Source organism: Pelodiscus sinensis, chromosome 2 (genome assembly GCF_049634645.1).
Source record: "Pelodiscus sinensis isolate JC-2024 chromosome 2, ASM4963464v1, whole genome shotgun sequence".
Classification (NCBI taxonomy): Eukaryota; Metazoa; Chordata; order Testudines; family Trionychidae; genus Pelodiscus; species Pelodiscus sinensis.
This window is the reverse complement of record NC_134712.1, coordinates 252,802,084-252,944,494: the sequence shown is the minus strand read 5'-3', so window position 1 is coordinate 252,944,494 and position 142,411 is coordinate 252,802,084. Positions and strand designations below refer to the sequence as shown.

Here is a 142,411-nt window from a genome sequence, read left to right as displayed (position 1 = left end):
TAGGATGGACATTAGGAAAAACTTCCTGCCTGTCAGGGTGGTTAAACACTGGAATAAATTGCCCAGGGGGGTTGTGGAATCTCCATCACTGGAGATATTTAAGAGCAGGTTAGACAGATACACCTGTCAGAGATGGTCTCGATGGTGCTTGGTTCTGCCATGAGGGCAGGGGGCTGGACTCGATGACCTCTCGAGGCCCCTGCCAGTTCTAGAATTCTATGATTGAGCTCAGCCTGCGTAAGTTCTTATGATCTGTGACCAAGACACCCCCTAACCTCTCTGTGAAGCTAAATATATCGCTCTCCTTGAGTCTGTACAGTAGCAAGTTTTGTAGCCCGTTCATCATTCCCATGTTTCTTCTCCGAACCCTCTTCAATTTAGCAACATCCTTCTTGCATTGTGGCCAGCAGAACCGGACACAGCATTCCAGCAGCGGTTGTACCAGTGCCAAACATAGACAGATTAACCTTCTGTTCCTGCTCCAGGCTCCCCTGTTTAGGCATCCTCGGGCTGTGTTCACCCGTGCAGCCACAGCATCGCATAGTAAGCTCCTATTCCGCTCATTATTCACCAGGATGCCCAAACTTTTTTCCGAGTCCCTGCTTCCCAGAATAGAGTTCCCTGCCCTGGGAATGAGGCCTCAATGCTTTGTTCCTAGACGTGTACGTTGACATGTAACCGTGGTGCTTGCGTCCTTAGCGATCACTTATCTTACCAGCTGAAAAGCAGCCACCTCTGGGATAGAAAGAAGGTGCCTCCTGATTAACAGCTCCTAGAACCACTCTCCTGGCTGTACTTTTGAAAATTCTGGGGGAAACGTGGGGGACAAAATGCAGTCATACGTATTACCTTGGAGGTAGCAGCTTTCATCCATACGTCTCAATGCTCTTTAAAACGGAGGGTCTCGGCGGGGTAGCCATGTGAGTCTGTATCGGCGAAAACGACGAAGAATCCTGGTTGTTTTTACAAGGGATGTCAGTATCATTAGCCTCCTGGTACAGAAGGGGAAATTGAGGCACGTATGTGACTGCTTGTCCAAAGTTACTCAGTGGGTTGGAAGAGTCAGGAATAATACCCAGCTGTTCCAGTCCGGGGCTCTCGACCACGCTGCCCCTCCGAATCTGAATTTGGGCCTAATGCGGGGATTACTGGATAGAATCCAGCAACCTGTGTTCGGGATGATTGTGGTCCCTCAGACGGCAGAGGGAATTCTGGGAGGCCCAATACAGCTATCCAAATTAGATCTCGGTTGGGACAATGGGGTTAACACCTCTAGTCTTGGAAAAAATAGCAGTACGTTGCCCCCCAGCCGAAGACAGGGCACTGATATGGGATGGGCAAAACCAAAAAGGCAGAAAAACAGTGTGACCTAGTGGCTAGAACAGTGGACTTGGACTCAGGACACCCTGGATCTAGGCTTCTGGTCTGCAGGATGAGCTGGGGCGAGTCATGTTGCTCCCCATGCCTCAATTTCTCCATCTGTCAGACAGGGCTAACGATAGCGATCTGCCTTGTACCACGCTTTGAGATCTGCTGGCGAGAAGAGCTAGGTGCTATTATTGCTGAAGAGCCAGCCCTGTTCTCTGCAACACCCTGGATGATCCCTAGAGGCCTGACTTCCAGCCCACTGGTGACTAGACCTGACACAGCTTTGCCTGGAGAGCACTGCTCGAGGCGCTGTGGTTATCAGCGCAAGCTGCTACTCTTGGTTTTCCTGCGCCCACGCAGACATACCAAGCCCCTTACTTTTACCTTTGTCCACCTCAGACGTGGAGTTTCCCAGCTTACGGCTTGTCGATGCATGTTTCCTCTTTCAGGCATGACTCAAGCCTCAGGTATTTCAGATTTGGTCATCGCTCGCCCAGCTACCTTCCCCACTGGAGAGACGCACAGACCCTTGTGAGACACTGAATTCAGCGCAGGCTCAAAAGGTTTTCCCCCTGGGCTACTGAGCCCGGGCCTGGCATGGGGCGGCTTTCACCAAGCTCTGAGGCACTTGGGACTGTGTTCAATGGGGCAGAGTATGGGAGGTGTTATCTGTCTGAACATGTACACATCCCAGCAACAGGACGTGGCCAGAACGGTACAACGCGCAGAGCCAAACTGGGGAGAACTGTGTCCCCTCTCTGCTCAGAACCCTCTGAAATCCTCGGGCCAGAGGGCCTAGCGAAGGGTGAAGTGCAAAGAGCTTTACACACACGAGTGAGTTGAGCCTCACGAGGTCACTCGGAAGGAAAACGGTTCGATGGGAAGAGAGAGCAGCCAGGAAGCTGAAGCCCAAAATCCAACTCCTGGTCCTCTTTGGATGCATTTAAATGCAACTGCTTGCTTTGCAGGGCCAGGGCCTCTCTGCAGAGAGGGGCCCGAGACACAAAAGATGGATCCAGATCTGAACGTTGAACCCCAAAGATGGTGGAGTGGTGGGGCCGACCCACCAGACATGAAGGGACAAGCCGAACAATTCAGCTCCAGAAACAAACCTTCCCTTCCTGGAGCTTAGAAGAGGGAGGTAGGAGCTCACTTCTATTCAATTCACACATCCAGGGTCATGATGGGAGCCAGTAATAGCACTGCAAATAGATGCCAAGACCACTAACTCCCAGCCCTTTGTTCTAACCACTGGGTGACACTACCTCGATATGGCGTTCACATACAGATCTATTCAGAGCCCCACAGAAAAGGGACACTGGAATAAGAACAGGGCTTATCTGGGTTTTTCTCCTTTGTGGAGATAACCGACATCACCAGTCACTGGCTTCCGAACTGCAAACGAAGTCTGGACTATAAATTAATCCCCATAGTTCTAGATTCACCCTCTGTGGGGAAATTACTTGATCGCTTAAAGGAAGGAAGAATGGATCAGTGGTTACAGCATGAGCTGGAGTTCTGGGTCTAAGTCCTATCTCTGTTACAAGCTATGTGACCATGAGCATGTCACCATGCCTCAGTTTCCCCCCCAGTACAATGGGGATCAGCCATGCTGATGGGTTGTGAGGATAAATACGTTAACGCTTGCGAAGTACTCTCAGATCAGCTGACGGGAAGTCTTATATAAGAAACAAGGATTACAGGACGGATGTTATCAAATACATGTTTATACTGACGGGGGCTGAATTTCATCCCTGATGCTGTGATGGAGGGGCTGCCAATGCTCAGAATAGCAGGCTATGCCTCCAGGGAGGACACTTCATTGGGATCACCATGGCTTGCATTGCAGCGGACACCCTAGGGCAGCGAGGGACAAGCTAGGCTTGCGAGTGGGCCGTACGAGTGGCCCTCCTTTGTCCACGTGGGCCCCAAGATTGTCGTCACCAAGACGGTCTCCCCGGATAGGGTCGTTTTGCTCACTGCATCTGCCTACCTCAAATTTGCTGGGCATGCCCAGAGCCCCATCGCAGCACTTTGGATGCAAAGAGATCACCTGGCTCTCCCCGGCAATGTTGCGTGCAATCAGTGCTCATCTCCCTTCTTGCGTTATATGCGGATCACTGCAGTGATATCATTGGAAAAAACTACGCGGCTGGAAACCCACAGAATCTGGCAACCGTGTCCGTGGGCAGCAGGAAACAAAACATCCCGGGGGCCGCACATAGAACCCCGGTGGGCCCCCAGTGGCTTACCGCTAGCCAGCTCTATCTGAGCCAGATTTCAGCTGACCCGAGCATCCACACACAAATAGGGTTGCCGGATGGTTTAACCAAAAATACCGAAAACCTCCCCCCCCCCCCCCCCCCCCCCGCACACACACAAAAAAAACACGGGGACAAAATTCTGTTGAGGAAAAAAAAAAGGGGAGAGTAAAATTGTTGAGAAAAAAAAGTTATTAAGCAAAAAAAAAATTAAATAAAAAAAAAAAAACCAGCACGGCCCCTTTAAGAAATGCTTTTGAGGCTTTTTGGCTATAACAGGCTGCCGGTGGCTGTCTGCCATCTTGCCTCCCTGCTCCGGGCTGGACAGCTTCCCTGTGGAACCAGGTAAGCACCCGGAATTTTCGCCTCCTGGACGGGAAAAAAAAAATCAGAAAATACCGGACATTTTAGTTGTCTGGTATTTTCGGAATTTTTTTACCGGATAGGAGGCGAAAATACTGGACTGTCTGGGTCAATACCGGACACCTGGCAACTCTACACACAAACTTGCACCAGATTAACTAAACTGATCTAAAGCACACCAGACACAAAGTCAGCACAACTCTGTGTGTAGACTGAGCCTTAGGCTTTGTCTAAGTCAATGGTTCCCAAACTTTTTGGCATCACGCCTCCTTTTTGATTTTTCAGAAAACTTCACACCCCCACGCTCCCCTCCCCTAAAAAATATAGCGGCAAAACTTGAGTCACACCCTCACCCCCCCCCCCAAAAAAAGGAACTGACTGGGGCCGAAAAACAAAATTAGCAGCAAAACTAAAAGCAGAGCAGGTATTGCCCTTTTAAGGAGGCCATTTTGAAGTCTGACCCAGACAGACTGGGCTCTTTCTTCGAGGGGGGGGATTGATGGGGAAGGGGGCTGGGTCACCTCGTGCCCCCCAGTTTGGGAACCAGTGGTCTAAGTGGACAATTGAGCAACAAAGCTTTTATCATTCACAGGTGCTTAACCCCCCCCCACCCCCATTCCCTTGTTCCCAGACAACAAAAGCTGTGCCCAGGTAATAGTGCAAACAGTGCTTTGGGGGCAGGAATACTCTCCTGCCCCCAAAGCAAACACTGCTGATAGGGGGTGACAAGTGGTGTAGTGTAGACATACCCTAAGTGTAAGGCAAGATGAAACAAATGGGTTGACCCAAGGGTGCGTCTACACAGCAGCGTTATTTCAGAATAACGGCCCTTATCCTGAAATAAGCATGCGAGGGTCTACACAGCAATCCTGTTATTTCACAATAAATTCAAAACAACTGACAGATTATTCCGATTTCTGTAAACCTCATTCCACGAGGAATAACGCCTCTTCCGAAATAGCTATTACGGAATCACGGTAGTCTGGACGCTCCACTGCTGCTATTTCAAAATAGTGCCTCCCCAGGGCCATTCAAAGTCATTACTCCCCAGTGCCTCCTGGGGCTCTAAATTGAGGTAGCGCGTCCACATTAGGGGAGCCTGCCTCAGACTCATTTCGAGGCTTCCCTGTAGCGTAGACATGCTATTTCGAAATAAACTATTTCGGAGTATTTCTTCCGAAATCAGTGTGCAGTGTAGACGCACCCCTAGCGAATAGTGAGATTAGCAGTGGGCACAGCACAGTAGCTAAATGGCTAGTAATAACCTCTGCTTTCCTCTAAGGGTCTCCAAGCCCTTTGTCAACATCACATAAGCCCCCACCCCATGAGGAAGGCAGCTAATTATGTCGCTTTCATACTGAGGCACACAGAGGTTAAGCAGCTTGCTTAATTGAGTCCGCTCTGTCTCGTGGACCAGTACAGCCCCTAGCACAACAGGACCCTGGCTCTAAGTGCAAACAATCCAACAGGGGCTTGAGTTACAGGCGGACTTTCAGCCCCCTAATGGCACTTGTGTCACCCACTTTCTGGTCTTTCCATTGTCCGCGGGGCGCTTTGGCTCAGCCGCAAAGAAAGCTGTGAGATCAGGCTATTGTTTGGGCACCCATTCAGCACAGGCTCCGGGACCATGCAGGGTGTCTGGGGCTTTGTAAATGCAGCATTGTTACTGAGACACATCTTACAGACCTGCCGGCCGGCCGGCACACCCCATATAGGACCCAGCCTACAAGTGGGGTCCCATTCACAGAACACGGGACAGCAGCAGCATCCATACACCACACTGTATTCCCCGGGGCCCTTGCTGAGCTATCAGTCCATCACCATTGGCGCATTAATCCCCAACCTTTGACCCTCCCTCATTGTGCAGAAGAGGAGAAATTCACATGTTAAGGCAACAAGGAAATGACCTGAGTCTTGATCTCCCTGATCCTTAGTCCTTTACAAGCCTCTGCCTCTGAAGTGAGAGTCTCCATCAATTGATCTCCGACTTCCCCAGCCCTTGGGCCACATGACATCTTAGCCCTAGTGCTGCTGCTGCGGACGCGTCTATTATCAACCCCAAGGAGCACCCTGGCTCGGGGATTGGGCCAAACAGCCGCTTTTTTGCTCTATAACAGTGTTTCCCAATTTTATTTGGCCACGGAACCACTAGGGTTGCCCTTAAAAAAAAAAAGGCCCCCACCACGTTTCATCAAGCAAAAAAACCCATTACGCAACCCACCGCTGCCACGATTCCTGCCGCGGCTCTGTCTCTTTAAGATGGGGGCGGGGGAGTGCCGGCTCTTCACGGAACCCTTGCTTTCGTTTTACGGAACCCCAGGGTTCCGCGGAGCACCAATTGGGAAACACTGCTCTGTAACATAGCAGGATTTTGACAACGGATTTGCCTATGACCTCTTGACAGCGGCTACGAATCTGATGGCTGCCCCCAGCTACGGCGATGAACAATCCCTGGCGCGTTCGGGAGACCCGTATTACTTAGAGCGGGGGTGGGGAATCTCTTTTAGGTGGGGGGTTGCTGAGCCATACAAAAATCAATCGGGGGGGCACACAAAAGTGAGAAGCAAAAACAAAACCCCACGTTGCCCTCCCACACCAGAACTCTACAGGCTCTGGCTAGTAGATTTTCAGGGTCTCCCTATGCTCTGGGGTGGGACCAAAAATGAGTTCAGTGTGTGGGAGGGGGCTTCTGGGAAGCAGGCTTGGAGTGTGGGGTCAGGGAGGGAAGCTGCAGGAGTCGGTTGGGGGGTGTGGGAGGGTGCAGGAGTGGAGTGGGGGTGTGGGGTCTGGGTGGGAGGGGGACTACAGGGCTGGAGTGCCAGCTCTCCAATGCTGGGGGGAGGGGAGCCCTGAGCCTCAGGAGCCAGATCCAGGCAAGCCGGGGGGCCAGATTTGGCCCCTGGCCGTAGGTTCTTCCCCTCCCCCCCAATATTTTGTATCGCTTTCATTTTTCTCTTGCCTTTTTTTAAATATCACTAGAGACATGTGCATAAAACCAGATATTCGAGCCTGGGTCTCTCACAAAGAAAAGCATGACCGGGAAGGAGCAAAAAAGCCGACAAATTCACAAGGCAAAGACATGCCAATTTCAAGCTCCAATGGGCCACAGTCATCTCCCATTGATTTCAGTCGAGTTACTGAATATCCCCCCATGACTGCTAACTACTGTATCAGTCTGAATTACAAAGGGCATCCTCATATCTAACCATCAGAAAGTTAGGGGGCCAACTACATGGGGAAGAACGAGTTAACAAAACCAGGAGACATTTTCACTCGCTCATGTCTAGGATCCGTGCTCCATCTAGTGTTGAAAACATTCCCCTTTTAGCTGATCATGGCCCGTTTAATCAGACAAACTCTGCTACCGCCAGGAGAGTGTCACTTGTTAAGGCTGGACGCATTGATTTGGGCAAAGAGAGAGCTGGCCGGATTACAGTTCCCACCCCATGATGATCCCAACCTTAGCTGAACCAAATCTGAGAACTAAAAAACAGTAAGTTAACATTTGTCCCCGCTTGGTATTCATTCTTCTGCGCCTCTGTTCCAGAAGGGACAGGAAATAGCAGCATCAGAACACTGCTGTGAAAACAGCTGTTTTTTCCATCTCTTTCATGGCTGGGAGCCGTCACAGTCTCGGGAGAAAGCTTATGATTCCTGTCAGATTCCCAGCCTCGTTTTGCAGATTCAGGCACATCAGAGAGTTTGAAACCACTGCCTATCACATTCCCCCATCTACCTGTATCCACCTGTTGTCTCTTTTCTTATGCTTAGATTGTGAGCTCTTTAGGGCTGGGCCATCTTTTCGTTGTGTTTGTACAGCATCTAGCGCAGTGGTGTCATGGTGCATGGTGCGGGCGCCGAGTCCCCATAACCTCTGAGGAGCATCCAGACTGAATTGAACCTTTGAAGGTTCTCCCATGACTCCCGACAGCCAAATTTACACCCTTTCATGTCGTCAATGGTTTTGTTTTTCCTCTTGAAGATGGAAAAACAGACTGGAGGAAATAGGCTGATAAGACTTCAGTCCACTTTGAAGAGCCAAACATTGTGACCTTTGAACCAAATAATCCTCTTTTTCTATGTTCTACAACCCAGAGGAGCCATCGTGGTATGTCTACACAATGACTAGCAGCAAGTCTCCCAGTCCAGCTTGGCAGACAGGCTCTGAAGATGCCTGGCTCTGAGATGCCTCATCCCAAGCTGCAACATCTACACAGCTATTTTAAGTACAAGCACCACTACCATGAGTCCATCAGCCCAGGCTCGGAGGTTTGCTGACACACACCACGAGGCCAGAACCGACCATAAGATACGTTCTGAATCTACCATATGCGGTCACATTCTTACTGCCATTCCTGAAGTTGTTCGTTGACATAAGGCCATCGCACACTCCCCTTCCTTTCAGTTAACGTTATCGTTTTCTGGAGAATAAATGATGCCACGTACTTGTCGACAAAGCAGGAAACAAGGGCTATTTTCTGCAGTGCATCTTCCAATAGAGGATCTTACTCTTCTTGGTCTCCAAGCATTGAATTAACACAGCCTCACAACTAGATTAGACTGAGAAATGGGCTTTTCTCTCCCCCTTCCCATCAGAAAAAAATTTATTTGAAATCCAGAAAGCGAATATTTTTTAGGAAAGCCAACACTTTCCATGAACATTTTCAGTAACTTGAAACCCCAATTTCCCACTGAAAAGACATTTTGACAAAAATGGTTGACCCTCCCTCTTCATAGCTATGTTCAGCTCTAACTTACAGATAATATTCATGCCTCAGTTTCCCTAGGGATGGAGCCAGAACTAGAATCCGGAGACCACGCCCATATTCTCATCACTTGAAAGGCATGCTGGGTAAGAGGCAACTAGTCAGCAGCGAGATGATAGAGGGTGAAGTTACCAGGAGGTTACTCATGGGAAGGGATTCATTTGTGTTATGCACACCACTGTCATTTTACACTCTATGCACCTTTCTGGGTCTGCGAACTGCACGGGCTATTAAACCTCGTCACCAGACTAAACATATCCCTTTGTAAAAGGCTTGTTACCCAGTAAGCATCTTACCAGGTGATGCTTACCAGGTAATCAGTTAACCAGCGACCTGGCTGGGCCCATTGTGTGGAGCCATAGGTGGGGGGCTGCTCCCAGTTAACTATAACACTTAACTGATAAACTTTTTAACCAACTTTTTACATCCCTGCTTTGCATATGTGATTAGAGCATTGGCATTGACTCCTGAGGAAACAGGCCTGCGTCGCCCAAGGCCAAATGAAGATCTGTCTGTCAGTCCTATACCTGCTGGGACTCAGACACCCAGCTCCCAAAGAATGGAAGCACTTTACCCTCCTTTGCGCTGGTATGAATGGACACCAGGTGCAGAGCTTTGGTACATTAGACCCCTGGAGGCTAAGTTTGGAAATGCAAAGCTGAACCAAAAATAGCATCTGGTCTGGAGACCTGAATAAGCTGCAGTGCCTAGACCCCAGGATCCGCCCAGAATCACAGACCACTAGAACTGGAAGGGACCTCGTGAGGTCATCAAATCCAGTCCCCTGCCCTCATGGCAGGACCCAGCAGCATCTAGATCATCCCTGATAGACGTCTATCCAACCTGCTCTGAAATATCCCCATCGTTTTTTTCCTACCGGGGTTACAAAAGGACACACACATCAAACCAGGGCCCGTGAAGTGAGGAGCGTGTTGACTGAACACAACACTGTGAGAGCCGGGTGCTCCCTCTGCATCCAATCCCAGCACTGGTATGGCTCAGTCTACACCCCTGCAGATTTTAAACACCCAAATACAAGTGAGCAAAACTGCCCCATCCTGGGAGACCACCTTGGTTAGGCCAATCTTGCGGCCCCCTGAGATGTAGGAGGGTCACTCATGTGGCCCGCTCGCGAGCCTACAACAACATATTCCTTACACTCTTGTGGAGGTAGAGTTATTGTATCTGTGCATATCGTTGGGAGGAAGGCTGTAGTCTCTTGGCAACCTAAGTGCATTGTGGAGACCAGCCCTGAGCTAAAACATCCATCCACACTAAGGATGTTAAATATCGACTAATTGACTAATCAAATAGTCAATGCATTTTGCATCGTCTATTCAATTAGTCGATAGGACACCTCCGCCTTTGAAGTGTAGCAACAGCCTGGGGTTGTTGCTACACTTCAAAGGTGAAAGCACTGCAAGGAGCTCGGGGTCAATGGGGGGATCCCCAGCTGATCCCCAGCTGATCCCGAGCTCCACGTGGCACTGTCATTTTGAAACACCGCGTGCAGCCTGGGGACACCCAAGCTGACCCTGAGCAGCACACAGCGTTTCAAGTGGCAGTGCCATGTGAAGCCTGGGGTCTGGCCCCAGGCTCCAAGCAGTACTGCCACTTTGAAGTACCCTCTCCACTTCCCCCCCTTGCTTCCTCTTTCTGATAGAGGCAGCATGGGGGGAAGCAACTAGTCGACTAGCCTGTGATAGCAGAAACGGCCATAGATTCATCCTCTTTGTCTTTAGCTTTGCCGTCATTTCTAGGGGACAGAATGCCCAACTGCAGGGTGGATGTATGTTACACATCGGTCAGACACGAAGGATTTTTAGCCCTGTGTCTTGTGACCCCTCTGATTGCCACCTGTGGAATGCAGATACCACATACCCTGCTGCCGTCCGTTCTGTCTGGCATATACCTGGAAGGCTATCAAGGCTCATACAATAGCAAGCTGCACGGTTTATACTTTCCTCGCACTCCCCAATGGCTCAAGTACGTTTTAAAACCCCCCAGCAGAATAGCTGCACAGAAATGATGGAAGGAATGCTTTCTGCCAGAGCAAAAATCGAAATGCTCGGTCGGAATGTCGGTTTCATCGATGTTTTCTATAGGAAATGATCAAACCATTTTGTTTTGATTTTATTGTTTCAACTATAATATTATTAAAGCCACAAAAGCAAAATGGTTATTATCTGGGGCCAAAGGGACATTGACAAGATAAATAATGTTTGAGAAGCAAAACAGCAGAGTCACTAATATTTACAGCCAACTCAAAAGTTATCCATATACTTAACACTAGTAGGATCTGGCTCCAAATTATTATTTAAATAGAAGGGTTTTAAACATCAAATTACTTTCCACTTTTGTTTAATGTGGGCCTTTTGCTTTTCCTGAACAGTGCAACTAGGCCAGTCAGCCTCTGTTTCTGGAGACAACTAATTCTTGTTTGGGTAACCCAGTAGATGTATGGGATACATAGACATGCCCTAACTACACACAACAGGCAAAAGGTGGGAGAAAAGGGGTATCAGTTCCCATTGGGCTTGTCTGCTCTATTTCGGAAGGTTGAAGTAAGATACGCAACTCGAGCTACATAAATTACATAGCTGGAGTCAATCTTACATCGCGTTTCCACACCGTCCACACAGAGGGAGGTTGACGGGCGCAAACGCTCCATTGGCTTACTTCTTGTGAGGAGCAGGAGTACCAGAGCTGTTAGGGTGCATTCTGAGTTCAATTTAGTGGGTCTATATTAGATCCGCTAAATCGAACCCCGGACGATCAACCATGGCAGCGTCAATCTTCCCCATAGTGTAGACATGCCCTTTGACAGATGGGGAACAAGGACTTGGAAAGGTTAAGTGATACTCTTTAGGCCACACGGGGAGTCTGTGTCAGAGTTGGACAACTCCTCGACTCCCACTCTGACCATATGCTCCTTACACCCAGCTGTGCTATTGGGTTCTCACACACCAGCATAATGCTGCAACTCACCGGGGAATGTTTAAATCATTCCCCCAAAGCAAATCAACTCCAAAGAAACCTCCCTGTACCACAGGTGAGAAAGTGGTGGCAGGGGCTTCAGAGCTGACCTGGAGACATCAGCTGGAGTGTGAGTAAGTTTGACCCTCCTGCTTCAGGGCTTAAACCAGCCTCTAAGCTATTGGAGGTCAGGAGGCAAAGTTCCCCTACTGGAAGTTTATCCCAGCACTGCCTCTGGTAGCATTTCTTGCCCTTGTGTCTCAGCAGGCCTGTCGGAAGGAGGATGCTGGCCTCGAGGCACCACTAGCCTGACCCGGTCTTGGAATGTCTGTGTTCCGGTGTGAGTAAAGACTGCAGAGTGGGACCGGCAATATAAAAGGCTAATCAGCTCTACAAGTGGTCTTGCATTTCCAGCTCTTTCTAGGTCCATTACACTTTGGCTGACAGGACACAACTATGGAACTAATGAGTTTTAGAGCCACTGGAACCATCAATAGAGTTAGCTTCTAAAAACTGCCCACTGCTGTGTCTGATCAGAGATGCATGCGGGGACAAGAATAGCTAAGAAAGCAGGCAGAAACCACAACATGCCACTGACAATGTGGTGGTGACGGTGGGAAAGCCACAAAGTCTTCTCTGTGTTCTCTCTTCTCCCAGTAACCACCCTCAGATGTCTGCCTCGGACCACAGGGCCTGTTGCTATTACCAGAAAGTTCTAGCGGTAAGCACTGATTAAGGTGTACAACAAAGAATGAAAGAGGCCACCAAAGAAAAATAAAACTAAGCCTCATTCCTGGCAACTACAGTCCCAATCCTACAGATAAATATTGTGCTCACTGGCATGCTCAATCCAGTGGAAAAGCATTAACCAAGCAAGTGTTCACAGGATCGGCTCCTAAGTCTTCTTTAACTGAGTCAAGTGATTTTGGTTCCAAAGTTTTCAGGCATGCCTACTGATTGTGGGTGACCAACTTGGGATGTCTTAAAAGGGCCATGGTTTTCCAATATCCAGAGCCCTCAAATAACCAGGTCCCTTTAAGGGATCTTACGTTGAGAACTCAAACACTCACATGTCCCAAACTTTCTGGTGCTCTTGAAAATTTTGACCACGATTTGTATTCTCTGTTCTGTGTCAACGGAAAAGTGGCATTTGTAGGACACGGAATGACTTTTCATAGAACACTAGAACTGGCAGGGACCTTGAGAGGTCATCAAGACCAGGCCGCTGCCCTCCCGGCAGGACCAAGCACCATCTAGATCAGTGTTTCTCAACCAGTGGTACGCATCCTTAGGGGTACACAAGAGAAGTCTGGGGGGCTGTCACAAGGCAGACTCCACCATGGCGCCTCTGGCCAGTAGCCCTGGGAATTAGCTTGTCGATTCACTGGACACCTCCCTTTAGCTGGTGTGTCCCTGTGTCCTCGCTTCCCTCTCTAGTCCAGACCCGTGTTATTCTTAAACTACGGCATCCTCTTCAGGACACTGCCCTCCGGCAGTGCCCACTCCAGTGTCTCTGAGCCCCTTTCCGGGGGCATAGGTGATTTTCCAGCTTTGCATTCCTGGCTCCTCCCCTCCCAAGCGGCACCCAGTTCTCCTCCCAGGGAACCCCAAGTTCCCCCGGACCCACCTTGCCTCAGTGACCCACTGTCAGTCTCCATCGAGCCCCTGCCTCAGCGGCTAACTGCAGTCTGTAATGGCCACTCATGACGGGCAAAGGGGTGTGGACCTGCTACCTTCCCCCACCTTGGCTGCCGTAGTGGTTTCAGGACTTGCTTCAGCCTGTGAACTAGCTTGGTCAACGCCACCTCTGCCTCCCTGGCAACCAGGTCCCTCCTCCTTTCTATTCAGAGCAGCAGTAAGTTCTCCTCGCCCCAGCGCTGGTGGGAAAAGTGTGTGGCAGCGGCTGTGGCGGCGCTGGCTCCGGGGAGACCCCGGGCAGTTCCAAGCTGGGGGGTGGAGAGAAAAAAAAATCACTTCCACAGCTGCCTCTCCTAGTTCGTTTCCTCTCTGGCAGCCTCCCCGGGGTGCTCCAGCGGGGAGGGCGGCTGAACCTGGAGACGCGCATCACCCCCCCTCCCGCCAGCAGCTCAGTCCAACGCGTCCCCATCGCCCCTTCCCCGTGGCGCTGCAGAAAGGAGCTAAAAGGCGGTGACGTGGCACAATAAGCTTTGTTCCAAAGGACACACACACACACACCCCGCATCGGTGGCGCAGCGAGGGGGGGCAGTTGCCCCCGGGCGCCACACTAGGGGAGCGCTGGGCTGAGGTGGGAGCGCACAGCCCCACCTGGTGAGCTCGACGCTGGCGGGCCACTTGCTCCCTGCAGACAAGCCGCAGGGGCAGGGCCGGGCAATGGGAGCGGGCACTTCAAAGGTAGGGTGACCACAGTCCAGTCCTGGCTCTGGGGAAAGGGAGGGGCATTGCGTTAGAGCGGGGGGGGAGCCTGGCTCTGGGGGAGGGAATTGGCCTAGAGCAGGAGGCTGGGGGGCCTGGCTCTGGGGGAGGGCATTGGGTTAGAGCAGGGGGGCTGGGGGGACCTAGCTCTGGGGGAGGGCATTGGGTTAGAGCGGGGGTGGGCTGGGGGGGGCCTGGCTCTGGGGAAGGGCATTGGGTTAGAGTGGGGTGGCTGGGGGTACTTTTTTTTGAAAAGGGGGTACTTTATAAAAAAAAAAGGTTGAGAAACATTGGTCTAGATCATCCCTGATCAATGCTTAACTATCAGGGATGATCTAGCTGGTGCTTGGTCCTGCTGTGACCTGGGAATCAGTAATAAATTAAAGAGCTTTTCATTCTTCTAGGGTATGTCTACACTACCACCTAGTTCGAACTACGGTGGTTAATGGAGGCAACCAAAGTTGCAAATGAAGCCCGGGATTTGAATTTCCCAGGCTTCATTTGCATCTTGCCAGGCACCACCATTTTTAAATCCCCTCTAGTTCGGACTCTGTGCCCGCGGCTACACATGGCACGGAGTAGGTAGTTTGGATTAGGCTTCCTATTCCGAACTACCGGTACACCTCATTCCACGAGGAGTAATGGTAGTTCGGAATAGGAAGCCTAATCCGAACTACCTACTCCGTGCCGCGTGTAGCCGCGGGCACGGAGTCCGAACTAGCGGGGATTTAAAAATGGCGGCGCCCGGCAAGATGCAAATGAAGCCCGGGAAATTCAAATCCCGGGCTTCATTTGCAACTTTGGTTGCCTACATTAACCACCCTAGTTCGAACTAGGTGGCAGTGTAGACATACCCCTAGAGACTTTTTTAATTGGAGTTCTGATGAGCTCAGTGACAAATGGAAGTCCCTAGCCCCCAAGAGGGATATAAAGGTTAACCGGTAAGGGCTGGAGCAGCTCCCCCTGATCCAACCTAGGGATGTAATAGTATAGTCGATTAACCCATTATTCGATAAGCAAAAGCTTATAGGTTAATGCTATAGATTACGCGCATTTCCCTCCCCGCCCCCCTGACAGTAAATTTTTTAGCAGGCTGGACAGCAATCCAGCTCAGTCCTGGCTTGTGACAAGTCTGGGACCTAGCCCTGCTGCGGCTCTCCATTTAAAGTGTATTAGGAGCTGGGCAGGCAGATAGCCCTGCTCAATCCTCTCTCACATTGGTTCCGGGAACTACCCCCGCGGCAACTCTGCATTTAAAGTGTATTAGGACCTGGGTGGGCAGGCAGCCCGGCTCAGTTCCAGCTCGCGCCGGGTCTGGGAGCTCAAACCCCACCTGCCCCCCAACAGGAGCTGCTGCCACCCCACGCTGCTGCCTCTCTATCATAGGCAGTAGCACAGGGCAACAGGCAGCCAGTTTGTGCGGGGAACTTGTTTTTAAACAGACTCCCCTTGGGGACCAGTTCCCGCCTCACACCCCATGCTGCTGCCTCTGATACGGAGGAAGCAGCGCAGTGTGGCAGGGGGTTCCACAGGACTGAGGTCAGAGAGCACTGGCTGCCGGCCCCGCCCCCAGTGATATTGAATAGTCAACTAACCAATAAGAATTCATGAGGTTACTTGACTATTCAATTCACTGATATTTAACATCCCTGGTCCAACCCCATAAAGAGCAGCCCTGTCCGTGGCCGGCCCAGCCTGGCCCCTCGCTGCAGGTTACACTCTGGCTCCCTCGGAGTGGGATATATATAAGCTTTATCCTGCAGCACACGGAACTGTGCAACTGCTAGGATTTTAATCAGTTACATGGTTACGTTTTTAAACAACTTTTTACATCCCTAGCACCTGATGGCTCTTTGGTGTCCTCTGTGCAATGTGTGGACGTGGTTCTGTCCTGGTGATAGGCCAGCCCTTTTGCGTAAACTGCAGCAACTGATCTATTGCAAGGCTCCTACTCGAGAACTGAGCAGCACCCAAAGGGCTTCTTCCCCAGTGATTCCTTGCCTCTACTTGAGACCTCAGTGAACCCAGCCTTCCTGCTGAGCCACCCCTCTCGGACTCAGCCCCAGGAGCATAGGTCCCTGCTTAGTCCTTTGCAGCTGCTCTGTCCAGCTCTTGCAGCCAGCCAACACCCCTGCAGTCCCAGGCTCTGCAGCTCCTTTTATATGAGCCTGCTAGCCTCTAATTGGCTGCTCCTTGCAGCCTCTTTCCTCATTGGGTAGGTCCCACACAGACACTCTAGACAGCTCGGAGGACCTCTCTACTGCCCTCTTCTGAGGTGGATTGTGGTGGGGCCGTGAGCCTCCAGCAGGGGACCTGCGGCTCTTGTCCAGCCCATCACAGCATCTAATCACAAAGTCACAACCTTTGCTCATTAAGTGCCATAGCTGAAGCGACTGACACAAGTGACTCAGGTGACAATTCACAGATATATTCAGCGCCATATCGCAAATCAGCTAAAAAAAATCTTTGACACTGAACATCACTATTATACTTAAATTTTATCATGCACTCCTCACAAAACACTCTGTTGTACAATCTGTATACAAGCTGTGCAGCACAAAGATACAGATGCTTAATTCTCTCGCCCTTACAGGCACAGTGAGCACTGTTTGGGTGCATCTACACTGTACCTGCAGCTCAGAATAAGCTACATAATTTGAGCTATGCAAATTGCATAGCTTATTTCGAGTTAATTTTGAAATAGAGCGCTATTCCAAAATGTCCCTTAATCCTCGTGGAATGAGGTTTACAGGGATGTTGGAATAGCATGCCTGTTATTTCGAAAGATATTTCGAAATAACAGGCTTGCTCAAAAGACATGGAATAGCTATTTCAGGATACCGGAAGGATCCCAAAATAGCACCGCAGTGTAGATATACCCTTTCTGAGTTGACAGTAAGAGCAGAGCAAAAGTGTACTCAGATTGGCTAGGCAGGTATTATCACACCCCCAATCTTTGTTTGCCATTTTTAGAAGGGCAGCTATCCTGAGTTTTAATTGGTGATTGACATTCACTCTCGATACCGTTTCATTTGCTGCCCCAGACACAGGAATGTCTAGGACTTGCACTATAAAAAGGAGTAAATAGCACTTTCTCTACTTTCTCTACATGATTTTATAGACTTCAAACATATTCCTCCTTAGTCATCTCTTTCGCAGCTGAAGAACCCAATCTTATTAATCGCTCTTGGAACGGAAGCCATTCCGTACCCCTCATCATTTCTGTTGGCCTTTTCTAAACCTTTTCCATTTCCAATCTATCTTTTTTTGAGATGGGGCAACCACATCCGCACACTGGATTCAAGATGTGGGCGTCACATGGATTTATATACCAGCAATAAGGCATTTTCTGTCTTATTCTCTATCACTTTCTTAATGATTCCCACTTTAGAGACTAACAGATTTATTAGGGCATAAGCATAATCTGTTAGTCTTTAAAGTGCCACAGAACTCCTTGTTGTTTTTGCAGATATAGACAAACACGACAATGCTTCCCAACAGTCTGTCTGTTTTTGTGACTGCCACTGCACATGGAGTGGATGCTTTCAGAGAAAGCCACAAAGACTCCAAGATCTCTCTCTGGAGTGGTTACAGCTACTTTAAACCCCATCGTTTTAGACATATTTGGGGCCAAGATGTGTCAGGTAACCACACATGCTGGGATAGAAGAGTGGTTGGAATAGAAACAATGGGCCCAATTTTCATATTGCCTACTCCTTTATTCCGTCAAGTCCCACGACAGCTCATGAGGCCGTTTACTCATGTTCTGTAGGACCTGACTGTGCAAAAGTGACAAAACAGGCTCGCGGTCATGGGAGATGGTAGAGGCCTCCTGCACGAGGTTGTCCCATCCAGTTCTGAACCCCTAGCTTGACATTTCTGACCCGGGATGGATCAATCTCGCCTCCCTGAATACCGTTAACACCCCTCACGCCCTGCCAAGGATTACTGGCTGCTTATCAGCATTTGCAATCCAAAGCATCAGTGAAGCAGCAGATTTCTGCTCAATGAGCAACTGGAGGGAGCAGGGTGGAGGGAGGGCTGTCTGGGTGCTGGGAGTTCTTCAAGACAAAAAAAGGCAGAGCAGAGGGAAGAAAAGAGCATCCTGTCTTTTCAGCGAGGAACAGAAGACAAACTCGGCTTTCCACTCCTCCTTTCATATTGGTTAACGTGCCTCCGAGGATTTTGTTCAGATCATATCTTAAAGACAGCGTATTCAGTCAGGCCTGTAACGCTCGGAACTGAATGTGCTTTTGGTTTCCCCATTGAATGGATCCCCCCGTAAATGAAGATTTTGAATGGGAGATTTGACCACAACATAGGATAGTCTAGCTCTAGGGTATTTATATTGGCATTACACATTATGAGGCTTTGAGACAAGAAGTTACATAGAAAAACCCTTTTGTCCAGCACCACATAATCTGTTTTTTTGTTCAAGAGACCAAGATAATTGGAATTTAGAAATACCACCTGAATGCTTTTCCAGTGGTCATGGGCTTAATTCTGAGGAGAATAACTCCCTGCAGTTATCGCTATAAAGCAATGCAACAATTCAGATAAACCTTTTCAGGCTCCGATGCCTTCAGGCCCACCCAAGCTCCAAGAGAACAAAGCTGTCCTACCACAAGCTGGGAGGGTTGGGAATCACATGATCAGAACCACATGGTCTCTTGCCAACCGCATGGGGTCAACAGCAATTGGATCATTATGGAAATATTAAGGGGGCTTCCCCCGCACCCCCGCCCATTCAGTGTTGTAGGTCGAATCCAATTAGATGAGGACAGATGCTGCTTAGGAATGCTGGGATCTTTAGCCTCATTACAGCTCACTTTCATTTTAGTGAAGTTTAAAAGAATTGAGGGCCGAGGGGTGGCTCCTTTGTTTCCTATCCAGATAAAGGAGTCAGGGAGGAAAGAACTAGGCATCAGACTATGGTTTAAAGGGAGGCAATAGCAAACATGGCTGGAGAAGAACCCCATCTTTCTGATATTCATACGGCATTTGCTTCTTCTCCGCACTGCTCTCAAAGGCGTCAGTCTTGCTATGAAGCCTACAGACTAATTTGTAGCCCAGCGCTCCCACCACATAGAGCAACCTGGGGAAATAAGTACAGCAATGTCTGGCTGAGCAGGATTCACTGGTGGACCAAAGAGCATAAATCACTTGCATCTCGCTAGCTGGGGATTCTCCCAGGCCATAGACATTCCCAATAGACATAAGAGACAGTGTAATTAACTCCTATACACTCCCACTGCAACATGAGGGCAGGCAGCAGGTGGGCAGGGCACGGCTGTTGCTGGCGTATAGCAATCCAGCTATCCAGCGCTCCTTGGGCAATTGGCAGACAGTCCTGGCAACCTCCCCTCTGCTGCACTAAGTAGATCTCAGATGCAGCAAAGAAATCTGTCCCAATATCTTCTCCCTCTCGGTCTTGTCAATTAGCACCATGAACCTTGCTGGCAAGTTGCCCTGCAAAGCTAAGGGTGGGATGGACCTGAATTACTTTCTCTCCTGTGCATTGTCAAGGAAGTGCTGGCTGCAGAATACTCATTCAGGAAAGGAAGGAGTGAGACCTACAGCAAGAAATGGACTTCAGACAAGACAGACTTCAACAAATCAAAGAACTGGCACATAAGGTCCAGTGGGAAGAAAATCCAACAGATAAGGTTGTTCAAGGAAGCTGGCAGTTTTTCAAATGAGCCAATATTAAAAGCACAACTGCAGACTACCCGGGAGCGAAGGCAGGACCACTGATGGGAAGGAGAGGGTCGGGAGGGGGCGTGGCAAAGCGGGTAGTTACATTGGGGCCCAGCAATTGAAAAGGACCTGGAGCTCCTAGTCAGGGCTGGCCTTACCATGAGGCAAACTGAGACGGCCGCCTCAGATGCCAGACTGTGGGGGGGCTCCACTAGGACCCAGAGTGTAGAAAATTTGTCAGAGTGGTCAAATATTGGAATAAATTGCCAAGGGAGGTGGTGGAATCTCCCTCTCTGGAGATATTTAAGAACAGGTTAGATAGACATCTGTCAGGGATGGTGTAGACGGAGCTTGGGCCTGCCTTGAGGGCGGGGGGCTGGACTCGATGACCTCTTGAGGTCCCTTCCAGTCCTATTATTCTATGATTCTATGAAATTGTCTGCTGCTGGTGTATATGTAGGTAGCAGAGCAGTACCATGAGAGGAGTAGAACAGGAAGAAGGCAGAATTGAGACCTTGCAAAGTTTCGGCCCAAGTGAGGGAGTACGGGGGTGTCATTTGAGCTCCCCGCTTCAGGTGCCAAAATGTTGTGGGCCGGCCCTGCTCCCAGCCCTTTAAATCACACCTGTGCAGTGTAGTCCAGGCAGCCCTGAGGGCTGGCTAGAGGTGGAATGAAGCAGTCCAGGTGGTCCTGAGAGCTGGCTGGGGGTGGAATGGTGCAGACCGGGAGATGCTAAGGGCTGGTGGGTGGTGGAACAGTACAGTCCGGGCAATGCTGAGGGCTGGTGGGGGATGGAATGGCGCAGTCCGGACAATGCTGAGGGCTGGTGGGAGGTGGAATGGCGCAGTCCGGACGATGCTGAGGGCTGGTGGGGGGTGGAATGGCGCAGTCCGGACGATGCTGAGGGCAGGTGGGAGGTGGAATGGTGCAGTCCGGACGATGCTGAGGGCTGGTGGGGGATGGAATGGCGCAGTCCGGACAATGCTGAGGGCTGGTGGGAGGTGGAATGGCGCAGTCCGGACGATGCTGAGGGCTGGTGGGGGGTGGAATGGCGCAGTCCGGACGATGCTGAGGGCTGGTGGGGAGTGGAATGGTGCAGTCCAAACGGTGCTGAGAGCGAGCAGGGGGTGGAATGGCGCAGTCCGGACGATGCTGAGGGCTGGTGGGGGGTGGAATGGTGCAGTCCAGGCGACGTTGAGGGCTGATGCGGGGATGGAATGGTGCAGTCCGGGTGGTGCTGAGGGATAAGTGGAGATGGAATGGTGTGCTCCGGGAGATGCTAATGGCTGGGTGGAGGTGGAATGACACAGTCTGGGGGATGCTATGGGCTGGCGGAGGTTGAATGGTGCAGTCCGGATGACGCTGAGGGCTGACTGGGGGTGGAATGGCACAGTCCAAGCAGGACTGAGAGCTAGCGGGGGGTGGAATGCTGCAGATTGGGCGATGCTGAGGGCTAGCGGGGGGTGGAATGGTGCAGATTGGGCGATGCTGAGGGCTAGCGGGGGGTGGAATGGCGCAGTCCGGATGATGCTGAGGGCTGGTGGGGAGGGGAATGGCACAGTCCGGGCAGCACTGAGGGCTGTCTGTCCTTTAGCTCCGCCCCTTCCAGCTGAGTCTCCCCCACATTGCCCATGGCCCATCAAAGTCTGTCGCCAGCCCTATGTGAAGAAAGGAGAAGACGATTTATAAGAGGCCTGTATGGCTCCTTTAATAACTGCAAAATGAAAAAAGAATTTTCCCTGCAGTGGTTACACATGGAGAAATTGTTAAGAAAGAAAACCAAACAGTAGCCCAAGCCTGTAGGAACACAATCAGAAAGTCTAAGGCACAAAATGAAATGCACCAGGAGAGTAAAACCAGGTTCTATAAATACATTAGGCGCAAGAGAAAGAGAAAGAAAAGTGTAGGTCCACTAGTAGGCAGGAAAGGGGATTTAATAATGGGTGACATCTAGTAAGGCTGAGGTAGTTATCACTATTTTGCTTCAGTTTTCAACAGAAAAGTAAATTGTGACCTTGTATTACCGACAGGCAGAACTGAACCTGGGCCCTCTGAAGCATCATGTATGTGTCTCCCCAGCTTAAGCTCAAAGCTAGCTGGTGTTTGGCTAATGCTGTGGTAGAGCAAACTCATTCTCTCTCTCTACGTGGTCTAAGTGCCATCACATGGGACAGGTGTATGGGTTATAACCAGATACTTAACACAGTTTATATTAAAAAGATGGAGGAAGAAACACAAGCTAAAATAGGGAAAGACCAGAATAAAACATGTAGTCAAGTTAGATGTAGTCAAGTCAGAAGGACCGGACGCTATTCACTCTACAGTACTCAAGAAACTTGCTGAACCATTAGCAATTCTTTTGGAAAACTCAGAGGATGGAAAACGCAAGAGGACCAGAAACATAATACCTAGCATAGTACATAGTCACCATAACTTCAGTACCTGGAAAGCTACTGGAATAAACTATTAATCAATCTGTAAGCACCTACAAGTTAATAGGATTATAAGACATAGCCAACACAGGAAGAACATAACATGCCAAACCAACCCAATCTCCTTCTTTGACAGGGTTACTGGCCTAGTGGATGGGGGAAGCTGTAGGCAAATTTGCAGATGACACCATGCTGAGAGGACAGGATTAGAATTCAAAACAACCTTCACAAATTGGAGAATTGGTCTGATTTCAACCAGATGAACTTCAATAAAGACAAGTGCAAAGTACTATGCAAAGGAAGGGGGGGGAAATCAAACGTGCAAATACAAAATGGGAATTAACTGGCTAGGCAGCCGTACTGCTGAAACAGTTTTCAGATATGGCAAGGGCTGTTCTAAAAAGGGTGTTCATTAATTGCTCTACCTGTCCTCTAACGGCAGGGTAAGAAGTTGGGTTTAATCTAAAGCAAGGGAGATTCAGGTTAGATGCTAAGAAAAACTTTCTAAACATTTTTCTACAGTAGATGGGGCCAACGGGTTGGGGTAGGGGACATAGGGGCTCTGGAAGGGAGTTCTGGAGAGGGGCGCAAGGCCGCTGGAAGGATTACCTGGGGGCTTGGCCTGGGGAGGCAGCAGGGGTCGACCCCCCCACTCACCACAGTGCCAGGAATTAGAGCATTCCAGCAGCCAGCTTCGCTCCGCCCCGCCCCGCCCCGCCACCCTCTGCTTTGCGGCCACTGCAGTGAGGTGGAGCTCAGCAGGCTGGGAGAGAGGCTACCAGGCCACTCTGACTCCTGGCACCGCGGTGAGTGCGGGTGAAGAGGAACCCTGCTACCGCCCCACATCAGGCTCCCCGGTTGTCCTCCGGCGCATCTTGCTCGCGGAGGAAGCTTTAGGCAAGTGGCTGGAGCAGGGGTGAGGCTTGGGGAAGGGGTGCAGTGGGGGTGGAGCAGAGGCAGGGTGGGGCCTGCAGCAAGGGTATTGCCCTGGGCCCCACACTTGGGGCACAGGGCGGGGGGGGGGAGTTGCCCCAGGCCCAGCACTGCCCTAGGGCTGCTCCTCATCACAGATATCAGACCTTCAGCCTTAGTGTCCCGCAGCGGAGAATCAGCCGGGCACTGGGGATTCGCCGTCCCACGTGGCCCTGGCTGGCCAGGAGGCAGAGTGGGCACTGCTCAGCTCCCAGACCCCAGGTTGAGGTTCAAGGCCTGGTTGTTAGGAAAGGCAGGTACTGCCCTGAGCACTAAGCAGGAAGCCAGGGGCTGGTTCCTGCGTATCCCCGGTGAAGTCGATGGGCGTTTGGTCACTGCCAGGATGCCAAACCCCTTTTCCCTCAGCCGTTTGAGAGGGGTGTGAAGAGGCAGGCAGCCCGGCTCAGTCCTGGCTCACGCCGGGTTTGGGAGCCCAGACCCCCACCCCAGAGAGGGCTGCTGCCACCTTGCACTGCTGCCTTTGTGTGAGAGGTAGCAGCACGGGTCAATAGGCTGCCGGCCCGTGAGGGGAGCCGTTTTTTAAACTGGTGCCCCTTGCAGACCAGATCCTACCTGGCACCCCACGCTGCTGCCTCTGATCCAGAGGCAACAGCGCGGGGTGACAAGGGGCTCTTCAGGAGCAGGGCTGGAGCGTGCTGGCTGCCAGCCCCACCCCCAGGGACTATAGAATAGTTGAGTAACCTATAAGAATTCATGAGGTTACTCAACTATTCAATTAACCAATATTTAACATATCCCTGGTGCTCAGAGACTATGGCGTCGGGAGTCCTCTGATAACATGAGATAGATACAGGTAGCCCAATGCACTGCATCTTGCTATTCCAATCCATTGAACCAGGGTGGGTCAAGCAGACAAAACCAGTCACTGCACATGCACTAGATTTAAGAAGGCCCCTGAGCATTTACCCCAGGACATTAGTTTTATGGAAGTTCAACTGCTGCACTTTGAGGAAGGAGTTCATAAATCAGACGTGGAAAGGAACCCTCCAGTGCTTGTAATGAAATAGACACATGACCAGACAGATTTAGGCCATACTTTGCCAAACTTGTATAGACATTACAGCCTAATCCAAACTACATCTCCATCAGGGGTCACTTACAGGATCTACCTTGTATCCTGTTTAAGTTACAGCACCTTGTAGGTCCTGATCCCCTAAGTGGACCACAGAGGCAAATCCTAATACACACTGATCCTGGAAACCACTGAGGCATGCTAGTCAGCCAATAACTTTCATGGGCTTTCAGTCCCGTGGAATTCTGGCAAAGTCAGCTGGGCTCCGTGCCCCGAGGGAATTACCCATCTGGCTTCACTGCAGCGCAAGAGGGAAACACTCTCTCTTCCGCATGGGTGCATGTATTCATGCCGGGCTTGAGAAATACTTTCTCTAACTGGTTGCTGCAAGCCCCAAAGGGTGGTGGGGAAGGGGAGGGGGAGTAATTAAATTTACAAGTTGCAGTTTGTAAATAGAACATCTTTATATTTCTGATCCAATCATCTCCACTCTGTTAAAGGGCTTATTGATACAAATGTTTCCTGAAGAGAAGCACAGTAGGAACACTGGAGGCTACTGTTTCTGCTTTGCCAGGGACATTCTCATATCGGCTCATGCTCTGACATCAGTTTGCTGCCTGACGATAACAGCAACTGTCTAGAAACTTCAATTAACTTTGTCAGAAACCAAACTGCCTGGGAGAGAACTCAAATGCCTTCAATTTGGCTGGCAACATGGGTCTCACTGCTGCAGCTGAATGTCTCCATTGTGTCAGCACAGCCTTATCTTGAAGCCAGGATGATGAACACGGAGCAGGAGACACCTGCAGCCCCAAGATCGGCCTGCAAAGCACAAGATCTGTCCGTTGGTTTGATTAAATGCTACTCGTCGGCATCTCTTCCTCCATCTCCTACAGTCAACTGCTTCTTGGTGAAAGCAAAGCTGCCTTCGATACTGTACAGAGCAGAGGCTCCCCTTTTGTAGTTAGAGGCAAGCGGGGACTGAGGAACCGGCTGGCCTCTCAGAAGATCTGGAGTCAACGCTCAGCTCTGCCACCGACTCCCTGTGTGACCTTGGGAAAGTCACTTCTACCTCTCCAACCCTCACCGAATCAATTATAGAACACTAGAACTGGAAGGGACCTCGAGAGTCCCCGACCCTCACGGCAGGACCAAGCACAGTCTATAATCATCCCTGATAGATGTCTGTCTAACCTGCTCTTAAATATCTGCAGTGATGGAGATATTTCCCCCACTGCAAACCAGGATACTACTTCACACACCTTTATCTTGCCTATGAGGGCGGCAAACCCTTTGGAGCAGGGACTGTCTCATGCCTTGTGTGTACCCTGCCTCACACTCCCTGCCCTCTTTGGGGGCGCTAGGCACAATCATAAGGCCCGCATGCACATGGGAGTCCAGCTCCGGCAGTACGGCTCTGCCCCAAGCCTTTTACTTCACCTCTCCCTGGGACTTCCCCCGGTTTCTCCTTTAGCTCCCCTCACACACGAGCCAGCGATACCTCAGCTTGACACAACACCACCGCTCCTTACCTACAGCTCCCCACCACCACCACCTTACTAGCTGCATACAGGTTTTCCCCCCACACCCCGGCCCTGCATGCCCGGACTTCCTTTTCTTTCTTCCCTCCTCCCAGCCTTTACTAGCTAATTAGGCTGGCAGCTGTTGCCAGGCGGGCACAGGGCTGTTCATCCACCCCCAGGGCTGGAGTGGCAGGTAGGGTTGCCAGGTGTCCGGTATTGAACTGGACAGTCCAGTATTTTCACCTCCTGTCTGGTAAAAAATTTCAGAAAATACCAGACACCTAAAATGTCTGGTATTTTCTGATTTTTTCCTGGCCAGGAGGGGAAAATCCCGGGTGCTTACCGAGTTCCGCAGGGGAGCTAAAAAACCCCTCAAAAGCAAAGTGTTTCTTAAAGGGGCCACACTGGTTTTTTGTTTGTTTTGTTTTGTTTTTCCTTAACAACTCTCAGGATCTCAGGGACCTTTTTTTCTTTTCTTTTTCTCAACAACTTTGGTCTCCCCCTTCTTTTGTTTTCTCAACAGAATTTTTTCCTGGTGGTTTTTGTTTTTTGGGGGGGCGGGGGGTTGTTCAGTATTTTTTGTTAAACCATCTGGCAACCCTAGTGGCAGGGGGTGGATGAAGGCCTCCTTACTCAGCACCCTGCCTCCTGACAATCTCTCCCATAGGCTCCTCCAGCTGTCTTCACAAAGCAACCCTGCCACCCCTCCCTGTTTGCTCCTTCTATGCCTCTTTACATAGCTCTGGGCCTATAGCCATGTGTTTCCCCCTGGTCCCGCAACCCTCCTGGGAACCCAACCATGTGACATGTCGGGCCTGAGGGATCAAAGTATCATAGGCAGGGAAAGGCGTTGCCTTCCTACGCTGCCCGAGGAGGCTCCACCCAAGCTCTGCCTCTAGTAGGCCGCCTCCTGCCTGCTCCCAGTGGTTGGGGCAGACAAGCTGGGGGCCACGGTGTGCCCCTGGGACCGCTCTGGCAGCCCAGTGCTGGGGCTGGACTCAGGCTGGGCTGGTGGTTCCGCAGGGGGAGGGCGTCAGTGGCTGCCAGGGGTGCCTGGGGCCACACTGCCTGCCCGGCTCTCAGATGCTCCAAGGCTGGGGCAGGGCTGCGTCACTCGCCTGGGTCTCCAGGACCAGGAAGCTGAAGCCAATGGCCACAGGCGGGGCACAAGGGCCAGTGGCCATAATACAGGGAGGAGGGCTGTAATTGGTAGACACAAGGGGAGGGGCTGAGGGGCTAGCCATAGCCTGCCGCCCCAAGCTAGGAATTCACCCACCACCCATGGCTAGAAGCCAGTAACCACCTTTTAAAGAGGCCACGTGTAAGCCATTTGGAGCACCGTAATGCCTGGATGCAAGGTGTCACTCTAGGGACCAAATTATTCTTCGGGAAGTCCATTTGTCTGTCCCAGACAAGGCACAGAGGGGAGAATCCTTATGGGCTATATCTACACTGCAGAGCTATTTCGGGATACCTGAGTATCCCAAAATAGCTATCCCGCGTCTTCACAGCAAGCCCGTTGTTTCGAAATAGAATGGGCTCGCTGTTCCGGCATCCCTGCAAACCTCATTCCACGAGGAGTAAGAGATGTTTTGTAATCGTGGGGTATTTCAAAATAAGAGCTGTGTAGACAGCGCCAAATTTCTAAATAAGCTCTTTCAAAATAAGATACACCATTTGCATAGCTCAATCTTATTTCGAGCTACTGTAACCCCCATGCCTAGTGTGGTTCACTGTCCCATGGAGTGGCACTTATACCACTTACAGCAAAAGATAAGAACAAGGGAGCTCTACAACCTAAAATGCGAGCCAGCTGGGTTTATAGCTCAAGCTGAAAGCTCCTTTACTAAGATCCAGTGGTCCCACGTTCCAATCCGCTTGGTGGTGGTTATACTATGGTGCACTGTAGATGCACCCCACGGGGCCTGAGGGAGCCAAATTCATCATCATCTCACAGCTGATCATGGGAGTTCTGCCTGAGTAAGGCCTATGGGACATGTCCGTAGCTAAAGTCAGGCCAGGCCACTTTTGAGTGATATTGGAGCTGGAAATTATCCATGGACATTGCTGCGACTTGATTAGAGGGGTAAGCTGGCTTGGGGAGTCACACAGTGGAAGGAGGCATTAAACAAAGTTGGCTACGTCTAGACTGGCATGATTTTCCGTAAATGCTTTTAACGGAAAAGTTTTTCGTTAAAAGCATTTGCGGAAAAGAGCGTCTAGATTGGCACGGACGCTTTTCCACAAAAGCACATTTTGCGGAAAAGCGTCCGTGCCAATCTAGACGTGGTTTTGCGCAAGAAAGCCCTGATCGCCATTTTCACCATCGGGGCTTTTTTGCAAAAACAGTTTTAGCTGTCTACACTGGCCCTCTTGCGCAAAAACATTTCCGGAAATGGGCTTTTGCCCGAACGGGAACGTCAAAGCATTTGCAGAAGAAGCACTGATTTCGGACAGTAGAATGTCAGTGCTTTTGCGCAAAATCAAGCGGCCAGTGTAGACAGCTGGCAAGTTTTTGCACAAAAGCAGTTGCTTTTGCGGAAAAACTTGCCAGTCTAGACACAGCTAGTGGAGTATAGCATGCCGAACAGATCATGAAATGTGGATGACAGAACATAAGTGCAGTCAAGATGGGGACAAATTGACTTCGAGTAAACCACATTCAGGGCACACAGGGCATGCTGGAAAAGCACTTTGGGTGTTTAACAGGCATTATGGCCTGGATCTTCAAAGAGGTTTAGGCTTCTAATTTCCAATGGATCTGGACCCATGTGAATACCTGAGCCACTCTGTAGTGAGAATAAGTTACCTTGCAAAGTTTCTGGCCTGTTATTCCCTTGGCAGGGCAGAAGACATGGTCTTCCCTTCCCCTTTGCCAAGGAATGAGTCTGGGTCCTGAGCCCTCAGATTCTCAGTCTCTCCCCACCTCCACCTGCCCTTTTGACCATTTCACCCATTTCTCATGCCCTGTCTGGGGCTCCTTTTTAACTGGCTGTACAGCCCCTAGCATACCAGGATCTTGCCCCTTAATAGGATTCCAAGGTGCTCCCATGGTACAAAGCATAAATCACAGGGACAATTCTGGAATAACTTTCCCATGCACGTGTCGTCCTAAAACCAGGTGCTCCGTGGCTGGCTTATTCCCTCAAGTAGGAGCGTTTGTGTCCCGGACAAAAATCTTCTCAACTGGCAATTTCTATGGAAATCTCAGTATCTCAGCAGCAAGGCCTTGTCCACATGGCAACGTAGTGCATGGGAAGCTAGTGTGTGAAATCGATAATGCCGGGCACTAAGTCGGGACACGGACTCTGCCCCCCGACTGAATGTTCCGTTGCGTGCCTGGAAATGGGAATATGTCAACGTGCACGGGAGAATTCTCATGGTACATCTACTCCTGGCCACACCTAGCCCCAATCAGCTGACACAGGCTTGCAGGGCTCGGGCTGTGGGGCTACAGAACTGCTGGATAGATATGTAGGTGGGAACTGGTGCCTGGTCTCTGGCTAAGTCTACACGGCAATTGAACACCTGGGACTCATTTGGGCAGGCAGGCTGCAGGGCTAAACAACTGGGCTGTGTCTAGACTGCATCCCTTTTCCATAAAAGGGATGCAAATTAGACATATCGCAATTGCAAATGAAGCGGGGATTTAAATCCCCCCCGCTTCATTAGCATAAAAATGGCTGCCGCTTTTTTCCGGCTTGGGGCTTTGCCGGAAAAAAGTGCCAGTCTAGACGCGGATCTTTCGGAAAATAAAGCCTTTTCCGAAAGATCCCTTATCCCTCATTTTAAGAGGGATAAGGGATCTTTCGGAAAAGGCTTTATTTTCCGAAAGATCCCCATCTAGACTGGCGCTTTTTTCCAGCAAAGTTCCGAGCCGGAAAAAAGCGGCAGCCATATTTATGCAAATGAAGCGGGGGGGGATTTAAATCCCCGCTTCATTTGCAATTGCGATATGTCTAATTTGCATCCCTTTTACGAAAAAGGGATGCAGTCTAGACACAGCCCTGCAGTATAAACGTTCCAGTGCGGGCTGTCTCCTGAGCTCTGGGACCCTCCCACCTTGCAAAGTCCTAGATCCTGAGCTCCACCCCAAGCCCGGACATCTTCACTGCCATTAAACAGCCCCTCAGACTGAGCCTGAGTCAGCTGTGATCTCTATTTGCAGTGTAGACGTAGCCAGAGCTCTGGCTCCAGCCCAAGCATGAATGTCTAAGCTGCTATTTTTAGCTCTGCAGTCCAGGCCCCGTGCCCCTGAGTCAGCTGAGCCAGGCTCTGAGACCCTGTGCCAGATTTTCCAGGGAGCACAGACATACCCAGAATGGGCAGCAGCAGGGTCTGCACGGCCAGTGGGCGCAGCCCAGCCCCCCAGTGCTGTACTCCAGCATTACAATCCCCGAGGACGCCGCAGCACAGAAAGGTGGGGCCACCTGCCCACGGCCACGTAGAATCAGAGAATACAACCCAGATCTCCTGTCTCCTATTGCTGGGAGTGCAGTACAGCTACTCACCCTTCCTCCCCTCCCATGCCAGCTCCCCTCTCCGCCCTTACACACACAGATCAGCTACCGGGCATCTGGGGAGTTTCCTCGCCCTGTTGTGGGAAGCTGGCCGGTATTTGGAGACTGTCCATGCAAAATGTTCCAGGACACCCGCTGCACATAGACGGGCCCTAAGGCTGTCTTACCCAATGCTATCAATACTCGGAGACCACTCGGCCATCCACTTACACAGTTTCTGCGTCTAGACTGGCAAGTTTTTCCACAAAAGCAGCTGCTTTTGCGGAAGAACTTGCCAGCTGTCTACACTGGCCGCTTGAATTTCCGCAAGAGCACTGACGATCTCATGTAAGATTGTCAGTGTTCTTCCTCAAATACAACGACTCTCCCGTTCGGGAAAATGCCCTCTTGCGCAAATGCTTTTGCACAAGAGGGCCAGCGTAGACAGCTGAGAACCGTTTTGCGCAAAAAAGCCCCGATGGCAAAAATGGCAATTGGCGCTTTCTTGCGCAAAACCGCATCTAGATTGGCACGGACGCTTGTCCGCAAAAAGTGCTTTTGCGCAAAAGCACCCGTGCCAATCTAGATGCTCTTTTCCACAAATGCTTTCAATGGAAAACTTTTCCGTTAAAAGCATTTGCGGAAAATCATGCCAGTCTAGTCGTAGCCAGTGAGTGGTGTTAAGGAGCCCCGCTGGCAACAGGCCAGCAGGTGCGAAGTGAAAGGCATGTGGGGACATTTGCCACCCCTCCTTCGAGCCCTTTCGAAAAAAGGTGTTCTTCCTTGTAAAATGTGGTTTACTTCTGTCGAAAAAAACGCCGCATTCTTTCGATTTAGTTCCGACAGAACGCGACGGCAGGCTAGACGCTGGTGAAGGTTTTACGAAAAAAGGCCATTTAAAAAAAAAAAACCCTGTAGTCTAGACATACCCTGAGAGTCTAGAAGAAAACAGGCCCCCGGCATGCCCTCACACTTGTGGTGTAGTGGCTGATGCATGGGACTGGTTCAGATTTTACAAGGGCTCTGTGGTGACCAAGCCTTATTACAGTGTGACAGCTGATCTCAGTCCAGGTCCTTCCTCCAGCGACTTCTGACACACAAGATCACTCCCCACAACTTGCACCAGTGTTCCCTGAAAGCTGTGCACTGGGGCAGCCACTCGGCAAAGATTCTAGTACCGCCCAGATGATTAGCAGAGCACCCACAGCTGGGTTTGTGTTTCTCCTGGTGGTGCACATTTACACATGATTGGTGCACACAACAAAATTTAGTCTGCACATGGATGGACAAATTAGCAGGACTGGCACCCTTGATCGAGGTCGCAGCTTGCCACAGCATGACCAAATGCAAAGATTGGAATACCTTCACTCTTTCAAAGGGGTTCAGGGTTAAAGTGTGTTGGTTGGGGCTTAATGAATGAAGCTGATCTGTTTGTTGCCCCTTGTGCTGTAGGTCAGAGGAACAGTCCTGTTCCCAGGGCTGTCAGTCCAGCATTCCACACACTCGTGCTTTGTCGATTTTTAAGTAGCACAAAAGCTTGGCTCTGTTTCATTAAAGCCGCTGTCAACAGGTGCTTCGGGTTCACTGATGGACCAGCTGCCATATGCCCTCTTAGTCACAACGGGCAATTATGTTACTGTACCTGCAAAACATCTGTGGCGTTCCCCTGGCGCTTTGCTTTCTTCTGAGTGGCCTGACTCCTTTACACAGCTGTGTTGACAGCTGGAACACCCCCAAGTGCTGCATTTTCAGCATAGAAAACTCATTGTTGCCCCCTGCTGGTCAGAAGGGTTATCAAACGCAAAACCTCTGCAGTGACTCAGATTTTCCGAAGAACGAAAGATCTGGTTGCGTGGTTGCCACTAAACAGTTGTTTCAATCTGCTAACTTGGACCTTGTCAGTAAAATTCATTCAGAATACAGGACACGTCTCTGGGAACGACAGCCCGCTTCTGGCTGGGTTTGTCCTTGCTAGAGCACTTCCAGAGCTGCTGAGAAGTGCAGTGGGCCCCTGCAGTCTTGATCTCGTCCCTTCCAAAGCAAAGCATCTCCTTTATTGTCATAGATCACTGAGCCCCGAGGCAAAGGACTAACACCAAACATATGGAGAGGAGAGAAATGTCTCTGCTTCTGCTTCGTTACACTCGGGACGTACTTAGAAGGTTTTCTCTGCAACCCTAACAGGTAGAGACGTTTAAAATGAAAACTGGAAGTGGAGAGGCCTGTGTGTGTCACCCTATGGTTAGTCTTTCAGCCATCCCCTCGGGCGTGCACCCTTCTCTTTGGGTGTGTCTACACTGCATCCAGAGCTCGAAAAAAGCTACGCAATTTGAGCTATCCAAATTGCGTAGCTTATTTTGAGTCAATTTCAAAAGAGCTTATTTCAAAATTTGGCGCTGTCTGCATAGTACTTATCATATATATAGTAGCGCAGTGTCTGTGCGTCTGTAATGCTGATGGACATGATCACGCCCCCTGGTCCCGTTCGGACAGCCCCACGGCCCCCCCAGATATCCTCCCCCGCCAGCGCTGCTTCCCTTCCCACTTCCTCCAGGCCCCCCCATCCTCCCCTCCAGCCCCACAGCCCCCAATCCCCCCACCAGCTCTGCTTTCCAGCCCCCTTCCGGCCAGCCCTGCCTTTCCCCTCCCTCCGTGGCACGCTGCGCCGCTCCCAGCTGAGGGAGCTGTCTGCGCGCCACGGAGGAAGGGGAAGGGGGCGGGGCTGGACAGAAGGGGGGGTGGGAAGCAGAGCTGGGGAGGGTTCGGGGCCTGTAGGGGAGGATGGGGGGGCCCGGAGGAAGGGGGGAGGGAAGCAGCGCTGGCGGGGGGGGGTGTCCGGGGGGCCGTGGGGCTGGCCGGCAGGAAAAGCGGGCGGGAAGCAGAGCTGGGGGGGATCGGGGGCCGTGGGGCTAGGTGGGAGGAGGGGGGCGGGAAGCAGACCTGGCGGGGGGGGGGGGTGCAGCCACTGGCCGCAACCGGACCCCAAACGGCCACTAGCTCCCCGGCCACGGCCCAGCTGAGTGGCGTTTGCACTGCGCCTCTCAGTTGAGCCCCGGTGGGACAGGAAGGGGGGCGGGGCAGGGATGTACACGGCCAGGGGGCGGGGCCATGTACATCACTGCACCCCCTTCCTCCTCCCACCGTGGCGCTGAGTGGTGCTCCCCTCAGCCGGGCCGCCGCGGGGGGGGTTGACATAGACAGCCCCGCCCCCTGGCCATGTACGTCACCGCCCCGCCCCTCCTCCCCCGCGGCAGCCCGGCTGAGCGCGTAACACTCAGCCGAGCCACCATGGAGGGAGGGGAAGGGGGCGGGGAGGTGACGTACACGGCCAGGGGGCGGGGCCATGTATGTCACCGCCCCCCTTCCCCTCCCGCTGTGGCACTCAGCTGAGTGCGGCACCCCTCAGCCAGGCCGCCAGGGGAGCCAGCAGCGCAAGAGGCTGTTTGAGCTCCCCCGGGGTGGGAGGGGAAGGGAGGGCGGTGACGTACATGGCCCCGCCCCCTGGCCATGTACGTCACCACCCTGCCCCCTCTCCCTCGCGGCGGCCCAGCTGAGCAGGCAGCACTCAGCCAAGTGCCATGGCGGGAGGGAAGGGAAAGGGGGGCAGGGAGAGACGGAGGGGAGAGAGAGGCAGGAGGAGGAGGAGAAGAGAAAGGGAGAGCGAGAGGCAGGAGGGGGAGAAGAGAAAGAAAGAGACGGAGAGAGAGGCAGGAGGCGGAGGAGAGCTGAGAGAGAGGTGGGGAGGCAGTAGGAAGAGAGAAAGAGAGAGAGAGACAGAGCAAGAGAGCTCAGGAGAGAAGACCTGAAAATCCCGTCTTATGATGGGCTAATTGGCTAGTTTCAAAATAAACTGCTACTCCAAAATGCCCCTTACTCCTTGTGGAATGAGATTTACAGGGACATCAGAATAGCGAGCCTGTTATATTTTGAAATAATGGGCTTGCTATGAAGACGTGGAATAGCTATTTGAGGATACCACCAGTATCCCGAAATAACACTACAGTGTAAAGGTAGCCTTCAGACTTGTGCACCAGGATGGCCAAGTGGTTAAGGTGTTGGACTTAAAATCCAATGGATGCATGTGCGTGTGGGTTTGAACCCTGCTCCTGGTAGCTGCCTTTTGGGGGCTGGATTGGGTGACCTTGTGAGGTCTCTTCCAGCCCTAGGATAGTAGCACTAGACAAGTATCAGAGGGGTGGCCATGTTAGTCTGGATGTGCAAAAGCAACAGAGTCCTGTAGCACCTTATAGTATAGACTAACAGATGTATTGGAGCATAAGCTTTCATGGGCAGATGCGTGTGATGAAGTGGGTCTTTACCCACGAAAGCGTATGCTCCAATACATCTGTTAGTCTATAGGGTGCTATGGGACTCCTTGTCGCTAATACTAGACAGACTCAGCTGTGTGTTATAAGCCCCAGCTTAGTAGGGAAGAAACTCCCTTAGTCCCTGTGGCAGGGCCCTTTGGTGCAGGTAGATGTAAGATCACCCTTGCGATGTTCTAAGCAACCTAGGAGTGCGGTCCAGCAACAGCCAAGACGTACCTGCTGCAGTTAGCCAGGGTTTACTGCCGAGGTGGCCTCACAGGTCCCTGGCTCCATCGATGACGATAACCAGGAGGCTGCTTGCAGGTGTGTGCCGTGTCGACTTGTGCACGTAGTCCCCACAGCAGACCCCAAGAGAGCCCCCAACGACAACAAATCAGATAAGGATCAAAGGTGCCCAGCCGGGTTTATTGTTAAGCAAAGACCGGTGATCGTTTCAGGAGACTCTACCGAACCACTACGCACATGCAATTCGTAACAATGGAATAACTTCATTAATGGGAAACTCCCACTGTCCCCTAGGTCATCCAAAGACTGTCCCCCCAAGACACCACGGTATAGATAGGTACAAACAAGTGACACTTCGCTGCTGACGTGTCAGGTTGCCACCCTCTGGTGTTGTCATCCTGTGACGCGTCTTCGATACCACCCTTCGCCCTGTTCCTTGTGGTTTGATTAGATCATCTCTGCCCATCATGCTGTTATTTTAGACCCTTTCCTGAACCTGGGTGAGTAGCTGTGGGAAGTGGGTACCAAGGTCTTTTTTAATGACCTGGTGGTACCATGTGCTTTCCACTTACAACCAGTACCAAGGACTGTTCTATATCTGGGCCAATGAGTGTTTTGCTCTCTTAGCCTTGTTTGTGCCAAGTTCTGTGAGCAGGAGCCTGCCTCCTGCTCCCAGCTTAGCTTCGCTTTATGTTAGCCATGTTTTGCCCATTGTTAGCTAGGCCTCAGGCCTCAAACCAGGCCTGTGCTACATGGGCTTTTGTTTTAAGCCTTCCTCTTACTACACCTGCCCTAGGGGGCCACAGATTTGTACCAACCCTTACTCACCCACTGTCTAAGAGGGGGGGATGTTCTAAGGCTCGATTCGTTAGTATTCACAAAGATCCCTGATAGCCTAGGACAAAAATTACTGTGGGAAGGGCAGGACTAATACAATATATGGAGATATACCATCTCATAGAACTAGGGTTGCCAGGTGTCTGGTTTTCTACCGGACAGTCCGATATTTGCACTCTCTGCCTGGTAGAAAAATTCAGAAAATACCAGACATGTGCCTGGCGGAGGTGGGGGAGCAACTGGGAGGAGGGGCCGTGATTGGTGCTGGGAGCGCTGTGCAAAAGCCAAGTGGAGTGGGGACAGTGGCTGGGACTCCCTGCCACTTCCCACAACCAGAGGCCCCCAGTGCCAATCATGGCCCTGCCTCCTAGCTAGGACCCTCTGGTTGCGTGCAGAGGCAGCTCCCAGCCACCCCCTACCCAGGATCAAGTGTGTCTGGTATTTTGGGGAGGTCTATCTGGTAGCCCTACATAGAACTGGAAGGGAACTTGAGAGGTCATTGAGCCTACTCCCCTGCTCTCACAGCAGGACCAAGTACCATCCCTGAGGGTATGTCTACACTACAGAGTTAGTTCGAACTAACTTAGTTCGAATTAGTTAATTCAAACTAAGCTAATTCGAACTAACGCGTCTAGAACTAAAAACTAGTTCGAATTAGCGTTTTGCTAATTCGAACTAGCAAGTCCACATTGAGTGGACTCTGAACAGGGCTTAAGGATGGCCGGAAGCAGTGCCGGCAGGGCATCAGAGGAGGACTTAGAGCGTGGAGATGCTGTCTCAGGCTAGCCGAGGGCTGCGCTTAAAGGGACCCGACCCCCACCCCGGACAGACAGTTCTCAGGGGTGCCCCGCTTGAAAACCAGTCCTGGCTTGGAGTGCCCGGAGTGCCCACACTGGGCACATCACACCACTCGGCCATCAGACCGGCTGCACTTGCCGCAGGCTCCATCTGGGGAGAGGGGGCAATTGGGGGGCTGCAGGAGAGCTTCCACCCCCAGAAGCCCGCAGAGCCAGCCCAGTCCTCTCCATCGGGGGCTCATACCCCGTTCCTCCCTCACCTCCTTCCACTTACCCTTCCCTAGCCCCCCTTCTTATTGATGTACAAAATAAAGATAACGTTTCTTCCAACATTGACTCTGTCTTTATTGAACAAAACTGGGGGAGACTGGGAAAAGGAGGTGGGAGAGGGGAAGAGAAAGGCTGGGAGAGGGGAGGGCAACTACAATGATCAGGGGTTGGGAACAGGTCCCAGATGAAGAGAGGCTACAGAGACTGGGACTGTTCAGCTTAGAAAAGAGGAGATGGAGCGGGGACAGGATAGAGGTCTCTAAAAGCAGGAGTTGGGTGGAGAGGGTGCATTCAGAAAAGTTCTTCATGAGTTCCCATAAAGAAGGACTAGAGGACACCAAAGGAAAGGAATGGGTAGCAGGCTTCAAACTAGTAAGAGAAATTTGTTCTTCTTCAGAAAGCAAATAGTTAACCTGTGGAACTCCTTGCTGCAGGAGGCTGTTAAGGCTACAACTAGAACAGAGTTTAAAGGGAAGTGAGATCAAGTCATGGAGGTTGAGTCCATGGAGTAGTCTTAGCCAGGGGGTAGGAGTGGTGTCCCTGCCCAAGGTTTGTGGAAGGCTGGAGAGGGATGGCACGAGACAAATGGCTTGGTCACTGTCTTCGGTCCATCCCCTCCAGGGTTCCTAGGGTTGGTTGCTGTCGGCAGACAGGCTACTGGGCTAGATGGACCTTTGGTCTGACCCAGGACGGCCACTGTAAACTCAGGGCTCAGGGTCGGGGGTCTCAGTGGACCCCCTTGATTTTCATGCACACCTGCTCCTGGGTGGCCAGGCTGGCAGCTCTCCTGCCCTAGACGGCCACTTTCCTGTGCCTAGTGCGGAGATCGTGGACGAGGTCCACGATGTCTGCACTAGCCCAGGAAGGTGCCCGCCTCTTGCGGTCCTGGGCAAGCTCCCGGGAGCTGCCAGCCTGGTCCCGGGAAGAGGGGGTGGGCTGGGGGACATCGGGTGGGTGGCTCTGTGCCGTGCCAGGTGCAGGGTCTGCTGGCTGGGTGCTGGCAGGCTTGCACCTGGCACAGGCACCGTAGCCAGCCCGTGCCCCTTTAAGGGCTCCAGGGCCGGGAGGGGGGCAATAGAGTTTCCCTGGTGTTGGCCAGAGTGGCCACCATGGAAAGCTGGGGAGGGCTAGCCTCCCACTAGTTCGAATTAAGGGGCTACACACTCCTTAATTCGAACTAGTAAGTTCGAACTAGGCTTAATCCTCGTAAAATGAGGTTTTCCTAGTTTGAACTAAGCGCTCTGCTAGTTCGATTTAAATTCGAACTAACGGAGCGCTAGTGTAGCAGCTATGAATGTTAGTTTGAACTAATGTCCGTTAGTTTGAACTAACATTGTAGTGTAGACATACCCTGACAGATTTGCTCCTGATCCCTAAATGCACTCCCCCAAGAGGCTGAACTTACAACCCTGGGTTTAGCAGGCCAATGCTCAAACCACCAAGCTATCTCTCCCCCCAAAGCTATGGTTTTGTTCTATGTTTGTACAGCACCTAGCACAAGATGGTCCTTGTCCATGACTCCTAGCTGCTACGCCAATAAATCAAATGAATGTGACAAGGGCAGGGAATCCATAGTGTGTGAAGCGGCAAATCTCAGGCTGTGCTGCATCGCACCGGAGCACTGGATCCTTAGCTGGGTAGCGAGGGCTCAGTGTCCTCGCGGGCCAATGTTATTGATGATTTGCACCCAGAGGAGGCGCTTGCAAACACACCACAGCCAAGCCTGCCTGACCCTGTTCCATGGGCAATCCGCACAGTGACGTCACCCGGCCCCGGTCTAGCCCCGCTAGGCAGAGCTCTCTACGGCACATCTGCAGTCTCTCCAGGTGCTGCCCATCTTGTGCTGCAGAGTAACACTAGCGCCATTGTGCCCCGAGATCTCAGGGGCAACAGATGGGAGGCTGGAAGAATTTCTCCCTCAGGCACAATAATAACTAAAAAAAAAAAATCACAAAGCAGAATTTTAAGGGCACTTTATAGTGTTCCCATCTCCATGAACTGGAGATTTGAATGCGCCTTCCACCGGGAAATGCAACCAGGTGCCATGTAGCAAAACTGCACAAGCAGAGCACAAGCCTGGGGGCAAGGACAGAGGGAGGGGATGGAAATTTCCGTCTCTCAGGTTAGGCTAATTTTGTATGGGAAGACACTTGTTTGTATTTAAATCTCTAGCAGAGAGCCAAGTTTGGAAAAGTTAGCCCCTCGCCCCTCACTCCCCCACTCCACTTACTCTTGTTTAAAGCTGTTTAAAAAATCACACCTGGAGTTAAACGAGTACAAGTCCGTCTGATGATAAGGCCTTAGGAACAGCTGTTACAACCTGCATCTCTGGCTTCCAGCCCCAGAACGGATCGCCGTCAGGATGACTATATGACTGCCTTGTGATAGTTTTATATAGATAGATATACACATATTGAGACCACTTGAAATGAGTATTTATCAGTTCCTCTTGGGTCAAGGGGCCGGAAGCTATTTCGTGTAGCCCTTCCCATTCACAGTTTCATACATACAGAACGGGAAGTGACAGTCTAGGAAGGAGCACTGCAGAAAGGGATCTAGGGGTCAAGCTAAATATGAGTCAACAAAGTGACTCTGTTGCAAAAGCAAACATGACTCTGGGAGGCATTAACAGGAGTGTTGTGAGCAAGACACGAGAAGTCATTCTTCCGCTCTACTCTGCGCTGGTTAGGCCTCAGTTGGAGTGTTGTGTCCAGTTCTGGGCATTTCAAGAAAGATGTGGAGAAATTGGAGAAGGTCCAGAAAAGAGCAACAACAACTATGAAAGGTCTAGAAAACATGAGCTACGAGAGAAGACTGAAAGAGTTGGGCTTGTTTAGTTTAGAAAAGAGCAGACTGAGAGGGGACAAGGTAGCAGTTTTCAAGTATTTAAAAGTGTATTACAAGGAGGAGGGGAAAAAATTGTTCTCTTTGGCCTCTGAGGACAGGACAAGAAGCAATGGGCTTACACTGCAGCAAGGAAGGTTTAGATTGGACATTAGGAGAAACTTCCTACCTGTCTGGGTGGTGAAACACTGGAATAAATTGCCTAGGGAGGTTGTGGAATCTCCATCCCTGGAGATATTTAAGAGCACATTAGACAGACACCTCTCAGGGACGATCTAGACGCTGCTGGGTCCTGCCGTGAGGGCAGGGGACTGGACTCGATGGCCTCTTGAGGTCCCTTCCAGTTCTAGGATTCTAACTCACCCCTGCTTTCACGCTGCCTCTATTTGTTATTGTAACCCATGTAATTGAGCCTATACTAGAGGTTTCTCTCCCTGGCCAGGCCTCAGATGATACAAGTGTGTTGCAGCCCCAGGTCGGCCAGGAATACACCAGGACTTCTTTGTTAGGATTCTACATCACAAAGCACACCGAGTGTGGACAGTGTTTATGTTGGGATGTAACAGGGTGTCCCGGTCCCACACTGGGGCAGCAGGAGTTAATATAGGGAGGGGATATAGGGAGGGGAAGGGACAGCCGGCAGGGGCGGATCTGGCTGGGGGAGCTCAGGAGGAGGGGAGAACTGGCCACCGGAAGCAGAGCTGGTGGGGGGTGCCGCGGGACTGGCCAGGGAAGATCTGGAGCAGGAACTGGCCAGCAGGACACAGAGCTGGGGGCGGGGGGAGAGGGACTGGCTGGGGAAGATCTGGAGCAGGAACCGGCCAGCAGGACACAGAGCTGGCGGCGGGGGGAGAGGGACTGGCCAGGGAAGATCTGGAGCAGGAACTGGCCAGCAGGACACAGAGCTGGGGGCGGGGGGAGAGGGACTGGCTGGGGAAGATCTGGAGCAGGAACCGGCCAGCAGGACACAGAGCTGGCGGCGGGGGGAGAGGGACTGGCTGGGGAAGATCTGGAGCAGGAACCGGCCAGCAGGACACAGAGCTGGGGGTGGAGGGAGAGGGACTGGCTGGGGAAGATCTGGAGCAGGAACCGGCCAGCAGGATGCAGAGCTGGGGGCGGGGGGAGAGGGACTGGCTGGGGAAGATCTGGAGCAGGAACCGGCCAGCAGGATGCAGAGCTGGCGGCGGGGGGAGAGGGACTGGCTGGGGAAGATCTGGAGCAGGAACCGGCCAGCAGGACACAGAGCTGGGGGCGGAGGGAGAGGGACTGGCTGGGGAAGATCTGGAGCAGGAACCGGCCAGCAGGACACAGAGCTGGGGGCGGAGGGAGAGGGACTGGCTGGGGAAGATCTGGAGCAGGAACCGGCCAGCAGGACACAGAGCTGGTGGCGGGGGGAGAGGGACTGGCTGGGGAAGATCTGGAGCAGGAACCGGCCAGCAGGATGCAGAGCTGGCGGAGGGGGCAGAAGAGCGAATCAGCCAGCGGGGAGCAGGACTGACCCGGGTTGTGCAGATCCTAGGGTGCTCCCATCCTGCGCGAGTCAGTCCGGCTGCGGCTCCACTACGTGCTTGACCAGCGCGCAGGAGTACGGACCGGGCTGCCCCTCCTCCTCACACGCAACCAGGGCTCCCAGCGCCAATCGCAGCCCGCCTCCCCGTCACTGCCCCCGCCCCCATCAGGCTTCCGTCTGACATTGCACATGTCCGGTATTTTCTGGATTTTTTTACCGGACAGAGGGCCCAAAAACCGGACTGTCGGGTAGAAAACCAGACACCTAGCTCCAGCCGGAACCGGGATATAAAAGGAAGCTGTGCAGTGCAGCTCAGTCTGAGCCAACCACTGGAGGGATGTTGCCAGCTCCTGATAAAGAAATACATGGAGGCCAAAGAGACAGAGTCGACCCAAAGCCCCCAGGATCGGGGTACCCCAGACAAAGGAGAGACCATGGGGACCCTGAGCCAGGAAGCTCTGGTGACACAGGTAGGAGGTGACCTAAGGAAACTTTGTGAGGAGTCGGTTGTAGTAGAACCAGAGACTAGCTTGGAAAGTTTCGGCAGCCCTGTCACTGACCCGGTCCTGAATAGAGAGGGAGGGCCCAGGTCTCCCTACCTTGCCTTTCACTCACTCTGGGCTGGTGGCCCAGCTCTCCAGCCCTACTGGCTCTGGCCACTAGGCTGCACAGCCCTGACCAAAAGGGCAGTTCTACTGACTCTGATTGCTAGGCCACGCAGCCCTGATAGGAAGGGCTGTTCTTTTGGTTCTACCCTATGGACTCTTGCCATTAGGTCACCCAGACCTGGGAGAAAGGAGAACCCTCAGGATGCTGGCCATTAGGCAGCACTGCCAGGCACGGACATCCAAACCAAACTACGGAGCCAGCACACTCTTCCCCCCTCAAGGAGACGAGTACGCCAGCCTCGTGACATGGCCAAACTGCACTTTTGTTAGCATAGCTTATTCCAGTCCAGTCCCTGAGCAAAATAAGCCTCAGGTCGAATCTCTCTAGTCCGGCACCCTCAGGACTGACTGGTGCCGAACCAGAAAATTTGCCAAACCACAGGAGGTCAATATTGTCCAACACTTTCACTGCTTGCTGGGCCATTTAGGGGTAAATAAGAGCTAAATCACAGCACAGAACACTGAGAGCCAGGCTGTAAACAAACTGCATGGGACTGCGAGATACTTAGCCACAGCCATGAAAAGTGGACACCCAGCTAACTAACATCATGCCGGACCACGGATGTTGCCAGACCAGAGAGTGCCGGACGAGAGAGGTTCAACTACATTGATAACTGCAGCTGCACCAGGGGCTTTCACTGGCATAGCTAAGTCCATCACAAATCCCATCGCATCATATGCTTGGCCAAGACAGCCGTGCCAGACAAAGGTTCTCACGCTGAGTCTGTTTTCTCACATGTGCTCCTATAGCTCAAGCTGTCGCAGCCCCTGGTTTTCAGCTGTGACGCTCCCGCAGTCAGGTCTGAGGGTAGTGCCCATGGTAGCAGCCAGCAGGATAGTCTAATATTACAGCCATGCCCAGAATCCTTGATCAGGATTGCGGTCCCACGGTGCTCGATGCAATGCAAACACAAAATTAGGCAGACCTTGCCCACGGCGCTGACAGTCTAGACCGGGGCGGGGAAACTTTTTCAGGCCGGGGGCCACTGACACACAGAAAAATCCGTTGGGGCCTGCACACGAGTGAGCAAGCGAGAAGCAAAACAAAACAAATCCCTCACTGAAGTGGCCCTCGGCGAAGGAGAAAGACACTCCCCACATTCCTCTCCCGTATCAGAGCCTGGGGGGCCCAGACGAGTAGATTTTGTGTGCTCCAGACCCATGATGGGGCTAGGGGGGACTGGAGCACCAGTGAGGGATCCCCGATGCTGACAGAGCCAGAGACTCGGGCGCTGGATCCAGGCAAGCTGGGGGCCGCATCCGGACCTCGGGCCTGAAGTTCCCCACCCAAGGTATTGGGGAGGAGTCTACCCTAAAATGTTGTACAACATAGAAATGCATCTTACCGGAGCCAGGAAACCCACCCCTGGCTGGGCACAGCACTAGAAGATCTTTCCCTGGGTTACCTCTTCCTGAGAGCCAGCTGGTCCCTGTGGTTCTCTGGTCCTTCCGGTGATTGGCTCTTCTGCCGCGTTACGTACAGTCCCGCCCACCTGCGTACTTACTCGGGTGGCTAGGCCATGCTGAAGTCCACACTGCTGCGGCTTCCCTGCTCCTGGGACCTGAGCTAGCCAGACTAATGCTCGCTCGGCTGTGTCTCCCCACATAGCACTCACCCCTCTGCCTGCAGTACAGATACACAGACACAGAGAGCGCCACCCTGCCCCATACCTCTCCTGCCGTGCTCTTCACAGCAAGTGCCAATACCTCTGAAGCAGAGGAGGGCAAAACATTTTGATGGGAAGGCCACACCAAGAATTTGGAAAGTGGTTGAGGGCCTCACTCTTCCATGATATTAATGGAGGAGGTGCGAGGTCTGGGATGGAGGTTGGGTGCAGAAGGGAGCTTGCGGTAAGGGAGGGCGTTTGGATGAAGGAGGCAGTTGTGACCTGGGGCACTGGACTGGAGTGTAGGGGGTTGCATTGTGATCTAGGGCAGGAGAGGACTGTGATCTGGGGCAGGAGATAGGGGTGCTGGATCTGGGAGGGGATATGGGTGCAGGAGGGGGCAAAGGATTTGGGTATGTGGAGTAGGGGGCAGGAGTGGGGGGCAGAGAGTTGGGAAAGGGAGGAGCTGGGGTGCTGGAGGCAGGTTCTGGCCAGGAGACTTACCAGCCAGCAGCCGTTTCAGTATCAGCCACCCTGCCTGCCAGTGTTCCCTCTAAGTTGCATGGCAGCACAGCTTCACAGGTGATTAATCAGCCCCAAGCACTCTGTCTGCTCCCTGCACAGAGCCCTGAGCCGCTGACTAGGGTTGCCAGATGGTTTAACCAAAAATACCAAACACCAACCCCTTACGGCAGGACCAAGCATGGTCTAGATCACCTCTGACAGGTGTCTGTCTAACCTGCTCTTACATATCTCCAATGATGGAGATTCCACAACCTCCCTAGGCAATTTATTCCTGTGTTTGACCACCCTGACAGGAAGTTTTTCCTAATGTCCAACCTAAACCTCCCTTGCTGCAGGTTAAGTCCATTGCTTCTTGTCCTATCCTCAGAGGCCAAGGAGAATAATCCCACCACTCCTCCCTATGACACCCTTTTAGATAACTAAAAACTGCTGTCATGTCCCCTCTCAGTCTTCTCTTTTCCAAACTAAACAAGCCCAATTCTTTCAGCCTTTCCTCATCGCTCATGTATTCTAGATCTTGAATCATTTTTGTTGCTCTTTTGTGGAGCTTCTCCAATTTCTCCACATCTTTCTTGATATGTGGCGCCCAGAACTGGACACTATACTCCAATTCAGGCGTAATCAGCTCCAGGTAGAGCGGAAGAATGACTTCTCATGCCTTGCTCACAACACTCCTGTTCATACATCTCAGAATGCATTTTTTTGCAAGTGTCACACTGGTGACTCATGTTTAACTTGTGGTCCACTATGACTCCTAAATCCCTTTCTGCAGTGCTCCTTCCTAGACAGTTGCTTCCCATTCTGTATGTGTGAAACAGATTTTTCCTTCCTAAGTGGAGCACTTTGCATTCGTCCTTCTTAAACTTCATCCTGTTTACCTCAGACCATTTCTCCAGTTTGTCCAGATCGTTTTGAATTATGTCCCTATCCTCCAAAGCACTTGCAACCTCTCCCAGCTTGGTATCATCTGCAAATTTAATCATCGTCCTTTCTATACCAATATCTTAATCATTGATGAAGATATTGAACAGAACAGGTCCCAAAACAGACCCCTGCAGGACCCTACTTGTTATGCCCTTCCAGCATGACTGTGAACCGTTAATAGCCCACGAAAGCTCATGATACCATCTACCTATTTTGTCAGTCTATAAAGTGTTACCAGACAATTTGTTGTTTTTTAAGTTTATCCTGTACAGACTAACTCGGCTACCCCCTGAAGAAGCTGTTAATAACTACTCTCTGAGGGTATGTCTAGACTACAGGCTTTTGTCGACAGAAGTTTTGTTGACAGATACTGTCGACAAAACTTCTGTCGACAAAGAGCGTCTACACTACATTCAGTTCTGTCGACAAAGCAAGCTGCTTTGTCGACATGGTAGTGTAGACGCAAAGGACAGTTTACATGCAATAACACCTTCTGTCGACAGAAACTCTGTCGACAGCAGGCGTTATGCCTCGTAAAATGAAGTTTACCAGCGTCGACAAAACTGCTGAGTTCTGTCGACGTTATGTCGACAGAACTCAGCGGTAGTGTAGACGCAGGTATAGTTTTGTCGACAAAAGTCCAGTTTTGTCGACAAAACCCTGTAGTCTAGACACACCCTGAGAATGGTTATCCAGCCAGTTATACACCCACCTTATAGTAGCCCCATCTAGAAGTAGAAAAGGGGCAGTGATCCAAAGGTTTGATCGGTCTCAGAAGACTCTCGGTCACATCTTGAATTCTAGCTCCAGGTAAGCAGCACACTTCTCAAGATTCCCGGTCTGGACTCCTTAGCTACGTCTAGACTGGCATGATTTTCCGCAAATGTTTTTAACGGAAAAGTTTTCCATTAGAAGTATTTGCGGAAAAGAGCGTCTATATTGGCACGGGTGCTTTTCTGCAAAACCACTTATTGCGGAAAAGCGTCCGTGCCAATCTAGACGCGCTTTTGCGCAAAAAAGCCCCGATTGCCATTTTCGCAATCAGGGCTTTTTTGCGCAAAACAAATCTGAGCTGTCTACACTGGCCCTTTTGCGCAAAAGTTTTGCGCAAAAGGGACTTTTGCCCGAACGGGAGCAGCATAGTATTTCCACAAGAAGCACTGATTTCAGACAGTAAAAAGTCAGTGTTCGTGCAGAAACTCAAGCGGCCAGAGTAGACAGCTGGCAAGTTTTTCCGCAAAAGCAAACTTGCCGGTCTAGACGCAGCTCTTGGGTGGGAGTCCCTGACCACCAACACTCATCTTCTTCTCTTGGGGGGGGGTGGTCATGGAACCCCCATCCCTAGAACTGTGCACTGTGCCTTCCAGTTGATGGGGTCTTCTTCTGATCCCTCCCATTAGAAATCAACCTAGGATTTAACCCTGCCCCACCAATGTCAATAGCAAAGCCCCCACTCTTTCGATAAAGCAGGATTTCATCCCTGAACTCAGACGCGCTCCTGTTCAGACATATGGGCAAAAAGGTCAGGTGCCCAGCTAAGGTCAGTGGATGTGATCCTCTTTTTCCAGGGGGGCAGGGATCAGGTGTGGACAATCCTGGCTATGCTGAATCTACCACTGGGTGGGCTGCCTCTCTCCCCCAGCCCTAGATTGCCCGGAAGTGAGTAGCCACAGTGATCTCGCAATGCTTCACTGTCTCTATCTGGCAGGTTGGCTCGTGTCTAGTGCTGTCCCACACAGCGGGACGTTTTGTTTCTATGATTCAGGCCCTGCAGCATTGCGAAGGCACTGGCAAGCATCTCCTTGCCTGCAGCTATATATAACTCCGTCTGACAAGTGCTCCGGGGTAGCGCGACTTCATTAGCTGGTTTAGAATTACAGTTTTCACACCTCCCGGGACTTCAGATCCTGGATGCTAAATTCAACCGGCCAACAAGGACAGCCTCCACAATTTTCCAGCACAGTCCAGCTCCTTCCTGTCACTGGCTTTGGCTATTAATAAGCCTACAATCCGTTAGTGCTTTCCTACCACTTTATCTGCGATAAGTGAGATATCACGGTGATGGCAGATCCATTGAGCTATGGCCCAGCCTCCCCATCACATAATTTATTACTGTATCAATACAGCAGGACTGATCAAGGGTTAGTCCATCCTCTAGCAAGTTTCCTTTGTCTGGGGAGGACTGGGTCTACTTTCAGCACATAACTGGAATCGCCAGTGAAGATTTTGTAAGTAAGCAGTGATGCACCCTGGTCTGGAGTTAAAAGAACAAAGGAACGGGACAGGATGTAATAATTTCTACCCCACACAGATTGAATGAGTATATCTACAGGCATATTATTGGCAGAAACATGTGTGCCAAGCTCCCTGCCTGGTAAGTTTTAAAACATTACACAGCTGAGTCAAAGGGTAATTCGTTATATTGCCTTTGTGACCACATCACAGATCCAGGGTAAAATGTGAACTGAAATATATTTTGCTGGGCTAAAATCAATCTCCAACAGCCAATCTGGTTCCCAGGAGATGAAAATGTCATGCATCGGCTAGAAATGTAAATGAATCATTGGAATAAATAGGCGTTTGCCTGAGTGGGGGCTCAGTAGAATCTGAGGATGAGGTCATACCCCTGCCAGGGCGGGGAGCTATGCATTCTTCCATTTGGAAAGATGAGAGCAATATGGGAAAGGGAGGCTGGTCCAGTGGTTAGAGCACTCACCTAGGCTGAGGGCGATCTGAGTGCAAGACCCTGCACTGACACAGTCTGTACATGTGACCTCTGGAAAGTCACTTAGTCTATCTGGGTGCATCTACACAGCACCCTTATCTCGGAATAAGATACGCAATTTGTACTACGCAGATTGTGTAGCTTATTTCCAGGTAATTTTGAAATAAAGCACTACTCCGACAAGTCCCTTAACCCATGTGAAACGAGGGTTACAAAACGATGCTGGAATAGCATGCTCATTCTTTTGAAATAACGGGCACGTTTAAAAACACAGAATTCCTATTTTGGCATTCTTCCAGTATCCAGAAATAGCCCTGCTGTCTAGACATAGCCTCTATGCCTCAGCTCCCTGTCAGCCCAAAGGGAACAATAACCCCTCATGGAGTGCCGTGAGGGGAAACACCTTAAAGATTGTGAGGTCTTCAGATACATTTGTGAGAAGGACCATGTATATATTAAAGGGATTAATTCCTTAATTCAAGCAAATACTCATAGGGATTTTGTATTTATTTATTTTTCAGTCTTCCCCAAGCTTGATCTCACTCCCAATGACATCAGCAGAAAAATTCCCTTTGACTTCAGTGCATTTGCATTGGGCCAACTACAGAGACTGACGCTCGGTCTATACGGAATGCCTTCAACCCAACTGGCTGCAGCTTGAAGCCAGTTTTGGAAGTGTCTGTATGAAGCTTTGTATTCTTTGCACATCTGTGAGAGATACTTTTTCCTTCCACGTCTCAGCGGGCGTTTACATTCGGTGCCTTGAGGGGTTTCCCTAATGTTCCATGTTTGTTCTGCATTATAAAAACCAGTCCCCGTTAAAATGTGGGAAGAAGGAAATCACAAGACGGGCGGATCTTTCCAGATTCACATCTGAAGTGCTCTTCTGTTCAAAGCATTCCCTGAGCCAACAAGCCGATCCCCCAGAATGTGGCTGAATCCAACTTGCTTTACTCAGCCACATGGTCAAGACTGCTCCCATATGTGAGATGAGCAGGCTTTGACCCTGTCACAGATTTTATCATGCCAGAAAGGACAACTATGTGATCATTTAGCCTGACCACCTGCTCCTGAAACAACCTCCCTGTATCTGTTCTTCTACCTTCTCAACTTTCCTTTTCCCTTGAAATCTCAGCTAAGCACGTACCTTTGTTCCCTTCCCCCAAACTGCTTAATTTTTCTCCCCATCTACAGTCATTCACATTTTACTTTAGCCATTGTGTATTCTCACATCACTCTGCAAAGTGAGTGAGTGGGTTTACTTGTACGGAGCTACTTGGTACAAAGCTGTATCATAGTGACCGATAAAGAATTTCTAGTAGATGGTATATTCGGCAAAGTAGCATGCCTACATTCACAGCTGGGCTCCATGAACTGCAGACATTTTTTTCCATCCTGCAGGTGTCCCATTAGGGTATGTGACTTGACATTGATGTTATAATTAGGCAAAGTTCCATTTTTCTCCTTGCATCTGAAACAATCAGCATCATTCTTGCAAGAGGTCAAAGTTCACTTCTAACCATTGATGGCCGTGACGTTGATTGGCAGGTCCCGGGTGGACTTCTGTCTTCCTCGCCTACGCAGGTTGTCAGGTCTGTGTTTATCAATTAGTAGGCTGCACTGCCTAATGAGGTTCTGATGATGGAAAATAGCAGGAATTTCTTTCCCATCTAGGAAAAACGGCTGTGATAATAACCCTGATTTCCCTGGCTTTACAACCATTTATCTGTCAGTAGCCATGCCACCTTAAACAGCAGTCCAGACAGCTCTCTGACATTAAGATGTGTTAATAGTTAGGGAGGGCCCTCTAAAGCAATGGTTCCCAACCTTTTCGAGCATACAGACCCTTTTTCAATCTATTAAAATTTCACAGCCTCCTCCACTTCCTGGGGGAGAGAAAAAAAAGAAAAGGAAAAGAAAAGTAAGGAAAGAAAACAAAAGGTAAGGATCGGGCCCACTGTGGTGGGCCCAATCCTTATTTTTAAACTTCCCACTGACACCCTGCAGTACCATCGCAGACCACCAGGGGTCCGCGAACCACAGGTTAGGAACAGCTGCTCTAAGAAAAAAGCCAGGTGCTACAGGAAGTGGCATTGGTAATTCAGTAGGTGGTACTCTTCCCTCTGGTTCTGTACCGACCCAGCGTCTTAGCAGAATAGGCCTTGTCTACACTAAAATCCTCTCCCTTCGATCTACCTTGTGCAACTTCAGCTGCACAAACACTGTATCTGAAGTTGACACACTTACTTCGGTGTCTTCTGTGTGGTAAGGTCAGCAGGGATACTCTCCCATCGACTCCAGCTACTCGTCTCACCCTGGTCAAGTACTGGAGTCGATGGGAGAGCATAAGAACACCAGAACATAAGAATGGCCATACAGGGTCAGACCAAAGGTCCATCTAGCCCAGTATCCTGTCTTCTGACAGTGGCCAGCACCAGGTGTCCTAGAAAGGTAGGACCGAAAACAACGATCAAGCAATTTGTCTCCTGCCATCCTTCTCCAGCCTCTGACAAACAGAGGCCAGGGGCACCATTCCTTACCCCCTGGCTAATGACCTTTTATGGACCTAACCTCCATGAATTTATCTAGCTCTTTTTAAAACTCTGTTATAGTCCTCGCCTTCACAGCCTCCTCTGGCAAGAAGTTCCACAGGTTGACTATACGCTGTATGAAAAAGAACTTTCTTTTATTAGTTTTAAACCTGCTACCCATTAATTTCATTTGGTGTCCTCTAGTTCTTATATTATGGAAACAAGTAAATATTTTTTCTTTATTCACCCTCTCCATACCACTCATGATTTTATAGACCTCTATCATATCCCCCCTCAGTCTTCTCTTTTCTAAACTGAAAAGTCCCAGTCTCTTTAGCCTCTCCTCATATGGGACCTATTCCAAACCCCTAATCATTTTAATTACTCTTTTCTGAACCTTTTCTAATGCCATAATATCTTTTTTGAGGTGAGGAGACCACATCTGTACACAATATTCAAGATGTGGATGTACTATAGTTTTATATAGTGGCAGTAAGATAGTCTTTGTCTTATTTTCTATCCCTTTTTTAATAATTCCTAGCATCCGATTGGCTTTTTTTCCCGCTGAACACTGCGTGGACGTTTTCAGAGAACTATCCATGATAACGCCAAGATCTCTTTCCTGATTAGTTGTAGCTAAATTAGCCCCCATCATATTGTATGTATAGTTGGGGTTATTTTTTCCAATGTGCATTACTTTACACTTATCCACATTAAATTTCATTTGCCATTTTGTTGCCCAGTCACTCAGTTTGGTGAGATCTTTTTGAAGTTCTTCAAGGTCTGCTTTGGTCTTGACTGTCTTGAACAGTTTAGCATCATCTGCAAACTTTGCCACCTCACTGCTTACCCCTTTCTCTAGATTGTTTATGAATAAGTTGAATAGGATTTGTCCCTAGGACTGACCCTTGGGGAATACCACTAGTTACACCTCTCCATTCTGAATATTTACCATTTATTCCTTTGTTTCCTGTCTTTTAACCAGTTCTCAATCCATGAAACGATCTTCACTCTTATCCCATGACAACCTAATTTACACAAAAGCCTTTGGTGAGGGATCTTGTCAAAGGCTTTCTGGAAATCTAAGTACACTATATCTACTGGATTCCCCTTGTCCACATGTTTGTTGACCCCTTCAAAAAACTCTAATAGATTAGTAAGCCATGATTTCCCTTTACAGAAACCATGTTGACTTTTGCCCAACAAATTATGTTCCTTTCTATTTATCTCACTAGGATTGGACTTCCACATTTTAAAAGATGCCTTTTTATCTCTCACTGCTTCTTTTACATCGTGGTTAAGCCACAGTGGCTCTTTTTTAGGTCTCTTGCTATGTTTTTTAATTTGGGGTACACATTTAAGTTGGGCCTTTATTATGGTGTCTTTGAAAAGTGTCCATGAAGCTTGCAGGGATTTTACTCTAGGCACTGTACCTTTTAATTTCTGTTTAACTAACCTCCTCATTTTTGCATAATTCCCCTTTTTGAAATTAAATGCCAGAGTGTTGGACTGCTGAGGTGTTCTTCCCACCACTAGAATGTTAAATGTTATTAACATAAATGAGCACTCAGAGATTGATTTATCATGTCTAAACAGATGGGATAAATCGACCACCAATGGATGGATCCATCGCGTAATGAAGACAAGCCCGAACAGTGCACTCTGGCACTGGATGTAATGTCTTTCAGATGAAACTTTAAACTCCACGAACTAGAAAAATACAACTAAATGTCAGTGGCATAACTGGCTAGAAAGCTGTTTCCAAAGAGTAGTTATCAGTAGCTCACAGCCAAGCTGAAAGGGCATAGCAAGTGGGGTCCCGCATTTCTGAGACTGATTCTGTTCAATAATGTCATCAGCTACATAGACAATGGCATAGAGAGTACACCTATAAACAGGGCTCGACAAATACGCTTATCTACTCGCCCGTGGCGAGTAGATTTCAGCCAGCCGCCCCGTTCACCGGTGGTCTGCGCATGCACAGTGTGGGTCTCGTGCATGTGTAGTGCAGGTCTCGTGCATATGCGGTACGAGGCTGGCGAGTGGTTTTCGCCACGATCATTGAGCCCTGCCTATAAAGTTTGCGGATGATACCAAGTTGGGAGGGGTTGCAAGTGCTTTGGAGGATAGGGTCAAAATTCAAAACGATCTGGACAAACTGGAGAAATGGTCTGAGGTAAACTGGATGCAAAGCACTTCACTTCAGAAAGAACAGTCATGCACACGTACAAAATAGGAAATGGTTGCCTAGGAAGGAGTACTGCAGAAAGGGATCGAGAGGTCATAGTGGGTCACAAGCTAAATATGAGTCAACAGTGTAACAGGGTTGCAGAAAAATCAAACATTCTTGGGAGATATTAGCAGAAGTGTTGTGAGCAAGACATGAGAAGTCATTCTTCCGCTCTATTCCACTCTGATTAGGTCTGAACTAGAATACTGTGTCCAGTTCTGGATGCCACATTTCAGGAAAGATGTGAACAAATTAGGGAAAGTCCAAAGAGGACTAACAAAATGTATTAAAGAGCTAGAAAACAGGACCTCTGAGGGAAGACTGAAAAAAAGAATGGTTTCTGTAGTCTGGAGAAAAGAAACGCAGAGGGGACATGCTAACAGTTTTCAAATACATAAAAAATTGTTACAAGGAGGGGGAGGAAAGAAAAGAAGCACAGGGCTGAAGTGGCAGCAAGGGTAATTTAGATGAGACAGTAAGAAAAACTTCCTGACCATCAGGGTGGTTAAGTACTGGCATAAATTGCCTAGGGACATTGTGAAATCCCCATTAGAGATTTTTAAGAGCAAGTGAGACAAACATCTGTCAAGGATCATCTGATAGTGCTTAGTCCTGCCTTGAATGCAGATAACTGGACTAGAAAACCTCTTGAGGTCCCTTCCAGGCCTCTGATTCTGATTGTAGCTATATGTAGTCATTAAAGAGCCTATGGCATTTTACACAGAGCTGTCTACTTTGCAATCAGATAGCATAATGAAGGGCAATGAGAGAGAATGAGAGACACATTCTGTAAGGGCACTTGCTGCGATATCTTGGTCAAATTACAAAGTGGGTGAACTGAATCTGGCAATCTATATCCTCCCGTGTTTTCAGTTGGATACAGTATTCTGCACTTCTCGGATATGGCTGCCTTTCTCTGATGAGAGGAGTGCTTCATATACAGTTTATAATTTGCTTTAGGATCTTTTAGGATGAAAACTAAATACATGCGTGAGGTGGCATCTGCCCGACACTGGTCTGAAAGGGGCTAACGTATCCCTAGAGAGGCTGCACAACAGGCAGCCAATTGGAGAGAACCCCAGGGAAGCTGTGCAGGAGACAGCCAACTGGAGAGGATTACAATGAGCAGCCAATCAGGGCCAAGCAGGTCCATATAAGAAGAGCTGAAGGGCAGAACAGGCCAGTCACTCCCTGGAGCTTGAAGAGGGAGCAGGACTGGCTGCCTGGCAGGAGGAAGGTAGATTGCGCCAAGGATGGAGCCGTGCTAGGCAGGAGCAGGGGAGCAAGGACTAACTCCTAGCTGACTACTGGCATGCTGGGGCCCTGAGATAAGAGCAGAGAAGGTGCTGGGGCTGCAGGGAGGTGGCCCAGGGAACTAGACTGCAGGGCTGGAAGGGATGACATGTGGCTGCAATCTATAGGATCCCTGGGTTGGGACCCTGAGTACTGGGCAAGCCCCCACCCCTCCTTTGCCTGCACTTGCAACTGAGAGAGTGGCTAGACAGTGGAGTACAGTTCCCCTGGAAGGAGAGGGAACAGCACATGACACAGCCACAGGGCTGTGTCCCTCTGAGCTGTTCGGTGGGACAGCACGCTTCCTGGAGCAGACGTGATGGCAGCGAGTCACCTCCAGATGAGGATGCGCTGGCTAATTAGACTAATTCCCAGGACAGCCAGCAGGAGGTGCCAGCGTGGTGAGCAAACCCATCACAACATGTAAGACCACTATCAGAAGAGTTATATCTGGGGGTGCTTTCGTGAGCTTCTGTTGAATGCCATCATCTGCTTTAACATGATTTCAGTCTTATATGATCAAAGGTACAATCGCTAAAGAAATGTTGTAAATCAGCCTAATTTCTACCTTGACAGTGACTCGCTGTGCTTCTTAAGGAGGCGATTCTCTGCACTTTGTCCCATTCTTGATTTTTTCCCTCCACTCCTTGAGGACACAGGAACTCAAAGAATTAAAGGCTTACCCTACAAAAAGAATTAAAGTGCTCTTAGAATCATAGAACTGGAAGGAACCTTAAGAGGTCATCGAATCCAGTCCCCCACCCTCATGGCAAGACCAAGCACCAACTAGATCATCCCTGACAGGTGTCTGTCTAACCTGCTCTTACATGTCTCCAGTGATGGAGATTCCACAAACCCCCTAGGTAATTTACTCCAGTGTTTAACCACCCTGACAGGTAAGAAGTTTTCCTAATGTCCAACCTAAACCTCCCTTGCTGCAGTTTAAGCCCATTGCTTCTTGTCCTGTCCTCAGAGGCCAAGGAGAACAATTTTTCTCCCTCCTCCTTGTGATACCCTTTTTGGTACTTGAAAACTCCTCTCAGTCTTCTCTTTTCTAAACTAAACAACTCTTTTTACACTTTCAGTGCTTCACTTCCACAGAGCCCACTCAAGATTACCCTGTCAGTATCCCACAGGTGCGAAGGACAGACAAAGTCTTGTGATAACCATCATGTGCCATACCTTTCAGAAGTGTTGTGAGGTTTCATTAATTAGTATCTCCAATATCATTTGAAATCTTCATATAAAAATTGCACGGTGAGATATAAGTTTACTGGTGGGAAACTGCCAATTAATTTCTCTTTGGTAGAGCTGGATGAACAAACTTGGTTGAAATAAGAGTCACCAATTTGAGTTGTCACCTAAAATTCAGAGTGAATCTCAGCTAAGCGGGGATCTGGTTTGCTTTCAGGCAGGAAGCAGGGAATTACCCCAGTTAGGAAGTAGCCAAGACACAGGAATTAGTGCCTCTATTCCTCAAAAAGGCATAAGGACATTTTTAAGGATCACAGTATGAGAGGCCAGTTACCTTGCTCACCATGACCAATTGGTCCTTCAGGCCACATGTAGATTGCACTGACCACCACAGGTCTTCCATTCTTCTTTTAACTTGGCCTTCCTTCTCCATGTTTGGCCATGGCTTTCCATGATAAAATCTTCCCATCTCTTTGGAGGTAAGCCAAGGGGTTATTTCAGTTCTCGCTGATACCACTCAGCACAGCTTCTGTGCATTGATCATCAGTATATGATGATCCATCTATACTATATGCCTGGTCCATCACATTGTATTGTCCCTTCTTTCAAAAACAATGTCCTGTATTCCACTCTGACGTCTGATCACTGGGGAGATGAGAGGACAGTAGCTAGTCATTTTTTTTCTAAGGATCTGATCCTACAAATGCTTACTACTGTCGGTAACCTTTACTACTGCGAGTATTTGTATTTGTGGCATCTGTCCTCAGAGCTCTAGAAAGGAACTTTCCTGGGATGACATTGCAATGCTGGCCATTCTGAATAGTAGCGATGTGCAAGAACAGGAATTTGCACTGCACGGGAAATTCCACAATTTTAATTTTTGTTGTTGCTGTTCAAGCTGAAATAAAAACAAAAAATTGTGAAAATTTCAATGTTTTAATCTTATCAAAAAGTGGGGGGTTCATTGTTTTTTCTTTTCCTAAACAAATTTCGTTGAAATTGATGTGTTCCTTCAAGAAGCATTGGCTTGCACAAAATGGCATTTCTGATGGAAGACCTTTCCACTGGAAAATTTTCAACCACCTTTACTTAATTAGCTACTATTGTGGTGAAATGCCCTTCAGTGGGAATGCTCCTAAGACAACGCCATACACAGAAGTAATTGTTTGCATGAGTATTTACAGCACTCAGCTTAAAGATGCTCAGGCTCAGTTTCTGTACAGCTCAATTCCTCCACTTGATGTGCAATGGATGGTGGAAGATGTGGATGCAAAGGTGTCTTTCACCCAGCTTTGCACCTTCCCAAATCTGGGCTATATCAGAGGGCTACTTAGCCCACATCACAACTCAGAGCAGCCTCGGGGCTGCTATAAATTGTGTTGCTTTGTAATAACCATCTATCCAACACTGTCTTCAGTGCAGCTACATGAGAGATTAGTTCCGCTCATAATGTTTACAACTGCACATACTTAACTGGGACATTCAGTCTTTTTTTTTTTAATATGGCAATCTGTACATATACCACAGATGTTTCACAGAAACGTGTTTCTGCTACCGGTGTTAGTTCCTGAATCCTATCAATGCTGGCTTCAATTAACACTAACACCTCTATATTTAAATTGCACTGAACAGCAATCTCAGCTAGCAGGTTTGTGAGCTGCACTTGCCAACAAAATTGGAAACTCAATTGCACAATGAGCTTTTGAACAGATGAAGCGCGTCACTAAAGATAGTGTTAAGACCAAATACTAAGACCCTTAACTCAGTTTTTACTCAAGGAAATAGCTACAGGCAGTCCCCGGGTTACATGGATCCGACTTACATTGGATCCCTACTTACAAACAGGGTGAGGCAACCCCGCACTAGCTGCTTCCCCCCAGCAGACCAGGGAGTCGCAAAGCTAGCCTCCGCCCCCCCCGCCCCTCCCCCCCCCAGCAGACCAGGGAGACGCGGAGCGGCTTTTCTCAGCAGACATCTCAGCTTGAGAATAAAGGACTGAGGGAAGTGAGGTGTGGGAGAATAAAACTGAGCTCTGGAGAAATGTTTGGCTAGAGTTTCCCCTACAATATATACCAGTTCCGACTTACATACAAATTCAACTTAAGAACAAACCTACAGTCCCTATCTTGTACGTAACCCAGGGACTGCCTGTATTAACTTCAGTGGGCAAGGAAAATTCTCACTGATATCACTGGCAGTTTCTCACTTAGGGCAGAGTAAAACCCAGCTGGGCCTTAGCTATTTTTTGCATATACAAAAGGGCACATGAAAGATCTTTATGGGCAATGTTGGGGGCATCTTCCTGATCCTGCTGCAAGTGAGGGATCTACTGAGGAGTGTTGCAAGTCAGTTTCTCACTGGAACAGAAGTCAGTGACAGGGAGTTTGTGTATTTTTCTAGATGTAATTGGTGTCATTTAAGGTATATACCAGTGGTCCCCAACCTTTTGGGGCTGCTGGGTACCCAGGGGTGGAGCCACGCATGCTCCGCGCAGCCATGGTGGCACCGTGCATGCGTTGCACGCCCAGGGTGGGGGCCACTCATGCGTTGTGCACCCGGGGGTGGCACTGCACATGCGCCACGCACTTGGGGCGGGGGCCATGCATCCCCAAGGCCCGGGGCGCAAGAATGGCTCAGGCCAGCCCTGGTCACTAGGCGGGCACACATAAATGCCCCGGCGGGCACCATGTTGGGGACCACTGGTATATACAGTGCTTTTTTTGTTTAAAAAAGTGCCAGTACTCCAGGGGAAAAGTAATTGAGCTCTAACTGGAGGTGCTGGTACTGTGTCTGGAGGTGCCGGTACTGCGTATCGGGCAATACCGTCACAAAAAAAAAAAAAAAACGGGGTATACACATTGGTTCTGGAACAGAGATGGTCATAAATGACATACAGTCACATCACTCTTTCAGAAATCTCAGCCCAGACATCAGTGCCTGGTTCCCAGGAAGCAACTCCACCTCAAGAACAGGCTCTAGTTAGAGAGATTAAAGCAAGTTCTACAGCTGTTTGCAGCAGCTCCTCCCCAAAAATCATGCACTGAAAACTAAAAACCATTCAGGAATGTTTTCAAAGACCATGTACTGCTTGCACCCTAAAAAAAGGGAGGGAAGAGAATGTGATGAGGCCCGATCGGGTGACTCCCACCAAAATGTTAAAGATGAGTGAATCAGGTCAGCCCAAATCGTAAATACAACGTAAGAATTGTCACATTGGATAAATCTGTGGTACCACTGATTTCAATGAAACAGCTGGTGGAGAGAGGTTCTAATCCATGTAAGGATGGCAAATTCTCGTACAGCGATACGCAGGCTGAGATGCAAGCAGTTCTTTAATGTGTCTCCTGCAGCTCTTTGCAGCACATAATATTAAAACACCGTGTGATTTAATTATCAACCAATGTAAGTTAGTCACCAATCAGAACACTTGTACAGTAATTCCTCATTTAACATGTACCCACTTAACACGTTTTCACGATAGCTCAATTTTTTATTTTTTTTTAGGGAACGTTTTTTGAATTACATGACTGTCCCCGGAATAACACGGTTTCCCCAGCCGGCCCGTTGCCGGCAGCTGTGCGGGGCTTCCCCCACATCCCTGCAAAGCAACGGAGGGTTCGCTGCTCACTGCGCCATTCCCCATTGACTCCCCCTCGCCGGACATATTGCCCCCTCTCCTCCACCCCCCTTTTGCAGGCCAGCAGCTGGGTTTTCCCAGCCAACCCATCGCCAGCGGCTGTGTGGGGCTTCCCCCACCTCCCTGCAAAGGAGGGTTTGCCGCTCGCCGCGCTGTTCTCCGGTTACGCCCCCCTTACCAGACACAGTGTGGGTCCCAGCAGACCCGTCACAGGGGCATACTCCCAACCCAATCCCCCTCCCTTCTCCTCTCCTTCCCTTCCTCAGAGCCAAACACCTCCCTTCCTGGCTGTAACCCAGTCCCCTTTCTCCCCCAACCTTATATCCTGGTCCCAACAGACACCACCGCTTGAAACGCAACCCCCACCTTTTCCATTATTTTCAATGGGAAAATTGACCCCGCGTAACACGTTTTCACTTAACACGATCATTTTCTGAAACATCTCTATAGTGTTAAATGAGGAATTACTGTACTATGTTATTAATTAATTGTACAATACCTGTGTAGTCATTTTGCTGTGAGAATAAATATATACCAATAAATAGTAAATGAGACAAAGAATCCACACCAGTGTTCCCTCTAACATTTTCTGTCCTTGGGTGGGCTGAATTTTCTTTTGGGTGGGTTGAAATTTCGTATGTGCACCACCAATATTGAGGTAGTGTGTGTGGATGTGCACCACCAATACAAACCAAAACACACACTTCTCTATATTAAGCAGTCCATATGTATGGAAGAAAATATATTAAACCAAGGGATATTTAACAAGAAGCAATGCTCACGATATTTAATATGAAATCAAATTAAAAAAATGAACACTACCTTTGGAGTACATGAGTCATCAATCTTTCTAACAGCTCAAGCTAGTACTTGCTACTTCTGACTCATAAGAGCCGGAATTCTACCACATAGCAAAGATCTGACCTTAATGCAATACAATATGCCATGTATGAATTAGGCTATTAATTGACCTGCGTTAACGCCTGAGATTAATGCAGGACAAGATTAACACGTTAAAAAAATTAACACATTTATCGCAGGTGTTAATGCTGCAGTGGCTCTTTGAAGTGCTGCTCCAGCACTTCATAGGGGCAGCGTACGTGGAGCCGGGGATCAGCTGGGGACTTCATCTGACCCCGGGCTCCGCCTTGCATTGCTCTTTGGAAATGCCACTGCGGCGCTTCAAGCCCACCGCTTGCTCTGTTTAGCTGCTGGCTTAGCAAGACACCGGAGCTCAGAAAACAGTTGCACGACCACACAGGCGCACAGCTTTCAGGGAACTTAGATACACACTACTGTGGCTCTGTTGAGCAATAATAATTGCTAATTTGGCTCCAGAACTTCTGAGGTCCAACTATCCCTGTTCTTGTCTGTTATAAAAGCACTTGCACAGTAGGTATAATTAGAGACATGGCGCTAACAACAGTCAAAAAGCATAATAATCCCATCAGAGCCATTTTAAAATATGTCGCCCGCAGGAAATTGTCATTGTGTACATGGCATTCATTCTCTGATGCCCACAGATCCATCAGTAAGGACCATCATCAGCTGATATAACATAGCACAGCCTTAAATCATGGACAAGGCAACTTTTAAATCAGTCAGAATACATGCACACAGTGCTTATCACGGTGCAGGATAGAAGCTAGCCCTTCAAGTTGAGTGAGTATTTCAAGTGAGTGGAGTTATTCCTGATTTGCCCTGCTGTCATTGAGCATATTTTCCCAGGTAAAGTGAATTCTGTTGCTTTCACCTGCGTTTCTGACTACCCCTGCAGTTCTCTAGCATTGTTGGGTAACATTTTCTTCCTTTCCTTTTATTAACAGGAAGATGAAACTCTGGATTCAAAACCAGGTTTCTTGTCTTCCTCCAGGCCCTCATTCAGCAAGGTACTTAAGCATGTGCCTAACCTTACGCAGGTGAGTAGCCCCATCTGGTGCCTTGATATATTGGGACCTGAATGTCGAAATTCAGGCAGTAGCGACATCCATTAATTTGGCTTCATAGATAACAACCCCCTGCTGGCTGAGAGCAACACAACTTTCCGTATCTCTGACACAGAAGCTACAGCTACACTGTAGCCTTCTTGTGGAAAACCTTATGCAAATGAAGAGCGGCGTGGAATATCACCGGGCTTCATTTGCATAATTAATTAGCAGCCGCTTTTGCGCAAGAGGCTTTTGTGCAAAAAGGAGCTGTATAGATCGCTCTTTTTTGTGCAAAAACCCCTTCTTGTGCAAGAGCCGTTCTTCCTCATTTTTTCAGGAAGAGGAAGGGGCTGTATTTTGGCTCCTTGTTTGTATAATGCATAGCACAATGGCTCCTAGGTGCTATGGTAATACAAATAATAACCTTATGTCATTTCAGTGTTATACAAGCTGGTATCATGCCTGATGCCGATATTCTTTGGGAATAATTTTGCCGGCACCAAAATGCAAGAGTTTGCGTTCAACATCATTTTTAGAAGTGATATGAAACTGACATAAAAGAAAACCCATGTGTCAGTAGCAAGAACGTGAGACAATGGACAAAGAAATCTCCATCAGTAACAACAGACGGGATTAAGCCTTTGTAGACAAGTATCTTATTAGAATGTAATACTCATCAACTCAACAATAAGAACATAAGAACATAAGAACAACCAGACTGGGTCTAACCAAAGGTCCATCTAGCCCAGTATCCTGTCTGCTGTCAATGGCCAGTACCAGTTGCCCCAGAGGGAGGGAACACAACAGGGAATCCTCACGTGATCCCTCTCCTGTCACCTATTTTCAGACAGACAGAGGCTAGGGACTCCACTCCTACCCATGCCGGCTAATAGCCATTGATGGACCTAACCTCCATGAATCTATCTAGCTCTTTTTTGAACCCTGTGAAAGTCCTACTCTTCACAACATCCTCTGGCAAGGAGTTCCACAGGTTGAATGTGCACTGAATAAAGAAAAAGTACCTTTTGTTTATTTTAAACCTGCTGCCTAGTCATTTCATTTGGTGACCCCTAGTTCTTATATTGTGGGAATAATTACAACTACATAAGATAAATATATGTGCTCAGATATCGGTCCCATAAATACAGATTCCGCAGAGACTGTATTTTGAAACTGTATGGAGTGATTGCTTCCCAAAGAAACCTTGTGGCCTGCTCCTCACAACGCACGTGCTCAGTCTGGCATTTTGGTGCACTGATATAATTAACCTCACAAAGCCAAACTTGGAGTAAAGTACTGGACGCCTTTGGTGAATGGTAATTACACAGATGTGCCTTTCAGGTATAGGCGATTCGCGGTGGCACTCAGGTACACTGCCCCACCTAAGCCTCTGCCAAAAAATTAATTGCTAAATGGGGTGCCTGCTCATGCTCCCTCCCTGCATCTTCTTCCTCTGCAGGCTTCAGGCTTTCAGACCCAGAATGCCGGCCTAGCTGCAGGCTGCGTTGTTAGTGACTGCATCACTAAAAGTGTTCTCATGTGATGGATGTCCATTGACCTATGAAAGGACTGGGTTGGCTACAGTCCGAACAGACAAGTTTCCAGACCCGTGGTACACACTGGCGTCTCTGCCATCAATCAAAGCACGGAGCCAGTAACGGAAAGGGCAGCGAGACAAGCTCCCTTCCCAGGCCTAAGAGTTCTCCCATCCAGTTTCATCAGTGGAGTAAAGCTTCCCCTTGAGGTCACCATATAACCCCTGCTCTGCAGGAAAAAGGCTTCACTGTCCAGATCTGCCAAGCCTGCATTTTCATTTGCACTAAATTACGTTATAAAAAACGTGAATCCAGATTCCCTGCTGCAGTTTCTTCTACGCATGCCAGATCTGGGGGCCTTGCAGAGGAACACGCTCCAGCTTTATGATTCTGGGGCCAGCTACTGGAAGTGCCATAAAAAAAACACATAGGCGATGGCCTTAAAGGGGTTATCTGCCAGCAGAGAATAGCCCAAGTGTAGAGTGCTGTGACCACACCCCAAAACATCTCCTACCCCAAGGCTGCATGGGGAGCCTAAGAACTGACTACAGTGGCTTTACAATGGCTGCAGACTCCCCCGATGAAAGCAATTGCCTGCTTAGATGACCCAGGTATATTTCCCCAGCCTATATTCATCACCAGTCCCTTTAGAATGTAGAAATTAAGGAGCAATAGAGAATCCAGCCTGAGATTTTTTTTCCATGTCATTGGTCTAAACAGGAGTGGGCAATAATTTTACACCAGGGGCCACTTCACTAATTTTTGAAGTGACCCTGGGCCACCCCGGAAGGGGCAGGGCCTGGACACTTCCATGCTCCCCCTCCCACAGACCCTGATCGGCCTGGGGGTGGGGGAGTATGTGAAGTCTTTGCCCCTGCTTCCTCCCTCACCTGGGGAGAACTGCCAACTGTTCTGAACAGCTGGCGGTTCCCTCTAGGCACCCGTCCCCTTGCAGAGCGGGAGGAGACTTCACTAGTTGTCCCCAACCCCAGGCCAATCAGGATCTGGGGGCGGGAGGAACGCGCAAAGTCTCTCGCTCCCTGCCTCCACCCTGCAAGAGGCGTGTGGCGCTTAGAGTGAAAGCACTGTGCGTCCCTTGCCAGGCAGGAGGAGACTTTAGGCGCTTCCTGCCCCCACTGTGCAAGCGCCATGTGCCCCGTGCCGGGCAGAAGGAAACTTTGCATGCTGCCCCACATGGGGCATGCAGGGCTTGCAGGCAGGGTGGGGGGCAGGGAGGAAAAGACTTCATTCGCTCCTCCCGCCAGCAGGCATTGATTGGCCTGGGGGCTGGAGAGTGACAGAGCATCCGCGGGCCAGATCCACCCGCTTGGTATGCCAGATCCAGCCCACGAAGGCCCCTTTGCCCACCCCGGGTCTAAAGTGAGAGGAGTTCCTCAAGCAAGGGCTGCTGTCCTGTAATCATCTTGGAAACCTCGGCTGCTGCGAGTGATTTTTTCCATAAGTCAAATACAGAAGAATGCTATTTAGCACGAAAATTTGACACATGAATTTCCCCAGGGAAAGCAACATCAAAGGGAATGTACTATGGAAAGGTTTGTAGAAATCACGATTGATCCTGTTGCACAGGCATTATGTATTTGCTTAAGGTCTACACAAAACTGCCCCAGAGGAATTCATTTTAATTGGATGCAACTCAAATGCTGAAACTAAACAGAAAAGAAACCAAACATATTCTGTTGTCTCTCTGCCTGCAGAAAGAGGAACTGTCTCTTTCCATGAAACAAAAGACAGGACTATGCAACACTTTAAAGACTAACAGGATGGTTTATTAATAATAAACCTAATAAACCATCCTGTTAGTCTTTAAAGTGCTGCATAGTCCTGTCTTTTGTTTCAGCAAGACCAGACTAACAGGGCTACATCTCTGTTACTGTCTCTTTGCATCTATTTCATGAGTCACCTGGCAAAACTTGCAACTTGCGTCACACCTTAGTGACTCAGAATGACTAGAGGCCAGCTCTGTATAGATTTTCCCCTGTTCAAAACCTGATTGATTCACTGATGTTGATCTTTTTTGGGGGGTTGGGGGGCAGGTATTGAGAAGCAGTGTAGTCCAATGGACTGAGCACAGATCTGGGAATTCTTGCTCTCTAATCCCAGCTCTGATTCTGACTTGCTCTACTCTCTGTTTCTCCTCTGGTAAATGGGAAGAATAATACCTATACAGGATTATGAGGAGGATTCATTAGTTAATGACTACATAGCATTTACTTGTGCTATTAAACAATGCTCTGCGTGCTTTGAAATGAGCTGAACCTAAATTCTGACACACTCTAGCAGAAGTTTTGAAGCTTGACAATAGCTTTGCTTAAATTAAAATGGGGGACAATTAATTCATTAATTATAAACATGTATAACAGCCTATATATTAATTAGTTTACATTCTATTTATTTTTATGCAGCCCTCAGATTTTCCGTTTTTAACACACCACAGATTTTTCCATGGAGAATGCATAATTGCGCCATAGAAACTGTCAGTGGGGAAGTTGGAGGTTTTGCTGGCTGGTTATAGGATAGCTGGGGATTTTAATAACTGAGAAGGTATAGGAGGTAAACTTGGATTCTGGGGAAAACACATTTTTGTCAGAATGATCAAGAATTACATAGGTAACAGTTCTCAGAGGGGTAACCGTGTTAGTCTGTAACTTTAAAAACAACAAGTTTGACCTGTTGGTCAAAATAAGATACGCAATTTGAGCTACGCAAATTGCATATCTTATTTCTATCTAATTTTGAAATAAAGCGCTGTTCTGACAAGTCCCTTAACCCTCATGGAACAAGGATTACAGGGACACTGAAATAGCATGCCCTTTATTTCAAAATCTATTTCGAAATTATGGGTGCATTTAAAGATGTGGAATAACTATTTCAGGATACTTCCGGTATCTCGAAATAGTGCCACTGTTTAGATAGAGACTAACAAAAATGAATATAGTATGATGAGCTTTCGTGGGCAAAACCAGCCTCCAGTTCATCTGAGGAAATACTATGTATATATATTTGTTAGTCTCTAAGGCTATGTCTAGACTGCAAGCCTCTTTCGAAAGAGGCTCTTTCGAAAGATACTTTCGAAAGGGCCTCTTTCGAAAGAGAGCGTCTAGACTGCACGTTGAACTTTCGAAAAAGCGGCTTGCTTTTTCGAAAGAAAGCATCCAGTGAGTCTGGATGCTCTCTTTCGAAGAAGCCCTATTTACATTGAAGAACGCCTTCTTTCGAAAGAGGAACTTTCGAAAGAAGGCGTTCTTCCTCGTGAAATGAGGTTTACCGCCATTGAAAGAAAAGCCGTGTTCTTTCGATTTAATTTTGAAAGAACGCGGCTTGAGTCTGGACGCAGGTGAAGTTTTTTCGAAAAAAGGCTACTTTTTTCGAAAAAACCCCTGAGTCTGGACACAGCCTAAGGTGCCACAGGACTATTCTTTGTTTTTATAGTGAACAATGTTTTGTGTATGTGTTCATCTTTAGGTTTCAGAGTTAACATTGCCATAGTGTGAGTGGAGAATTCAAACCTCTAAGACATAGTTTCATGATGCCTGCAATCTCTAGAGACAGCACTGTGTCAGTTTTCTCCCAGTTAACACATTGTAGATTAGCCCAAGCCTGTGTGATGTAAATTTATGGATCTCAGTCCGGTTTCCAGTGGAAAAATAGCCTCTTCACAAAACCTACCCCAAGGTGTCAGTCACTAGGCCCCTTGTTAGCAATCACAGTGCTGAAGATTTTCTCACCGATCCACACAGCGCCTCCAGAATAAAGCTTAGGTCGACTGCTGAGGGTGATGAAGAATTTGCACTGATGGGACCAGTGAGGTCTAGTGGGTTGGGCTCTGGATAGCAATCTGTAGAGCTGGGTGCAATTTCCAGCTCCGAACATAACCTGCTGTGTGACCTGAGGCAAGTCACGTCACCTTTGGTGAGTCATTCTGTGTCCCTATTTCCTCTCCCTTCTTTTGTTTCCATTCCCTATTTAGATTGCAACAGGTACGGGGATTGTGCCTTGCTGTGCTTTTGCCCAGTGAGTAGTACAGTGGCACCTTGATCATGAGGCACCAATGTACCATTGCTACGAATAAGGACAATGCTGTAACTGGACTGCAGTTCTTATGTGGCTAACTCAATGGCTAAGCATAGAAATGGCACACTGTTGCCTAACTCAAGGATTCCCTTCTTTCTTATTTTGCTCTCTGCCTTGAAACATTCCAAACCTGACATCAGAAGTGCAGGCAGCATCTCAGTTTAAGCTGCCTCCAGCAGGCACCACTTACATGAGTTTACGTCACTACAATCAAAAAATAAACGGGAATCTCTGCAGAATATAAACAAACAGCACTGTGTGAATGGTATCTCACCTCCCTCCATTACACATAGAATGTCTCCGGTGACAGTCTCTGTCTACTGTAATAAGGTGCTCTCCTGAACTGTTAAACTGAGCACTACAAACTGTGAGTGAGCAATTCTAGGCGTCACCCAGAAAAAGTACTTTATGACATCAGGAAGAAATAGGTGGGGATAAAGCTGTACAAATCTTCAATTGCACGCCTCATGAAGCTGACTGTGCGCTGACTTCATTTTGTTTGTTTTAAACCTGCTGCCTATTAATTTCATTTGGTGACGCCTAATTCTCAGGGCTGGACAAACTCCTGCAAGAGCCACTCACCAGTCCCGCACAGTGCATGCGCAAGACCGGCATTGCGCATGCGTGAAGCGCTGGTGAATGGGGCTCGCGGCGTGACCGGCTGAAATCTACTTGCCACGAGCGAGTAGATTCAGTGGTTTGTCGAGCCCTGCTAATTCTTATATTATGGGAACAGGTAAATAACTTTTCCTTATTCACTTTTCCCCACACCAGTCATGATTTTATAGACCTCTGTCATATCCCCCCTTGGTCTCCTCTTTTCTAAGCTGAAAAGTCCAAGTATTTTTAATCTCTCTTCATAAGGGACCCATTCTAAACCCCGCATCATTTTTGTTGCCCTTTTCTGAACCTTTTCCAATGCTAAGATACCTTTTTTGAGGTGAGCGACCACATCTATACGCAGTATTCAAGATGTGGGCCTACCATGGTTTTATATAGAGGCAATAAGATATTCTGTCTTATTCTTCTATCCCTTTTAAAATGAGTCCTACCATTCCATTTTCTTTTTTAACTGCTGCTGCACACTGAGTGGGTGTTTTCAGAGAACTATCCACAATGACTCCAAGATCTCTCTCGAGTAATTTAGCTTAGTCCCCATCGTATTGTATGTATAGTTGGGATTATTTTTTCCAATGTGCATCACTTTACATTTATCAACATTACATTTCATTTGCCATTTTGTTGACAATCACTTAGTTTAGTGAGATCTTTTTGAAGCACAGTCTGCTTCTGTCTTAGCTATCTTGAACAGTTTGGTATCCTCTAAAAATTTTGCCACCTTGCTGTTTACCCCTTTCTCTAGATAATTTTAAAAAATAAGTTGAATAGGATTGGTCCCAGGACAGACCTTTAGGGGACCCCACTTACCATTTATTCCTACCCTTTGTTTCCTGTTTTTTAACTAGTTATCCATCCATGAAAGGACCTTCCCTCTTATCCCATGACAACTACCTTTACTTAAGAGCCTTTGGTGAGGACCTTGTCAAAGGCTTTCTGGAAATCTAAGTATACTATATCCACTAGATCCCCCTTGTCCACATGTTTGTTGACCCCCTCAAAGAACTCTAGGGCTACGTCTAGACTGGCCCCTATTCCGAAATAGCCATGCTAATTTCAGACTTTGGAATAGGGAAATCCGCGGGGGGTATTTAAATATCCCCCGCGGGATTTAAATAAACATGTCCGCCGCTTTTTTTCCGGCTTGGGGAAAAGCCGGAAAAAAGCGTCTAGACTGGCGCGATCCTCCGGAATAAAGCCCTTTTCCGGAGGATCTCTTATTCCTGAAGGTAGGACACTGTTGGAAGACAGGATATTGGGCTAGATGGACCTTTGGTCTGACCCAGTATGGCCATTCTTATTTTCTTATGTAGTTGGCTGAGCTCATAAATTTCACTCTGCATTTTAGGTTCAAATCACCATGTCGTGATCTCAATAGGAATTATTCTCACTTATGCCAAATCTGAATTTGATTCACTAGGGGCACATCTACACAGCAGCATTATTTTAGAATAACTGACGTTATTTCAAAATAACAAAGTGTGCATCTACAAAGCAAGCTGTCCTTTCAAAATAATTTTGTGATGGAGGACTTCTTACTCTGAGTCCTGTAACCCTCATTTCACGAGGAGTAAGGGAAGTTGAAGGAAGAGTGTTCTTCCGTCAACTTGCTGCTGTGTAGACAGCGCTAAAAGCCAAATTAAGCTATTTCAACTTCAGATACGCAATTGACGTAGCTGTCGTTGCGTATCTTAATATGACTTTTGCCCTGCAATGTAGACGTGCCCTAACTTATAACCTTCATTCTATTCCAGAAACTCAGGGCTCTTAGCCTAATAATGTTTCTTTTTTTTTCAATTGAAATGACATTTAAATTGTCAGCTTTACTGGTAACAGACTCTTAAACACATGACTCTTAAACACTGTTTCTCCAAACACAAAGCCATCTGATAGATGACAAAGAGTTCTCCCCTCAAAGAATAAATTCAGAATATACTACGCATGCCCAAGCTGAGTACAATACTTATGCAAACACTCCATAACACACTGAGACAGACAGCTGCAAACCTAGTAGTTTTCCTCTGATATGTGAATTGTGAAACAATCTGTTCATGGCAACAGTTGCTTTGTTATTCTGTTCTTGAAGTATTTCTGAAAGACCCATTTCTGGCATGCTGTCTTTAGTGGATCTGCATTTAAAAAAAAAACATATTTGTTGTTCCCCTTTCCCTAACCTCTGTCTAAATATCTTTTGTGTCTTTGTCAGCTCCCTAAGGCAGGGACTGTTCCTCTTCTAATTACTGAAAAGTGCTAGTTAACTGTGGGTGCTATTAATAAATAAAATAATAGCTACAAGATGGTCATTTATAGCTGTGGTTCCTGATCTTCCTTTTCTCTGAAGGATTGGAGGCTGGATCCCTTTTCCTCCCGAGGTCCCCTATAACCATGTTTCAGAACATTTTTTTCTGTTTCCTCTCCTTTCTCTTTTGTTTTAATCCTGCGGTATTGTGGAGGATGTTTTGGTTTTTGTTTGTTTGTTCGTTTTTCATTTGTTGTTCTTCTCTTTTCCTTAGGCCAGCCTGAGAACATACCTTTTGTTCACGAGAGTTAATCCCACCACCAGGTATACTGAGGGATACTACGGGAATACTAAGGGAAGGTGGGTAGGGGTACCATGTCAGATTCTCATGGTGGGGGGAGAAGGGGCAACTTTAACCATGATTCTAAGGGTTGTTTAGACACTTGAAAACTGTAGTTTTCTGGCATATACTTTAGCAGTTAGCCCTGTATCTAATTCCCATAAGACCAGCATTAGACCCACTCAGCTCTAATAATAACACATTCTGACATGCTGTGGTAAGTCACTTAAGTCACTTAGGTTTAAAATTTTAATATATATTCTTACTTTGCTACTAACTCTACAGAAAGAGAGACTCTATCAGAACTCCTGAGCCATGTCTACACTGCAGGCTTTTTCCGCAAGAACAGCTGTTCTTGTGCAAAAACTTGCCGGGTGTCCAGGACAAGACTAAGGGGTGGGTGAGCTGGGCAGCTGCGCGGGCGCCAACCGATGGGGGGTGCCTGATGGCAGCTGTAAGGGGCGCACAGTGTCCCTAATGGCTGCCATCAGGCCGGCTCCCGCAACGCCGGCCCCTCCCATCCCTGAAGCGCTGGCCAGCAGCACCCTTCCCCCCACGGCCGCAGGGCCCTGCACAGCCAGGTGCGGCCCACCCCGGGCTGCGCACCAGCAGTGGTGGCCGGGGCGGGCTGGGAAGCGCATGCGCCGTGCGCCCCGGAGGTGGACCCATGCACCCTAGGGGGGGGCAGGCCCGCGCCCCAGAGGTAGGCCCGCACATGCGACATGCGCCTGGGGGCAGTGCCGCGCACCCGGGCCCGGGGTACCAAAATCGCTTGGGCTGGCCCTTCGGGTGTCTATACTGCACACGCGTTCTTGCGCAAGTAAATTTACAGTACAGCGTTGGAAAACAGGGCTTCTTCCGTACGAGTTTTTCCTCTCTCCACAAGGAATAAGCCCTCTTGCGCAAGAGCTCTTCCACCAGAAGGCAGTGTAGACAGGCAACTTGATTGCCTTGTGCAAGACACCCCTACACCTAAAATGGGCATCAGAGCTTTCTTGCACAAGAGAGCGTCCCCACTGCCAGGGACTCTCTTGCACAAAAACACATGGTAGTGTGGATGCGCTTTTGTGGAAGACCTTTTTCACAAGAACTCCTGCGCAAAAGAGTTATTGCGCAAGAAGCTGGCAGTGTAGGCATAGCTCTGGGTTCTAACTCAGCACTAGGAGAGGAGTGGCATCTTGTGGGTTACAGCAGGGACAGATACATTAGGGTTGTATGTGAACATCAGAACGACCACTCTAGGTCAGACCAAAGATCCATATAGCCCAGGACTCCTTTATAGCCTCTCCCCCCCTCCAACCTCACTAAACAGTGCCCCTGAAGGTGGGAAAAGCCTCCAACCCTTCTGCATAGCACCCCTGAAGCTGGGTGGCTTTCAAGAAGCCAGCCACAGTTTTAATAGAGAAGCAAGAGCATGTTTGCAGCATGAAGAGTGGTGGGAACAGGATCAAATAATTTTCATCACCTCTGCCTCATGCCATTCCCATGCCCCTGAAGTTTACTCTCATGTTCACAGCCCAGGACATGGAAAACTATTAAGCTATTAACTGATTTCAATGTTTATTTAATAATACTTTTGGTTGTTAAAGAGAGTTTTGAAAGTCAAATTTTGTTTTCCTCTAGTTGTGCAATTTGTAAACTTGCTTGAACTTCGTTCACCGTGGTCAATAAAACCATAGATTGATCTATTTCACTTTCTGATTAATACCACTTTATGGCTGTGTCTAGACTGACAGTTGCAGGAAAAACTTGCCAGCTGTCTACACTGGCCGCTTGAATTTCCGCAAGAACACTGACGATCTCATGTAAGATCGTCAGTGTTCTTGCGGAAATACTATGCTGCTCCCGTTCAGGCAAAAGTCTTTTTCCGAAATACTTTTGCGCAAAAGGGCCAGTGTAGACTGCACAGTAGTATTTTCTGCAAAAAAGCCCCGATTGCAAAAATGGCGATCAGGGCTTTTTTGCGGAAAACCGCTTCTAGATTGGCCACGGACACTTTTCCGCAAAAAGTGCTTTTGCGGAAAAGTATCCTGCCAATCTAGATGCTCTGTTCTGAAAATGCTTTTAACGGAAATCATTTTCAGAAAATCATGCCAGTGTAGACGTAGCCTACCAGTGTTGCCGATTTTCATGTTTTTATGGAGAATCCCATAATCAACAACCCCAATTAGTAGAGTTTATGTGAGCACATCAGAATCTTAGCTTTCATTTGTTAAAAAATCAGGTTCTAGCCTCACAGTTGCAGAAAAAAGCTAGACAATGTGACACCTGTAAATCTTAAAGACCTACAAATCAGAAGATAAATAAAAATAAACCCAAAGATTTTTTTTTTTAGAAATTCATTATTTTTAAGCCAATCTCAACAGCTTTGGGGGGGAGGGAGCACTGATTTTGTAACATATGGGTTGGCATTACTGCTTTAGACTTGTTCAGAGCATCTTCCATCTAAGGCTGTTAAAGCACTTTCGTCATTTGTATCATTTGAAGTGAGATAGGTAAGTAATCTGAGAAACTGAGGTACAGGAAGATGAAGGTCAGACACAGACAGAGTGGCAAAGGTAGCAACGTAATCTAATCTCATGACTTCCAGTCTTCTGCCTTTCTCTGTGTGCTTAATCTTTATAACTGCAACCATGGTGGCACACATAATTGAGGCTGGCTAACCCAGGCCTTCTCAAGCTTTAATACAGAATGGACGGATCATGTTTTAATAGAGAACCCTGTCCCCTCCCATCTCATATCTCCACCCCATTCAGAACCACAGAACATCCCTATCACAACTACAGAAAATGTTTACTTAAATGAATAATATTAGGAAAGTATGTTCCCTTTGCTTCCTTTACCGCTATGCCTTTTTCTCTGTGATTTAGTTCTTCTGTGATACACTTAGATATGCTCCACAATGTTAATCTCTCTTCCCTCTCCCTACCTGTACTCCCCCACACTTGTTCGACTTCCTTACCCCCTTCTCCCATGATCCTCAGGATGTTGCATTTTTGTGAGTAGCCATTCCAATTCACAGGGGGTTCCCGTGCCTGACACTGGTCCTATTCTTTCTGCATACTTCGAGGCACTTAGGCCAACTCCTCATTGTTTTATCTGCTTTGACATTCGGTTTTTGCAACTGGCAAGCCCAGATCTCATGGCAGCAGCGGGAAACAGGAATACCACTGTGACACCCAAAACATACCAACAGCAACGGTCTGTGGTTCACTGGCCTAAATCATAGAATCATAGAGCTGGTAGAGACCTCAGGAGGTCATCAAGTGCAGCCCACTGCCCAACGTAGGACCAACTAAATAACCTAGCCGAGGCTTTGTCAAGCTGAGATTTAAAAACCTCTAGGGTTTTTTTTCAGACTTGGTTTCTGCCTTGGTTCCTGCCTTGGTTTCTGCCTTGGTTTCTGTTTTTGGAGTGTTTTTAAACTAGAAAAAAACCAGTTCTTTCAACAAAGCATACTATCTCCACTAAAAAAATTATAGCATTTTATAACCACTATACTGCTGAAAAGGGGGAAGGTAAGAAGTTGAAATTGAGCAGGAAAATAGCCCTGAGGCAGCAGAAATGCCTTTTGTTGTCTTGATGAAAGTCTGTTTTGAATTTGCCAAACTGTGAAAGTTTGAAAATCATAATTTGTGGATGCACATGTCTTCTAACAACTTTGAAGCTTATTAACAGGTGCCTGCCAATTATCTGTGAAAGTAACTAAAAATTTATACAGGTACTGCCCTATTGCAACTCGGGTCCCTGCCACCTCTTTAAATAGCTCCAAACTGGTTTTTGCAGCAGCTCAGCCAGCTCTTTCTGGAGCTGTGTGCTAGGTCGCACCCACTTACTTTCACCTCTGCTGTCAGTAGTCTATATAGGAAAGAGGAGCATGCTTTGTATGGACAGCATTGATAAATGGGTATGACAGTAAAACCCATGATGAGCCCTTCCTCATTCAATGGAAGAGTGGCTACTCAAGAACATCAAGCTCTTTGGGGGAAGGCATATCATTTTGTACAGCACCTAGGATAATGATAAGTATCAGAGGGGTAGCTGTGTTAGTCTGAATCTGCAAGAACAACGAGAACTCCTATGGCATTTTATAGACTAACAGATTTTTTGGAGCATAAGCTTTCGTGGGCAAAGCCATAAGAACATAAGAACATAAGAACGGCCGTACTGGGTGAGACCAAAGGTCCATCTAGCCCAGTATCCTGTCTACCGACAGTGGCCAGCACCAGGTGCCCCAGAGAGGGTGGACCGAAGACAATGATCAAGCGATTTGTCTCCTGCCATCCCTCTCCAGCCTCTGACAAACAGAGGCCAAGGACACCATTTTATCCCCTGGCTAATAGCCTTTTATGGACCTAGCCTCCATGAATTTATCCAGCTTCTCTTTAAACTCTATTATAGTCCTAGCCTTCACAGCCTCCTCTGGCAAGGAGTTCCACAGGTTGACAACACGCTGTGTGAAGAAGAACTGTGTGAAGCCCCACTTTGTCAGATGCATGTAGTGGAAATTCCAGAGGAAGGTAAATATACAGGCATAAGAAAAGAGTTCTAATCAAGAGTAAGAATAATGATATACTGGCCAATGATTAGGGCTTCCGGGTATTTGAAAACTGGACCCCTTACACACCATTCATCTGACAAAGTGGGTTGTGCCCACGAATACTCATGATATCATATACACTTTTTGTTAGAAGATGCTGCGGGACTATTTGTTGTTTTTTAAGTTTTTCCAGGTACTACCTCATCTCAAAAAAGATATCTTGTCATTGGAAAAGATTCAAGAAGGGCAACCAAAATAATTAGGGGTTGGGCATGGGTCCCGTATAAAGAGAGATTTAAAAGACTTTGACTTTCCATCTTAAAAAAGAGGAGACTAAGGGAGGCTATGACAGAGGTCTATAAAATCATGACTGGTGTGGAAAAACTGAATAAGGAAAAGTTATTTACTTGTTCCCATAACATAAGAACTAAGGGTCACCAAGGCTATGTCTACACTGCACCGTAGTTTGAAGTAAGATGAGCAATTTGAGCTTATTAAGATAAGATTGCGTATCTTATCATGACCTTATTTCAAAATAGCTTATTTTGTTATTTGGCGCTGTCTACACAGCACCAAATTTTGAAATAACCCGGCACTTCCGAAACGCCCCTTATTCCTCGTGGAACGAGGTTTACAGGGCTATCAGACTAGTGAGCCCGAAAGAACGGGCTTGCTGTGAAGGCGCGGGATAGCTAGTTGGGGATACTCCGGTATCCCGCAATAGCGTTGCAGGGCAGAGGTAGCCCAAAGGAAACGAAGAGGTTTAAAACAAACCAAAGGAAGTTGTTGGTTTCACGCATCAGCGCGCCGTCCACCTGTGGAACTCCTCGCTGCAGGACGTGGTGAAGGTTCGGACTGTCACAGGGTTCCACAAGGAGCGAGTTGGAGGTTAGGTCCCTCAGGGGCTGTCAGCCAGGATGGGTCGGGATGGCCTGTGCTTGTCTGGGAACGGGCGACAGGGGGGGGATTCCCTGTTCTGCTCCCGCCCCCTGAGCAGGCTCTGCGGGCGCTGGGCTGGGGCGAGTGGGAGACACGTCACTCAGGGGAGGGCGTCACGGCCCCGCAACGCATCCCCTCTGGGCTCCCCACACTGCGCCTGCGCCCGCCGCTGCCCCTCCCCCACCCGCCTCACGCGCCCCGCCCTCCCCCGGGCTTTACCCGTCGTGCCCCGCGCCGCCCTGGCACACTGACGTGGCCGCCCCGAGCCGCCATCTTGTGAGCCTGGGCGGGGAGCGGGAGCGCAGCGCAGGAGGCAGCCGGCCCCGAGCGAGAGCCCGCAGGAGACCCCAGCGCCGGGTAAGCGGCCGCGCGCCCCCCCCCCCCCCGCCAACGGCTCGTAGCCCCCCCCCTCCTCGCCGGGCCCAGCAGGCCGCGCTGAGGCCCGGCGCTGGGTGGCGGGGCCCGGCCCGCCGGGAGACCCGGGGCAGCGGGGGCGGGCTGGCGTGTCCCTGCCGCGCGGGGGGAGGCGCCGTGGGGAGCCAGGCCTAGCTCCCCCCCCCCCCCCCCCCCGCCGGGGCCTGACCGCGGGTCCGCCCCCATCCCCCTACTCCGCTCGGGGCCCCGCCCTCCGCCCCGGCCTGGCCGCGGAGCGCAGCCCGGAAGGGCCCTGCCCCGGCCCTTCTGCTGCGGGGGGGGTCGCCGGCTCTCCCCCTCCGAGCGCCCGCGGGCTGGGAAAGCGTGGGGGGGGGGGGCTCTCTGAGAGGGGCTGACCCAGCGGGGCGTCGAGCTGCTGCCTTCCCCCCGCCCCAGGATTTCAGCACGGCGTGGGGTGGGCGAGCCAGGCAGGCAGCCTGCCCCCGGCTGGCGCAGAGCAGATCAGCCTTCGGCCTGTGCGCTGCTATCTGCGGCCCATGCGTGGCACCCCGGGAAGGGAGCAGCCCCCGCACAGAATAGTGATAGAAATGTAGCCGTGTTAGTCTGGTCTAGCTGGAACAAAATACAGGACTATGGAGCACTTTAAAGACTAACAAGATGGTTTATTAGGTGATGAGCTTTCGTGGGCCAGACCCGCTTGGAAGTCCCACGAAAGAAGTGGGTCTGGCCCACAAAAGCTCATCCTCTAATAAACCATCTTGTTAGTCTTTAAAGTGCTACATTGTCCTGTCTTTTGTTTCAACCCCCACACAGTGCACCTTGCCAGTAGTACAGGGCTCTATATTGGCAGCATGCATTCGCCATGAGACCTGAATGGGTTGACTCCATCTTGGTGTAATTAAAACTATCGTGGCATAAAATCATCCCGGCACAGTATTTTGAGTTTGAGTTCTGGCAAAGCAAATTCCGCAGGTTGATTTGCGTGCATGCAGAAGTTTTATTTTGTATCCATCCGCTTCACCTATAGCTATATTATTTGAACAGTTGACTTTGCTATGCAGCCACTGAGTCTCTGAGCCCCTCTTTGAAGAACATTATTGTTTATCCTTGTTGTACAGATGAGAAACTGAGAGCTTAAAGTTGAGTGATTTATCTAAGGTTATGTAGCAGACCATTCTATGACTGCTTTTGCCACAGAAGTTTAATACTCTAATCATGTGTCTTACTCAAATTTGGATCATTCCATGTTGTGTTCTTCCTTTAAGGAAGTTAGAATTTTTCTCCAAATATTCTTTTTCTTTCTCAAAATGGTGCCATTATATACACTATTAAATAGGTATGGAAGGAAAATTATTTTCTGAAAATAGTGTTAGGGTTTGATGCTGTTACTTCTACTTTGCACATCCATGATTGTTGCAAAGTTTAAGTGTTGTTTACTTCCCCAACCCCTTACAGTAGTCATAACTTTTGATGAAAAGGTGAGGAAACTACCTGACTTGACACTCTTTAAAACTCCTTTAGAATCAGGTGCAGGGTAGGTTGTGTCCATAAGTAGATGGCTTGAGTGGATCATGGTATCCACTCATTTGCTCTGGGTTCTTAATACAGCAAACTTGAATTGGGTGTAATGTCTGTTTCTAATCTCAGCATCAGTTTGTATCAGCAAATAACTTTATACAAAGGGATCTGAAAGGTGGGTTTTTTTGCATGCTGATCTGAAAGGGTACTATAAAAATGGTGGATTCTAACTCAGGTCTTTGTAGATCTGAGTCATACTTGCTGACTCTACTGACAAAATGTAGTCAGGGCTTTGCTAATAGTAGACTAGATTCTACACCTTCTTGTGACTCAGCACTGTTGTTCACTGTGGCACCCCTGTGTAAAACTGTTTTTTGGTATTAAGGTTTCATAGGTATAAATAAGGGCATAATTACCATGAAGAACTCATTACATTCACAGGTTTCTTCTTTCACTCATCTTTCCAAAATGACCTTTTTCTGTTGCACCTGCTTAGTGGAAAGTTTCATTACTCTGGATTCTTTACAGTGGGCAAATCTGGTCAACACTAACTCTGGCTACACTACAGTTTAACTTGACATAAGTTATGTCATTTGGTGGCTTGAATAGGCCACCCCACTGAGTGATAAAACTGTAGCACCGGTGTTGAAAGTACTATTAGGAGAGCTGCTGACAGTCAATACTGCTTGTTAGGGGTAGATGATTCCTATGGATTGGATAGCTCTTTCTCTTTGCTTAGAGTAGTGACATTAGAGAGCTTAGAGGTGCGTGCAGCTAGCTGCATTACTGTAAGACAGTGGTCTCCAACCTTTTAAAGCATGAGATCAATTTTTGAATTTAAGTGCAATCCAAGATCTACCTCAAACCCAAATACCCTTGCCCAGCCTCCTTTGTACTTCTTTTGAGACCCCGCCCCTACTCCCTCCATCCTCCCTCCCTTTCACGAGGCAGGGGCAGCGGGTTGGGATGCAGGCTCTGGTCTTGGATTAATGGATTTGCAGTGTGAGGGGCTCTGAGCTGACCTTGAGGCAGGCAGTTAGGGTGTTGGAGAGGGTTCTGGGTGCAGGCTCTGGCAGGGCATTTGGATGCAGGGGTGCTCAGGAATAGCGCAGGAGGGGGTTTATGACTGGGGTAGGGTTTCAGGACGTGGGCTTCAGCTGGGCACTGCTAACCTCAGGTGACTCCTGGGTGGTGATGCAGTAGAGCTAAGGCAGGCTCACCCCTGCGTTAGCCCTGCACCACTCCTAAAAGCAGCCAACAAACTCCCATCTCAAGCTCTGTTGTACCCCCTTCTCTGCTCTGTGGAGATAGGATACAGAGGGAGAGGGGGCACTCTGATATCAGCACCCCCCTTCCTTGCCTTGTTCTTCCCAGCAGGCAGGTAGCTCCTGAGGGGAACAGCTCCAGGGCAAAGGGCAGGAGATGCATAGCAGTCAGGAGAGGGGCAGCTGAAGTGCGGGCACTTGATAGCCTCTTGACCAAACCAGTCAGGATCACCTGTCAGAGGCTCCAAGATCTACCAGTAGATCCCGATCTACTGGTTGGTGACCACTGCTGTAAGATCTTTCATTTAACCATAGCCATACTTGTATAAAATGGTGATGCCTTTTTTTTTAAAGCAAGCTTTTTTCAGTATTTTTAAGGCCTTGTTAATGTAGAAGCCTTAAAGATGGTACCAATGTCAGCTACCACTATCCCCAGCTATCATTCTCTTCCTTTTACTACTGAACACAAGTTTTGAATCAGCTTCCTGCTGTGTTTTTGCATTCAGCATTTTTTTCTTGCCTCTTGCAAGTATCTAAATTTATCTTTTATTGTATGAAAACATTGTGAGGGAATATATGGTGGTATTTTTGCTGATGTCTCAATTCTCATATTCCTTTTGAATGCTGACCTTGATCCAGTCATTTGAGCATTGGGTCTTGCATTTGGTCAAATGTCAACCACCAATCCTTTTTCACTTACTCTTGAATTTATCACAGGGTGTAGCTAGTCATAATGTTGAATTCCTCTATAGGGATGTCAAATATTGGTTAATTGAATAGTCAATTAACCTCATGAATTCTTATGGGTTAGTTGACTATTCTGTGGTCCCAGGCAGTGGGGCTGGCAGTCAGTGTGCTCTGGTCCTACTCCCAAGGAGCCTTTTCCCACTCTATACTGGAAACCCCCGCCTTATGACAGCCTGAGTTGTGATTCCCACACACGACCATTTTTGAAAGTGCGGAAGGGGCTGAAAACCTCCGACTTATTTCCTTGGCCTGCATTTGCAACGGCACACAGCACTTATTGTAAATGCAGGTTCGAGTTATGACGTCCCTGACTTGCGACGCTTCCCCAGGAACCGATCACGTTGCAAGTCGGGGGCCACTTATATCACAGGCAGCAGTATGGAATGCTGGTGGGAGCTGTTCCATGAGGGGAGCCAGCTTAAAAACCAGCTCCCCTCGCGAACCTGTTGCCTCTGACAGAGGCAGCCGCCCCTGTCCAGAGAAGGTCTGAGCTCCCGGACCCGGCGCAAGCCAGGACTGAACCAAGCTGCCTGCTCGCTTGGCTCTTAATACACTTTAAATGCAGAGCTGCAGCAGGGGTAGGTCCTGGACCTGGCATGAGCCGGGCTGCTGGCCACCCTGCTAAAACATTTACCGGGGAGAGGTGGAATGCATATAGTCTTTAGCAGGGGTGGTCAATCATTTTGGAAGGGGGCTGCTTCACAAACTTTGGAAGGGGCGGGGCATGGAGCGGGGTTGAGAACTACCCTGCTAGGTATGGTGACCTTATTTTCTGAGTCAGCTGCAGTTAGTAAGAACTGTTTAATTTCAATTATGAAACAGATTAAGCTTTTTAACTTTCTCATGTTAGTTTATCAAACTTAATTTTAAATAAAGTAAAATATTATGTCCAACACAAAACATTTAAATGTTTTCTTTCTTTATGGTGGGGGTGGAAAAATCTTTTTGGGTTAGGAGTCACTGACCACAAAACAATCAGTTGGGGATCACACAAGTGAGAAGCAAAAAAAACTGCTCCAAAAACTCCCAACACTCACTGATGTGGCCTCAACTGAGACACCACACTCCTCTAGTGCTCTAGGCTCACGGGTTGAGGGGAAGGAAAGGGGGACTAAGGTTCAGGGCTTCCCATAGACCAGATTTACTTTTCTGGAGTTAGTGGATTTTATGGACTTCGTTGGGTTTGGGGGTAAGGACAAAAAGGAGGGAATAGTGTGCGAGATGGCTGCCACCAAGTAGGATAGTGATGGGTGCTGGATCTGGGAGGGAGCTGGGGTGCAGAAGCAGGCTAGGAGTAAGGTGTCTGGCCAGGTGGAGGGAGCAGGAACAAGGGAGGGTTTTGGAGCAAGCTGGGAGTGCCAGGTCTTTGTGGGGAGAGAAGTGAGGGGATTGGGGTCGGGGTGCCTGGGCATGAGGGGGAACCTTACTTGGCTTTGTGCCCCCTTGCAGCAGTTGCTACAGCCACGCTGTCCCAGCCGCCCCGGAGGGAAGCCCTGCTGCCATGTGCCCGGAGGTACAGGCTGTGGCTACAGGCCAGCCCTGGGGGCAGGGCTGAGCTCATTCCCTCCACAGCACACGTGCCACAGGTTGGGCATGCCTGTTAAGGGATGGGGCCTGGAACTGCTTCGTGGGCCGGATCAAAGCCCTAGCCAGGCCAGATCCGGCCTGCTGTGAGAGGCTTTTGCCCAGCCCCTGGTCTATAGTATTAATCTATAAGCTTTTGCTTATCAGTTAATTGGTTAATCAACTCACTATTGCATCCCTACTTATATAGTGAATATGTCGAACACAATTTAAAACTTGACCAGTTTTAAACTATAAGTGTTTTGCTATTGTAGGTTTGAGCCACATTGTGCTTAAGTGGAAGTAACACTTTCTGCTGGTTAGACTGAACCAGTGTTCTTATACAGGTTTCAACATTAATAGCAGATAAAGCAGTAATAAAATTATTTTAGCTGTGCCTTGGTTGGATAGCAGGCTACTCTTAACTCTGATATCATTATTCAGACAATTGGGGGCAGTCAGAAGGAAAAAATAGAATAGCCTTCTGCTTCTGCCCAGAAATCTCATGATTGTGGTCAAACTCATACCAGTAGGAGCATGAATACCTTTACACTTTTTGCCAGACTTTTCTTAAAGAAAGATACAGAAGTAATTTTGCAGCCCTGTCTCTCTCAACTTAATCTCTTTGCAAAACTTAACAGCATAAATTCAGAGAGAAACTACAAAAAGATTCCTAGCCCCCTGGGTTACTGAAGAATGTTAAATTGTTCACCTGTTTTTAGAGAAACAGTATTGGGTTACCCCGCTCTTTGTTTTGTGGTACTACAGCTGTTCATAGTATTTTAATGTGGTTCAGAGTTTTATTTTTGAAACTTAGAAGTGCATCACTGGTTCTCGTGCAGCAGGGTGAATTGAGAACAAGAATCTAGACTAATGTGGCTTTCAAATTACTTGCTTTTTGTGTCTGTGGGTTCTAGAGCATTGTGTAGTCTACTTCTGTTCCCATTACTGCGGGGATGACTACATCTTTAGTACACTAGGGCTGTTCATGTGCATGTTCCACCTATTTCTGTTCTATAGTGCCCATCTGCCTCCTTATACTAAGTGCTGTACGAACTAGGGATGTAAAAAAGTAGTTGATTAGTAGTAGACTAATCGATAAGCCTAGGTTTATTGGGTAGTCAAATACACTCATTCTCCCCCCTCGCCTCCCAGCTTGACACTTCTATCAGAGGCTGCAAGTGTGGGGAGCAGAAGCTGGTTCCCCCAAGTGCTGTCTCCATAGAGCTACTTGCTTCCCTTTCCCTGTGCTGCTGCCTCTCAGAGGTAGTAGCGCAGGGGGAGCTAGGGGAGGCTGCTCTGGCAGAAGCCCCTGTCTGGGGGGAGGGTCCCAGCAGTAAGTTCAGACTCCCCCACGGACAGGGGTTGCTCCTGCTAGTGGTCCATGACCCCCTGCAATCAGGAGCTGCTGCTGGCTGGGCAGGCAGCCAGGCGCGGTCCTGGCTTGTGCTGGGACTAAACCCTGCTGCTGCTCTGTAATTTAAAAGGCAGAAGGAGCTGGGTTGCCTTTTAAATTGCAGAGCCATAGTGGGTTTTGGTCCAGGTATGAGATGGGACTGAGCTGGCTGTCTTCCCCAATTGACTAACCAAGTAGTTGACTACTCAGTTGAGTAAAATAACCTCATTTTAACATCCTTAGTACAAACACCCAGTGTGAAGGTCTCTTCCCAAAAGGACTTACAGTTTAAGTTAGGGATGTTAAATATCGATTAACTAATTAAATGGAATTTCCATTGACTATTCTATTAGACTATAAGGACTAGCCTGTTCTTCCTTGAAATGTACAAGAGCCCCAATAGGGGCTCTTGTACATTTCAAGAGGAAGCGCTGCCATTGTGCCTCTGCCCTGTCCCATGGAGCTGGGGGGAAACTGTCTGTCTTTTAAGCCAGCTACCCCATCACTCCCTCCCCCTCTTTGAGATAGAGGCCGCAAGTGGGAGAAGCGACTAGTCAACTCATGTTGTCGACTATCGACAAGCTTTATCTGTCGATTAGTCGCTTACATTCCTAGTTTAAGTGTTTCAATCTGATGGAAGAGATCAATGAAATAAATGAACTCGTTTTCTTTAGGAGTAGGGATGTAAAATCCAGTTTCAGATATTAACCTGTTAAATTCTACAGTTAACTGGCCCTCTGCAGGTGGAGGAGGTGGGGGGGGACTGGAGCAGCACAGCATGGTAAGCCTGGCCAGGCTGGAGCAGCTCCCACCCATGACTTGACTAGGACTAGCTGCTCGGGCCAGGGGCCAGTTAATCAGTTACGCCGGTAAGCATGCCAGTGTGGCAATACTTACCAGTGAAACTGTCACCCTTTTACATCCCTATTTACGAGTCGTGTTTCTTGCTTGGTCGTAAGCAATTGAGATGCTGTGGCTAAAGTTGCAAGTAAGATCTACTGCCAATGAAGAATATGTTGATTTCTAAAGGTGCTAAGGTGCCTTCGGCGCCCGCAGCAAATGCATGTATTTGGTCCAGATATTTAGCTGTTCTTGTGTGGTAGGTTAGCAGGAAAGTTCAGTTAATTTGGAGAAGCATTTGAGAACATTCTTTAGTTTTAAATGTGACTCTTTGGTGAAAATAACTTTGTGTGTTTTTTACCCACTCCACCTGGGGACAAGCATTGTCTGCTCTGGATGACTTTTCACCTAATTTCACTCATAATATCCTGTTCCTCAGGTCTTGGGGAACATGACAGCCACATTTAGATTAGTCTTCAGTTACGTTTAGCAAGAAAAGAATACATTTTGATGGCTTGTGGTACCACGAAGGATCAAATAGGCACAGAAGGGAATTCTTAAAGATTAATTGTAAAGCAAAGACAGAATTCCCTTTACTGCACCATATCTTTATAGACAGTTTTCACCTGATTCTTTAAAAAAAAAAAGGTTTTGTTAAATTAGAAACATTAGGAAAGTCAAATCTTTGCTTTCCTTATGTTTCTCTGAAGGACTTTAGTGGTAAGTAACCAGCATACTGTAACTTCTTTTTCCTTCCTCTTTCAAACTCGGCATCCATTCCAGCCTTCTTCAGCTAGGGATGGGGAAAGTTGCAGCTCTGGTTATGGTATCATATGATATTGACCATTTAAGATGCACAACAGATCTTACCAGATATCTCCAAGAAAGAGATCAGGGGGCTTAATATGTGTAACTAGTTCTGAGTGGAATGGTGGAGGAGGAATGTAGAATTAGTCTTAATACATCATCACAGTGAGAGTATTAAATGATACCAGTTTGTCTTTAAATACCCTGTAAGTGATTCATCTTTAATTCACATACTTCATAAAAAGTTAGATTCCTGATGATGATACATACTTAGACAAACGTTCTGAAAACTAACAAACATCTACATCTAAAACTTAGGCATAATTTTAGTTTTGTAAAACTACAGTTCCAGAATTATTTTCAGTTGACTACAATAGGGATGCGTAAGTGTAATCCAGTACAGGGTTAACCGATAAGCCTGGGGTCATCAGTTAACCTTCATGGTTACATGCATGCTCCCGAGCAGTTTGGGGGTGGGGGAGCGCGGAACCCAGTGGGAGCTGACTGCCACCCCATAGGTAACCACTGAAAATTTCACTTAAGCAATCACTTAAGTATCCCTAGGCTAAGACTTTCTATTTAGTCATATTTTGTCCTTTGCACCATAGGTGAAAGGCCACTAACTAACTTCTGCAAGTAGTTGGATATAACTGTTCTTGAATAGTCAGGTATTGAGTCAGTCTAAAGTCTAATTACACATTTGACATTACTTTGATTAGGGATGCAAGCTACATGGGAGGCAGAGCTGCAGCGGGCAAGGCAGCTACCTCCGGATGCTATCCCCACTGCAGCCCTGCATTTTAAATGTAGTAGGAGCCAGGCTGTCTGCATCTGTCTTTTGCTACATTTAAACTGCAGAGCCACAGTGGTGATAGCTCCTGGACCTGGCACGAGCCAGGACAGAGCTCCTCCCCTTATCGACTAATCGATACAAATATATCAACTACACAATTAGCCAGTTATACTTAACTCCAACCAAAACTATTTTTAAAATTAGCGGCAATAAAACATTTAAGGTGCAAGTAACAGGTTATTCAAGTACGAAAACATGCAGGTTTAACTGACTATATCCATTTTAGGTGTGAAATACTATGCTGCTAGATAACATTGGCACTAAAACTTCTAAGCCAAACTATAGAAGTTGGGTAAAACTTTTTCTGTTTGTAAAACAATTGGACACTGGAAGCAGTTTCTATAATTACGTTTTGGTTATATTGTTGACAAGAAAGCTAACATAAGCAGCTGGAGATGGAGGACAGGATTACTGTAAATATTTTAAATGCATATCTGAATTCACAAGCTTAATATTACATTTCAAGCCTGTAGTGCTGTGGCTTTGATATGGTCATTTCTTTTACGCAAAGGAAGCATTTTGACTAGTTTTATTGTAAATAGCATGTTGTGTACAAGACTGTATGTACATTAATGTATATTCCCTAGCTGCTGTAACTATTTAAAGAAAAACCTAAAGGAAAAACAACTGAAACTACTAGTGCTGGCTAAGGGGTTAGCAATTGTTCAGAATACCTTAGTTAAGATTGCTTTCACGCTCTTTAACAGATATGGCATGTTTGTACTCTGACGTAGGGAATTAAGCTATTATGCAGTCAGTTTCGTTTGCTAGCAGTGTTGGATGTCTTCAGTGGTAGAAGACAGTTTGAGAGCAAGATGCTTATGCTCCTGACCAGTAGCCTTTCTTGCAATGGTTTGAAACAGTGAAGGTATGTAACACCAGGTTAATTGCTGCTGAAGCTCCATGTACATGCTATAATTGAACACACATGTAATGTTTGTAGTTCATCCAGCATCCTACTCATTAAATGAAACTGTCAAAATGATATTGGATGAACAGGTTTTTTGCCACCCTACTGCCTTCAAGCCTTCACCAATATCTTCTAGTTATATAAAATTACAGGAAATGGTGTCTTGCATCAGAATTGTTTAGTCAATAAAGAAGTTGAATCGCTTGTATGTGGCCAAATGCAACTGTACCATAGACACAGATTTCATTACAATTTTCAAAGATCTTAAATCCTCGTTAAACCATCAGTACAAATGTACACCTTTCTTGGCAGATTATTTACAGTAAAGTTTGACTCAATTAGTAGACTGACTTTATTCAAAAATTGGATGGCATGTGAGCAGCAAAAGGAGGATTTCTAAAGGCATGCAAGTAAAGTGAAATGCCATTAGGATGCTGACGTATGTAATACTACTAAATATGTACATTTTAGTCGCATCCCTTAGATTATAAAAACGAGCAGTCCTGTGGCACCTTAGTCTGCAAATTCATGATATGTTTGTTAAATTCTAACAGTGACCCTCTGAGACATTTTAGAGTATGTAATGCTTGAAGGTTGACTCTTGTGTGTGGTGCTGTAGCACTTGAGCAAACTTCTGAAATGAGCCCTGCATAGTAAAAGCATTACTGTACAACTTATTCACACTTAACTTTACTGTGAGTTCTCCTAAGATACATCCCTTGCTAGAAATTTACCAGTAGTTTGAGCTATATGTACTTCCTGTATAAACTTGCAGTCTTATCTTGAAATATGAGTCTTTGTTCCTTTTTACTGCTTTCCAGTGTACAAAACGTCTTAACTGAACCTGAATAACAGGTTCCTAACACTGTGCAAACCTTGCGAGAGGTGCTTTAGAATGCAACTTGAGGGTGAGGCTGTGCTCTGTGGTGCTTGGCGCTCGTGTCCAGTGACAGTAATGCAGCTGCACAGCTGTTGCTGTAGTGAAGACTCTACCCATGCTGACAGAAGGCACCTCTTAAAATAGGCACTCCACCTCCCTGAGAGGCAACAGCTAAGTTGACCGGAGCTGACGCAGTGCTATCTACACCAAGTGTGACTGTTGCTCAAGGGGGTAGAAGAGCTGTAATAATATCAACATAGGTTTGTGTTGTAGTCCAGGGTTCAGCATAATGAGGAACCACAAAACAGGCGTAAAAGCAGCCAAGTGTGTTTTGGAATGGTCAGAGCTGGTGAAGGGTACTGGATTGACCTCCATGGAGGATGAAATCTTGACTGTAGATCGATGACACATCTTAGCAGCTCAGTCAGCCCAGGCAACCCTGACCTGGAGGGCCCTACCTTACAGTTAATAGGCCCACAGAATCTGCTCGTTCATTCTCTAGCATTTCTTCTGAGGATGCCAGCTGAGGACTTGCCTATATATATAAAAACTACCTATTGCTGACCAGAGGTTGTGCTGAAGTGTGTGTGGCTGCATATGAAGGCAAGAAGAAAACATGTTAAGGTAAAGAGTAGACACATCCAAACTGATGGTTGTGATAGTCAGGGCTCGACAAACAGCTGATTCTACTTGCCTGTGGCGAGTGGATTTCAGCCAGTCGCTCCATGAGCCCCATTCACCAGCACTACACACGTGCGCAGTGCGGGGCTGGCGAGTAGCTCTCCCCGCGGTTTGTCAAGCCCAGGTGATAGTTATACCCATGTACTGGGAACTAGACTGAGATCACCGAACTCGCTTCCCTTTGACTGTTAAACAGTTAACAATGGTAATATTTGTAGTCTCTACTAACTTGAAGTAGGGAAAAAGCCAACCAGAGTAGAGGAAGATTTTTTTACTTAAGAATAGACCATGTATTGGGTAGTCAAGACTCTCACTCTAGTTTGTAGCATTTTCTCAGGAAGGATACATCGTGGCATGTGTCCAGACATTTGGAAGGGGCAAGAGAATGAGAAGACTGATTCAGGGTACGTCTACACCAGTGGTTCTCAAACTTTTTGGGCTCTGGAGCCCTTTACACCTGTAAATATTTATGCAGAGCCCCAGCGGTCCACTGATTGTATGTGTTGTACCTATCAATGTTTCCAGTTTGTCAACCTCGCGGAGTCCCTGGAGATGTCTCATGGAGCCCTGGGGCTCCGCAGAGCACAGTTTGAGAAGCGCTGGTCTACACTGTAATTAAACATGTGTTGCTAGCCCATGTTAGCTGACTTGGGCTCATGGAGATAAGGCTGCAGAGCTGTTTAATTTCAGTGGAGATGATCCAGCTCCAGTCCAGTCATCCACACTGCAATTAAACAGCTCCATGAGCCACCATCTGCTAAAATGGGCCAGCCAGGGTATCTGATTATGTTTAAAAGTGGTTAATTAGATAACAGTGTAACTGCTGAAAACCTGAGTGGTTACAGGCTGCGGACTCTGCAGTATAATCTTTACTGCAGAGCTTGCAGCACAGAGCAGCAGCTGGCTCTCCAAGAGCAGGTCTGGGAACCTGTGTGTAAAGGGTTAACTGATTAAGGGTTATCTCTCCCTCAAAAAAATTTCCTGCAGGATGACAGAATGACTCATTTGCGTCCATAGGCTGGGGTGGAGGGATTGGGGGGGGGGGGGGGGGGGGGAGGCATGGCTGGGGAAGGCAAGTCACAGCCCCACTCCTTCCAGCTTCCCCAGAGCCAAGCCCCACCCACTCCCAGCCCGACCCTCCCCAATAGTCCTGTGGGGAGCCAGGGCTGCCATGCTACGACCTCCCCTTCCCAGTTACGGGAGACGAGGGCGGGGGGAAGCCAGGGCTGATGCGCCTCGGCCCAGACTTCCCTGGCAGCTGGGGGGAGGGAGAGCTGGGGCTGCCTACCCGTTGGGGGGGGGGGGAGGAGTTGCTGAGCACAACAACCTCATGCTATTATCCCTAATTGTAATGAAAACATACCCAAAAGCCCCCAAAAATTAAGGTTTTTGCCATATGGGCTGGAGAATAACTATTCCGAAATTATTCTGATTGGTGCTAAGGGGGAGAACTAGAATACCCTATTTATATTACAGGAATGGAAGTCACCATTAGGTCCCTGTAATACTTAGCATCCGTAGCTTCGTACGGATGCATGAAGATACAGAAAGCATGACTGAATCTTACGATTAACAATTTGTACAATAGCACTAGATGAGCCTGTCTTTAAAATGGAGCAATTATGGGGTGATGAGAGAATTCAGGTTATATTGATGGATTCTAGGTGTAAATTGAGTTAGGAGGAGACGGGGGGGATTGGAGATGGATGGAGGGTTAAATAGTAGCAGCCATGATTGGGGGTAAGTTTATCTGACATATTGTAGCCAAAGGCAAATAGAGAAGAGTCCCTGAGCAGGATCCAGGAACTAGGCATCTGAGTGGTTAATCGGAAGAGGCTTACCGGTTCCAGATAACTGGTGAGAGGTTGGAGCAGCTCCCTGCCCAGTCTGCTGCAGCCCAATCAGTTAACCATTCACATCCCTGCTGGGAAGTCTTGCTTCTGTCTAATGGTTACCTAATAGATGTTTCAAGTTCTGACTCTCTCAAGGATGGAAACTAGATTAGCAGATATTTTTGTCACTAAAAGGACTAAGGCTGTATCCTCTGAACTACAAACTATTGTGTACAATTTAGGTGCTGCTACAGAGAATACTGGACAGAAGTGGGTAGCATGTGTAGTAAGGCAGTAGTTCCCAACCTTTTTGATATGAGGAACCAGCAGATCTGTTCACAAACTTTTGGCGGACTGGTGGTAATTTATTTGCATATTCATTATGCAAATAAAATGTTACCCGTCCATCCAAAGCCCTGGCCTCCAGAGTTCCCCAGTGCCAGCCCTAATCCCTAGAGCCCCCCCCCACCTGTTCACTAACCCCCCTAGTGCCAGCCACTTCACAACCACCACCAGGTCCCCCAGTGCCAGTACCCAATACTAGTCCCATCCTTTGGTTACTGCCGGAGCTGGAGCCAGGGCCGTGGCACAAGTAGGCAGTCTGCAACGCCACTCACCATGGGAGGAGAGTTTTTAGTGCATACACCTTAGAGAGAATGGAGCTCCCCAGCAGGCAGGGCTCACTAGCAGCTGGGCATGTGGCCTGGCAGAGTGCACGGCCCAGCAGGACTGGTGGTTGGGAAGCGCTATAGTAAAGGATGCATTGTACACCAGGGAGAGAAGAGCTAGATTTATACTTACTAGAAAAGATTAAAATGGAGACATGGTGGAGAACGTAGAAAAGATGAATGCCATAACCCTACTGAGAAGGGTGATAAGTTTGTACTCCCCATTTAGGCCTAAATTAAAACTATCTGCTACCAAAAGGATTCAAGGAAAATCCTCCTGTCTCATAGTTTGTGGAGGGGAAGTAGCAATGGAATTTAAGTATAAATATAGTAACTTCTTATTATAAGACAAGCTCAGATTGTATGCTTCTTTTGAGGTATGGGAAAATGTTAAACTCTGTTAATATGTATTTGAGATTTGACAGCAGCCATTTAAAAATCTGATAGATGACATAACACATATTGAGTAATGCCTTTTAAACATGCAAAATACATTTAAAAAAGTATTCTGAACTTTTTTACAGGGCTTGTAAAGTGGCCTAATAGTGATGGTATTTAGCCTTCCAACAGAGGGGTGTGTATAAGTATATCAGAATCTCCTAGTAGATCTTGGAACCTTTGACAGGTGATCCTGACAAGTTTGACCAGGAGGCTATCCAGTGCTGGCACTTCATCTGCCCCTCTCAGTACTGCCATGCTGCTCCTTCCCTTTACCTTGGAGGGTTCCCCTCTACCCATGGGAGCCTCCTGCTTGCCGTGTAGGGCACAGGAAAAAGGGTGGGGGTGCTGATATCAGGGTGCTTCTTCCCCCACCCTTTGCGCCATCTCCACAGAGCAGGTGGGGGCAGGGATGGAGAGAGTTTGCTGGCTACTTTTGGGAGTGGTGCACTGCCAGGGTAGGGATGAGTCTGTCTTAGTCCCCTTCACCACTGTCCGGAAACCACCTGTGGTAAGCAGTGCCCAGCTGGAGCCCACATTCTGAGCCCCAGTCCTGAACCCCTCCTGCACCCCAAGCCCCTACCCTAGCCCTGAGTCCCCCTGCACCCAAACTCTCTTCCAGAGCCTGAACTCCCTCCCTGCACCTCTACTCCCTGACCCATGCTCAGCTCAGAACACCTCCCACACTCCCAATCCTTTAGCCCAAGATCAGTTTCTGCATCCCTACCCTCTGCCCCCAGCCTGATAAGTGGGAGGGTGGGGGGGATGGAGTGAGCAAGGGCAGGGCCTTGGGGAAGATGTGGGAAGGGGGTAGGGCAAGGTTGTTTGGGTTTGAACTAGATCCTAGATTGCACTTAAATTCAAAAGTGATCTTATACTTGAAAAGGTTGGAGATCACTGCTGTAGAACAACGAAGTCCAAGTCTCACTTTTATTAATCCAGTCAAATGAACTGCTGTGAAGGCAGCAAGCCCAGTGGAATGCTTCCTGTCATTCACTCCCCCTCTCACCAAATAAGGATTGGCAGTGACCGTGGCGAAAAAAAGGAGACATCGACTGTTCTCAGCTGAAAAAACAGTGTTTTGAGGAAATAAGGGCTCTAGAAAGAAGGAAATGCATTCTTTTGCAAATGAGTCATGCCACAGTCTTTCTATTTGATGCAATGTTCATAAATTGGATTACCATTCTCTCTAGTAGCTCAATATTTTGACTGTACAGGAATATGAAACCAGCATTAAATTTTCATGAGCATCTTTTTAACAATGACGACAAAACAAATTTTAACTAGAAGTAAACCTAATACTAAAGGACAGTTTCCATACCATTTTATTAAACTTAAGTGAATTATATGTTGATGAGATTTCGGAATGGCAGCCTTTGAAGTGCAAAAGTTTCAGAGGGTTAGCCATGTTGGCTTGTAACTGGAAAAACTTAAACAACAAATAGTCCTTTAGCACCTTGGAGACTAACAAAAATGTAGATGGTATCATGTGCTTTCATGAGCACAACGTACTTCAGATGAATGGAGTTAAAGGGTCCAAGGTACAAATAAGTATTCCTTTGTAAAGGCAGGTTAACCAACGTGTTGGCTGTGAGAGGCTCCACGCAGACACTACAGTACAGATTGGAAACCACTGGGCTAGAATATTTTAAAGAATATAATAGCAGATATTAGAACCTTTTGTGAGTTTTTTTCAATGAAACTATATTATACTATACTATCCATAGCCCATTGCTAAACAACTCAAAGTAGATTCTGATCTCTTTGCATTACTCATTGCTAAGTATTTTGGGGGGTGGAGATGCAGTGACTGTCATGTTTTAGTCATTGAAACGAAGGCAAGTTCTATAATGTGGACTCTCTTAAACTTAAATTGCAAGGGGTAGTCGTAGGTCTCACTTGCCTGCTGCACATGTGCATAAACTTTCAGATCAATTCATTGTGTTAACAAATTACACTTGAATTGTCTTATTGTAGTAAACAAAAATCCTCTACAATTGTGCAGTATTTCATTGTATATTTGGCTATATTTTATTTTAAAATTTATACCTTCATTTTAAGTGTTAACTTTTCTGTTAGTGATGGTCATCTCTGCATATATTACTTGGGGATGTTAAAAGTGATTTAATAAGGTAACTAACTGCAAAAAATGTTTAGCAGTTATGCACACTGCGGGTTCTGCTGTATAAAGCTTAAACTTCATACTGCAGCAGGAGCTGGGCCCATGGATGCTGCTGGTTCTGCTCCCAGGGGCTCAGAGTTTAATGATGATATTAACCAATAAGCTAATGCTAATGCTTATTGGTTAAACACTAACATTCCTGATATTAACGGACACTTGAGACATCAGTTTCCAGGCAAAACTCTGACTTGTCTCCATCTACTAATTAAGGACAGATTTCCTTTGTGCCTTAAGTTCTTACCCTTTCTTGCTGGTAAAATGTGTCTTGAATGCTGTTGCAAAGTGGTGATTGTGTTTGCTTTATTTTCCATGTGATGAGTACTATTCTTTAGTAACTCTGTGCGCACCTCAGTTTCCCTGGTCACTGCACTCATGCCCGGATTGGGATTGGAATTTTAGGCATGACTCTCTCTTGGGAGGAGGATGCCCTAGGTAGGGATGTATGTGATGAGTTGACTATCCAATAATCCTTCGTCTATTGGGCAGTTTAGTTGCTTCTCTCTGCCTCTATACAAAGGCACGAACGGAAGGGAGCAGGAGCTGACTTAAAAGCCAGCTCCCCCAGGAACCCATGCTAGCAGGGACTGTTTCAGTCCCCACAACTGCAGGTCCCCGGCTGTGCCTCTTCCTTTGAAATGTTCAAGAGCCACCAGAGCTCTTGTACATTTCAAAGGTGGAGGTATAGCAGAGCTCCCCCCTTATTGACTAATGGAGTAGTCAATGGAAATTCCATTGGCTACTTGATTAGCCAGTTAATCAACATTTAACATCCCGAGCCCCAGGCTTCTCAGGCCAGCACATTCACAAAGGCTCAGTGTAACATGAGCGTGGAAGGGGGTGCCAGCAGGTGGCACCTTTTGCCCTGGAAGCTGGACAGAGGAGGAGGCGGGGCTTCCTGTGGAGCCGGTTGCTGAATGTGAGTTAGTCTTGGCTGGTTTAAGATACAGGGAAGGGGCCTAGGCCCCTGTCAATGGGCACCCCCCTTCCCCCCTGCAAGATAGTTTGTACTAGCTGATTCTGGTTCTTGTACTGACAAGTTTATTCTGCGCTGTATTCCTGTGAACTAATAAACCTTATATTCTACATGCTGGCTGTGGATGGGGGGGGCGGGGCGGGGCGGGGGTGCAGGTCCTGGTGACTCCCCACACCTCGGTGACAGATACAACTTTAAGTTGAACACTATTATTCAGTGATTTGTTAGGAATTATTGCAGTTTACTGCACTAAAATTCTTTATCTCTTAATTGACAAGGTAACATTTTATTGGACCAACGTCTGTTGGCAAGAGACAAGACTGCCCATTAAAAGATGCTACTTCACCCACCTTGTCTTGATAGTATCCTGGGACCCACTACAGCACTGAATATCCTTAAAATATAATGCTGAATTTGCTGATTGTAAGATCTTTTATTGCAAATATAGGGGTGTGTTAAGTACAAAGGTGTCAGTCTTAAAATTAGAAAAGCAGATATGTTAAAAGACTTATTTTAACCGTTTCAGATCAGAGCTCAGTTCGTTAATAGTCTCGGGGGGTTGTCATGTTAGTTGTAAACTTAACAATGGTCCTGTAGCACCTTAGACCAGTGTTTCCCAATTGGTGCTCTGTGGAACCCCAGGGTTCCACAAAGCGAAAGTAAGGGTTCTGTGAGAATGCAGCATTGTCCCACCCCCTCATAAAGAAACAAGAGTATTTTGCAGGGTTTTTTTGCTCAACCAATTCTGGCGGGGCTTTTTTTTGGCCAAATTTTACTCTGGGAACCCTAGGGGTTCCCTGAAATTATTTTAAGCTGAAAAGGGTTCTGTGGCCAAATAAAATCGAGAAACACTGCTTTAGACTAACCAAAGATACAGATAGTATCATGAGCTTTCATGGGCACAACCCACTTCTTCAGATGACAGATACCTGAAGTGGGTTGTGCCCATGAAAGCTCATGTTACTATCTGTCCATTAAAAATATATAGGTTAGTCTTCAAGGTGTTCTTTTGGCTGATACTTTTGCATACCCAATCACAACCAAAAGTCAGTGATATCTCAAAGTTTCAATAAAAACTAATTGATGCACTTTTGAGAAGTGTTAGTGCAAGGTACTCAGCGCAGTAAAGTGTATAATGAATGTTGATAAATCATGTACAATTCAGTGTTTTCTTTGATTTAATAACTAGCATTTGTATATTTTCAGTATTGAAAAAGATGGTGGTGCTGAGTGTCAGAAACAGAGACACTGAGTAAGCATGCTAACAAAACTCAGAAATACTTACGGCAGTTACCTTGTAATTAGGACTACCTATTCACCCCACTTGTCCAGTGCATTTTAATAGACTTAAGTATACCACGAGCTCCTAACAGCTTTTGTTAGAATTTGTGTTCAGCTACTAGTCTATAGCTGTTAAGTAACCCATGTTACTATGCAAAATATCATCAGTAGTTATACATGCAGTGACTTGTAGATAAGAACAGATGATATTCACCCAAGAGTTCTGAAGAAACTCAAATATGCATTTGTAGAACTACTAGTTGTGGTATGTAACCTGTTGCTTAAATCCGTCTCTGTACCAGATGATTGGAGGGTAGTTAAAGTAACACAGTTTATAAAAGAAGCTCTAGAGATAATGCTGATAATTAAAAGGCAGTGAGCCTCTCTTTGGTTAAAAACAAAGAACAAAGCTGTCAGACATATAGACTTGGTATACAGGGGAAGAGTCAGTGTGGCTTGTGTAAAAAGAAATTGCCTCACCAATCTATTAGAATTCTGAGGGTGTCAGCAAACAAGGTCTAAGCCAGGGTGAGGCGGCAACTATAGTGCACTGAGGCTTTCAAAGCAAGGTAAGCAGTCATGGGATAAGAGGGAAACAAAGAAGAATAAATGATTAGTTTTCACAGTGGAGGAAATAAATAGAGTCCTCCAAGAATCTTTGTGGAAACCTGTGCTGTTCAACATATCAAAGATATGGAAAGAGGCATAAATAGTGAGGTGCCAGAATTTACAGATAATACAAAATTACTCAAGATAACTTTGTAAGTTAGTTACTCAAAAGCTGATTTATTTGTTTAAAATCTCACAAAACTGGGTGACTGAGCAACAAAACGGCAGGTGAAATTGTATTATAAATGCAGTGATACAGGCCATGTCTACATTGGCAGATGTAGAAAGCTGCAGGAAAACAGCTGTCGTGTTCACACTGTGCTGCTTGTGATGGTGGAGCATATGCGTATTTGCAGCGCCATAGAGCAGTGCATTGGGGTAACTCATGGTGCAACTGATTGCAGGGTGCTTTGGGAAGGGTTTGCAATACAGCATGGCACACGATGCAGGTTTCCCAATCCTGTTGCTCCATGGTCATCCCACTACAGTGACAGAAGTCAGGAAAAGTGGGGGAGTATGACAGGGAGTGTGTGCGGACAAGGGGGAACTGTTTTAGTCCGTGTCTTGTGTAAATTCAGTTTAAGAAGCAACCCCTTCTGAGATGGGGAGGGGAAAACCCAGACATCCCTCCCTGACTTGTTGCACAGCAGTCCCTCTACACACAGACACCTGCCTCTATGTTGAACAGTGCAAGCATTTCATCTGAATGGTTTAGTCTGTGTCCTGGAGCAAATCAGCAGAACATGCAGGCTTCTGAAAGGTACATGCGCTTGCCTGTGGGGCAAATAGAAGAGTTCCAAACAAAGACCAGAAGGGACTTATGGGATTATGGGCCATTTCTGGAGTGTTGTCAAAACGCAGCAAACAATTCAGATGTCCACACTGGCTCCTGGTCCTGTATTCAGTACTGCTCTACACTATAAAGCTAACAATTTATGAACCATTAGAAGGATAGATAATAAAACAGAAAATATCATAATTCCATTGAATAAATCCCTGGTGTTCCCATGCCTTGAACTAGGTATGTAAGTGACTGGTCGACTATCCGATAAGCAAAAGCTTATCGGATAGTCGACACACTAGTCACCCCCTCGCGCTCCCCCCCCCCCCTTGCTGACCCTATCAGCAAGAGGGGAAGGAGGTACTGGGGGGAGCCAGCGTAAGTCTGTTCCCTCCAACTCTGTGAAAGGGGGCAGGAGCATGGCAGCAGCATTCCACCTGTAAAATATACAAAAGCCCCAGCAGGGGCTCTTGTGCATTTCAAAGATTGAAATGCCACATGGAGCCCAAGGCCAGCAGCGTTTCAATCTTTGAAATGCACAAGAGCCCCAGCTGAGGCTCTTGTACACTTCAGAGGTGGAATGCCACACTAGTCCTTGTCAACTAATCGAATAGTTGATGGAAATCTCATTGACTACTTAAGAACATAACAATGGCCATAGGTCCATCTAGCCCAGTATCCTGTCTGTCAACAGTGGCCAGTGCTAGGTGCCCAGGGGGTGGACTGAAGACAATGATCAAGCGATTTGTCTCCTGCCATCCTTCTCCAGCCTTTGATGGCTAGAGGCACCATTCCTTACCCCTAGCTAATAGCCTTTTATGGACCTAACCTCCATGAATTTATATAGCTCTTTTTTAAACTCTGTTATAGTCCTAGCCTTCACAGCCTCCTCTGGCAAAGAGTTCCAAGGTTGACTGTGTGCTGTGGGAAGAAGAACTCTTTTGTTCATTTGGTGTCCTCTAGTTCTTATAGTATGGTAACAGGTAAATAACTTTTCTTTATTCACCCTCTCCATACCACTCAATCTTATATCTCTCTCATATTCCCCCTCAGTCTCCTCTTTTCTAAACTGAAAAGTCCCAGTCTCTTTAGCCTCTCCTCATACGGGACCGGTTCCAAACCCGTAATTTTAGTTGCTCTTTTCTGAACCTTTTCTAATGCCAAAATATCTTTTTTGAGGTGCGGGGACCATATCTGTATGCAGTATTCAAGGTGTTGGCGTACTATAGTTTTATATAGGGACAGTAAGATATTCTTCGTCTTATTTTCTAACCCCTTTTAAAATTTCTAGCATCCTATTTGCTTTTTTGACTGCCACTGCACACTGCGTGGACGTTTTCAGAGAACTCCACGTTAACTCCAAGATCTCTTTCCTGATTAGTTGTAGCTAAATTAGCCCCTATCATATTGTATGTGTAGTTGAGGTTTTTTCCAATGTGCATTACTTTACACTTATCCACATTAAATTTCATTTGCCATTTTGTTGCCCAGTCACTCAGTTTTGTGAGATCTTTATGAAGTTCTTCACAGTCAAGACCAAAGGAGACAACCTTGAACAGTTTAGTATTGTCCACAAACTTTACCACCTCACTGCATACCCCTTTCTGTAGATCCGTGGTCCCCAACACTGTGCCCGTGGGCGCCATTTCTCTGTGCCCGCCAAGTGCTCAGGGCTGGCCTGGCCCCGGGCACGTGGCGCATGCGCGGTGCCGGAGCCGGCCCCGAGCGCGTGGCGCACGGAGAGCGCCAGCCCTGGGGGCGCCGCGGATTCATGCCCCGCGGCGCATGGGGGGGGGGGGGGAGAAAGCGCTAGCGCCGGCCCCGGGCGCGCGGCGCTTGGGGGAGGAGGGGGAGGGGAGAGAGCGCCGGGCGCGCGGCGCTTGGGGAAGGGGGGGGGGGAGAAGAGCGCGGGCCCCGGGCGCTTGAGGGGAGAGCGCCGGCCCTGGAATGCGGCTATGGGGGGGGGCCGCCCCCCAGCGCCCGGCGGGCGAACGGCCACGCCCCCTGGCGCCTGGCAACCCCAAATGGTTGGGGACCACTGCTGTAGATTGTTTATGAATAAGTTGAATAGGATTGGTCCTAGGACTGACGTTTGGGGAACACCTCTAGTTACACCTCTCCATTCTGAAAATTTACAATTTATTCCTACCCTTTGTTTCCTGTCTTTTTAACCAGTTCTCAGTCCATGAAAGGATCTTCCCTCTTATCCCATGACAACCTAATTTACACAAAAGTCTTTGAGGGATCTTGTCAAAGGTTTTCTGGAAATCTTACTATATCTACTGGATCCCCCTTGTCCATATATTTAACCCCTTCAAAGAACTCTAATAGATTAGTAAGATATGATCTCCCTTTACAGAAACCATGTTGACTTTTGCCGAACAAATTATGATGTTCTATGTGTCTGACAATTTTATTCTTTACTGTTGTTTCAACTGATAGTCTGACTTTAGACTTACTGGTCTGTAATTGCCATGGTCACCTCTAGAGCCCTTTTTAAATATTGGCGGTGTTAGCTGTCTTCCAGTCCTTGGGTACAGAAGCTGATTTAAAAAATAGGTTACAAACCATAGTTAACTTGATTAGTTTGTTGAAATTTAACATCCCTACCTTGAACACACTGCTGTTCTGATCAACCCATTTCAAAAGTGTTAGAATTGGAAAAGTACTTTGTGTGGCAAGATTTAAAAGATTGGGACTGTTCAGCTTAGAGAGGTGATTAAGAGGATTGTGATAGAGGTTTATACAATCATAAATGGTGTGGAGAAAGTGAATTAGGAAGTGCTATTTACCCCTTCACAGAAGAGTCAGGTTGAAATGAATATGCAACAAGTTTAAAACAAAGGTGATTCAGTACTACTTCACAGAAGGCACAGTCAACCTGTGGAACTCATTGCCAGGGGATGTTGTGGAGGCCAAAAGTATAACTGGCCTTAAGTTCACAGAAGATTGGTCCATCAATGTCTACTAGCTGAGATTGTCAGGGACACAGCCCCATGCTCTGGGTATCCCTAAGCTGGGGCTGAACAACAGGGGACGGACCATTCAATTACTACCCTTGTTCATTCCCTCAAACATCTGACACCTGCTGCTGTCCAAGACCAGATACTGAGCGAGAGACCATTTGTCTGACCTAATATATTCATTTGTATGTTCTTATTTTAATGGTCTTGAATTTCTTCTCTAGATTTCATTGGCCAGTGAGGAAACATATATCTTGAAGCATGGGGAATATTTTTGCTAACCTCTTCAAAGGCCTCTTTGGCAAAAAAGAAATGCGCATTCTTATGGTTGGTCTGGATGCTGCAGGAAAGACAACAATTTTGTACAAACTTAAGCTTGGTGAAATAGTAACTACTATCCCTACTATAGGTAAGAGATTTAAATATTGCTTGCTTTTTTACACTTTGTGGTCCCTGTGACATTGGTTGCATCAGTTAGCTGGTTTCATGCTGTAGCTGCAGTGATGGTTTGCCTTTCATAAACTGGGGTGGAGCCAGTACAATTAATTCTTTGGAAGAGAATATCTGACTGCTTTTTAATTCCATTTCTTCCTTCTGGCCAATATAGGGGGAGCCATTTTTGATAGGTTAGGGAAGTCTCACCCGTCTCTGAAGGGTACCATGACCACGAAGCATGTGGAGGATGGGGGTGAGAGAACAGAGTGGCTGTTCTGGGGAAGTGGAATGCTCAGAGGAGAGAATGAGATCAGTAAAATCTGAAGGTCAGGTACCAAGGAATAGTCAAGTCCCAGATGAGGAGCCATTCATAGGGACTTGGGATGGTGAGAGAAATGGCTTAGTCACATTGAGGTCTTGAGAGGAAAAGTGTGAAAATGCAGCATCTAAATGGGATTTCACACACTACCCTTTTATGATCCATCCCTACTCAGAAGTTAAAGACTATAGTATCTTGTTGCTCAATCAACTCTTTTGTCTCCATTTCTATTTCAGGTTTCAATGTAGAAACAGTAGAATACAAGAACATTAGCTTCACCGTGTGGGATGTAGGTGGTCAGGATAAGATCAGACCTCTCTGGCGCCATTATTTCCAGAATACACAAGGTGAGTCCTTAGCTAAATGACTGTTAAATATACTTGTGTAAACTTTTTTCCTGAATAGCTTATTGCATGAAGCATAAGCCAAAGCATCAAACTCTACTATTCATTCAAGGATTTGATAAGTGTGTACCAATCTAAAACTTCAATGACTTTGTTTCCGTTTCCAAATTTGATGAATGTAGATTTAAAAATAACAGCTGTTCCTTTAAAACGCCTAATCAGCTCTGCTGCTTACCTGTCAAATCCATAGTTCAGAGTTTTCCTCTGGAAGAACTGAAAATCTGCTTTTAAACGAATGAGAGAATTTAGGAAGCTATGCTCCTTTCTAAGTATTTATCTCTACAGGAGATACCTTCTGTCCTTAACTCATGGATCTGTGTTAAGAGGAATTGATGTCAATACACTTACAATACAAACTCTATAGCAACTTCTCTGCCCTATAATAATTGTTTTTAAAGAAAACTTAGAACTAAAACTACAAAAAGTGTGTGTGTAACGTGTAACCTGAAAGCTGTTCTGTCCCAAAATCAGGAGGAAATCTATGCATAGTCAGCATTTGTTGGTACTTGACATTATCTCAAACGAAAGAAATAATAGTGGCCTGATACATGTTGAGCAGTTGATTTATCTGTTAAATCTTCAAAATACTACAATGGTAGCCTTGATTTCTCTACCCCCCCCCCCCCCCCCCCCCTTCCCCACCCATTACATAGATATTAAGAATTATTTCTGGTATACATCTTGGTTTTTAATTAATTTTTTTTTTGCAGGTTTGATTTTTGTGGTTGACAGTAATGACAGAGAACGAGTTAATGAGGCCCGAGAAGAGCTTATGAGAATGTTGGCAGAAGATGAGCTTAGAGATGCAGTCTTATTAGTGTTTGCTAACAAACAGGTATGCATTAGCAAGTGATCTTAGTGACTTTGATTAAAACAACATTCAGAAGTCCTGAAATAGTTGTGCAAAAATGTTTAGTAGCCAGTGATGTAGCAGTCTTACAAATCACATGACAATTAAGGCATGTGACCGACTGAAAGGGTAGTCAGTACAGTGTCATATTTGCAATGATCTGTAGCTCCTTGAGGTTCTCTGTAAAGTGACTCCATAGAAGTGACAGTATTTATATTTTTGTCACTAATTTCCATATGAAATTCTCAGCTTTTTACTAAATATGCTGCCATCTTGAATTTAAGTTAATTTACAGGTAGTTTCTGCTTTTGTGCTTGTCTGGGTTTTCCCAGGCAGCTAGGAAACCAGCTACACAGTAAACTGAAAGTGGCTTATCTAATCAAGTGGTTCCCAAACTTTTCAGCATCGCACACCTTTTTTGATTTTTGAGAAACCCTCACCGTGCCCTCTTCTCCTCTCCCCCCCCCCCATAGCAGCAAAACTTGAGCTCGCCCCCCCCCCCCAAAAGGAATTGACTGGGGCCGAAAAACAGTCGCGGACCCTTTCATTCCCAGGACCAGTGTGGTTTTAAAAAAAAAAAGTGCACAGAAAAGTTTGACTGGGGGGAGGTTGCCCTTTTAAGAACAGAGCAGGCATTGCCTTTTTAAGGTGGCCATTTTGAAGTCTTCCCGGGACACTCCATCCTTGTCCCAGCCAGCCTGAGCTGTGTATGTTCTGGCAGACGCCCGAGCCAGGACAAACAGAAAATACCGGACATTTCACATGGTATCTTCTGATTTCCCACCCCCACCCCAGACGGATCAGGCTCTTGCCTCACGCCCCCTGCTGGGGGATGCACCCCCTAGTTTGGGAACCTATGATGTAATCCATTAGTTATGATAAATTTAGGGGCGGCTGCCAGCAACTGGTGCCCTAGGCGAGCCATGCAATCGGCACCTATCGACTGAGGGTTTTAGTTCTGGGCTGGGGATGGAGTTCTGGGGCTGGGGAGAGGGAGAGATTCTCCCAAGATCCCACCCCCACCAGAGAGGAGCCGGCATGTACCAACTCCCTCCTCCCCCTGTGGGGCAGAGGAAACAACCCCCCGCCCCCCCCCCCCCCCCCCCCCCCGGGGCAGACCCCTTCCCCTCCCCCCAGTGGCACAGGGGAAACCCCCCCGTGCACTGCCTCTCCCAGTATTTACCCCCCTCCTGGCCGCAGGGAAGCCGTGCTCCAGATGAGGCATGGGAAATGGAAAGGGCAGGGTTTTGAATTTGGCGCCCCATGCAACTTGGCGCTGTCGGCGACTGCCTAGTTTGCCTGTAGGCACAGGTCACCCCTGGGTGCCATGTAATAGGTACAAAAATTCTGTTGATTCTTTGTGGTCAGCCTTTGAATCGCAAGGTCTGCAGACTCCTCATAGGAAATCCAGCTAAGATGAGCCTATCTCATATCTCCGCCAGTAGTGCTTGGTTGATTCAGATTAAATCCTCACTAAAGCCATGTACAGGTTGAACCCCTCTAGTCTGGCACCCGTGGGACCTGACCAGTGCTGAACCAGAGAATTTTCCAAACCACAGGAGGTCAATATTGTCTAGCAGCATTGCCAGCACTTCCACTGCAGACTGGGCTCTTAGAAGACTTTTTGGGGTAAATTGAAGCTAAATAACAGCACAGAGCCAGAACAGGTGACTGTAAACAAACTTTATGGGACCCTGGGAAACTTGGCCACACCCATAAGTGGACATCTGGCAAACTAAAATCATAAATGCTGGGCCACGGAGGCTGCCGGACTAGAGGTTCAACCTGTAACTGGATTGCAGATTAGAACATACACAATTAATTCACTTTTCTGTGTGAGAATAAAGTTCAGCTGACTCTGTTTTTTGGGCTACTGCCATTACACGCAGTAAGTCATTGTTGAAGTCATCAGGAAAGACTGAAGGTAGGCAGGGAGCAGAGTTGTTAAGTGCTATTTCTGCCTGCTCTTCAGAACAGTACTTCAAGCTTTTCAGAAAAATCCCATTTCCTCAGCTGTGGAGAGACCCTCCTACATACATGGGAACTCACTGGGCAGGCTCCCAGCTAGCCTGAAACAGTAGTCCTGAAGTGTGAAATGTCTTCTCTTAGTACATGTTAATTTTGCATCTTAATGAGATTCCATGTCAGCATTAACCATTTTGCTGTTGATCTCTTAGCAGGAGCATCCAGCAGTTAAAGAATTTTCAATAGCTTGAAGAGTTTTACCCCTTTCTCTACTCTGATCCCTGACTGTAAGATTCCCTTTTTCAAAAATTACATTACCAGAGTTAACAGAAAGCTGTTACTTTGAATCTACAGCTGAGAGCAGAGATTTACAAATGTGTAATTTAAATTCTTCAAAAGTGCTAAATGAAAATTTAACTGCTAATTTAACTAAAGGTAAATCTTTAGAAATCCTTCCTGTTAAATGAAATGCAGAACTCATTTTATTAAATGAATCAGCTTCCCTTTTCCTAATAAATAAGGGGGGGGGGGCAAACTTCATTCATAAGATGCAATAAATACCTTTTTCTAACTCTCATGTTAAACTTCTCAAAAATATTCAGGCAGTATGTAACTACCCTATGATATGCAAATACTACAGGTGTTCATTTAAGTCCTCCTTGGTTTCTTACCTTGTCCTATGTGAACACTTTAACTGAAGTATGCAAAGGATTTTTCTAAATGGAAAATAACTTCCATTTTCCCGTCACTCAGGACCTCCCTAATGCGATGAATGCAGCAGAAATTACAGACAAACTTGGACTCCATTCTCTTCGTCACAGGAACTGGTATATCCAGGCTACCTGCGCCACTAGTGGAGATGGTCTCTATGAAGGACTGGACTGGTTGTCCAATCAGCTCCGAAACCAGAAATGAAACAATAAAACTTCTTCTTCCCTCTCTTCCACCCCTCCCTTTTATTTCCTCCTCTTCACCCTTCGCTTTACTCTAATGTGGCAAACTGTGCTACTTTGTGGTATTGAGTGCCGGAAGCTGTTTTCATTACTTTTGTCACAGTACGTATTGCACCATGCTGTAAATGTGGCAAATACAAGCCTGGAAACAGTTAGGTTTCTTATTTAATGTAAATAGTCTTTGTTTCCAATGAGGCAGTTTCTGGTACTCCTATGCAATATTACTCAGCTTTTTTATTGTAAAGAATCAACTCACTGTTTAGTACTGGGAAGCGATTTAAGTGGATTAACATAGGGTTGCCAGTGTGCAATAGAGCTGAATACTATCCCCATTGGTTTGTGAGATCTGTGTTGAGATCCATTTTGGTGGTTGGTTTTTAACCTGAACTCTCTATTTTTTAAGTAGCTAAAGGAAAGTAAAACACTTGAACACATAAGTCTGTTGGACATAATTTCTGTGGTTCCAGTTTGGATACCAGTGATTTTTAATTCTTTGGACATGGCAAAACAGAAATGAAACCAAGCTTCATCTGGTTAAAATATAGGTCCATGTCACTGCTGGGTCTCTGGATCTTTCTGTAGTTCCTAGCATGTGTGATCAGAGGTTTGTTCGAACTGGTTTAGAACAGTTTGCAAATGAATTCATACAACTTAAACCTCTGTATTTCGCTTCAGAAAAGGTTGATATTGTGATCTCCCATTAGACTTGAATTTCTGGGAGAATCGCCTTTTTAGCCTGGTGCATTCTATGTGAAGTGTGGTTTTTACTTTTCTTGTGTATAAACCACTTCAGAAGGCAAAATCTTTCCACAGAAAGCACAGCCTCTATCGGTCCTGAGCTCTATAGTTAGAAAGTACTGTACGTAAATAAGAAATGCCATGAAACTCACCAAACATCTATGTATAGTGTCTAGAAAAAAGCATGAGAGTCTGGAGAGTCATTCCATTCTAGAAGTATTCAATCCCATTTTGGAACAACCCCATATCTGTATATGTGTGAAAACCCTTGGCATCCCTCATACTGCAAGGTTCAGATTTGCCATCAGAAAATCTCTTTACTTTTTTCTTTTGTATTTTGATAAACACTGAAGAATCTGGAGCTGTTGAGAACATTAAACTTGAGGAACTATCAAAACTGGTTTGTTTAGTGTTGCGGAAACCTTTATGCTTTCAATACACAATTAGTAATCAACTGTTTTGTATACTTGTTTCAGTTTTCATTTTGACAAACAAGCACTGTAATTAAAGCTATTAGAATAAAATCTCTTAACTATTTCATGTTTTTGTCTTGCTGTTGTTTGATGACCTTTGCAGAATCATAATGAAATGTTTGAACAAAAGGTTTCTTGAAACTTGCACTAATATTTATAGATCACAGTGCTTCCAGCCTTGGAATCTCCTTGTCTGTTGTACAGGAGGCCAGACCATGACTCCCCAAAATAATTCCTCGAGCAGATCTATTAGGAAAACATCTGCACTGATTTAAAGATTGCAGTTGGGGGGGGGGGGTGCTCACTGGATTTTAATCTACCCTTTGTCATACGTCCAAGCAGGAAAGTAAGGAGGGTTGATCTGAAAATAACCCGCATCTCTTAGCTAGTACAAGGTGGCTAATACAATCTTAGCATCCCAACAGTGTCTCCTTCTGGGGGTGAAGTCCCACTAAAAATGCCCTCGCCTGTCAAACACGTTATAGCATGGCTGCTGTAACTGTTCCCAAGGGACTACAGTGAACGTGGCTGTGGGCTGGAGCAAAGCCATCTGTCGAGGAATACTGCAAATCCTGCAGCATGTTGGCTTTGTATGGTAGACTCAGAGCAGATGCATAGCAAGCAAAAAAAAGCCTCTGAGGAGCTGATTTCAGGTGAGTTCTTGTGGGTACTGGGGTCTTCATTACAACTACTTCCTGCTTCAACAGATTTGGGCGGAATGTTGATCTTGAGGGGGAAATCCAGTGAGAAGAGGGGATTCAGAGCAAGGGACAAGGTGTTCTTTTTTGGGGTCTGGAGCTCAGTTCCTATGTGCTGCTGCACAGCTGTTTTCTCAGCTCCACTCAGAGGTTCAAAGCACCCACACAGGCAGTGAGCTCAGCTGACCAGCGAAGAGAAGGGCGTTGTCTTGCTGAGCAGCAGCTAAACTGAGCAGCTCCCAGAGCAGATAGAGGGAGGTGAGAAGAGAATAAGTGTCTGGGGGGAAGGGATTAATTGGCGGAGGGGAATTGAGTCCCATCTGTGCAAGAGGGGAGGGGGCAGAAACTCAGTGCACTTAAGCCTCCTGGGAATGGGGGAGATGAGGGACTGACTGCATGGGATAGGTAGAGGGGGAGTGTTGGCTTTGGGGCAAATGTGAGGGGGGGGTGCTATGAGGTGGGGGACATGTGGGTAATTTTGTGCTTTGTCCTGTCCTAACTCCCAGCTAGACTGCTGGTGCCTGCTAGTTTGAGAAGCGGGATTTTTTCCTAGCCCTAACCTGGGCTGGCAGGGAGCAGATTGCACAGGGGTAGGTGTGGGAAAGAGGGTGGGTGGGTGCTGGCATCTGCGTAGTGAGGTGGAGGGGGGGTTTGGGGTGTCCTACTTGCTGCAGTCCTGCCTAGCTGGGGGTTGGGGGGGGGGGGGGAGAGAGGACCGCAAGCTGTATTGTGTGTGCTAGGAGGACATCTGCATGATTACATTTCAAACAAAGATTACATAGTTGTTAATGGTTTATGGTAAGAAAAAAAAATTAACAATTTTTTTGGAATGTTTCAGATATCTAAAACTCGGACCTTACTGATTTTTTTTTTAAATCCTGTTACTAATTAATACATGGCATATTGTGTTACATTAAGGCCAGATCTTTGCTATGTGGTAGAGTTCTGGCTCAGTCAGAAGCAGCAAGTACTAGTTGTGATTGCTAGTTTTGTAGGATGAAACCTTATTTGCAAGCTCTTTGAAACAAGCATCCATCTACAAACTAGGGATGTTAAATATTGCTTAATTGAATAGTCAAGTAATCTCATGAATTCTTATCAGTTAGTGCACTATTCTATAGTCCTTGGGGGTGGAGCCAGCAGCAGTGCAGGGTGCCAGGTGGGAACTAGTCCATGAGGGGAGCCAGTTTTAAAAACTAGCCCTTCTTGTGGACCAGCTGCTTGTTGCTCTGTGCTGCTGCCTCTGATAGAGGCAGCAGCAGGGGGTGGGATCTGAGCTCCCAGACCCAGAGTGAGCCAGAACTGAGCTGGGCTGCTGTCCAGCCTGCTAAAAAAAATTTACTGGGTGGGGGAGAAATGCATGTAGTCTATAGCATTAACCTATAAGCTTTTGCTTATCAGTTAATCTACACTATTACATCCCTGCTACAAATCCTGAAGCTATGTGTTAATTTGTTCTGGGGCTTCTATTCTTTGAGTTTTGTTAGTCTCTAAGGTGCTGCAGGACAACTTGTTGTTAGTCTGCAACTGAAAAAACACGGCTACCACTTGGAGTTGATGACACACACAAGCTGAAAGTTTCAAACCAGGAGAACTTTTATCTGTTTTCACAGCATGAGTCCTAAGCATTCTCCAGAGAAATTGTATGAGCCTTAGTGAATGCCTTTTACTCTCCTTTCCAGTGTCAGTACATACTGTATTAGTTGTGCTGTCCTTGAGAATACTATTTCTAGTTAACTCGTAGATTTGTTTAGCATCTTAAAGCTGAGTTGTGTGGATAATATGCATTTTGGTGTGTTTACTAGCTTGAGTTGTTAGGATGATGATGTGTACTCCAAGGGTAATGTTACTTTATTTGATTTCCTGTTACATTTTGTAACCATTGCTCCTTGTTAATTATCCCTTATTTTAATATATTCTACACATATGGACTTCTCGAGAGACAGATTTTTTTTTTTGTATTGGCGGTGCACTTCTACATGCTACCGCAGTATTGGTGTTGCACATAAGACGTTTAAACAGACCCAAGGATAGAAAATGTTGGAGGGAACACTGGTGTGGATTTCTAAACAGGGGCAGCATTCTGATCTGGGAGGAGGGTTTAGCCAGCCTGGAGAGTGGGAGAATGGAGAGGGAGAATGGAGAGGGAGGGGGAGGGGGAGAGTGTAAAAAAAGAGACGGGGGCTTTTCAGGTAGTTTCCTTGTCCATAACCCTGTAGAGAGAGGAGATGGCACAGAGTAACCCTACACTGACACAAGGGCGAGTTTCCTTATAAGCTCTGTTGGGTTCAAGTGCTACCTGCTTGAACATGTGAACGGCCAGGCTGGGTCAGATCAAAGGTCCATCTAGCCCAGTGTCCTGTCTGCCGACGGGCCAATGCTGGATGTCCCCAGAGGAAGGGATCACAACAGGGAATCCTCACATGCCCCCTCTCCTCTCACCCATTTCCTACCCATCCTGGCTAATAGCCATTGATGGACCTAAATTCATGGAGCTGACCTTGATTTCAGACTGGGTGAGATTCCCCCCGGCCCCTCTGGTCCATGAAAAGCTGGGCCCCCCAACGCTAGCGCAAGGAAGGAAGGGCACCTGAGGGTTGGGTAAGGATGCACATGTAGGCAAAGCAATTCCCTTCAGCAGCCGGTGTGGGGGGGAGAACAGCCCCTACATGCTAAGGCTGGGGAGGGACTGGATCCCTCTCCAGCTACAGGCAGCCCAAATTCTACCCGCCCTCCCCATCCAAGCTAATCCAGCTGTAACGCTGACAGGCCAAACACGCCGGGAGCGCAGGGCAGGAGCCTCTACAGCCGGAGCAACAAGCCAGCTGCCTCTTCGCGTGGGCTGTTGCGTGAACTCGTTCTCTCTCTGGAAGTGGTCCTAATGCTGCTCCATGGGCCCAGGCCCCCTCCTTAGTCGGTGGGCAGGCTACCCCCTTCCCCGAGCTGAGAGATTGCAGCCGGAGCTGAAATCCCCACCACGCCAGGAGGCAGCCCTGAAGTGGGGAACCCCTGGCGTGTGGTGCGTGAGCTCCACCTCTGTTGGGGCAGGAGCTGCTGCCTCACTGAAAAATCCACGGCGCAGATGTGAGAAGCACAAGCAGCCCTCCCTGGCGTGGCCCCTGACTGAGGAGACACTCCCCCTCCCCCTGTTCCCTCACACACCCCGGCCTAGGCAGGCCGGCCTAGTGGGTTGTGTATGCTCCAGCCTTGTGGGAGGCAGAGGATGAGGGAGGGGCAGTCGGTGCACCAGTTTGGGTGCCTCAATGCTGGGGGAGAAGCCACAAGCCGCGGGGGCCGGATGTGGCCCCTGGGCCTTAGGTTCCCACTTCTGCATCTACCGCTTGAGCTGAAAGGCAGCTGGCTCTCGGCCAGGGTGTAGAGCAGACTTATTCTTTGTCCGTGGTCTCCGTGCCACGGCCTGGGCCAGTGCCCCACCCCCAGCAGCTGTGTGGGTTCCACGTGCGCCCCTGCGGCATGGCCCTCATCGCCACGGCAGAGCGCCCCTTTGCTGTCTCCAGGGGGCTTCCTGGCAGCGGGGCTGGGAAGGGAGACCCCACGGCTGTGCTGACGGCTGCCCAGTGGGGGGCTGCTCTGTCCCTCCCCTGCTCCCAGCGGCTGCCCCATGCGTGGTTCAAACCACCGGTTTAATAGGACGTGTCAAACCAAAGCGGCAAAGGCTGGGAGGCGACAGCGGCCGGGGGAGCTCACACAAAGTTCGGGGGGCACCTGAAAGGGAAAAGCAAACCCGGCAGTAGGAGCCACTTCCCGGTTGTCCAGTGTCTTCACGACTGTTCTGTGTGGGGGGAGGGTGGTGGGAAAGCAGCCAAGTTATTGCCTCAGCCCGGCCTCCGAGCCGGAGCCCGCGTGTGAGCAGCACAGTGGATTTCACAACGGCAGCGCCGTGTGCTGGGTGGAGGGGGACAGTCTCGCGGGCTGTGGAAACCTGGATAAAGCTGGCGGGGCGTTGGCCAGGCCCCGGGGTGGGGAGAGGCGCTTGGGGGATGGATAGTGAAAAGAGCAAGCAGGAAACTGAGGCAGGGTGGGAATCAGCAGGGGAGCTGGATTGCAAACGAGCTCCCGGAAGGTTCTGAAACCGGGCGGCGCACACGCTGAGGGCTGGCACGTAGCCCCCGAGAAGCCGTTTGCTGTGTGTGTAGCACCCGGTCCAGAGTCCTGACTGGGCCTGTGGGCTTCATTACTGCGCACGCGGGAGTCCTGTGGGGGGCTGCTCCCCCAGTCTGTGCGGCGCAGGCTGGGGTCTGCCCCATTGACTGCAGTGTAGCTGAGGCGTTTTACAGCATCCGTGGAGTCCAAGGAAAGCTCGCCGCAAACACACGAGCTGCCAGCCCCATGAGGACGGTACAAAGCAAAGGCGGCCACAGCCTGTCTGAGAAAATTAGGCCAAAGGCCTAAGCCCAGCTGGCGGGCGTTACCCAAAGCAGGGTCCCAGGCTGGAAAGCTCACCTGTCAAGCTGTGCCAAGGCCTCAGCGTCGGTAGCCGGTCACAGGCAGGAACTTTTCAAGGCCAAGTCGCAAACATGGCCCAGCTCCTAGCCACATGCCCCAAAACATCCGGTCTGCCCCTCCCCGCCCCGTACAGTCTCTCTTTACAGGAGAGAAAAGGCTCAAGGCCTCTGGGCACTCAAGTCCAGACCCTCACGTACGTGTTTGGAAGCTGGGAGCCTAAATCCCTTTGCAGTGTCAGGCCTGAACTCTTAGATCGGGGGGGGAGTGGAGCACACAACCTACAAGGAAAGGTTGAGGGATTTGGGTTTGTTTAGTCTGCAGAAGAGAGCGAGGGGGGATTTGAGAGCAGCCTGCAACTCCCTGAAGGGGGTTCCAAAGAGGCTGGAGAGAGGCTGTTCCGTGGTGGCCGATGGCAGAATAAGGAGCAACGGGCTCAAGTTGTGGTGGGAAGTGAAAATATCACTCGAGTGAAGCGTAAAAGCACCAGCAGCATCGGCCACGTTAAGGAGACAGGCGCTACTCTTCCATCAGCGCGGTTAGATTGGCAACTCTGTTGCATACAAAGGAGACGTCTGACGGGCCACGCACCTTTCCCTGGAACGGCGCCACGGCCCTGCCGGGCTCCTGCTTGGCTGCTGTGTAGCTGGAGCAGAGATCAGTTTTCAGACTCCACTGCACCCGGAGTGCGAAATAAGCGACGCGATTTGAGCCATGCAAATTGCGTAGCTTAGTGTGAGTCAATTTTGAAAGCGCTTATTTTGCAATTTGCCGCTGTCTACGCAGCACGGCTTTCAGAATAAACCGCTCTTCCAAAACATCCCTTACTCCTGGTGGAAGGAGGTTTATGGGGACGTCAGAATAGCGCACCCGTTCCATTGCAGGATCGCTGCACTGCCGTGTAGACGTAGCCAGAGGTAACCACAGCTGTAAGCAGCGTGTGGCACAAGCAGGCAGCGAGAGGGGTGGAACAGCTCCCAGTTGTGCCAGAGGAAGGGAGAGCGAGTGAACCGGTCAGAATCCACAGGGGAATCGGTTTTGGACAGCTCTTCGTTGAGTGACAGTCAACGTCCACTGGGCCTGAGAAGAGACTGTAGTGAAGTCCTGGGAAGTGGGTGGTCTGGGTTCTCTTCCTCTTTCTGTCACTTATTTTCTGTGTGGCCGTGGTCAAGTCAAGTCATTGCTCAGTGCCTCAGTTTCCCCCTCTGGGGTGTGGCTACTGCTGCAAGCAAGTCGCTTGAGATGCATCGCTCAGGGACGTGGCACAGGGGGGTGTCCCCTTTGGTACTTTTTAAAAGCATCTCTGGGAGTGATTGCAAACCCAGCGGAGCAAATTCAGCCCAGGAGTGAAGGAAAGAGCAAACCAGGGCTAGACGGGAACAGTGCCAGCGTCTTCACGTAACAGACCTGAACACCCCTCTCTCCCTAGCAGCCCGCCCTTTGGATCCAACTCCCCCATGCTGGAGCAAATGCCATCCTGAGGCAAGTAGAAAGATGGGAAGAGCGAAAGTGAGGTGCCCCGGGGGAGGGAACGGAACAGGGAACCGGCCAATGCCAGGCACCCCCGGGGGAGGGAACGGAACAGGGAACCGTCCGATGCCAGGCGCCCCCGGGGGAGGGAACGGAACAGGGAACCGGCCGGTGCCAGGCGCCCCGGGGGAGGAGACGGAACAGGGAACGTGCCAGTGCCAGGCGCCCCAGGGGAGGGAATGGAACAGGGAACGTGCCGGTGCCAGGCACCCCCGGGGGAGGAAACGGAACAGGGAACGTGCCAGTGCCAGGTGCCCCAGCGGAGGGAACGGAACAGGGAACGTGCCGGTGCCAGGTGCCCCGGGGGAGGAGACGGAACAGGGAACCGGCCGGTGCCAGGCACCCCGGGGGGAGGAGACAGAACAGGGAACGTGCCGGTGCCAGGTGCCCCGGGGGAGGAGACAGAACAGGGAACGTGCCGGTGCCAGGCGCCCCCGGGGAGGGAATGGAACAGGGAACGTGCCGGTGCCAGGCGCCCCCGGGGGAGGAGACAGAACAGGGAACGTGCCGGTGCCAGGTGCCCCGGGGGAGGAGACGGAACAGGGAACGTGCCGGTGCCAGGCGCCCCCGGGGGAGGGAACGGAACAGGGAACGTGCCGGTGCCAGGCGCCCCCGGGGAGGGAACGGAACAGGGAACGTGCCGGTGCCAGGCGCCCCGGGGGAGGAGACGGAACAGGGAACGTGCCGGTGCCAGGCGCCCCCGGGGGAGGGAACGGAACAGGGAACGTGCCGGTGCCAGGCGCCCCGGGGGAGGAGACGGAACAGGGAACGTGCCGATGCCAGGCACCCCCGGGGGAGGGAACGGAACAGGGAACCAGCTGGTGCCAGGCACCCCCGGGGGAGGGAACGGAACAGGGAACGTGCCGGTGCCAGGCGCCCCCGGGGAGGGAACGGAACAGGGAACGTGCCGGTGCCAGGCGCCCCGGGGGAGGAGACGGAACAGGGAACGTGCTGGTGCCAGGCGCCCCCGGGGGAGGGAACGGAACAGGGAACGTGCCGGTGCCAGGCGCCCCGGGGGAGGAGACGGAACAGGGAACGTGCCGATGCCAGGCACCCCCGGGGGAGGGAACGGAACAGGGAACCAGCTGGTGCCAGGCACCCCCGGGGGAGGGAACGGACCAGGGAACCAGCTGGTGCCAGGCACCCCCGGGGGAGGGAACGGAACAGGGAACGTGCCGGTGCCAGGCACCCCAGGGGGAGGGAACGGACCAGGGAACCAGCTGGTGCCAGGCACCCCTGGGGGAGGGAACGGAACAGGGAACGTGCCGGTGCCAGGCACCCCCGGGGGAGGGAATGGAACAGGGAACGTGCCGGTGCCAGGCGCCCCGGGGGAGGGAATGGAACAGGGAACGTGCCGGTGCCAGGCGCCCCGGGGGAGGAGACGGAACAGGGAACGTGCCGGTGCCAGGCACCCCAGGGGGAGGGAACGGAACAGGGAACCGGCCAGTGCCAGGCGCCCCAGGGGGAGGGAACGGAAAAGGGAACCGGCCAGTGCCAGGCGCCCCAGGGGGAGGGAATGGAACAGGGAACGTGCCGATGCCAGGCGCCCCCGGGGGAGGGAACAGAACAGGGAACGTGCCGATGCCAGGCGCCCCCGGGGGAGGGAACAGAACAGGGAACGTGCCGGTGCCAGGCGCCCCCGGGGGAGGGAACGGAACAGGGAACCGGCCGGTGCCAGGCGCCCCCGGGGGAGGGAACAGAACAGGGAACCGTCCGATGCCAGGCGCCCCCAGGGGGAGGGAACGGAACAGGGAACCGGCCGGTGCCAGGCGCCCCCGGGGGAGGGAACAGAACAGGGAACCGGCCGGTGCCAGGTGCCCCCGGGGGAGGGAACAGAACAGGGAACCGTCCGATGCCAGGCGCCCCCGGGGGAGGGAACGGAACAGGGAACCTGCCAGTGACTCGTTGCCCATTCCCAGACTAGTTGAATTGTAGAAAAGCCTTTCCGAGGCAGAGCGAGCGCTGAGGCAGGAGGCTGGGAACGATGGCCAGGCTTTCTTAGCAGGACACTGGCTCCACCGCTGGCCCCGGCCTGAATCATCGAGGAGTGGGAGGGTCCAGACCTCACTGGCATACACAGGATTTCTCAGCGCTCCGGATCAGGCCCCTAACTTGGCCTCATCCAGCTCTCTAGACCCTGGTCTACACGGGGGCGATTTCGAAATAACCCCTCTTCGTTCGAAATAAGCAGCCCATCCGCAGGACCACGCCCATTATTGCGAAATCACGGGCTGGTTATTTCAACATCTGCACGTCTGGGGGAATAACGCTCGTTCCAAAAGCGTGATTTGGAAGTAGCGGCTGTGCGGGCGCTCTGGTGCCGCTATATCGAAATAACGACGTCCCAGAGCCATCTGAAGTCATGACTCCCTAGTGTCACTAAGTCGAGGTAGCGCGCCCACATGAACAGAGCCAGTCTCGGGCTCATTTCGAGGCTCCCCTGTTGTGGGGACACACGGTTTCAATGTCGTTATTTCGGGAGTTCTTGAATCGATTGTCGTTATTTGGAAATAGTTCCCTAGTGTAGACGTGTGCAGAATTCCTATTGATGTCTACACTGGATCAAGCCCTAAGCAAAATGAGGTCCCCCCTTGCTTTGGTCTGGCGCTGGAGGCTCCACAGCCCCTCTGCTCCTGGGAGGTATTTCTCGGCAGGTTCTAGGTTCCAGCCTTCCTCTCTTTAAATCACTGACTGACATTTTGCAGACAGGGCTTTTGGGAGCTGACAGCCGTTTGTCAACAGAGCCCGGCCCCTCTTCTCACGTCAGCCGGACGGGGAGCTCAGCGTTGCTCCTTTCTTCCCGACAGCCGATAATTATCTCCATTTCCTTTTTCTCTCTTTCAAAAGAGGCCAGAAGGGATTACCTGACGCCGTACATCATCCCCTGACGTCGTGCACTGCAGAGGAAATCCGCCCCTTTGGGCGCACAGAGCGTAGGCTCCCGGTGAGTTCCACTCCAGCAGTGCAAAGATAGGGAAGTAAAATCCCGCGTAATCAGTTAACCGATGAAACCTTTGATTACACCGGCCAGCCAGTGAATCATAGAATCATAGAATACTAGGACAGGAAGGGACCTCGAGAGGTCATCAAGTTCAGTCCCCTGCTCTCATAGCAGGACCAAGTACTGTCTAGACCATCCCTGATAGACATTTATCTAACCTGCTCTTAAATATCTCCAGAGATGGAGATTCCACAATCTCCTTGGGCAATTTATCCCAGGCTATGTCTACACTCGCGGCTTCTTGTGCAAGACTCTTGTGCAAGAAAACGTCCACACTGCCATGTGCGAGCTCTGCTTTTGCGTAAGAGCGCCCACGGCAGTGTGGACGCTTTCTTGCGCAAGAAAGCTCTGATGGTCATTTTAGCCATAGGGCTTTTTTGCGCAAGAAATCCCTGCCGAGCGTCCACACTGCGCAAGAGCTCCTGCACAAGAGGGCTTACACCTGTCAAAAAAGAGCATAACTCTTGTGCAAGGAGCCCTCTCTGACCACGCCGTACTGTAAATTTACTTGCACAAGAGCAGGCGGGCAGTGTGGATGCTCTGCGGATTCTTGAGCAAGAAGCCGCGAGTGTAGACGTAGACGCAGTATTTAACTACCCTGACAGTTAGGAACTTTTCCTAATGTCCAACCTAAACCTCCCTTGCTGCAGTTTAAGCCCATTGCTTCTTGTTCTATCCTCAGAGGCCAAGATGAACAAGTTTTCTCCCTCCTCCTTATGACATCCTTTAAGCAGGATCCTGCACAGAGCGTCCCGTTCCTGACCCCCGAAAGGCTGAGGCAGCCCCACACCTGCGGCGAGCTGCTCCGGGTTAATTGGTACCCAATAAGCATCACCCGTTAAGATTACTCGTTCACATCCCTAGCAGAGCCCTGCCCTGGGTTGGTTCTCACCCGACATGCAGGAAGGTTCCCACGTGGCCGGCAGCCAGGGGCAATGTTCTTCTTGCCAAAGAGCTTTGTGTGGGCGTGCTTGCAAGCCTTCTGGCCACCCTGAACTCCTACGGTTCCTCTAGCAGCCCGCTCCCTTGCCCCAAAACAGGGGCCTAAAACCAGACCCCCGCTGCGGTACAGGGCCGGAGGAGAGCTGGGTTGGAAAAGCCAGGCGCCAAGTGGCCTTGTGTTAGAACAGCCCAGCCCAGCCAGGGACGCTACAGTCCAAGTAACTATTGGCTAGGACATTAACGGGGCCTGCTAATTGTGTCTCCCCCTGTAAATGGATGGGATTACCAGGCATCTGCGAGCCAAAATATAATGGGTACGAACTACAAGCACTAGATCATAGGGGCATGACTGCCCTCTGCTGGATAGATTGAGAACTGCTCACCTATCGGGCACGATTTCTGCACGTCGGCGAATGGGGATTCTCCTTTGGCTCCCGTCCTCTGTGATTTGGGAGTCAGGTTCTAAGTGGAGTGTGTGCCCTGGACAACAAAAACTCCCTTTTCAGTCTGTAGCAGCAGTGGGGAAAAAGCCGTGCAAAGGTGGGTGGCAAGAAGAACGAAACAGACGACAATATTCTACAAGGAGGATGCAAAGAAACAAGACGTGCGTGGCTGCCGTGTGTGATCACTACGTCGCGGAAAGAGCAGAGGAGAAATCCAGGACTTTCAGAGGGGCTACACAAATAGCTCTGGGTAAACTCCTGTAGCAATGAAGAGAGGCTGCGAAAAATGGCCGTGGTTTAATTCTGAGAGAGGATCGATAATGAGACCCGATGGTAAATGTTTTACAAAATCAGGAGTGGGAGAGAAAAGGCAAAGCGGCTGCTGCCACTCACCTGCTCATGCCTGTCATGAATAAAGGACTGTTCAAAACAATCGGAAGGCAGCCCATTCCAAAGAATAAAAGAAAATCTGTTTTCTGCTCAAACCTGGGGAACTCCTCGCCGCTGGATACCCAGTCTGAAGCCTCTGCATGACTGAGCATTTCTGTAAATAACAGGAGCGCTTGGAGGACTTTTTTCAGAGGGTGTTTGGCTGGGCTACAAGCCCTCCTGCTTTAGGGCGTACGCCATGCTATAAATATCGGGGGCGAGGAAGGCACGCTCCCTGAGGGCAGCTTATCCCAGCTCTGCCTCCTTCAGGGTTCCCTGCACCTTCCTTTGAAGCAGCAGGTGCTGCCCATTGTAGACAGAACCCGGGGGGGATGGAGGCCAGGTCTGAGCTGCTAGGGCAGGGCCTCTCTTCCTAGGTTGTTGCCTAGCTCCAAGGGCCGAGGCCTGTGTTGGAGCTGTCAGCCCTGGGGCCTGGCTCCGGTTGCTGTCCTGCCCCCACAGGGGTTGGTTTCCCAATCCAGCAGGGCGGGAGGTGTCTGGGGCATGGCAAGGGTGGGGCGCCGGTGAATCATTGCCGACTTCAGAGAATCCCAAGGAAGTTGTGTCCTGACCTTTGAGCCATGGGACATACCTGGGCCTGATTTATACCATTCGCGGCGCTTTGCAGGGCTAATGGAGTCATCGCCACTTCCTCTCGCCTCTCGATTGAGACCAAGGCGCCTGCTTAAATCTGTCTCCCCAGCTGTAATTAGAGGCTTGAGGGAGGGAGGGAGCGGCAGGGGCAGGGGCCGTAGTTTCTCCTCAGCGTGTTTCCGGAGTGAAAGGGACGGAGGGGGGAGGGAGGGTGTCAGCTAGGTTAGTAGAGACGCCCTGGGAAAGCGGAAAGATCCGGGGGGCTTTTCAAAGCCCGAAAGGGGATCGCCCCTTCCCCAGAGGCCCCCAGGCGCTGCCGCAGCACAAACAAAGAGTAACGCTCGTGTATTCATTCTCCTGTCGGTCTGAGGCACAGTGAACCCACCCCAGCCCCACCTGGATGTCAGCTTGTCTGTCCCCCGGCTGCCAGGCCTGCAGACGGCGTCTCAGACCGGGGTCCCGACCAACCTCGGCCATCGGTCCACATCAGCAGGGTGCCCACCCCCCCGGAAAAGTCGATCCTATTAAAGATGCCCCAGCCATCAATAGACTCCTCATCTCTAGGGCTTCTCACACCGGCATAAAGCCACCGCCGGCGTCCCCCCCCTTGTACTTGGAAATGGGGTGCTTCTGGCATTTGCGGGCATCTTCTGGACGCTGATGGGCCCAGGCCACGGCTGACCAGCACCGTCTCCTCGTACTGCCCTGCCCTGGCGGGCTATAAACGCTGCAGTGCGTCTGTTGGTTGTGTGGTTGTTGGGCACTGGTCCTAGTGGCTGTGAGAACACAAATCGCCATAGAAGCATAGAACTGGCAGGGCCCTCGAGGGCAATAATTTTTTACTCAGGGGCCACTTCAAAAAAAATTTAAGTAGCCCCGGGCCACCTCGGAAGGGGCGGAGCCTAAACAGGAAGGGGCGGGGCTCCCTCACCCCCAGACCATAATTGGTCTGGGGGTGGGGGAGCCCCTTGCCCCCCCTTCCCAGTAGGCACCCGTATCCTGGAAGAGGCTTGGCCAATCAGGACCTGGGGGTGGGGGAGCGCGGGAAGCCTCCTCCCGCCCTCTGCCAGGAGCATGTGGCACTTCGAAGAGCCGCGGGCTCCTTGCAGGGCTGGGGCAGGGCAAAGGAAGCTTCTTGCACTCCCCTGCTCCCCCCCGCCCCCGCCCGGCCAACAGCGCACGGGCACTTCCCCGCTCCCAGGCCCTAATTGGCTTGGGGGCGGGGGAGCAGCAGGACCGCTGCGGGCTGGATCCACCCACTTGGCGGACCAGATCCAGCCAGCGGAGGCCTTTTTACCCACCCCGATCTAGACCATCCCTGACAGGTGTCTGTCCAACCTGCTCTTAAATATCTCTAGAGATGGGGATTCCACAACCCTCCTGGGCAATTTATTCCAGTGTCTCACCACCCCGACAGGTAGGAAGTTTTTCCTAATGTCCGACCTAAACCTCCCTTGCTGCAAGTTAAACCCATTGCTTCTTGGCCTAACATCAGAGGCCAAGGAGAACAATTTTTCTCCCTCTTCCTTGTAACACCCTTTTAGATACTTGAAAACTGTTCTCATGTCCCCTCTGAGTCTTCTCTTTTCTAAACGAAACAAGCCCAATTCTTTCTGTCTTCCCTCAGCGCTCATGTTCTCTAGACCTTTCATCATTTTTGTTGCTTTTCTCTGGACCCTCTCCAATGTCTCCACCTCTTTCCTGAAATGTGAGGCCCAGAACGGGACACCAGACTCCAACTGAGGCCTAATCAGCGCAGAGCAGAGCGGAAGAACGACTTCCCGGGGCTTGCTCACCACACTCCATCATTTAAGGGGCGGGGTGCTGAGACGACAGGCTTCAGATACATGTCTAGCACTCCGGGAGCCTGATTCCCCCTGGGACTCTCTGACAGCGTGCCGGGGTAATCCCTTTGCTTTCAATGGCGTTACACCACAGCTGGAGCAACAGGAGGAGCCAGTGGATCTGGAATTGCTGCTGGACATGGCAGCCGGGGTGCTGGTTTGGGTTCTAGCTGGCTGGAGAACCCCAAAATGCATTGGGACGTCCGCTAACAGGCAAGGGAAAGTCTGGCCCTACGGGCCCGCCAGCCGTGGTGTTGTGGTAGCTGTCCTGGGGCAAACCTCTCCTGTGGCCATGCTGCACTAGTGTCAAATGGGCCTTGCCTCTGTTGAATTTACTCCAGAACTGGGGCCCGACCCTGGTAGTCTGAATGTGAGACACCCGGCGTGCACGTGCATGGGCCAATGGAAGCTTGTGGGCCGGATTCTCCTTCACCCTGGGTCTCCGGTTTCTGTCTGCCTCAGGCCAGCGCCCAGGGGCAGTGACATGCCCGGATCCGGCAGGGGGTCAGTAGGGTTAGCACCCGCCCCCGGGAAATCCTGCCAAAGCCCGAAAGGGGATGGGGCACTTGCTTCGCCCCACAAGTGACAACACCAGTGGCAGGGCTCCGGATCGGGCCCCCTGGCTTTCCTCTTGCTGGAGCTGGCAAGCAGGCGGGCCGCAGCAGCCTGATTTCAAAGCCACCTGTTTACGGGGCTGAAACTTCCCGGTGGCTTCCCGATCACTCGGACCCAGCGGACCATAAAGCTTCATTTCCCGCAGCGAAGCACCAGTTAACACATACGTGACAGGCCCCTCCCGGCTCTGCACTTTATTACGCGTGTGTGTGGGGGGGGTGACGCAATTCCTCTGTTCTTCAGTCGTTACGCTCGCTTCCAGGGGACGTTATTTTCCTCCCCCGCTTCCTTTCTCACGTGCGGCGTGAAATCGAGATTAAAACCACAACCCAGGGAGGGCACCGGCCTAAAACCCCTTTTACAGCCCGTCAAGGGTCCATCATAAAGCAATCGGGGGCTCTAAAAGCATCTCCCCTTGTAAAAAAACGCAGCCTCCCTCCCCCCTGCCCCCGACCTGTCATTTCACTCCCACCGCACGGAAGCACCTGGCCCCCGCCCTGGGCGGCAGGGAGCAGCAATCCATGGGGTAAAAATGGGTTTATTCCTGCCCAGCAACCCAGCTTCTCCTTTTCAGCAGGGGGAAGGGGATCGTGATTTTCCGAGTTACCCAGAGGAGCCCTTCGCCCTCCGCCCCCCACACTTCCGTCTCCCCCCCCCATCTGAAAAAGGATCAGACTGAGCCAAAAGGGGCGCCGCCCTCCCAGGGCTCCATCCACCCAGTCTCACCCGGACGTCTTGCTCCACGGGGAGCAGGCTCGGGCCCTGGCTGAGCAGGAGTCTGGGGGCTGGACCCCGGCAGCAGAGATACTGGGGTGGTGCTGGGTGCGGCATGGGGGGGGCTGTGGGTGGGGACTGAGATGGCTGCTGGGAGCAGAGGCTGGGAGCGGCGGCGTGGGAACATTAAGAGTGGGGGTGCTGCTTTACCCCATCCTGCCCCCCCAGCTGAGGCTGGGAGCAAAGCCCTGGCGTGTGAGGGCAGCAGCCGGGATCTGGAGCAGGGGGCTGGCCACAGAGCCTCCCCGTGCATGGAGCCGAAACAGAATCTCCAGGTGGACAATGCCAGTGGCCGTGACCCCCGGCCCGGAGTCAGCAGCAGGGTCCCCAGCACCCAGGCAGCTGGGCCCTCGGTGTGTGGTACAGCAGTTGGGACCTCAGGCCCAGAGCCAGCAGCAGAGCGCCAGAAGTACAGGGTGGCAGCCAGGATCCCAGACCCCGGGACGGCAGCAGACCCCCTTATGAGCGGAGGGGCGGGGGGTGGTGAGGACCCTGGGGTTATGTCTACACTGGCGGGTTCTTGCGCAAGAAAGGCCTGTGTCTAAAATGGCCAGCGGAGCTTTCTTGCGCGAGGGAGCGTCCGCACGGCCATGGGCGCTCTTGCGCAAAAGCACCTGGCAGTGCGGACGTGTTCGTGCGCAAGAACCCGCCAGGGTAGACATAACCCGGTGCACGGTGTGGCTGGCACAAGGCTTTGGGGGATCGTGTGCTGCAGAGCGGGCTTTCCCCCTCAGTGGGAATGTGACGATCCACCCAGCCAGGCCAGCTCTGGAGGGGAGTCTGGGAGCTTTGTGCCTGTTTCTGCTACCACGCGGCGGGTCTGTGGTCGTGGCTTTGGCGTGGGCCTGTGGCGCACCTCCCTGGGAAATACATCACGTGAGATAGACAAGAGAGCCAGGGGCTGGCTAGATGATTAATTACCTCCACGGTGCTTACGCGGCTCATGAGTGCCTCCGAGTCCCTCATGCATGTGAGGTAGGGCTGTGCTAGTACCCACACGTCACAGATGGGAAACTGAGGCAGAGCTTTTACGGGTCAGAGCCACAAAGGGATTTAGGCACCTAACTGCCACTTTACGAGACCAAGTCCAACATTCAGATCCTCCAAACCACCCTGTATGAGTCTAAATCCTCTGGGTGCCTATGTTTCGGATGGTAAAGTCACCTAACGTTTGGGCATGGGCTGCTGCCGCCTGACCCCCTACGCGTGAGGCTCAGAATAGGGTGTTTGGGAGGAGCTAGAGAGCGGCTGGGTTACATTCAGATCAAACATAAAGGGCCCGACTCCACTGTGGTCAGGGAGTCCAGCCGCTTCCATGCTCCCTGGTTTTTACAATTCTGTCTGTTCCTGGTGCTGATTTGCCACCTGAATTTACCACCCTTAGTGACAATCCTATTTGCTTACTGCAGAAATTATTGTGATAGTCCATTGATCAATGAAGAGGGTGCCTAAACTAGCAGATAGAGCAGAGTCACTAACGAGGCACCATGAGACCTGGCTTTGAATCCTGCCTCTGCCCCAGACTTACTGCATGGTCCTGCTGCCTTATTTCCTTCCTCTGCAAGTGGAAATGGCATGGCAGAAGCACTAGATGGTGCTATTGCACATGGTCTTAAAGTACCAAATGGGCGAGCAAGTTTTCAGTCAATGGAAGAAACACTTTGGCTATGTCTAGACTGGCATGATTTTCCACAAATGCTTTTAACGGAAAAGTTTTTCCGTTAAAAGCATTTGCAGAAAAGAGCGTCTAGATTGGCACTGACGCTTTTCCACAAAAGCACTTTTGTGGAAAAGCATACGCGCCGATCTAGACGCGGTTTTGCGCAAGAAAGCCCCGATCGCCATTTTCGCCAGCGGGGCTTTTTTGCGCAAAAGAGTTTTTAGCTGTCTGCACTGGCCCTTTTGTGCAAAAACATTTCCAGAAAAGGACTTTTGCCCGAACGGGAACGTCAAAGCATTTGCGCAAGAAGCACTGATTTCGGACAGTAGAACGTCAGTGCTTTTGTGCAAAATCAAGCGGCCAGTGTAGACAGCTGGCAAGTTTTTCCGCAAAAGCGGCCCTGATCTAGCTTCTTCCGCTTTTGCGGAAAAACTTGCCAGTCTAGATGCAGCCTGTTAGTGTTGTTACCTATTAGTTCTTCAGGAGGAGCTATGGCAGGTAGCAGAGAGTTTGCTTTCTCCTTTATTCTCTTTACGTGGCGGCAAGCTGCTTCTCTGCCTCTGTTCCCCACTTTGGGGACGATAATACTGACCGTCCCTCGCGAAGCACGGTGAGCGCCGCGGGTGGCAGAGGAGTGACACATTAGACGGTTATCACGCCAGGTGAGCAAATGTGGCTGCTGGACAGGCTTGTGTATGAACTAGGGTGATGCCCCTTGCCAGTGCTCAGACAAAAGGGCTTGGCAGGTCACAGAAAAGGTGACTACAGACATAGGGAGCTGACAGGCTGCATGGACCACTCCAGGCAAGAGGGGGCTGCTCCTTGCTCCCAGAAGGGGTGGAGCCTCAGGTGGATGGGGCGGGGCATCAGGCAGAAGGGGCGGGGCATCAGGCAGAAGGGGCGGGGCCAGGCAGCCAGCACTGGCCTGAGAGGTGTGACAGCGCCACCTACAGGCACGGTGAGAGAGGCCCTGTAACGGTCCGAACAGACAAGGCAGGTGGAAGGCAAGACGGAGGCGGTGGCGAGGGAAGCAAGGCTGCCAATGGAGGCCCAGCAAACCCCTGGGAAACCCTGCCCAGCCCGGCCCACGGGCACTGCCAGCTCTCGCAGGCGCCTTCGCTCGCCGTCTCAGCCGGGAGGCCAGGGCCCGAATAGCCAGCCGGCCCCTGCGGGTTCAGGCTGGTGCCGATTAGCAGCCTGGCGTGCACCAGGGCCGCGGACGTCTCTGGAGCTGGCGGGCTGACACCCGGCACCGTTCTGCACAGAGCAGGGCCAGGGAGGTTCTGAGACAGCCCCGGTCCTGCTTGCTCCCCGGGGCGAACTGAGCCTGTCCTGCCGGCTCCTTGGCCTGGACTCCTCTGCGCCCGGCCCTTTCCGGAGGCCTCCGATGAAGCCGGGGAGCGGCCAATTCCTGTCAGGCCCGGCCCCCTTCCCCTTCCCCTTCCCAGCTTCCTGCCTTTCGGGTTCCTTCCCTGCGGGGAGGAGACTTGTTCATCAGACAGAAAACGCTGCAGACAAACTGGTGGGGCCCAGCCCGGCCTTTCCTCCCCTGCCCCTTCCCAGCCAAGAGTGGGATCATGTGCACCCCCTGCAACCCTCCGCCCCGCGCCCCACCGCTCTGAAACAGGGTCAGCTTCTACGACCGGCCTTCCCCTCATCTAACAGCCCTGGCACCCCCCCCCCCCACACACACACACTGGACTGCGCACCTACGGCAACCAGGGGCAGACAGTGGCAGGCTGGGTGGGGATGGGGGGAGCCAGATTTGCTCCAGCTGCCCCCACGGAGCCCCCACACTTTCCCCCAGCCTGGACAGGAGAGCAAGGAGGGTTAAATGCTTAAAGGGGTGGCGCTGTCCCTCCCGCCCAGCGGGAAATGCAGCCTCGCGGGCTCTTACAGGTTGTTTTTTTTTAATGTTCTTGAGTTCTCTTCCCTCAGGGCACCACCACCGCTTAGCGCCTGCCTCTACGGGTGTCTGCCTGAGGGCCCGCTATGGTGCCAGCTGCCTGGAGCGCCTGGCCTGGGGGGGTTGTGCGGCCACCAGTGGGCGTGAGAGGACAGCAGGGGGAAGAGGACAGCCCTGCCTGGCCGCTCCGCAACATGGCTTAACAGGTAATAAGCACAACCAGCTCGGAGAGCAGTAGGTCGCAATGGCCTTGACCAAGGAGGCCAGGGCCATTCTCCCCATTTTACAGATGAGGAAACTGAGGCACGGAGTGGGCCTATGCCTTGCCTGAGGTCACCCAGCGGGACAGTGGCCACTAACACACTGAACCTCCCTCCAGTGCCCTTCCGGGCCAAAAGGAAGGTGCCAGCCCCACACCGAGCTGGGAGAGGGCCCAAGTTAGAGTCAGGAGCGTTGCGAGGGGCTGTAGTCCTTGCCCCAGGAGCCCACAGAGGAGGGGCGTGGCCTGACTAGTGCTAAGCAGCCCAGCCGGGGGAGCCCAGCCCCCCTCCGGGGGAGGCTATTGTGCAGCGTCTTCTCGAGAGCTCTTAGCCAGCCCCTGCCTCAATCCCCCACGGCTTCCCCAGTGTCCACGCAGCTCATTGGCTGAGCCAGAGCCGCGCAGAAACCTCTCACTCAACTGCCCTGGCCTCCCACCCACAGCCTGGACCTTCCCGAGGGCCCAGAACGAGCCGGGCTCACACCCAGGCCCGTGTCTGCCCCTGCAAGCCCCTCAGGCAGCCAGGAACCAGGAACCACGGGTGTTCACTGCACGGCAAACCGGGCCACGCAGGCTGGGAATCACTTACACGGTCACTGAAGGGCACCCGGGGGGGATGGAGCACAAGGGGCCAGCTTCTAACCATTATCCTTAGTGATGCGTCAGGGCGGGGGAGAGGAGCACTTAGCTGAGATCAGGCCCCCTCGTACTAGACGCTCTACGTATGTTTAGGGGACAGTCCCTGTCCCAACGAGCTTCCAGTCGGCATCAATGCACAAAGGGCAGGAAGGAGCCCGGAGAGATGAAGGTCCAGATTCCCAAAGGGATTTAGGTACCTAATTCCCCTGGGTGGCAGGGGGAGTTAGGCACCTACATAGTTTTGAGGATCTGGGCTGGCACCCAGCCGACAAGCAGCAGAGCCCTGTTGTTCTGTGGCTCACGCCGCACCGTCCACAGGCCCATCCCGCCTCTCAGTAGCTGTGGCGTGTGGCTGCTGGGTACTGGATGGCACTGGCCGGGAGGGAATGAGATCCACGCATTCAGTCTAACAGCTCACAGTCCGTGACCCACGTGCCCTGTGGCCCCTGGCTGAGGCTGCAAGAAGGGCTCGTTAGGGCCAGGGAGATAATCCAGCAGGCTCCTGAACAGTCAGGGGAAGCCAATGCTCAGTTTAATACCCTCCCTCGTTTCCCCTTCTCCCACTGGGCACTCCCAGCCCGCAGCAGCGTCACAGTAATTACATTGCAGCCCACAGCACGCCAGATACAGCTCGTGAAACCACACTCACTGCCCTTCATCTGCGCCGTCAGCCGGCTCCCACCCCGTGGGGTAAATAGCTAACAAGCTGTGAGAGTGGGGCCTAGCCAGGGTCCCGCAGGTAGGGCACTGGGCTGGGAACCAGCAAAGCCGGGTTCCCAGCTCCGCCACCGACGTGCTGTGTGACCTTGAGCATGTCTCCTTTGGGCTCCAATTAAGGCAGCAGCTGCCAGGGCCGGTTACCAGGGGCTGGGTGTCATTAACCAGAGCTGGGAACAGCTGTCATCCAACCAGCTCCACGCAGCCGCTCCCAGCGGAGGGACTAAAGCAAGGCACATTACAGCCATCTAGCCGGCCGGTTCCTCCGCGGGGAGCAGCCATCCAGCGGCCAGGTTTGTGGAGCTCGATTTGCACCCGGCAGCTCCCCGGCCCCTGCCGTCACGTCAGTTCCATTCGAAGGCTGGCCCCTCCTTGAGCAGCAGAGCCCCCCAGAGCCGCACGCTGGAGCTGGACGCCACCTAGTTGCAGCCAGAACCTAGGCAGCTGCCATGCAGGTTTTCCCCGCCTGCGTGCCACAGCCTGCAGGGTGCCTCTCCCCCTCCCCCGGGCTGGCTGCACTCATGGTTTTACAACACACTCAGGCCTGAAATCTCCCAGCTTGTTTAGTACCAGAGGATAGGGCCGGCCCCTCTGTGACCATCTAACACATTCTGGGGAGATGCGCCAGGCTCAACTGCCCTTACCTAGGGCCAGAGATGCCTTGCTACACCCGGGGGACCCTGGAGAGCACAGGGCAAAACCCACTGCTAGGGTGAACCCGCCCAGCTTTACAGAAGTCAGGGGCGTTGTGCTAATAGAAACCAGCAGCGAGTTTGACCCCACTGATCGGCCCAGCAGTCTAGTTCCCCTTCACCTGCAGAGACGCTGGGGTGCGAGGGGATGGGTAGTAAACGTCAGTGCAAGGACAAGTTTACGGTTCTTTTATTCCGGGGGGGAGGGAAGAGTTTACAAAACTTCCTCAGTGACTGAGCTTCTTAAAAAAAAAGGGGGGGGGGAGGAGAATTTAAAGGGACGGATTTAAAAAAAATCCTTCCAAGCCCCTTCAGCCCTGGCCACGCTCAGCACAACAGCAACAGAGCGTAGGTGACCAAAGCTGAACCCTCCTCTCCAGCCGCCTGGCTTGCAGGGTTGCTCTGCCCGCTGGTTCCAGCAGCCTCTGCGGGAAACTGGCGAGTTTCCTTGTCTGTTTCTGCCGGTTGTCACGTCCCAGCGGCTGTAGCCTTGCTGGCTCTCAGGTGTTAGCCCCGCCGGGCGGGGGGGGCAGGAATTCACTGCAGGCGAGGGTGCAACTCCAGAGAGGACCCCTCTTCTGCTCTGCCGAGATTCCCAGCCACATCCAGTCCTAAGTCCCCCCATACACAGGCCCTCATCCTGCAAGAGGATCGCTCCCAAGCAACGCTACCCCCATGCAGACACACTGGCGGGACCAACCCACCTGGCTTTAAACCCTTCGTGGGCACAAGACCCAGCGGGGCAGAATCAGGGGAGGGCAGTGGCCTGGGCCATGTTTGGAAGTTTTACGGGTGCAGCCGCAGTCCCGTGGGCCTAAAAGCGCCTCCGCTGGTGTAAACGCGTCTGCAGGAGGCGCCTGGGCCGGGCCAGGGCGAACCCCCACAACTCCAGGGGGCCAGACCCTGCAGTGACGCGGCCCAATGCGTCCAGTGGCTCAGCCGTCGGAACTGGTGTCATGGCGCCGCCTGGCGTGGCGGGCTGCGGGGGACCCCTGGCCGTTCCCCTTTCCCCTGGGGGATGGGGGGCGGCCGTGGCGGTCCCTGCTGCCGCTCCTGTCCCTCCTGCGGGCCGGGAGCGGTCGGGGAGGGGGGCTCCCTCTCGTGCCTTCGCTGCTGGAGGAGTCCGTGTCGTGCCGCCGCCTGCTGGGCCGCTCCTGGGCCTCTGGGCCCGGTGATGAATGGCCGTCACGCCAGCCGCCTGCAAGCCGCTGGCAGGATGATGAATGGGCCTTGGGGGGCGGGGCTTTCCTCCTCCTCCTGCGACAGAGAGGACGGGTCTGAGCCTGTGGGGCTGCCCCGGGACCCCCTGAGAGGCTCAGAATAGGGTGCCCGTCTCTCCCCTCCCCGGGTCTGCCCGTCTGCTTCATCCCCACAATCCCCTGCACCTTCCCAGACCCCTGTGCCCTCCCGCTTTCCTCACTGCCCCTGTCCTCCCAACCCCTGCCTCCCTTGCCCTCTTCCTCCCTGATGCCCACCCCCTCACCACCCTCTGCCCCAGTTCTCCTCACGCCCCTCTGTGCCCTCACACGACTTGCTCCATCCCCTGCCTTCTTCATGCCCCCCACTCCTCCTCCTCCCTCTTGCCCCCATTGTCCCTCCCCTCTCCTCTCCCAGCAATACCCTGTCCCCTCCCCTCTTCCACCCCCACTGACACCTTCCCTCTCCTCCCTTCCCCACGCCTGCCCTTTCCCCTCATTGTCTCCTCTTGGCCCCTTTGGCATTTCTCTCCTCCAACCTGCCCCTCAGTGCCTTCCCCTTTCTTCTCCTGTCCTGCCCCCCCACTCTCTTCAGCACAAGCCCCTTCCTCTTCTCACCCCCCTTCCCCTTAGTTCTCTCCCTGCCCCTTCCCTCACCTTCTGCCTTCCTGACACTTGCACCTGCTGGGCAGGGCTGTATGGCGGGCGGATGCCAGTGTGCCGGGACTCAAACTGGGACCACGGTGCTATTTTTAGTACCACGGTCCCAACTCCAGCTGCTCCTAGGGGCTGCGCTGCATGGCGGGTGTCTGCCCCGTGTGCCAGGACCGGAGCCAGGCCACGGTGCTATTTTTAGTACCGCGGCCCAGGCTTCAGCTCCGGCAGCTGCCACGCAGGCCGAGTGGTGGCTGCCCAGCTGGTCCTGGGGTGGGCAGTCACCTGCCATGCAGCCGCGGCCTCGCCCCCGGAGTAGCTGGGGCCGTAGCTGCAAGGCTCTGCTGAGGGGGTGGGCGGAAATGAAACTCTTGGTGCACACCCCTTACAGGGAACCCTGCTAATGGCCCCGTCTGGCTTTGGAGTCTCGGACTGCCCTTGTGTTTGTACAGCGCCTTGCACAACAGGGTCCCGATCCCTGACTGGGGTCTACAGACACTGCCAGGGAAGAGAACGCCAGCAGCAGCTCTATTACCTTTCCTCATGATCTGGAGAGGAGGAGGGGGAGGTGGCGGCGGCTGCTTCCTTCTTGTGATGTTTCTCCTTTTCCTTCTCTTTCTTGTGTTTTTTCTTCTTTTTCTTCTTCTTCTCCTTTTTGGATTTCTTGCTGCTCTCGGGCCTGGACGGGGACCAAAACAGGGAGAGGTGCAAATGGCACCGGCGTGTTTTTTCAGGCACAGCTGCATCTGCTGTCCCAGGGCCAGGCGACAGGTCTCAGCCCAGCACCTGCCCTTTGGGGCTCACTGCTATGGCTCACCCCACGCAAGCTTTGCAAGCTCAGACTAAGCCCTCAGCGGCTCGCAAGCGGCTGGGACTACCCAACAATCTAGCTGTGTGATTGGTCGCTTCACTCCCGATGTCGGGTTTCTTCCACCCAATTGGTTAGCCCAGCGAGTCTCAGGTTGCATGTGGCCCCAGCAGCACACAGCTGTGCCCCTTTTGAATGCCTTAGGGCCGTACAGGCAGGCTAGATACTGCGTGGACACAGCCCATGTAACACAGAGAGCGGCAGACGCAGCCCACAGGTTGAGAGCGACTGGGCTGGCCTCGTCTTTACAACTCCACTCCCGAATCCCAGCTGCTAGCTCCACGTTTGCACACCCCCAGGCAAAAGACTGTGCTGGCAGGGAGCGCCGTGCAATCCAAGCAGGGGCCGAGGCGGCCAGAGGGGAATCCCCCCCATTATGAGAGACACCCAGCAGCAGGTAACCAGGGTCTCCCAGGAGCCCAGTGCAGCTCTAGGCCTGCGGGGGGCATCAGTGGGCTCTTCTTACCGCTCCTCCTCCGCCTTCTCGTCCGTGCCCGGTTTTCTCTTTGTGCCCGAGGCCTCCGGGCTGTCTGCCACGCGCTGATGCTAGAAGATGGAAACACACAGTGAGATAGGAGACCATCAGGCAGAGCCAAGGGCTAACACCACCCCACCTCCCATTTGGAGCCGTGATGGAGCAACAGCAGGACCAAACAAGGTGGCAACGTCATGGAGAGGGGACAGGGGGCAGCGGCACGGGGCTGGTAGCGTGGAGCGTCTTCTTCTCATTTAACGCCAGTTCCCTGCCCTGTGGCACCGTCCAACGTTCCAGGGGTTCCTCTGGACACAAGATGACACCCTGCCTGTCAGATCACTAAAAGCTTGACAAGGGACTCGAGAACTGGGGCTGGGCTCTGCCATCGACTTCCTGGGAGATTTTGGGCAAGTCACTTAGGCTCTCTGTTTCCCCCCCTGTAAAATAGGGCCAATGCCTCTGTAGACACGGCAGGGACCAAGCCTCTCCCATGCTCTGCAAAGCACTTAGGAGGGATGTAAAATCCCAGGTACAAAGTTAACCGGTTACACAGAATGTTAAACGTTCTGTGTAACCTGCCCCTCACCCGCGGCGTGGTGCTGCTCCAGTTGGGCCCACTGCACCACAGGTGGGGGGGGGGGAGGAAGGGCTGCTCCGGCCATGCCTGGCTGGGATGACACCCCCCGCACATCGCACTCTAAGCGGGGGGGCTGCTCCAGCCACGATGCAGCCCAGTGGGCCCAGCTGGGCTGGAGCACCCATGCCCGCAATGCAGGACGGCTGCCCAGCGTGGCTGGAGCAAGTACAGTGATGCTCACCGGCTCACCGTTTACATCCCCAGCCCCGAGAACAGCACCAAGCCCAGCCTGGAAACTTACCGTAAAAACTGAAAGCCCCAATTTGGCAGCCTCTTTGTCTTCTTTGGAGAGCATCATTCTGCCAGCACCGCCACTGGGTGGGAGAAATAAAGTAGAGATATACACACACACACACTCTGCATGATTCTCCCTAGTCACTGAGAGGCACCAGCTGATGAGGCTTTGGGAGCAGTACGTACTGGTTAGAGCAGGAGACTGGGAGTCAGGAATTCCTGAGCTCTGTTCCCGCTCAGCTTCTGAATAGTGGCACAATCTTGGGAGAGTAATGTCTGTGGTGCCTCAGTTTCCTCTGATGGCATGTGAGTTCATTGGTGTCTGGAAAGGCCTTTGAAAACTCTCTGATGAATGCGCTAGACCAGGACGTAGCATCGTATAATTCACACACACTTAGGCTATGTCTACACTCGCGGCTTCTTGCACGAGTAATATGCAAATGAGGCTAAGCATGGAACATCGCCGAGCCTCATTTGCATACCTAATGAGCCACCATTTTTTTCAGAAGAGGCTCTTGCGCAAGAAAGAATGTCTACACGGTTTTTCTTGTGCAAGAAGGGGCAGTGTAGACGTTCTTTCTTGCGCAAGAAAAACCCTCTTGCGCAATGCTGTTACACCCATTACTTTTCAGGAAGAACGGCATTGCACAAGAGGGTTTTTCTTGCGCAAGAAGGGGCAGTGTAGACGCTCCTTCTGGCGCAAGAGCCTCTTCTGAAAAAAATGGTGGCTCATTAGGTATACAAATGAGGCTCGGTGATGTTCTACGCTTAGCCTCATTTGCATATTACTCACGCAAGAAGCCACGAGTGTAGACATAACCTTAGTGTGGTTCATTGTCCCATGCAGTGGCACCTAGATCACAGCAACAGTTAAGACCAAGAGATAGTTATTCTGAAATAGCTTATTTCGAAACAGCACATGTACATTAGGGAAACCTGCCTTGGACTAATTGTGAGGCTTCTCTGCAGTCTAGATGCGCTCTCTTGATTTAGAGCCCCAGCAGGAATAAGTAAGAATGGCCCTGGATAGCAGCAGTGGAGCATCTACACACGCCCACACGCAAAATTATTTTGAAATAACAGAACTGCCGTGTAGACGCTCGTATTGTTATGTCGGAATAACAGCCCTTATTCCAAAATAACTTTGCTGTGCAGACGCACTCTAAGGTGCCACAGGACTCCTCGTTGGTTTTGCAGTTACAGACTAACATGGCTGCCCCTCTGAGGCTAGTAAAAATGCTCCTCCCAGTTGCTCAGAGGACCCATCCTGCTGCCCCACAAGGGAGCTGCTCACTGGTGGACTTTGGTTAATACACTACGGTGTGGGGATAGTTGCAAGATTAGTCCCAGTGGTCCAATAGGGCAGTTCATGGTCTGTACCTGTAGTTGCATAACAAGAGGGTATTTTGTACAGGAGAGGCAGCGTGGTTCAGCGCAACAAACACAGAGCCGGGCCGGAGCGGTCTGAAAACACCTTCAGCTAACCCCAACTCACCACTAACTCCCTTTCCCTGATGGCCAGCAGAACACGGAAGCAGCAGGGACATGGGGGGAGACGCCAATGGATGGGGGCAGATCGGCACTGTGGAACATAAGGACGGTCATATTGGGTCAGACCAATGGACCTTCTAGGGATGTAAAATATCGGTTAATTGAATAGTCGATTAACCTCATGAATTCTTATCAGTCGACTATTCTATAATCCCCAGGGGTGGGCCAGCAGCCCGTGAGCTTCGGCCTCATTCCCGAGGAACCTCCTGCCACCCTGCGCTGCTGCCTCTGTATCAGAGGCAGCAGCGCAGGGTGTCAGGCAGGAGCGCGTCCACAAGGGGAGCCAGTTTAAAAACCTGGTGGCAGCTCCCGGACCCGGCGCGAGCCAAGCCGGGCTGCCTGCCTGCCCAGCTCCTGCACTTTAAATGCAGAGCTGTAGCAGGGGTAGGTCCTGAATCCGGTGCAAGGTGGGACTGAGCCGGGCTGCTGGACAGCCTGCTAATAAATGTACTGGCAGGGGTGGGGGGGAGGAGAATGCGTGTAGTCTATAGCATTAACCAATGAGCTTTTGCTGATCAGTTAATCGACTGCACTGTTACATCCCTAGATCCATCTAGCCCAGTAACCCGTCTTCTGACGGGCTGGTGCCAGAACAACTACTGAGTGAGCCATCCCCTGCTCTTCACTCCCAGCTCCTGGCGGTTAATGGTGTGCAGAGCATGGGGCTTTTTCCCTCACCACCCTCGCTAGCTGCCGTTAAGGGACCCATCCCCCAGGAATGGACTTTTGTTGAACTCTTTTGTACTCTGGCCTTTACAACATCCTTTGGCAACAAGAGCCAGAGGCTGACTGGACACTGTGTGAAGAAATACTTCCTCAAGTTTGTTTTAAACCTGCTGCCTATTTCACTGGGCCATCGCTGGTTCTTATGCTATATCAAGGCCTAAACACGACATTCATTTTCTTCATGCCACTCATGATTTTATTGACCTCTCATATCTCCCCTTGGCCATATCTTATGCAAGCCAAACAGTCCCAGTCATTTTCATCTCTCCCCATATGCAAGGTATCCCCTGCTCCTAATCGTTTGTCTTGACTTTTTCTGTCCTATTTTAAATTCTAGCATCACTTGGCGATGAGGTGACCAGCCCAGCCCACAGTATTCAAGGTGTGAGCGTACCATGGATTTATATAGAGACCACATGGTATTTTTTGTGTTATCAGTCCCTTTCCTAATGGTTTCTAACTTTGTTTGCTTTTCTGACTCCTGTTGCGCGTTGAGTGGATGTTTTCAGAGAACTGGTGAGGAAAAAGTGAATAAGGAAAAATTATTTACTTATTCTCACAATATAAGAACTAGGGGTCACCAAATGAAATTAATAGGCAGCAGGTTTAAAACAAAGAAAAGGAAATTTTTTTTCCACTCAGCACATGGTCAACCTGTGGAACTCCTTGCCAGAGGATGAGGTGAAGGCTAGGACTTTAACAGGGTTCACAAAAGAGCTAGATAGATTTATGGAGGTTAGGTGCATCAATGACTACTAGCCAGGATGGGTAGGAATGGTGTCCCTAGCCTCTGTTTGTCTGGAAATGGGTGACAGGATCTCGTGAGGATTACCTGTTGTGTTCCCTCCCTCTGGGGCATCTGGCATTGGCCACTGTCGGCAGACAGGGTACTGGGCTGGATGGACCTTTGGTCTGACCCAGTGTGGCCATTTGGTCTGACCCAGTATGGCCCCATTATGTTCTTAATGTCAAGATCTCTTGAGTGGTAATTTAGACCTCATCATTGTGTAGGCTAGTTGAGATTATTTTCCCCGTGTTCATTACTTTATCAACACAATTTCATTTTGTGGCCCAGTCACCTAATTTTGTGAGATCTCTTTGTTAATTCTTAAATGTTTGTATCATCTGCAAATTTGGCCACCTCCCCGTTTATCTGCTTTTCCAAATCAACTGTAGTTTTGGGATCTAAAGAGCAGAGAAAAGCCCTGGAGTTCTAGTAGAAAATAGCCCCCTGCCCCCTATACCTGGAACTCCCCAACCCTAAGACACGATCCATAGCCTTCTCGTCGCGCTCCGCTGCGTCCCGTTTACAGACCTCAGCCAGATCCTAGGGAGGAATAGTTCAGAAGTCAGTCCATGGAGCTGCACAATTAACCACACCCGAGCATTACAAGAGCCAGTGACACCGATTTCTCCAATGCTGTGGTTTCCATAGTCCAGGAGCCTGCCTTGAGAGAGCCCCGGTGACCCACCTGTCTCCAGACTAATAGAAACAGGAACAAGTTCTCAGTCGACTAGACCACAAAGCCCAACTCTCACCACCTCTTTTCACACAGCAGATCTCAATGCACTTTGCAAAGACAGGCCCCAGCGTAACGGTGGGCAGACCAAACAGTCTCACTGAAGACAGAGCACAGGAATATACCCCTATATATACCTCTGTTTGGCTCCAGAGGCGGGGATCGATCAGCTACGTTCAGAAGGGGCAACCCGCATTGACCTACCTAGACACATGGAAATGCAGCTTCCCAGGGTATTTTCAGGAGTCCCCTGCTCCTCCCTTCCCCTTTCCTTTCCTGTCGGGCACCAGCCGATCATCACTCAGCCCAGGGAGTGCTTATGTTCGAGGGCTGCTGTCTGTGCCCCATACACAGTTGGCAAAGAGCAGGGGAAACTCCTAGGATCCAAAGGGAAACATGTAGCCCTGGTACTCTGATAAGCCTACAAAATGGCTGCAGGCCAGGCAAATCTCTGAGGGGTCAGGTGAGTGAGCGTGGCCAGGAGGAAAAGGGGAGGGGAGTGTCAGGATATCAGGGGTCTATTCCTGGTATCTACTGACACGACAGGCCCGTCTATGCCTTTCCTATCCACTGCCTGCCTTGTCAGTTCAGACGTAAGCTCTCCCGGCACCGTCAGAGTGCCACGAATTGCCGGATTCGCGCACTGTCCCTGCTGGAACGCTGCCAATCCGCTGTTGGGGGCTGGTCAAGCTTTGGGAGGAGCAGCGACAGTGCGGGGACGGAGCGTGAATTTGTGGACTCGTGGCACTCAACGTGCTTGGAGGGAAAGGGAGGAGCAGGTAAGCATGGGGCTCCAGTGCCACCGTGTGTTGGAGGCACGTGGGGGAGGATGCCGAGAGGGGGTATACGGGTTGCATGCAGCCCACTGAGATGAAGGAGGGCCACTCACGTAGCCCGCTCATTAATGTTGGTTGCCCATTGCTGTACTAGACACTGTTATATAAATTAGGCCCTGAATGCATGGCCACGGAGCACTGTAATACCACAGCAATCCACGGGCAGGACACGGGGAGGTCAACTCTGTTTAATACATTTCCCATGGATCCTTCACTCCCATCTCCTTACAACATCCTACTCATCACTGCAGTTTCATAAAGGCAGAGACTGAAAGGTAGCACGTCCCAAAGCAGTGTGTCTTCAGTGCCACCAGACGGAGGGGGTGGCTGGCAAAACCATCTCACTGGCAAAACCAACCGAGCTACAAATAATCGCTTCCCACCAGCATGTGCGGCGTTTGATTTTAGCTCTCCCAGACCCCAAGATCCTGAACTTTAAAAAAATTGCCTCATTCTGGTTACCATCTTTAAATATAATGGAGATTGCCTATCTCCTAGAACTGGAAGGGACCTTGAAAGGTCATTGAATCCAGTCCCCTGCCTTCTCAGCAGGACCAAGTACCATCCCTGATGAATTTTTGCCCCAAATCCCTAAATGGCCTCCGCAAGGATTGAACTCACAACCCTGGGTTTAGCAGGCCAATGCTCAAACCACTGAGCTATCCCTCCTCCTTGGGCCTGGTTCTGACCTGATCTAAGCAGCAGCTGCCTCCAAAACCAGCTATCCCAAGGGAAGCCGTTTTGAATCCCAACCGTCGCCTGATACAAACATGGCTGTATCACGGACGTTCATGAGATGCTGACTATTTAAGCCGTGCCAGATTTAGGACTTTCCTACGGCAGAGGATTTAATTTGGATTAAAACAGGGTGTGAATTCAATCGCTATTCCTGATGAGCTCCCAGTGTGGATGCTCTTATTTTGGAATAATGCGTGTCTGTTTGGTGGAAAGCACTTTACTTCAGAGTGTCCCTCAAGGAAGTTAATCAGGATTAAGTGTCCCAGACTGTCCTTATGTGGACAAGCCTTTAGGTTGGGCAGGGAAGCATGATGGTAGCCAGAGTGATCTGTTTTGGGCTGTGGGTTTTTTCCCCACAGCACGGACGTTTCACTTTGGAAGCAGAAGCAGAAATGATTTATGGACCCAGGGAACTCTCTCAGAGCTCCAAAATAAGGATCCCAAATAAGAAAGCATGAAAGGCCATCAGCCAAACCCAAACAGCAGGGCCGCAGGCTGCCTTCGCCCTAGGTGGAGCATCACTTCCTGCTCCCTCCCCTCCATCTCCCACAAGGCCCCATCTCACACTTGGGTGCCTCCCTTACCTCTTTGCTCAGGCCTGTGGGCTGTTTCTTCACATTCTTGTAGCCCCTGCGAGACACAAAATCTAGATGGGTGACCAGCGCAAGTGACGGTGGCATCACCTGTTGGGGGAGAGGGGCTGGGAGAAGAAGCGAGACGCCACGGCTGCTTCTCCCTGGGTTGAACCATTGGAAGATCAGCAGGTCACAACAGCAGAGTTGTTTTTACCCCAAGACTGCCAGGGGCTCGCCCAAGAAGTTGGGAAGATTATCCAGCTGAACCTGCTGGAGCATTTGTATGTGGTTCTCAGGCACTGCAGCGACGGGCACCCAGAAATATCAGACATAGCAGGTTGACAAGAGTCCCACAACACTGGAGGGGATGAGTGACTTGTATTAAGACAGTGCCCAGAAGCCCTAATCAAGATCATGGCCTTGTTGCATTCGGGGACGTACACACACATACACAGATGGAAGAACTTACACACTAGGTAGCCACAACAGAGAAACGGTGGGAGGAATGTACACACACACACACACAGATGGAAGAACTTACACACTAGGTAGCCACAACAGAGAAACGGTGGGAGGGATGTGTACACACACACACACACACACACACACACACACACACAGATGGAAGAACTTACACACTAGGTAGCCACAACAGAGAAACGGTGGGAGGAATGTACACACACACACAGATGGAAGAACTTACACACTAGGTAGCCACAACAGAGAAAAGGTGGGAGAGCAGGCAGAGGTGCCTTGCCCAGCAGCGACTATAGATTTCACAGCAGATGAGCTAAACGCCAACATGCTTTTTAAGCTGCAGTTCTCAATATGTCACAGGGGAGGTCACCGATTAGACTCATTCGCCATGGACTTACAGAGCCGCCATCATGGCCTCCTGCTCGGCCAGCCGGACTGCAGCCAGCTCAGCTTCTCGGGAGATTGGCGCATCACCTTTCTTCCCTTTCGCGTACCAGGTGAGGTCTTTGCCCTTCTGCCACCTGCCCACCGGAGCCATCAGGGAGTTCCCTGCCATTTAGCACAAGACAAGCTATGAAGTGACCTGGAGTGTTAGACGAGTATGAAAAGCCACTTCTAAAACAATGCAACAGAACTAATGATAGATCATGCAGGGCTGATGCACATGGCACAGCACAGGGAGTCGGGAAACCCAGGTCTTCCACTGATCTGCAAGGGGACTGTGGACAAGGCACTTCATTATCCAATGCCTCAGTTTTCCCATCTGTAAAATGGGAATACCGATCCTGAACGTCTTTGTAAAGTGCTGTGAGATCTGCAGGTGAAAAGTGCTACGCAATAGCTAAGTCTTGACTTGACAAGGTTGATGGAATAAGTCAAAGGCACTTGTACGTTGACTGATTTAGAGGCTGATCTTTTATTCTGAGGGAAAAAGACAGAGCTAGGCCAGGCTGCCCTGGCCATTCAGCGTCCACTAACAGCTATCAATCATGTCTTTTTTACATTACTGTAGCACTTTTCATCCTTACAGATCCCAAAGGGCTTTGTAACACCGCTGCACTGAAATGCAGCCACATTTGGGGTGGAGGGTGGCAGGCAAACAGCACTGTGAAGAACTGGGGGAAGGAGGCTGGCCAGACCCAAGGGCAAACCAACGCTAACAAGAGTATTATTGAACGAACCTGCAGGGCAAACAGGACCTTCGGAGTTTTTTATTCATATAGAAGCTTTATGCCACCACAACTTCCAAAGTGCTTTAGCAACAACACTGACTGTCTGAATTAGGGATGCTAACTATTGGTTATTTTACTTGTCAAGTAGCCAATGGAATTTCCATAGACTATTGGACTAGTAGTCGATAGGAGGAATGCGGAAGGGGGAAGGGCCTTTCAAAAGTACAAGAGCCCTAGCTGGTGCTCTTGTACATTTCAAAGGAGGAATGCGGAACTCCACGTGCAGCCCAGGCCCAGCTAGAAGTTCCGCTGACTCCGGGCTACTCCGGGCTACTCCGGAGCGTGCCAGCTTTGAAACATACAAGAGTCCGCAGCGGGGGCTCTTGTGCATTTCAAAGCGGCAGCGCAGCAAGGAGCCCGGGGTCAGTGGGGGACTCAGAGCTGACTGAGTCCCCCAGGCTCCATGCAGTGCTGCTGATTTGAAATGCCACGCAGAACCAGAGTCAGCTGGGGACTCCTCAGCTGATCGTGGGCTCCAGCACGGCATTTCCCCCAAAACCAGAGTCAGCTGGGTTCCGCGGAAATGCCGTCCCCAGATGACCCTGAGCACTGCACAGCTGACCCCTGGCTCAGCTGTAGGGCACTGCCACTTTAAAGTATCCCCTTCCCCCGCCCCCCACCTTTGCTGCCTCTATCTGACAGAGGCAGCAATGGGGGGGGGGAGGGGGGGAAATTGACTAGTCATCTCCTCGACTATCTGATAAGCATTTGCTTATCAGATAGTTGACCAGTCCTGAACACCCCTAGTCTGAATGGAGTCCACTTTGCCCAGCACTGAAATTCAGCCATCTTAGTTGCTTGCTAAGGGAAGTGGTAACTTCTCCATCAAGCAGTTTCTTGAAAAGGAGATTGGCTGTCTTTCCAAAAAGAGCTGCTTTAATTCCAAACCAAATAATTGGGCTTCCCGCAGGAATGAGTTGGTGAGGTTACAATAGGAGGCCAGGTTTGATTGTCAGAATGATCCCCTCTGGCCTTAAAAAAAAATCTATGAAACACAAATCTATGAAGACCAGCACAACACAGCATAAGACAAACAGCAACACCATTGCCACATGAATAATATTAACACCGATATTCCCGTGTCCAGTTCCTAGTTGTCACGTGGACATGACAGGGAACAACTGTCACAGCTGGTCCTCCAGCAAAGAGCCAAATACACTATGGAGACCAAATGCTCTCTTGAGCCCATGCTGTGTGTGTCCTACCAGTATACGAAGAACATCAGCCTTCAGGCTGCCTATCAGGTACCATTTGCAAGGGCGGATTTCACACAAGACACTTTCTGCAATGACAAGAGCAACTCTTACCCAGGTAATTCTCCCTCTGTTTATCGGTTTTCACATCCTCCCAGTTGAACTGGTCCTGCCCCCCCCTCACTCCTCCCCTGGATGAGCCAAACATGGTGCGGGAAGAAACAGTCGGCTGCGTTGGAAACGAAATCGATCACCACGGGATGCTCAGCTCTCTGCCCTGAGTCGTCAAGAAATAGAACATACAACAAGATCATCCCAAAGGTTACAGATCACACCCCACAGCCAACTGGCTTACAACAGGCCTGCATCGTGATGGAGGGGGAAAATGTTCAAAGTCGCTAAGAGAGGGACGTTGACTGCTAGAATCGGCATGAATTCCTGCAGCTGACCCGGGGTGCTGTGAATGGCACCTTCCTGTGCCGGCCCACTCCGACCAATACCTCTGTGGGGATTCACCCCGAGGCAGCTTCTGGCTGGCTGGGGTTCCACGGGGATAAAATGAGAGCACCTCCCATGGGCACCCCCACTTATTGGCCCAGGGTTGGAGAGGCTAAAGCTGTTTTCTGTCATCATGACCTTCCTCAGCCCCTGGGTTTACACTGGCAGAAAGCTGAACCCATCTCACTGGCCACGCAGAGTGCTAGGTGGCCTTGTCCCAGCCGTACAGAAGAGCAAGGCTGTCTCTCAGAGTAGGTGCCCCAGGGCAGACTCCTTACATCAGAGCGGCCAGACTGGGTCAGACCAAAGGTCCACTTAGCCCAGTGTCCTGTCTGCCGACAGTGGCCAATGCCAGGTGCCCCAGAGGGAGGGAACACAACAAGTAATCCTCATGTTAATCCCTCTCCTGTCACCCATTTCCAGACAGCGGCTAGGGACATCATTCCTACCCATCCTGGCTCATCGCCATTGATGGACCTAACCTCCATGAATCTATCTAGCTCTTTTTTTAACCCTGTTAAAGTCCTAATCTTCACAACATCCTGTGGCAAGGAGTTCTACAGGTTGACTGTGCGCTGAGTGAAGAAAAACTTCCTTCAGCCATCTATGCCCTTTGCAAGCTATCCAGAAGCAGGAGGAGCATGAGAGGAAGCAGGTCACATCTAGCAGAATGCAGGAGCTGTGCACCTGGGCAGACCCTCGGTTCTGTGGAGGCAGCATCCTGACATAGGCCTCACAGGGCTCTAGAGCAGGATTTCCCAACATATGGGTCACCATTACATTTCACAAGGGTGGCCAGGTGTCTCCCCAGGTGGCTCTTAAGGAGCTATTCACACATTTTTTGAATTGCCCTGGGTCACCAAGTCTTCCTGAATTGTCAAAATGGGTCCCCATCTGGAAAAGGTTGGGAACCGCTGCTCTAGAGGGAGGCAAAACACCCACAGCGCCCTTGACAGATTTTTCGCAGCTGTGTAGGGAGAAGAGACGCTCTTCCTGACCCTCATGGCAATCAGCTTGTGCCCTGAACTGTGGGACGTAATTAACCCCCATTTTAGCATGTACAAATATGGGTATTTTTATACTGCACCATGACCACACACAAGATGCTTTGCAGACTCCTGGAAACAGGAGTTCCCCTCAGCAAAGACCTCACGAGAGACGGGAGCAACACAACCTGCTTTCCCCACAGTCATAAGGAACAAAACTCACTGACTGGGGAGTTCCTCTAGGTTTTCTCTCTCTCTTCATGCAGTGACCAGCCCAGAAGCCTCCCTCCCAATCAACATGCCCAGGGAAAGGTGTGCAGAAGCCTGGCTCTAAATCATTCCTTCCTTTGCATTTCCTAGCTCTCGGCGTTCCTCCAGTGACAGTAACCCACATCTCCCCTCTCGTGGGCCTTTCCGCAGGGCTGGCGCCGCACACGAGTCCAGTGCCAGCAGGCGGAGAGGAAGCGAGTCAATGGTGCCAGGCCCACAGCTGCCTGGCTCTAAGGCAGGCTCCCCTCCCCTCCCATGGGGGCTGGAAGTGGGGGGAGGGTTGCTAGGGACCCCCTGGCCTGGAGCAGTTTCCATTTCACACGGGATACATAGGGTGGGCCTGTGGCTTTCGGGCCCGACATACACACTGTCCCTGACCCCGGCCGCGCACGCTGTCTCTGCCCCCCCCCCCCATCGCTGTGCACACTGTCCCTGCCCTCCCACCCCACGCCCCGGCTGCGCGCACTGTCCCTGCCCCCCCCAGCTGCACGCGCACTGTCCCTGCGCCCCCCTCACTGTCCACGCACTGTCCCTGTTCCCCCCCAGGCTGCGCACGCTGTCTCTGCCCCCCACCCATCGCTGTGTGCACTGTCCCTGCCCTCCCACCCCACACCCCGGCTGCGCGCACTGTCCCTGTGCCCCCCCTCACTGTCCACGCACTGTCCCTGTTCCCCCCCCGGCTGCACGCGCCCTGTCCCTGAGCCCCCCCCCACTGTCCACGCACTGTCCCTGTTCCCCCCCCCCCCCCGGCTGCGCACGCTGTGTCTGCCCCCCCTCCCCCCATCGCTGTGCGCATTGTCCCTGCCCTCCCACCCCACGCCCCGGCTGCGCGCACTGTCCCTGCGCCCCCCCCCCCGGCTGCACGCGCACTGTCCCTGTTCCCCCCCCCCGGCTGCGCGCACTGTCCCTGCGCCCCCCCCCCGGCTGCACGCGCACTGTCCCTGCGCCCCCCCCCCCCCGGCTGCACGCGCACTGTCCCTGCGCCCCCCCCGTGCACGCACTGTCCCTGCGCCCCCCCCCCCGGCTGCACGCGCACTGTCCCTGCGCCCCCCCCCCCGGCTGCACGCGCACTGTCCCTGCGCCCCCCCCCCGGCTGCACGCGCACTGTCCCTGCGCCCCCCCCCCGGCTGCACGCGCACTGTCCCTGCGCCCCCCCCCCGTGCACGCGCACTGTCCCTGCGCCCCCCCCGGCTGCACGCGCACTGTCCCTGCGCCCCCCCCCCGGCTGCACGCGCACTGTCCCTGCGCCCCCCCCCGTGCACGCGCACTGTCCCTGCGCCCCCCGGCTGCACGCGCACTGTCCCTGCCGGCTGCGCGCGCTCCCCCCGCCGGGATACCTGCGGCGCGCGGGCTCTCCCCGAGCAGCCCCCTGCCCAGCCGCTTCCGGCAGCGTCAGCCCCGTGCGCGGGAGCCGCCACCGCGAGGGGCAGCCGGGGGAGCATGGGCTGTACCAAGTGGCGCCGCGCGGGGAGGGGAGGGGACGCGCAGACGTACACGCAGCAGCAACTCTGTGTGTGTGTGTGAGTGACAGGGCTTCTGTGTCTGTACCAGTGCCTGCAACACACTGTGTGAGAGACACCTGGGCTGTGTCTACATTGGCATGATTTTGTGCAAAAGCAGCCGCTTTCGTGCCAAAGCTTGCTGCCTGTCGACACTGGCGGGGAGTCCTGGCCGAGAACACTGACGGTCTAATGCGTGAACTCAGGGCTTCTTGCGCAAGGACTATGATGCTCCCGCTCAGGAATAAGCCCTTTTGCGCAACTGTTCTTGCACAAGAGGGCAGTGTAGCCAGGCAACATGAATTTCTTGCGCAAGAAAGCCCTGTGGTTAAAATGGCCATTGGAGCTTTCTTGCACAAGAGAGCGGCTACACTGGTACGGATGCTCTTGCACAAAAACACATCTCTTGCGCAAAAGCACATGCCAGTGTAGATGCTCTCTTCTGGAAGAGTTTTTGCACAAGAACTCTTCCACAAAAGAGTTCTTGCGCAAAATCATATCAATGTAGACGTAGCTAAAGGCTACGTCTACACTGGCGTGATCTTGCACCAGAGATATGCAAATGAGGCTAAGTGTGGAATATTGCCGAGCCTCATTTGCATATCTAATGAGCCGCCATTTTTGCAGAAGAGGCTCTTGCGCCAGAAGGAATTTCTACACTGCCCCTTCTTGCGCAAGAA

At 50.1% G+C, this 142,411-nt stretch overlaps 2 protein-coding genes, 1 long non-coding RNA gene and 1 other non-coding gene across 6 annotated transcripts; 2 read left to right on the top strand and 2 right to left on the bottom strand.

The window, feature by feature from the left end:
* Nucleotides 1-34,313: 34,313 nt before the first annotated feature.
* TRNAL-UAA (transfer RNA leucine (anticodon UAA)) lies at nucleotides 34,314-34,396 on the top strand. The gene has a single exon. It is a non-coding gene; the product is annotated as a tRNA-Leu (tRNA).
* Nucleotides 34,397-52,034: 17,638 nt separating this feature from the next.
* On the bottom strand, nucleotides 52,035-74,791 carry LOC142827409 (uncharacterized). 2 transcript variants are annotated; one of them, XR_012902142.1, is made up of 3 exons: nucleotides 74,496-74,791; nucleotides 54,781-55,690; nucleotides 52,035-54,282 (listed from the first exon to the last, which is right to left on the bottom strand). It is a non-coding gene; the product is annotated as an uncharacterized LOC142827409 (long non-coding RNA). The 2 variants fall into 2 exon arrangements; XR_012902141.1 differs by having other exon boundaries at nucleotides 55,127-55,690; nucleotides 74,496-74,758.
* Nucleotides 74,792-74,872: 81 nt separating this feature from the next.
* ARF1 (ARF GTPase 1) lies at nucleotides 74,873-104,426 on the top strand. The gene is made up of 5 exons (XM_075922960.1): nucleotides 74,873-75,017; nucleotides 98,447-98,631; nucleotides 99,213-99,323; nucleotides 100,091-100,215; nucleotides 102,949-104,426. Exons 2-5 carry the CDS (start codon nucleotides 98,484-98,486, stop codon nucleotides 103,108-103,110), a joined length of 546 nt encoding a protein of 181 aa, XP_075779075.1. The 5' UTR covers nucleotides 74,873-75,017; nucleotides 98,447-98,483; the 3' UTR covers nucleotides 103,111-104,426.
* Nucleotides 104,427-125,739: 21,313 nt separating this feature from the next.
* Nucleotides 125,740-141,714, bottom strand: C2H1orf35 (chromosome 2 C1orf35 homolog). 2 transcript variants are annotated; one of them, XM_075922958.1, is made up of 9 exons: nucleotides 141,570-141,714; nucleotides 138,593-138,755; nucleotides 136,452-136,602; nucleotides 135,586-135,631; nucleotides 133,152-133,234; nucleotides 129,638-129,710; nucleotides 128,751-128,830; nucleotides 127,952-128,095; nucleotides 125,740-126,823 (listed from the first exon to the last, which is right to left on the bottom strand). In XM_075922958.1, exons 2-9 carry the CDS (start codon nucleotides 138,684-138,686, stop codon nucleotides 126,502-126,504), a joined length of 993 nt encoding a protein of 330 aa, XP_075779073.1. In that variant the 5' UTR covers nucleotides 138,687-138,755; nucleotides 141,570-141,714; the 3' UTR covers nucleotides 125,740-126,501. The 2 variants fall into 2 exon arrangements, with proteins under 2 accessions (XP_075779073.1, XP_075779074.1); XM_075922959.1 differs by lacking the exon at nucleotides 141,570-141,714 and adding an exon at nucleotides 140,186-140,623.
* Between the last annotated feature and the right edge of the window lie 697 nt (nucleotides 141,715-142,411).

Excerpts from the sequence above, each read along its gene's own strand:
- C2H1orf35 (XM_075922958.1), bottom strand. The coding sequence starts at position 138,686 with ATGTTTGGCTCATCCAGGGGAGGAGTGAGGGGGGGGCAGGACCAGTTC. Across the intron at positions 128,831-129,637 it reads TGGGGCTTTCAGTTTTTACG|CATCAGCGCGTGGCAGACAG; the intron begins GTAAGTTTCCAG and ends TCCATCTTCTAG. Across the intron at positions 126,824-127,951 it reads TCTCCAGATCATGAGGAAAG|GAGGAGGAGGAAAGCCCCGC; the intron begins GTAATAGAGCTG and ends TCTCTGTCGCAG.
- ARF1 (XM_075922960.1), top strand. The coding sequence starts at position 98,484 with ATGGGGAATATTTTTGCTAACCTCTTCAAAGGCCTCTTTGGCAAAAAA. Across the intron at positions 99,324-100,090 it reads TTATTTCCAGAATACACAAG|GTTTGATTTTTGTGGTTGAC; the intron begins GTGAGTCCTTAG and ends TTTTTTTTGCAG. Across the intron at positions 100,216-102,948 it reads TAGTGTTTGCTAACAAACAG|GACCTCCCTAATGCGATGAA; the intron begins GTATGCATTAGC and ends CCCGTCACTCAG.